General features: G+C 36.0%; 1 protein-coding gene across 2 annotated transcripts; it reads left to right on the top strand.

Annotated features, from left to right (window-relative positions):
• The first annotated feature begins 25,396 nt into the window (after positions 1–25,396).
• LOC131077072 (ADP-ribosylation factor GTPase-activating protein AGD3) lies at positions 25,397–88,233 on the top strand. 2 transcript variants are annotated; one of them, XM_058014484.2, is made up of 19 exons: positions 25,397–26,044; positions 35,664–35,740; positions 40,594–40,694; positions 48,426–48,496; positions 48,702–48,764; positions 51,810–51,854; positions 52,571–52,636; positions 55,832–55,879; positions 56,041–56,136; positions 56,280–56,321; positions 56,917–57,132; positions 57,368–57,502; positions 57,654–57,884; positions 58,003–58,089; positions 58,247–58,588; positions 78,687–78,832; positions 78,983–79,079; positions 86,966–87,468; positions 87,592–88,233. In XM_058014484.2, the coding sequence occupies exons 1-19, from the start codon at positions 26,000–26,002 to the stop codon at positions 87,716–87,718; spliced, it is 2,538 nt and encodes an 845-aa protein (XP_057870467.2). In that variant the 5' UTR covers positions 25,397–25,999; the 3' UTR covers positions 87,719–88,233. The 2 variants fall into 2 exon arrangements, with proteins under 2 accessions (XP_057870467.2, XP_057870468.2); XM_058014485.2 differs by lacking the exon at positions 35,664–35,740.
• Positions 88,234–144,179: the final 55,946 nt, after the last annotated feature.

Genomic DNA, 144,179 nt, shown 5'->3' with positions numbered 1-144,179 from the left:
ATAGTTTTTTTTGGAAAATAACCCATATAAAAAGTGTTTTGTATATCCATTGGAATTAGAAACATACTTTTTAGCACGTATGAAATCTTCATCTCAAATTCTAAGTGATCTTTTTGCATAGAAAACACTCCTCCTGTCAGAGGAATTTATGCTTGTCATTTTGATGAAGAGTTGCATGGCTATGGATGTTAGCTTGTTATTGAAGAAAATATTGAATTGGTGGTTAAATGATTATAGCAGATTGATGAGTTTTGATCCTTTCATTAGGTAGCGTGAAGAGTTGCATGCCAACATGAAGAGTTTTGATTCGTTGGAAAGGCGAAAAGGAATATTTAGAACTTCTAAATTTAGTGCTTCGAGGTTTTTCATAAATCAGTAGCAGTTGAGTTGATCAAGGAGCATTATAAATATTTCCCTTTGCACTTGTTCAAGAACAATATCAGAAATGGAATACCCATATGTAGATCTTTCTTGTGTGTTCATAAGATATAGTTTTAATGACACTGGGTGGAGAATATTTCAGGAAGGCTATGTTTATAGCAACACAGCATATTGCTTTGTAGCTAAAGGGACTTTCCAATCGAAGGAGGTAGCTAAAGGGATTTTCAAAGGCCATCTACAGCTACAAATGGCCTTTCCCTAGCTGCCTACATTTGGCCCCTCATCTCTTGAAGCCTAAGAGCGAGAGGGAGAGGGGAGGAGAACAATAAGGACAGGGAAGAGTCAGCTCTAGCAAAGAGCCTGTTTAGTTAAAATTGATAACTAAAGTCGGACCCCTGTTCAGATTACAATACCCATCTTTGGAGCTCATCCACTAGTTTTTGTGGAGCTCATCCACTAGGTTTAATATCTAGAATCTTGGATTCGTAAAACTCCTCCTCTAGTTTTTATAGTTAGAATCTTACATCCAATAAAGTTATCAACAATGCGATGGTGGCACGACTCAAGCTATTGAATTTCAATAGTATTTTATTCTTCACTACGGTCCATGATAGTTTCATGATAGTTTCATGATAGTTTTAGTCATATGGTTTGATAAGTTATCCTGTTCTATTTTAGGTTTCATATTGGGAATATATCATTTCCATGCGTATAAAACAAACACGTGTCAAATGAGAACATGGTAGTTATATGTACAACCTGAAGCTTATTGCATTCCTTACTCTTATAAAAGGAATTCCAAGGCTGTAATTAAGAGAGTTTTTTGGAGGGAATCTTGGTGTCTTTGGAAAAGGGTATGGTAGTAGTGTTTAAGTTAGAATGTGGAGTCTTCCATAGTGAAGAATGTATATACTCCTTCAACATTATTAATTAGTTTATGATCCGTCATGACAATTACTACAAATATAGTCTCTAGAATGCACTTCTTGATCTCACATGAATAATAATATCAATGGTTTTGTTATTTGTCTTTGCAAATCTCTTGTGAAAGTGAAATTTTGTTTGTGGGTTTATGTACTTGTATAAAAAATTAAAAAGATAAAAAAAGATTATATATATACTATTAATATATATCACGCAAGGCAACTTATGGTAAGTGTGCATTTAATGAGACGTTTATGTTGAAGTTGATCGAATGCATTTAAATTGGGCATTGGGGTATTACTGTATTTTCACATTACATGTTCGAGTTGGAAACATTGAGGTGAGAGTGATGGACATGCCAATTATGCTCAGGGCAATGAAACCACTGGCGACGTTTGTAGGTGAAGTCGCAGATACATGGTTAGGGGGGTTCTTGGTGAATGACCACCCGTACATAATGCATGCGGTCAAGACAGTGCTAGGGTTGGAGTTTTTGATGACGTATCACATGCATAGGGTTAGTTCGGACATTCTGACCTTTTTTCTTGCCATGTCGTTATATGTCAGGGTTTCCAAGGAGTGGACGAAAAAACTCACCTAGATGGTGTTCGAGCATGCATCTTTGCACGACATTGATGTGGTCATCGACAATATGGATGAGAACCTCCTCATTCCCCTCCCACAAAACTATTACATTGGAAGGGTTTTTAAATTTCTCATTGTGCAAACACAAGATGCGCAGTTGTTGCAGACACAAAGGAGTGATATACTATGCAATATCAATTTCCTCGTGTATGTAGCCAAAATCAAAGAACCCGAGGAGGACGATTGGAATTGGGACTACCTAACCGTTGAAGGGTTGGTAGATGAAGATGAAATTGATGAGGAGGATGCAATTGAGATTGTAGGGGCGTTGGAGCCGGGGAGTGGAGAGGAATGGATTAAGGATGACATATGCGGTGTGGAGGAAATTGTAGCAGGCGAAGCTCATGCTAACTGCGAACAAGATTGCCTACTCATCTTACAAGACAAGAAAGTCAAGGAGGAATGTGAAGCTACGGAGGTGGCAAGGCAGACTGGGAATGTCTCCTAGCCCTGAAGTATGGTGCAGATGCTTCGTTCTCTTTTGATGCTTGAATTTTGTATTGTGGGTTATGGGTTGTTATGGGTGATAATTGGAAATGCTACCGGGAATGTATTTTTGTCTACAAGCCAAATACTATTGTATCTTTTTTTAATCTTAATATAATGGGTGTTGGCCCTACCTAGCTATTCACTTATCAAAAAAAATTATTCAAATGATTTATTTTGGCGAATCTTTCATTATTTTGGGGGAATATATTATAATGGGTGTTGGCCTTGTGCAACTATTTATTGTTAGGGTTTATCAGATTGTCACTTTCTTGACCTACCAATAGGTAATATGATATTTTGATTTAAAGCTTCACAAAAGATTACAAAAAGATTGGAGTCATCAAATAACCTCCATCCAATCCATCTATCTATACCCGCCACCACCATAGCCAACTCTGAAACAAACCCTAACACCCCCCGACTGCATCACTTCCAAAATATAATTACGACAGAGCAGTATTAAAACATATTATAGTTTAAAAGTTTAACAAAATGCATTATATCAAAATATGCATTCGCTTTCCATAGCCTATTACAAGAACATACTAAGAAAAAAGACTGAACATTTAGCTATTGTATTCTGGATCATCCTTGAACTCTACCCGCTTTCTTGATTGCCTCCTCTGTGCGTGCCCTCGGCCTCAGGTCTTGACCAACCTGCACCCTTGCCACTTCATGTGTCACTTGGAGGACATCATCTATCCACATTATTTCTGCAAAAGTTTTGAACGCCTCCCATCCCTTTCTTGCAAGCTCTTTGCATCTCGCCTTTGTAACAGTCAAAACGGTCTCGATGCAGAGACCATAAATCTTAACTCCACCATTGGATTGCTCTCAATTTTGGATATGGTTTTATAAACCTAGTTTTCTACAGCCTCACCGAAGTGATATGTAAAATATTGTCGGGTTTTAAAGTTATTAATAACAAAGTAGGGGTCTATCAGACTGTCATTAACTTGGACATCATAATGCATTGTTTGGGTCTTGAATAATATTTAAAGGGTTATAAATGATATGAAAGATTTGATAATAGATTGGTTGGTTGATAGTAATCTTGTTAGATGTCTCAAACATATCAAGGTTACATATTGATGATTATTTTAGGTCATTGAGCACCCTAGGATTGGGACTTCATGGTTGATTTGAGGTTCTTGGTTTGTTTTTCATGATGCTCTGCATCAAATTGGTATCAGAGCCCAGTAAAAGATCTGGGCTAGGAAAGTTGTTTATGTTGTGTTTGGTTGCAGGTGTTAGATCAACCTAACTGCAGAGGAACAGGTTGAGGAGAGAACCTAGTTGTGGTTGCCAAGAGAATAGGGAGAGAGGAGAAAGAGACTCCTAGGTGATGCAAAGGAAGTGTGAGTTTGTGTGTGTGTGCAGTAGGAGAGGTGGATGCCTAAGGAACACCTTGAGTTGTAGCCATTGGATACTCCATGGATGTGAGTAGTTGAGAGGATGATTACCTTTTTGAAGTTGGTAGCATTAGCATGAGGATAATGAGAGAATGATGAAAGGAAGAGAAAGAGATAAAGATGAAGACAAAGACAAAGTTTCAGTCCAAGACACAAAATTTTCTTGCAGGTTGTTTCCAAGAGACTTGGAAAGATTTTAAGGTCGGTAGTATGGTGCAGGAGCACCTTGTCACCAGTTATGTCATGATTAATTTCATAAGGTTTTGAGTCCATTATTGTCTTTAAGGTCATTTGGATGTAACTCAAGGCATGATGAGTCATTTTGTAAGGCAATGTCACTCATTTGTAACAAATTGCTCAAGTTGAGTATTTGGGTCCTAATATGGTCAAGGAGGTCAATCTTGTGTAAAAGAGCCATGAAAGGGTAACAATTATGTAAAAGGTTGTTTTGAGTCCATTATAAGGTGTTCAAAGTGTCTAAGTGAAGTTTAGAGGTCATTTTTTCTAAAATGTGAAAGTTGTCAATGATGTAAAGTGTTGTCAAGCAACAAACCATGCTCTAAAAGTTGCAAACCAAGGATGTAATTGGTCTTGGGAAGTTTTAACTAACATATGGATGTTTGGAGGTTATAAAATCCATCATTTGGTCAAATCTAATGGGGGTGTGTATGATTGGAGGAAGGAAATGAATAGCATTTGAAGTTTTTACACTCTCCACTCCACATTGTTTTATGTGTATTGCAGTCTGATCATTCACATTTTTCTTTATGAAAAATTATTTGTCTCCATTAGAAATTTATTGGATATGATAATGGCATGAGTTAAATTTGTTTTCCTTTTGGTTTCATTTAATTTCAATCACTTTGAAGCAAGTTATGCAAGTTTTGGTGAAAACTGTCAAAAAACCCTCCAAATTGGGGTTTGTGGAGAGTTTCACTAAAATATTTTGATTGCACCATTAGAAATTATCGTAACTTTGGTTTTTGCTATAGGTTTTAATTATCTTTCAAATGAATTCAGTTTCAATGTGATTGGTTAATTATTTTATGAGATATTTGATACCCTATGCGGACTGGGAATACAGATTTCTTGTTATTTTTTGTAACAGTCAAAACAGTCTCGGTGCAAAGACAATAAATCTTAACTCCACCATTGGATTTCTCTCAATTTTGGATATACTTTTACAAACCTAGTTTTATACAGTCTCATTGAATTGATCTGAAAAATATTGTCGGGTTTTAAAGTTATTAATAATAGAGTACGGGTCTATCAGACTGTCATTAACTGGGACAACATAATGCATTGTTTGGGTCTTGAATAATGTTTAAAGGGTTATAAATGATATGAAAGATTTGATATTGGATTGTTTGGTTGATAGTAATCTTTTAGATGCCTCAAACATATCAAGGTTGTAGATTGATGATTATTTTGGGTCATTGAGCACCCTAGGATTGGAACTCCATGGTTGATTTGGGGTTCTTGGTTGTTTTTCATGATGCTCTGCATCAGTGGGTCTGTAGGCTCCACCAACCCTTTAGAAATGATGAAAACCACTCTCAAAACAACCCACTCCCAAATTGAATCCATCACTCCCAGGTATTTTGACGCAATTAAATTTTCCAAGGCCCTCTTCACCTTGTCCGCATCCTCTTCAAATTCTAATCCCCATACAACAATAAGGGAATATATTTCCATATTAGTCATGTATTTGTGACTAATATAGACAATCACCTCTCCCAACAAGAGCTTCACCGCATCCACAAGCCTTTCATCCTTGAACAAGAATAGGTCCTTCAATCTTTTATCTGACACTTTGCCTATGAAGGGCACCAATTTCTTTTCCATTTTGAATGTGAAACTGGCTTCCATGTTCCCTCTACAACAGTGTCAACGCCCCTTCAATTCAATATTAGCTCCTACTATCTGCAACACATTCTCTCAAATAAATCTTAAACATGTTTAATAAAAATGGCCACTAGAAATGAATAAATAATCAATACTCCTCACATCCTACTACGTCGTCGAGAGCCAAGCTCATCAATGCTTTGCCATCAATGTGTTGTCTAAGCTTTGTTCTACAATCAATCCGCACAATTTGGCATTAATTCCACCTCTATAAGTGTGAATGAGGCACTTTTTTATTTTAAATTTATTCATTACTTGGATTTAAATACTAGAATAATTTATTCGTGCTTGTAATATTAAACTACATTAAATTTTATCTTTAATTTTCTTTCACCTATCCATATAATGAGCTGCAAGTGCTAGTTAAATATAAGTCTATAATTAATTAATTAATTAATTCAACTTAATGACCATTGGATGATCACAGATCAATGACATAAGCTCTATTTCGGCCCAAAGTTCTGAAGGACAAAGGTTTCTTCAAAAATTCATCGGAATAGAGATAGGTCTAAGCATTGTCTAATTAACCATTATAAATTGTATACTTAATTAATGAGGAGGATAGATAGGGAAAACCTTTTTTGGCGTGTCCTTTGACCTCCAACATGCATAATCTTATTGGTCCACTTAAGAAGAGCCTGACGTCAGCAGGGCCCATGTGCCATGTGTGTGGCAGGGTTGCAGAGCTAAGGTGAACGAGCATCTTGATCTTGAACATTAAGAAGATTAACAATAAGCATATCCCTACGAGTGGAATGTCTTTTGGGTGGCACAAAACATGGCCCCACTACCCCTTGCGGTTTAGTTAAGCATTCAAATATTCTCGCGGGGCAGAGGGTGATGATACTCGAAATGAAACAAGCCTATCCCTCCCTCTCGAGGCATCATTTCTATCATTGGAATAACCATGCGGGGGTGTGGGTAAGCATACAAGATAGAACCACAAATATTTTCCCTCTTCCCTGCAACATATTTTGCTTCTTATGAAAGGCCTTGCGAGGTAGAGGGAAGGCCATCACTTAAGTGAAATAATTTAGCATGTGGTCGCATAAACTTAAGGTTCGAGGGGTCATAGGAACTTTGAGCGCTAGGATAATTTAGACCTTAGATAAAACAATAAGCGACTCATGAACAAAATTTAATCGGTAAAGAAATTTATTTCTTACTACGAGGCACCAGTAAACACATGGTTTTAAACCCTTAAAGTCATAACTAAGGACACTGTTAACTGCCTCAATCAGTCAACATCAAAATAGAAAGGAGGAAGGTGATCGCTTAGGGAAAATTTAAACAACTTAGGACTTAGGAAAATTTTCAAAACCCTAACCCTACAGGGGAAAAAAGGAGCAAAATGGCAACAAAATTTTATCAAAGGAAGTGCACGATGAGGTAAAATATGAAAGTCATTAATTTTAATTTTTATCATATTTTATTGTTTATAAATTTATTCATTACTTAGATTTAAATATTAGATTAATCAATCAACTTAATGACCGTTGGATGATCACAGATCAACGACATAAGCTCTATTTCGGCTTGAAGTTCTGAAGGACAAAGGTTTCTTCAAAAAGTCGTCAGAATAGAGACAGGTCTAAGAATTGTCTAATAATTAATTAACTATTATAAATTGTATACTTAATTAACTCTAAGTGCATACTTAATTAATTTTAATCGACGACATAAGCTCTATTCCAGGCCGAAGTTATGAAGGACACAAGTTTCTTCAAAACGTCCTCGGAATAGACTTGGAGACATGTGTGAGCATTGTCAAGAATGAAAGGTTTTAATAAATGAATGTTTTTAATAAAAGAAAGAAACAAAAAGAAATGAATTTTAACCACGGTTTTTCCCTTTGAGGAAGCTATTGAAATTAAGGGAGATTGGACTTTGGAGTAACCAGTTAACCAGGGAGATTCAAAAATTAGAATCTAGATTCGGGGGTGCAAGAAAGTCATTTCAAATTCAAAATTTTGGGTAAGTTCCTGAGAGAAATACATAATGAACTCAATAGTGCAAATAGATAGAGATGAATTCAGAATAATATTATAATACTTCAAAAATATGATCACTTACCTTTAGGTCACTAGCAATCAACAACACTGGTTATTCTTGGTCTGAAACTTCACCAGTGATCTGAATTGAGAGCTTAGAATTGACCAAATTGTGTAGAGATAAATATGATCTTTGACTGCATTTATACCAATCCTTATTTGATGATTTCGGTGGGAATTTTATATGGTATACAAATATTTGGTGAATCACGCTTAACTATAACACGTCTTATGTAATTTTCGAGGCAATTATGGGCCATCCAATTAATTGGCAAATATAATAGAGTTGGAGAAAACTGGGGTGAATGGAGACACACGTCCGCAAAATGCCAAGCGAATTGGGTCATCTTGGCAAATAAATCTTTATATGGCTATTGGCGAACTATGGTTGTCTATTAAGGCAACCTCAAAGAGTATAGGCAAAAAAATTGAATTCATTGTGTGGAAAACGTGGATTTTATTAGTGAAATCTTCACATAGATACGATTAATTGCATAAAACAATGGGCAATTGGGTCGTACATTTGACAAATATTTATAAATTCTTGGCGACATGGCCACCCCCGATCGATACAATATATTCGCCAATTTCTAGGTCGCCGACGTGAAATATTCCCCATTGGCAAATATTCGCTACTAAAGTAAATCCTCTCCACCACCTTCACCTTTTTAGATTCCAGATTAGCCTAAGTAAGCCCATTAATAGGCCAATTTTTTAATCATTTTAATATATAAAAAATAATTTAATAACTTTTAATTATAAATTTAAATATTTTTCATTAAGTCATTCCAAAAATGTCTATTTTCACTTTTATAATTATTAGCAATTATTTTATTAAGACCAATTATAATTAATATTGCATAAATATAATTAAAATAATATAATATTATATTACAAACTAATAATTAAATTTTATATTAGTTTTATTATTATGATTATACTTATATAGATTTTTTAAATTAAATTAGGATTATGCTTTTAAGAAAAATATTTTTTTTCACTATAAAATTTGTATTATATTATTTTATTAAAGTAAGAGTTATAGTTAATATTACATAAATATACTTATATTAATATAATCATAAAATAACAATGATTCAAAGTTATAAAAAAAAAAAAAAAAAAAAAAAAAATTATTACAATACTATGACGGGCACTTGTTATTACGTACAATGACAACTTATCCATGTAAGAAAAACAAATGACTTTTTTGAAGATTTGAAAGTGTTTAAGTGAAAAAAAACATTGTTTTTAAAAATGGTTAATTTTTTATTTTTATTTTGATAGTTTGGAAGGTAGATTTATTATTTGATTTTTATCGATGTCATGTGCACGTGATTTTTTATTTTATTTTTATCCATTTCAAGTGCACATGATTTTTTAATTTTATTTTTATTTTTTAGCAAAAAGAGCAAATGCTACGCTATATAAATATTACTTTCTAGATTTTTAAAAATACAAGTACGCTAGTTAAGATATAATCCCTCTAAAATTTAAATTTGATCATCAATCCACCGTCCATATTGTTGAAGTGTCTAAAGTCGCATCGCTGCAAACTCCATCTGGCCAATGCATAATAGAATGTACTCGCTGAGTATCCTATCCTCTCTTGAGATAAGGAAATCCCTAATGCTGTTTTTTTGTGTTTGATCAAAGGGGATGACCTCAAGGTTTTGATTATCGGGTCTTGATTGCAGGATTGCTTAGTGGTTTGATGTGTTTTGCTGGAAACACAAAGGCGACTTACGTTGACATGGGCAATTGTTGGATGAGATCCCTAAAATTCTAACAGTCTTGTTATCGGTTGATTTCAGTTGGATCAATACTACTTCAGCTGGACTGTGGGGTTTCTTGGTAAAAATAAGGAAAAAGGAGGGGTAGGGGAAGAGATGTAGAAAATCTAACTATTTAACTAAGATAGCATGCTTAAGAAAAATAGACAGACACCTCCAAATAACCAGATTAAACACTATAACCTATTTAAGCACAATGTTTGTAAGAATCTAGTGCGATCTTCAAGGAAAATTAGGTTTTCATGCTATTAAACATCTTCATAACTTTAACATTCATTCACTAAGTGTTCAATAACCGAACTAAGCATATGAGAAGGTTCAGATTAACCATGCAAAGGGAATGACAATCAGTCAATCCCTAATGGTATGAACAGCGAGGATTCTATCAGATGTTTATTTAGAAAATGCTATTGAAAAATGAAAGATATAACAAAATAATTTAAATGGTGAAGAAGGAGACCATGCACTCACAATGAAATAGAAACAACCTTAACTTTTCATTAATCCTGTGTAAATTTCGCCAGAGCTTCAACAACAATCCATGAACTTCTTATAAAATAAGGGAAAACCAGTCCCTTTAAATAAGTTTCCAAAAATAGATGAATGGCCAAGATCTAAACTAAACAAGTGGCCCAGATTCATCTCTACAAAAGGTACCCATACCCATAAATGGAGGGTAAATATCAGCAACCACCCAAAAGGGAGCAATAACTACCTAAAAGGGTAATTAAATAAAAATTATCCATAGTAATTCAGAAAGTGCACATGCACAAAAGTTTTAAAACTTTAAAGTTTACAGCTGACTTGGCAGTCAAATGTGAACTTTTCCCAAAAAGTGCTTTTTCAAATTTAAAAGAAAATGCATTTTAAGAAAGCACTTTTTCCTTTCCAGCTATAGATTCCTTTGTGATGAATTCAACCTTGTCGTGCAGGTACTCTCCCCAGATATCCCGATCGACTGCACGCTCTACCCGAACGTAGTCCTGAAATCTCAGACATAACTCGAATAGTTCGGTCGTCAGCGACATAGGAGGATTAAACATTTTGTAATGAATACCCTGTAGGAGGCTATCTAAATTCTCCAGCTCTTCCCTCTAGTATGACTTATGATTTGCAAAACATGATATGTCTGCTTGCAGCCCAACAACAAAATCCAGATCCTCCATGGAGTAAATGGCCCTAGGATTAAGTCGGTCCTCCCACTGTGGTTGTACCTCACTATCTTCCATACTATTTTTCCAACCGGGTGTTAGGGTTTCAAGCAGATCTGAAGCAAATATGAACTAACAATTATATGCAGAATTAAATACAAAAGATAAAGAAATAAAACATGACACAAATAACACAGAGATTTAATGTGGTTCACCCATAATGGGTTACGTCCACCATACACAGTCATCCAATCTTTCTTATTATCCAGGAAAAATAGTACATCAACCTTACAATGCCTTAAGCATCCCAGCCGCTTGTAACATGCATTTTTAGGGCAACAAACAAAGTCGGCCTTTTTAGGGTTTTATTACAATGTCAATTTTCATCAACTCGGCAAGGATACGTGCTGAGTGTACAGTACTTTGCTGATCAGTCACCACATTTCAACAATCTCCCACTTGGAGACTAATCAGGCTCCACACCGAACAATCTCCCACTTGGAGACTGATACTACACGACACCACTGTACATGCAACATCCGCTGGATAAAACACTAGGACTCGACTGGTATAAATTCCATAATTATCAATCAAGAAGACCAACAGAAACTGATGAAGAAATCAGCTTCTCCTGTGGAATTGCCTTCGTGAACATATCGACACGATTTTCACTTGTGTGAATCTTCTCAAGCCGTAACTAACCCTCCTCCAAAACAGTCCGGATGAAGTGGTACCTGAGCTGAATGTGCTTTGTCCTTGAATGAAAAGCAGAGTTCTTCGCAAGATGAATGACACTCTGGCTATCAGTATACAATGGGCGATCCTCTTGTGTCTGACCCAATTCCTCCAAAAAACATTGTAACCAAATCATCTCCTTGCTGGCTTCTGTAGCAGCAACATACTCAGCTTCAGTGGTTGAAAGTGCAACAACCTTTTGCAGCCTAGAAATCCAACTGATTGTAGTTCCCCCTATAGTAAAAACATACCCTGTAGTACTCCTTCGTGAATCAATATCGCTTGCCAGATCAGAGTCAACAAATCCGCTCAGAGCAACATTAGATCCTTTGAAACATAATGCCTTCGTAGTAGTTCCTTTCAAATACCAAAAAATCCATTTCACAACATTCCAATGTTTCATACCCGGATTACTCATAAACCTGCTCACAACTCCCACTGCATGTGCAATATCTGGCCTTGTGCATACCATTGCATACATCAGACTGCCAACAGCTGATGAATACAGGATGTTAGACATTTTCTTTACCTCTTCCTATGCCTTTGGGCACATCTCCTTAGTCAATTTGAAATGACTAGCCAAATGTATACTAACTGCTTTTGCATCCTGCATGTTAAATCTTTTTAACACCTTCTTTATATACTCACTTTGGGACAAATTCAAGGTTCTATTTTTCCTATTCCATGTAATTCTCATACCCAGAATTTGCTTAGCTGCACCCAAATCCTTCATAGCAAATGACCTAGCTAATTTCTGTTTAAGATCATTTATGTGTTGCATGTTAGACCCAGCAACAAGCATGTCATCAACATAGAGCAATAGGATAATATAACTACCATTATCCAATCTCTTAAAATATACACAATGATCATAATGACATCTATGATAACCGTGTTCAGCCATGAAACTATCAAATTTTAAATACCATTGTCAAGGTGCTTGCTTTAGGCCATACAAAATTTTCTTCAACCTGCACACCAAGTTCTCCTTACCTTTGACCTCATATCCCTGTGGTTGCAACATGTAAATTTCCTCCTCCAAATCTCCATGGAGAAAAGTTGTTTTGACATCTAATTGTTCGAGATGTAAATCATCTGCAACCACAAAATTAAGTACAGTTCTAATTGAAGTCATTTTTACAGCTAGAGAAAATATTTCATCATAATCTATACCCTTTTTCTGTGCAAAACCTTTTACCACAAGTCTAGCCTTATATCTTTTCTGACCTCCTTCCTCCTCCTTTAGCCTATAAACCCATTTGTTAGGCAAAGCTATTTTTTCTGCAGGTGAAGGGACTAAGTCCCAAGTCTTATTTTTCATCAAGGAGTCCATCTCCTCTTTCATGCCTAGCTCCCACTGTTCCACTTGCATTGCTTCTTCATATTCTTCGGGTTCACCAAAATCAGTTAATAAAATAGAATACAAAGAAGGAGAAAATCTTTCAGGGGGTCTACTTGACCTTGTAGAACGTCTAACACTTGCAAGAGTTTGTGGGATAATTTGTTGTTGCTGAGCATCAGGTACCTGTGGCATTTCATTTTCAGGAATCTCATCCAACACCACAAATTCTTGTTTGTCCTGTTCATGCTTCTTTTCCTGCATCTATTCTTTATACATAGCCTTCTCATCGAATATAACATCTCTCCTTCTAATTATTTTCTTATTTTCAAAATCCCATAACCGATAGCCATATTCATCTATCCAATATCCAATGAAGGTACATTTTTGAGATTTAGCATCAAGCTTGGTTCTGTTTTCTTTATCAACATGGATAAAAGCTTCACAACCAAAGGTTTTCAAAAAAGAATAATTTACCTTTTTACCAGTCCATGCCTTCTCTGGAATACCACCATCCAAAGGGGTTGAAGGTCCTCTATTTATCAAATAGACAACAGTATGTACAACATCTGCCAAAAAATGTAAGGGCAATCCAACATGCAATCTCATGCTCCTCGCACGTTCCATGATAGTCCTATTCATTATCTCTGACACACCATTTTCCTGTGGAGTTCCTGGAACTGTCTTCTGCTTTTGAATCCCATTTAAGGAGCAATAATCTTCAAATGCTTTGCTACAATACTCGCCTCCATTATCCGATTTGAGACACTTCAACTTTTTTCTTGTCTCATTCTCAACCAAAGCTTTCCATTTCTTAAAAGTTTCAAAAACATCTGATTTTTGTTTTAGGAAATATACCCATGTTTTTCTGGTTGAGTCATCAATAAAAATAACATAATAACAAGAGCCACCAAGAGATGATACCTAAGCCGGTCCCCATACATCTGAATGTACAAGCTCTAACTTCTCACTCTTCTTCTCTTTCCCAACCTTGAGAAATTTGACTCTTTTTTGTTTGCCATAAACACAGTTTTCACATAACTCTAAATCAATCTTCTTTAGTCTTGGCAATAGATTTTTGGAGTGAAGGATTTTCATCCCTTTCTCACTCATGTTTCCAAGCCTATGGTGCCACATTATCGAGTCTATTCTTGCAGCATTTATTGTTGTTGTCCCTGCAGTAACTTTATCTGTAGCAGCTAAGGTAGAGTAAGTGTTACCAGTACATAGATATAATATGCCTACCTTCGCACCTTTAGCTACTACTAATGATCCTTTAGTGACCTTCCAAATACTATTTGAGAAGGTAACTATGCAACCTTCACTACCTAGTTGCCTTGCAGAAATTAAATTTCTTCTTAAATTAGGAACATGTCTTACCTCCTGCAGAAACCAGTCATTTCCATTTTGCAACTTGATCTTTATCTTTCCTTTTCCAACAATTTGACAGGGCTCATCATCACCCAAATATACCTATCCAAAATCACCTCGAACATAATCTAGAAAACATTTTCTATGGGGTGTCGCATGAAATGAAGCTCCAAAATCTACTACCTAGGAATCATTAACATTATCCAAACATAAGATTAAAGCATCTTGTAAAGTATTACTTGCAATATTAGCTTCCTTACTGTCATTTTTATTTTTGTCTCCTTAATTTTTTCGAGACCAACAGTCTTTCTTTAGATGAACAGGGTTTCCGCAGTACCAACAATCTTTCTTTCCTCTAGATTGAGAGCGTCCTTTCTTTGACTTCCCTCGTGATTTCTCATTTCAAGGGTCTTTTCCTCTTTCCTTTGATCTTCCTTTGTTCTCCATATTCAAAACACTACTTGATGATGTTGAAGTCTCCCCTGTGCTTTTCCTTCGCATTTCCTCGCTTAGGATAACACCAACAATACCATCAAATACCAAAGTATTTTTACTAGAGACAGAGTTACTTACAGCCATAACCAAGCTATTCTAGCTTTCTAGCAAAGAACATAAAACCAAGAGAGCCCTAACCTCTTCTACAAAAGTAATTTTTATCGAAGACAATTGACTGGTAATTGTATTAAATTCATTTAAGTGCTCCGCTACAGATCCTCCCTCACTCATTTTCAAATTAAACAAACGCTTCATAAGAAATACCTTATTCGAAGTCGAGGGTTTCTCATACAATTTAGCCAATGTCGCCATCAAATCTACAATCGTTTTTGCTTCTGTTATATTGAATGCTACAGATAGTGCAAGGCACAATCGAATGGATCCCAGTGCCTTTCTATCTAGAATGTCCCACTCTTCATCTGACATTATGGTCACTTTTTTTGCCTTTCCTTCCAACGGCCGCCACAAATCCTTTTGATACAGGTAATCCTCCATCTGCATTTTCCATAACTGATAATTCTGGCCGTTAAACTTTTCGACCTTGAATTTGGAATCCTCCATTTGCTCCAACTCAAATCTGAAAGTCCTGCCAATTTACAGAAAACCTCACTCTGATACCAATTGTTAGGGTTTCAAGCAAATCCGAAGCAAATATGAACTAACAATTATATGCAGATTTAAATACAAAAGATAAAGAAATAAAATAGGACATAGATAACACAAAGATTTAACGTGGTTCACCCAGAATGGGTTATGTCCACCATACACAGCCGTCCAATCTTTCGTATTATCCAACAAAAATAGTACATCAACTTTACAATGCCTTAAGCATCCCAGCCGCTTATAACATGCGTTTTTAGGGCAACAAACAAAGTCGGCCTTTTTAGGGTTTTATTACAATGTCGGTTTTCATCAACAAAAAAATGGCAAAAAAAAATTTCTTGGGGGCTCCCGCCCCCAAACTCTCGCTTTCCTCGGGGGCTGCCGCCCTCGAACCCCTGTCCGGGGATCGACCCGGCCCCGGACCCTGGCAAGGATACGTGCTGAGTGTACAGTACTCTGCTGATCAGTCGCCACATTTCAACACCGAGAACCATGGATTTAAGGATCCTTTCACCAAGATCCTTCACATTTGATAAAATGTCATCACACTTATTATGCATTTTATTGATATTATCCTTCATGTCGTCCTTCATGCTGAGGGTCCAATACCATTCTTTGAAGGTATTAACATTATAAGGATCTAGGATACTATCAATAGTGGGGATTTGAGAGCAGGTCCAAAATAAAGCCCTAATGAGGGGCAATGCCTTGGCAATCGCTTCATGAGTGTTATAGCATTCCTTCCTTAGCTTACACATTTTAATAATAGTGGATTCCCTATGGAGGGCTATTTCGTGCAGATCCTTGAAGATTTGCTCTCCTCTTTCTTTAATGCTTTAAATCCATTCTCTGACGGCCTTAATGGTATCCCACACTCCTTCAAATTTTGTAGTGGTCCTTTGCGCCAATGTTGTAGGAGAAATATGGGATTTAGGGGCATTATGCAATGGTCTCAGAAGGCGATCAATGTACCCCTCGGCCTGCTCAACACAAACCCGATACATGTCCTTTTTAGCTGTTATCTCTTCGAGTTGTCTGAGCATGTTTTGTATTGAATCCTTGAATTCCTCCCTTTCCTGTTCCTTGGTGACTCGTTTGATGGGGACGGTTGTGATGCTCTAATCAGCCAGTGTAATTTGATCTACTGGCTTATTGACAGACAGGGTGGCGATATGAAGGGTATGGTTCCTTTGCTCATCTTTGGTTATCTGGCAATATGCCTTAGGCTTTTTTTCCCCTTTGACTTGGCTTTGCCTATGCACGAGAAGATTTCTTCCAAGTCGATGGGTGACTTGGTGGCTACCTTATGCTGAGCTTGAGCAATTAACCAATCTTGAGGTATAGTCTAGGTTGATGTTGTGGTTAAATTTGCACTCTGTTCTTTAATGTTTTCAGCTGGCTCATTGCATATTTGCAGCTGCTCCGCGATGGGAGGAGTGGAGGAAGTGTCAAGTCCTTTGCTCACAGCTAAATTCTTGCCTACTTCACTGAACAACTATCTGGTATCTTCATGTGATGTTTGTTCTTCAATCTTTTCAGGCTCGTGAGTCTCATCTATCCTTTGCTCTCCTTCAACTGTGGAGTCATCCTTGGCAGTACTATGCAGTTGCAATTCATGGCAGCTACCCTGAGTGGGTTCATGCACCTCAAGCCCTTGAATGGATGGAATCTCTCCTTCCTCCACTTGATTATCAGGTTCGACAAATTCAATGGCTCCTACCTCTGTATCAAGCCTGTCTTATTTAGGAGGATCATCAGCTTTGAATGCCTCAATATCGCTCTGAGAAGGTGGAGCATGTATACAATCTAGTTCAACTACATCATCAGATGAACTAGGGTCTTTTGATGATGAAGTGACCTCCGGTCTTCTAATAGGGATCTTCTCCCTTCTTGTTCTCTTAGATGTCTGAGTTCCTCTGCTGGCTTTAGCCTTCTTCCTTTTCTCAGGCTTTTCAACCTCTTCCTTAGGTGCACTGGAGGTTCCCTCATCATCAGAGGACTGAGAATCAAGGCTACCCATCATGTGGTAGGTGAATTGGACTCCCTCATGAATCAGTTGCTCAATAGGCTCGTGCAACCACTGGTCAGTGTATCTTCCTGGGGCTGCCATAACCGCCTCAAAATCAGTGATTGGGTCTTATGACCAATCGATGCCTGGCAAAAGATGTCGTACTACCTCAAATTCCCAGACTTGTAGGCGATTTCCAGAATCTATTAATTGATCTGGGACCCGACGGTATTCATAGAGTCGCATTTGTTGCACACTTAGCCTTGAATATTCGCATCGTTAGACTTCATAGTCATCAAAGCAGTTCTTCCAATAATCTTCAACTGACTCCTTTGCTCTATATCGCCTGTCATAGGTTCTCTTTGCCAGATTGTCATGATCAAAGCATTTCCTTGAGAAATGTTCTTGTAGGTCGTAGGAGGCTAGTTCTGCAAGGGATTCCTCGGCATGAGCTGGGTTCTTCAGATGGACATCGAGGTTACCTATAATCATGGGGAAGGCGATTCCAGATTGCTTCTTGTCTTTGAGTAAACTGTTCACCGGACGTGACTGCCTTGCGACTTCCAGAAGAACTATTTTATCGGTCGGGTATTGTGGAAGTCGGAAAGGAGCGCCTTCAAAGCCAGCTATTCAGATGTAGGAGAATCTTGGGAACTGGATGAACCGGGCGCCATACCTCTATACTAGAATAGTAGCTTTCTCTAAAAGCCTTATGTGTAGTCCTCCTTGTATCAGCCTGACCAGACACATTGTGAAAACATCATTGACTCGCTCATACTGACCAACTACATAGGCAGGGCTATTATTTCCCTTTGAGCTATGTCCTGATAGTGTAGCTGTGGATAACAATCATATACCTTCACCTGATTGGGCCCGTTTCCAATTTCACCCTTCATGATTAACCCTGGCAGTGGCTGGTTTCCGACGAACATGTAGACTAGATAGGATGTCATAGTAAAGTCTTTTTTGCCTCCAGTTCGATCAACTGGGTATGGATGTTGTCACTTATGATCTGAGCCCAGTCGAACTTGGATTTCCCAGCGAAGACCTATTCTGTAAAGTAGAACATCCACTCTTCAAAGTAGTTGGATTGGGGGAGTCCCATAACCCTGCTGAGTAATGTGACCATGTCTCCATGCTCATTGTGAAAGTCGCTCTTGGGGGTCTTTTTCCCAATCCTGATACTTGGAGTCCTTATCTCCTTGTACCACTCCTCATTTATCAGTGTTCTGCATTTGGCGGGGTTCATATCATACGCCACCTGCACTTCATCTATAGTTGTTGCTATGGGGTTGTTCGGGAAGGGGATGTCAAAGGCATCGCCAATGGCTTCAGGAGTGAAGTCAACAAGGACTATATTCTTGAGGAGCACCAATCTGGTGTTTGGTTGGTAATGTCAGGCAACCTCTACTACCAGTTCATAGTTTTGCATTGACGGGGGAAATCCTACTACCTGAGCGATGCCACTTTCCATCATCCGCGTAGGCCTGCCATAGGCATTAGGGGAGAATACTCGATCTCTAAAATCTTGAATATCAATGTGGCCCAGGTCAGTATCACCTATATTTTCCCACACACTTTGAACTTTTGATTCCCTCAGTCCTCCTCTCTAATACTAATATTTCATCTTTTCGACTCTGCGAGGGATATCTGACTTAGATGCTCATGACGTTTTGGCCACACTAGGTGTCTTTGACAATTCTACCGCCGATTTAGGTATTTATCTTGCATAGCCAAATGTAGATTACGAGACGATATAAAGGAAATGAAGCGGGTTAGATAAAAGGGATACGTTAGCACACAAGGATCAATTTGAAAACCGAATTTAAAGAAAAAGAATAATACTTTAGCTAAAAAGCTTGATTGATTTAGACATGAATATTTATGAATCTTTTTTATTACAAATTTATTTATTCGACTGCGGCTCAAGGACTTAGGCGATTTCAACTGTTGAATTTACACTTAGGCATTTTAGGATTGATTTTAAAAAACGGACGAAGTTTAAGATTTTTCGTAAGTCTGAAAATGCATTTCATGGCTGACTCCTAGGAACGGACTCTAACTCAATTGCTTTACCTGACGCCTTATAAACGGGAAAAGATGCGGTTTTAAAGATTTAATTGCTTGATCAATTTTTTATTACACAAACACATCTATCCCATTTTGCATATATTTTAAATGATTTTAAGAGAGACAAAACAAACTTACCTGGCAAAATGAATGGTTTCAATCCGCACAATCTGGCTTGCACGAATGATTTCCCTTGGATTTGAAAAATGTCTCCTATTGCCCTATGCTTTGTAAGGGCAAACTCACAATTTGCAAATTTGGGAATGAGAGAGTTCCGCAATTTCAAACTTTAACGGTTAACTCCCTATTCCCAATTTCGCACCTAAGTTTGGAGAGAGAAATGCAACAATTTAAAAACTTAGATTTAGCAATTTTTACCTTGGTGATTTGGCGATTTACTTCATGCGTGATTTTTTTCAACAAATTATTTAACCTTCCACACTTCCGTGATTTTACCTTGGGCAATTTTTGCCTTAGGCGTGATTTAGGTTAAAAGCGATTTTTACCTTGGTGAATTTCGGAGAATGGAGGGTTTATGGTGCTGCAAGGATTACAAAAAAATTGTGGCACAACTTTACCCTTGGAATATGATTTCAAACCTCACGCGAACTTTGACAGATCTATGTCTTTTGTGAACCATGAAAAACTCACGACTTCGCCCAGCTTGCTAATTTCGGGGATTCCACGTCTTTTGCGAACTATGAGAAACTCATGACTTCACCCTAGTTGCCGAACTTCGGCATTTCTGGAGGTTTTGAAAACTTTTAAAACTTTCAACTCTTAGCAACAATTGCGATTTTTGGCAATAGGAGAAATTTTGAAAACGTTAACTTTCGCACTTATCCCTTGTCATGCGAATTTCGAGCTTTTGAGCTGCTTTTCAAACTTTTAACCTTTTCACTTGTTCCTTGGATCATGATTTTCGAGATTTTGGTTGATTTCACAAGTTAATGAAAATCGTGATTTTCCCTTGGATGGTGAATTTCAGCTATTTGATTGCTTTTGAAAATTTACTTTTCAAACTTCTTACTTTTCGTATTTACCCCTTATAGTGCGAATTTCGGTGATTGGGAGGAGTTTGGAATCTTTTTTTTTTTGCACTTTTACCTTATAACACAATTTTCAGGGTTTTGGGAGTCTTTGGAAAGTTTCAACTTTTTGCACTATTCCCTTATAATGCGAATTTCGGGTTTTTGAGGGGGTTTGCAAACTTTAAACTTTTTCGCACTTTTACCTCATAGTGCGATTTCGACATTTTGTGGTACTTTGCAAACTTTCTTAATTTTAACATTCCTCCCTTATAGTGCGAATTTCAAGGTTTTATATGCTTTTAAAAACTTTTACTTCTATCACTTATCCCTTGGATCGCGATTTTCGGTGAATGGGAGGAGTTTGTAAAGTTTCATTTCTTGCATTTTGTCCAATACTAGCGAATTTCGGGGATTTCACCCATTTTGTCAATTTTTAGAAACTCATGTAATTTCCCCCCTTAGTGCGAATTTCAAGATTTGAAGGAGTTTTGTCAGTTTTTTGACACTTTGCATTCTTTATCTCCTTTGTATCCCTTGGAAAAAATTGACACTTTGGGTCCTTATGCGACCTTCAAATGCTTTACTTTTACTTGGGGAATTTTGCCAGTTTCTATCATTCCAAGCCTATCTCAGGCGATTTTTTACAAGTTTACATGATCTCTTGGAATTTTAATGCCCGAAGGTTCAACTCACCTTGCAAACTCACAAGCTTTTGCTCATGACATCAGTATCTCATGGATTGATTACGGGCACGCTCAAAAGGATGCGAGACAGCCTACGCAAAACTCAACGGGGCGAAGGCGAAAAGACCAAAAAAGAGGAAAGGGGACCCTATCAACGACAAGGAGCGTGTGCAACGCAAAACACATACCAAATAATTTTCTTGACAATTATTCATTCAAAATATAAAATAAATTTACATACAAATTAAATTTATAAGCACACTATTTAAACATGATAAATCTGTAAAGTTATAATCCCTTCCAAATTTAAATTTGATGGTTGATCCACCCTACATACTAAACAGTTTTTTGTAAAAATCATTCATTCAAAATATAAAATAAATTTGTATACAAATTAAATATAAGTTTTGGGGTTCACCCCGCAGTGCAGTGGTAAAGCTGCAAGCCGTGTTGATACAACGTCTTTGGTTTGAATCTCACGCAGGTGACTTTGGTGAAGGTTGTTCGGTGAGCTGTTTATGGTGCATGCCCCCCCCCCCACATGCCACGATGATTACTTGGACTCGTTGACTGCCTCTGTTGTGGTTTACGCTGCATAGACTTTAGTGCTACATTAGATGTGTTGATCGATGAGGAGTATCGAATGGAGGACGTGGTACATGGCCCGCAGATCGAGTATATTGACGTTGTTAGGTGTTAATGCCCATAATACTGTGGACACAAGGTGTGATGTGCGTGGAGTGATAAGGAGAAAATGGAGAGATAAGGTGAGGTTGGAGTGATAAGGAGAGGAAAAATTGGAGAGATAAGGAGAGCTAGTAGAGTGATAAGGTGTGTAGAGATAAGGTGTGCTTTTAGAGATAAGTAAAAGATGATAGGACTAATGCTTAGAGATGTTCATACCTCATATATGTATTCGGGGATGAGGCCCTCTGGTTTGTGGCCTCACCTGGCGATTGGACCAGGCTAAAAATCCATGTCACCGATCAAAAAAAAAAAAAACGTTAAATTTTTTTTATATAATTTTTACGTCCAATGCATAGTATACTCACATATGGTTAATGAAAACTATAACCATTCAATTTGATATTTTTGTGACATTTAAATGCATGAAAACTAAAAATAAATAAATTATTATTATTATTTAATTTTACATTATTTTTAATTTTTTAATGCCATGAGTGATGTAAGAAGTATGCAATCATCGTAAAGACCATCTGTAGGATAACCACCATAGATAAGTAATCCATAAAAGTAGAAATCACTATCAAATGAACGAAGGAGTAAATCATATACATTATCAAACAAAGTCTACGTAGAAAATATGTACCCATGTACATGAAAAAAAAATATATGAATATGAAGGATGGAAGGGCTAGATGTTAAAAAATAAAAATGTCTAAATTTGTAATACATATAGAGATTGAACCAATGGACCATGAGCTTCAATGATGTAAGATCTATGAAAGAAGAACAAACCAAGGGGGTGAAGTAAAAGAGAGGATAAATAATACAAGCCCAAACCTAACAAATATTAGTTAACAATAAAGATATATCTAGGAAGTATAAGTAAAAAGATGATCTATACCTTAATGAGATCTAAAACTATGATAGCATCATAAAAATTTTGATCTAAAAATTGTAATAAAAGAAGGAAAAACCTTAGGGGGCTTTTAGTCACTCGAGTTCACATAAATATAAGGGTTTAAGCGCACCCTTATCTAAATATACATGCCAATTAAGTAAATACAATCAATTATCATGCAAGTAATCTAGGTAATAGAGTTGATATCAATAATTGAACTAAAATGAATATAATAATTAAGGATGATAGATTCACATGTAGTTCTATAATCAAGGTGATGGATAAATGATGTTGATACTATTCTAGAAGGATTCACCATTAACATGAAATTATTTACCTTGGTCTAGTGAATAAATCAAAGTTTGAATTGATATGCAAGCCTTCATAGATCAATATTAACCCACACATGGTTAATTTTAATAGTTGTAAGCTTGATATGATTTACACAACTTATCTAATAAAAATATTGGTTGAGAATTCATACACCTTTGCTTGTTTAATTTCTAAGAAGTCAAGTTGGTGTCTATAGACATCATCGAGGATCTTATTGACTCATTTGGTGAACACATTCTCCTAGGTCGAACCCTTGAGTAGATTGAATTAGTAATGATGAAAAAGGTCAAAGACAACATTCACAAGCATACACATGGCTTATGTGATGATACCAATTTGATTCCTTTATTATCGTTTAAAATTAAAGTGTGCTTTGGTAATCCACCTTAGAAAATCAAGTGCATGATAAATGTATTTAAAAAGTTTGATACAATAACATGTGGCATGAAATGTGTGCTAAGTTCAATCAAAATGGCTAATGAAAGGGAGTGAAAAAGTTGCATTTTGAAATTGATGTCTTGAATTTTGGAGGCCATTTTCCACATTCTTTGTCATTCCTATGTCCCACACAAATGATTTGAAGGAATAAAGTGTTGATTTTGAGGTAGGGAACAAATACCTCAAAATTGGTGTGAATTGAGATGGAATAGAGACGAATAGGTGTGAGACTGTGAGCCTAGTCTAGCATATGAGAATGATACTTATTGATAAGACATTCTCATCAAGGTGAGCATAAGATTAAATGTCAAATAACATGGTATGCTAATTTCCCATTACGCTCTTATATTATCACATGAATGCAATATGTAAATATAAAAACTAAAAACATAGCCTAGAGGTTGTATTTCATGGTCAACAAGTACAAATATTTAGAGTTCAATTAGACAACCACTACACATGGATCTTTTTTTGGTAGCACCATTTTGTGTAGTACTTCTAATTGACATACCTATAAATATTTGTACATATCAACCATTGAATAAACAAAACTTAATTTACAAACTCTTTATTTTTGTAAACTGCCCTTCTAACTTGTCAATTCATAGACTAATAGTAAGAGAAACATGACCCCACTCAACCCTTATATCTATAGGGAAGCATTTTTATAAGTCCACATAATTTTTTTTATTTTAGGAGCAACCCTTTCATGGTCTTCTAAGTAAATTAAGATTTTCTTCATCAAATTAAAGAGTAAAAGATCCATAATATGAAAAGCTATGATGTCTATATCAATTGTTCTAAAATTCTCTTTAGTCTCATGAAAGTCAAAACTTCTATATTCTATTTCACACCCAACTATAAACACAATATTTTAATTGGACAGACTTGTAAATCCATGATCCTTTAAGTACACCAAGATTTTTCACATCAAAACAAAGAGTAAAAAATCAATAATACAAAAACAGTAAATTAAGATTCTCCACACCAAAATAAACAATAAAAGGTCAATAATACAAAAAGCTAAAATATGAAGTTCAAATTATTCTTTGGGATATATTTAGTTTCATAAATCTTAAAATCTTCTATTCCAATCCTTATCTAAGTATAAGCACAATATTTCAATAAGACAAACTTGGTGTACCCTTCTAAGATCTGAATTTGGTGGTCAATACACCCTACACACCAAACAATTTCTTCTGACAATTTGAATTATTCACTCAAAATATAAAATAAATATACATACAAATTAAATATATATGTTATAATTTTTTTATATAATTTTTGAGAGTATTTCCAAAAACTTATCCTTCATGTGATAACTACCTAACTATATATTTTAAGATAACTACCTAACTACAACTATCCAACCATTAAATCTAAGGCCCAAAGCTAATTTGCTGCTTTGAGCTTTCCCAACATTAAAATATCAATACTTTATCACACGCGAATAATAAAAAGTAATTAAAAAGACGCAACAGAGATACTTAAAACTATTAAATAAATTAAGGCGTTGAGAAAAGTCGAAGACTCAGTCTACTAGATTTGGAAAATCGCTATCATTAAACCTCTGCCATATTTCCTTACGGGAGTTACAGGTGTTGAAGGCGATGGCGACGATTCAGTAGAGACTTGCACGTTATTTAAGCGGCATAGCCTATGGCCCACCACACCTCCCACAGAAAACCAAAATAAAAAACAAAATAATGCGTTGAAAAAGTAAAATGACGGGGCCCTGTCCAGTACTGTGATTCGAACGTACAACACGCTTCTGTATTTTAAAGCATGCCACGTAGATCGATTTGTCCGACGTGGCATTGCCAAGCTGGAAGAATGTACACGTGGCACTTCAGCAGTGGGAGGACCCTGTGGAAGTGAGTAAAGATTCGTGCTGTCATGCAGTCAGGACCCAGCTTTATGCCCTTTCCAAATGCATGAATAGAAAGAGCTAAAACAAAGCTGTAAGTTTTTGCAAAATGTTCATCAATTCTATTTTGACAGCTTTAAAATGACGTTTGTGCAGGAAAACGTGGTTTGCAACCTTTCCTAGGTTTTTGTAGCCCGGAAGAAGCGCATAGATTGCTTGTTTTTGACGTTTCTGAAGCAGAAGCCAGCTTAGATGTGTCATCCATTGCGATAAGATTAAATCTGAAGCTTTTGGCATTGTTGGATGTTCGAACCCTTGCCGGTTGTAATCTTTTTTAGCTTGCTTTCGAACTTGAAACCCTAGTGCCTTGCGTGCATTTGCTGTAAGGTGCTAAATATCCGGTCTTGATGTCCGCGGGGTTTCTGTCGTTGCTTTCGGGACTGCTAAATTTAGGTGTCGGGATGATTATCTCTATGCTATAAGGCTCTGTTAATTTGGCGATATTAGTGAGGACGAGGCCTTGTTTTGTGTTGCCTTGTGCGAGCTTGAGACAGGATAAGGGGGTTAGATCTTGTTTGAAGATCTAGTGTTATGGACTTGCATTGCAGTTTTTGAAGGTGGAGATATATTTTATTTCCGTGTCTGTATATTGATGAAGATTGGAAGTAATAGAGTGCAGAGACGTTAAAGATGTTGTTCGGGAAGCTGGACGATTCGCCCATGTTCCGTAGTCAGGTAAGCTTAGATTGCATTGCCTGAAACTTTAATTATTGTACATTTAGCTGTGAGTGCATGGTATTGTGCAAATTGCCTATCGGTAAGCTGTAAAATTATATTTGATCTTAGAACGAGTGTCTGAATGCATTGCATTCATTATGGTCTATCATTAGGTTTTAGAAGTAGACTTGATCTTAGAGCTAGTGTAGATGGAATAGTTTGTGGATAGTGAAAGGATGTAAATACCATGTCACACTTGAGAACATGAATTTCAGTTGAATTTATGTTGATAATTATAATGTGAAAATGCCATTTTTGCCTTTGATGCATGTTGCTCTTTATAGATAAGTGGTAGAAGCAAATTTGATCCAAGAATGAATGCAGATTGGAATTTTTTGCTGAAAATGGAAGGATGGAAGCAAGTTAACAATAGCTAAAATGTCTTGTGTCAGAATGTGATTTTTTCTTGACTGAATAATTATCATTGAAGGGCTTCTGGATTGTGAAAACTTTATGTTTTTTGTGAATAATTTTTATTTTAGCGTTGAAACAGTTGGCTGTCTCTTGGTACCTTCTCCTGACAAATACATTCATCTTTCTTTAAGTTTTGTTTTACTGAAAATTAATGCAATGACCATAAGTAGTGACCGAGCTTTAGAAACTTTTATTATATATGATCATGTAGCTGATCTAGAAAACTTGCATTCATCCATAGATGTGACATGGAAATCTCTAATCTTTAATTGTTAACTCAATCTAGGGTTTTAATGGAGTGAAAAATGCTGTAGGTTTTAAATGTCTGTAATTTAGTAAGTTCCAGGCTCTGTGAAAATTTGAGCCAAATGCCAATGCTGTTGGCCAAACTCCCTTGCTAGAGACACAGAAGTAAGACTGTTTGCTAGGATTGAGTGAGTTGATTTGTGCTTACGTAGGGTAACTGGAATCACCTGGCCTCTGGAAAACCAGTGCTTATCCTCCGCACATAGTTTCTCTGTAGCCAAGTTCTTATCTCAGCCATACTGATACACATGGGTTAGCATTGAAGCTGCGAGCCTTGCCATTCCATGGTGTGATAGCTCATGTAGTGTGAGTTTGAGGAGCTTTAGCTTTTCTTAGGCATTGTATTGAACTGTGGATATTGATGAAGTTATAGATATGGAAAATTTAATTGGCATATCTTGGCCCTTTTTTTGAGAGTGATAAAAAGATTTGCATTTTTTCACTACATAAGATCATCAAAGATGAATGCTTTCTTGCATGAAACATGTCTTGTTAAGATTGGAGGTTCTAAGGTTGGATATGATTGTGCTTGTATTAGCCATGTACGAAATGAGAAAATCAGACTGAAAAAATAGCAAGCAGAAAAAATGAGTAAAATTGAAGAAAAACATATAGCTTTCTTATCATCAGAGGGACATCACAGTGGAAAGGAGGATACTAAATTGAGGAAATCCATCAGATATATTGTTACATATATGAACTGTTTTCAGGGTTTTCAGTCCCAGTAGAGATAAAATAGACTTGGACCCTTAAAGAGGTTTTACCTTTGAGGAACATTGTTCTTTCCATGGACTTTTTAGTTGTGCTGCATTTCTGTATTGTGATATGATTTTACCCCAGAAGTTTGAGTTGATGGGTTCATACTAACAGGCAGACTGGATGTTGCCCAAGCCACATTATGTTCTGCAGAGTATTTATGTTGACAGGGTGTGGTTCAGTGCTTCAAGAGCTACTTATATAGATGTTGTTTAGTGGAATAATTATGGATTATACGATCCAATATATCTTTGGCTATATTGACAATGATGGTTGTCAACAATGATTATGAAAATGACATTTTTTAATTAGCAAAGAAGTATAAAACAAGCTGAGATAAAAATGGCACTAATATTTTTAAATCAAATAACTGTTGGGGCCCAGTATTTCCATTTGAATATAGATGCTTATTTATCCTTTGATCCAGCCTTTTGTCATTTTCATGTTTGCAAAGCTCTCTTTCAATTCTTCATGTTGAGACCTGGAAGTATAATGGTCACATAAGTTGAAAGGCTGGAGCACAACAGAACTTGAGCTGACCATAGCCATGTTACATGTAGTATGGTTGAGCATAGCAAATATGATACACCTCTCTACTATTCTTCTATTATGTTTTTGAAGGATGAATAAGAAATGAAACTATACTGTAACATGTTCTCCAAATTGCTACAAGATTGCTCTTGATCCATCCCATTAATGCTCTAATTGTCATTTTCTACATCAACAATAACCCATAGTTAAAAAACTTTTTGAATTACTCGCCAACTTGCAAGGGAAAATTGGCTGTTGAGTCACTTGCTGGTAATTTGCAGGTTAATTTTGGCAATCAACTTGCTACAAAACATTTGAGTTTCAGTGAGTTTCTACAGAAAAATTGCCTGCTGGTGGAAAAAAAGGCAGCAGGCAGAAAACACACCAAAAATCTTTTTTTGTTTTTTGTTTTTCATTTTCTCATTTATGCAATGGTGCCTTTGACAACATTTCTTGATATTTTATTGTGCGACTCCTATAGGATTGAGTATTCTACTAAGGCTATCTTATGGAAAGTATATTACATGAATAGGAAAGATTCAATCACCACAAAAGCATTTAAATAACATATGACATGGTGCATGGAGCTCCGAGAATAAATTTTAGACAATCTGGAGAAAATTAGGGAATGTGAGCATTAGCTTTGCTATGGCTGCATGTTGATATTTATAGCCCTTTATTTTATAAATGTCTTGCTTGGGAGAGAAGGGAAAATATTGTGGGAGCAGAGGTTTTAGGATGGCATACAAGGTATCCATGCGCTAGGGATTTGGGGAGAACAAATGCAAACAATGGCCTTAACAATAAACCACATTTCAACTAGGAGCGTAGAGTTATATAAGGAAGATTTGTTTACAATATGTTGTGACTACATTTATGCTCATCCCTTTGAGGTAGGCAAGCAAAAAATTAAAAAACCCTATCCCTCAATGAAGGTATCAGATGGAGTGGATGGGGCTTGTGGCTGCTATAAGGACATACCCACTAAATCTGAATGCTCCAAAGCTCCTACATGTTATTGTGCCATCTTGATCATGCCAGTCGAAGAAGTTATTGAGGATGAGATATACACAAATAAGAAGTATTGAAGGTAGGACATATGACTAGGTTACTGGGTATGCCTGGAACCAGTCCTGTACTCGTAATGGGTGTGGATTCGCTCAGGGGTACAGCTAGGTATGCCCAGGGTGCGCCCTGGATGCCTTGGGCACACCCTGGGCATACCTGAGTGTACCCATGGGTAGCTAAAGGCGCTCAGGGACAAAAAGTGACAAAATAATTTTTTAAAACATTTTTTTGCATGCAAAAACCCTAAAATGATTCAAAAAGCATCAATTGGTATTTAATATATCAATCTTGCATCACTCAATTTTTTTTTTATGTTGCTTTTCTTTGTGATTTTCAGCTGCAGATAATTTTCGGGTGCCCTATAAGCATAAGAAAACTTGTTTGTTCTTTTGGTTGAGTAATTTATGGTATTAATAGCATCCTAAGTTGAAAAATGGGGTTAAATTAACGTAACTGATATTTTATTTAATGGCCCAAACTTTGCATTTTGGTGATTTGAAAAATTCAGTTTTTAATGTGCACTAAAAAGGCCAAAACGTAAATAAATTGAAACTGAAGCCAAAAGTAAATGTTGGAATGATATTTATTTGTTTGGGAGAGTGTTCCCACGTTCCACCCAGGTTGGGAGTTGAGTTGGACACCAGAGGTGTTACAAAATTACAAAATTGAATACAATCAGGGAGTTACATTTCCAGATTTGACTCTTTGCAGGAAGTGAAGGATTCATACACCTAGTTTGGGTCTGTTTGATATTTTGATTTGCAGTCAAGAACAGCAAAATTTGGCTGTTTGATATTTTAATTTGCAGTCAAGAACAGCAAAATTTAATGCCCAAGTGCTGAGAAAAAGAAAATCAGAAGAAGGGTTTCAGCAGTGAGGTTGCAGGGAGAGACTGCAGAGGAAGATCTCAATTCCAAAACTGAGGGTTGCAAATGATTTAAAGGTGCATTTTCCGATGTCTGTAGCTGGTTTGGAGTACTTTGGTCGTATTTGTAGGGAGGAATAATGATTGATAAGTTTGCTTAGTTTTGGAGATGGCTTGTAAATGCCTCCTGCAGCTTCTTCTGATTGTATCTATTTTGTGATCAAATTTTAATGCAAGTAATTCCAGCAAGTGTGTTTTCAGATTTAAAAGTTTGAAGAGTTTGATTTTTCTTTGCTTTAACAATTGACAATTCTTTCTGGATTTTCAATTGTTGATCTGCACCATTACTATTTTGGCATTTGGCATTGATCAATGATGAAGTATCACACTGGCATACCCATATCCTGTATCCCATACTGGTATCAGCAACTTAGGCATATGATGATCAATTGCTACCAATGGTTGATATGAGTGACACTCCTACCTGGGGCAAACAAATGACCACTAATGACAATCAGATAAGCTGCAAGCTACAATTTTAGGGATGACTGCTCCAAATGTCACCACTACACAATTTGAAATTAGAGAATTTAGAACCAAAAGGACCCTTAGTACTGAGGAAATATAGGAGAAGGGTAGACTGCTATACTTCATAACAAAGAGGAAGAAGAGTCACGGGGGAGAAGGTGCATCTAAGATTTCAAGGAAGTTATCCACACAAGAGAGATCTGCGGCATCCACCATTCCTCCGTGGAGGTTGCTAGGGATGTGTAGATAACATGTCACTTTGTTGAATACAGTGGCAGTTTCATCACTAGGCTGTTATACCAAACATTAGTTCAGTATTATTCTTGTTATGAAGGTATTCCATGAAGTAGTACTGAACTGGGTAGACTGCTATACCTCATAGCAAAGAGGAAGAGTCACGGGGGAGAAGGTCCATCTAAGATTTCAAGGAAGTTATCCACACGAGAGATCTGCGGCATCCACCATTCCTCCGTGGAGGTTACTAGGGAAGTGTAGATAACATGTCACTTTGTTGAATACAGTGGCAGTTTCATTGCTAGGCTGTTATACCAAACATTAGTTCAGTATTATTCTTGTTATGAAGGTATTCCATGAAGAGAGTAGTACTGAACTGTCGTTTGCTTTCTTGTGATTTCCTTTGATAGAAGACCCTATAGATCCCTGGCAACGTAGTCTTGTGAAACCTAACTGCTTAGCAGTTCTGCCATCTGCAGCTATTTCTTATATTCTCAATCTGATGAAGGATTATGGCAATTGATGTTGATTCTGATTAATGTGTTTGTGGCATAGCCTTACCTGCACATATGTAGATAAGGATGGGTGTATTATGGATCTATGTGTTTTGAATGAACATGGAAACAAGAATTAAATACTTGTGGATTGCTGAGGCCTTGCTTTATTATAGTGTTGCACAGATCCTTGAGATGGGGGGCTAAGTTTTGGGGATGGAATTTTTTTCTAAAATTTGGGGACATATTTTTTTGGATAGTGGTGAAGGTTCCATTAGGGTCCCTTGCCCAGGAGAGAATAACACAAAATGCTTATATCAATTTAGTAATTGTGATTGAATACCAAAATCAGAGCTGAACCTTTAAGGGGATGAATATTAAAATAATATATAAAAAAATAATATTTGAAAAATTAAACAAAAAAAGAGTAAAATAAAGTTGCAAGTTATCATTTATGTAAACAATGAGCAAAAGAAGCTGAAGTTTATACAAAGTTAACTGAGGTGCACATTTTACATCAGTGACAATGAATCTTAATATGTATTAAATTGTACCATCGACCAAGACTCCACTGTTAGACTTTGTAGGATCATCTTTTCTATCGTCTGATGTCTTAATGTCAGCCATACTGTAAACAATTTGATCAAGTCCTGGCACTGTTTCTGTAGTTTTTGTTTTCAAATATGATAAAACCTGTTGCCATTTATTATCTGAAAAGAGAGTACCAAACTCCAACATATTTCAGCAAATGAATAAAAGTAGGGCATTTTCCCAAACATCAATGCCAGCCGAAATTTTGAGCAGGTTCTTTTATAATAGCATTGACGAGTTTCAGCATTTTCCCAAGTAGGGCATTGAGTAGAGAATAAAAATTTACAGAGAGGTCTGCAACAAGTTTCAATGTTAATATACATATTTGAAATGCAAGCATCTTCACTAAGATGATTATTATTTTTACCTTGTAAATTGCTTGACTATAACCATAGTAGTATTACTTGGAGTTGAGATTGACTCAACAAACCAAAAGTATAAATGGAATTCAAGTACTTGGGATTTAATCTGGCGCAGCCCCAAACGATATTTATTATTCTCTTCTTTTTAAAATAAGAGCAGGGACTTGGGGGCTATAGTACATAGTAAGGCTGAAGTATATAGCCCCTCGTAGTGTCTGGGGGCAACACCCTTCATTGGGTTTAGGACAGGGCCATAGGTGTATTAATTGTTATGAAATAGGGTGAGGTTGAGCAGATGATTCCTCATCACCAAGCTGAAATTAAGACCACACAAAGCTTCATGGCATATGCATTCACCTTTTTTTGCGTTTTTAAATTTTTTTATGTTAAATATTAAATAACTATTTTTAATAGTTTGCAAGGGACTAACTCTTCTTCTTTCCTTTTTTTGTGAATGTAATATAGCTTCGAATAGTGTATTCATTAGTTTTTTATGATGGGGGCATCACTTTTAGGTTTAGGATTAGGGTTTTGCTCTTATTTTTTTCTAATTTTTTAATGATAGAGACATGTTTCAAGATGTGGGGACATCTATCATCCCTAGGATGGTTGAAGTACATCTAGACATATTCTTGCAGCCTTGGTGATAATAAGGGAAGCTTCTAACGCTCCTCATCCCTAGGAGGGTCAAGGGACTTCTACATGTTCTCCATCCACTCTGTGATAGTAGGCTGCCCCTTGACACTCCTAGAGGGAATGTCCCCTATTGTGTAGGGTCATTTTGGTGATGGTGGGGGGATGTTTTGCCCTCCTCAATGCCACTAGTTCGAGGACTGCTCCACTCAAAGAAAAGTGATATTTTTCCTACAAGCGCATCCTTGGAAAACATTGCTTCATAATAATTGACTTTAATATGTGTTTTTGGCGTTGTCCTAAGAGGTGCTTCAATTCTTGTTAGGTGAGGAAAAATGCAATTGTGAATGTGATTCTTGAAGTTTTTATTTTCAAGATGTAGTCTAATGCAATGTGGAGAGGAATCATTTTGGCCAATATCTAAGGGAAGCTCATCAATTTGTAGTGCTATCTTAGGTTATAGCTGCTATGAAGTATGCTGATGATACGTAGTTTTGTTTCTATTGAACAGATCGGAATACTGAGAGTTGGGGGGGGGGGTGAATCAGTATTCCTAAAATAAAACACACTGATAATTTGAAACTCAATATGATCTTAGATGTCCTTAGCATGAAATGAAATATGCAATAGAAGTGAAATGCACAACATTCACAACCATAAGAGAGACTAGATTTCTATATGTGGAAAATCCAAATGGGAAAAACCACAGAGAGGGTTAACTTTCAAGATAATATAACTAGTTATATGGGATTACAAAAGAGGCTCATTGTTGGAGGGTTCACTGCCTAGATTACAACGACTCATTGCCGGAAAGGCTCACTGCCAGAAAATAAATAATTGAACTGAGAAAAATTGCATCTACATATACATGGGATCAGTTCCTATTAAGCTCAGACAACACACCAATTGCTTGCAGTAGATTCGGTTAAGAAACTTTGCAAATCACTTTGCTATCTGCCTGCTCCAAAATACTGTTGCATTAGATCTGTCCTTTTCCTTTACTTATTCAGCATCAACTTCATTGCTTTATCGCTTACCGCCTTGCTCTTCACTTCATCACAAAATCATCCATCTCTTACTTCAAGCATAATGTGATCTTATATATATATATATATATATATATATATACATATGTCAATAGGAATATACATCAAGTCGGCCTCAATAACATTTTCCCAAATGATATTTCGACAGTCAAATTACATGCTACAATCACCGGAGCAAAACAACAACATAATCTTTCAAGGTTGGCCTGACACAGATTGAGCATATCCTCGAATAACACGATAACACGCTACTGGAGCACAAAGAACATGATCCAACTCAACATTATGAGGTTAAAGACATGAACAACGAATCATCAAAGAGTTATCATCAGAAATCAAGAAACTGGAGGAAACAAGAGCACATAGAGCTGCTCAACACTGCATAACCAAATACATTCTTGGAGCACAACATCCGGATCACAACTTCCAGAGCACCAAAACCACGAATACAACAATCTCAAATGATGACAATAAGCATATAAAAATTGTACAACTATATCTGCATCAAGACACAAATGTAGAGGACTGCAAGTCTGAAATAAGCTAACTGAATATTGTTAGACTCCATGAACGACTGGAGCACGAAACCAATTGCCACAACCAACACCAAATCTCTCATATCAAGATAAACATATCTTCATACTGACAATACATATTTCAGGAGCAATAAACATGTCTGTAATACATCAGCAACAACTAGGATCTGTAATTTGTATCATACATACCTAACTTCCACTGTTCTGCATCATATCCAGACCAATCCGGATCACCAAGCTTGACATCAGTGACAACTAAGACACATATTTCTAATAGCTTCCATCTTGTGAAACAGCAGTTGTTTGCATTAGTTGGTCCACAGTTCATGGTTAATATTACTACTAGGTTTTCTCCATGAATCATTTCTTGCGATGACATTTTTTTATTTGTGGTGGTTATAATTGTAAAATACTTTTATAATGAGTTTTGAAAGTAAAATGCTGCATGCATAGTTCTTTTTTGAACTTTTGGATGATCCAAGTATGAGTTCGGTCATTCTTTGTTTGTTTTTATTGAAGTGATGAATAATATTGAAAGTATGACTAAAATTTGCTAGTGCTCTTGCTATCTTAAAAATGGCGACTTTGGCTATTGTGAGATTGATTGTTCCCCTTTCCTCTCTTTTGCTAGGTTGTTAATATCAAAGCATGAATTACATTCTCTGCACCTAAACCTTTAGTAGAAGAGACAAATATTTATAGAGTAAGCATTCATGTTTGTGGTTTTTCCTACTCATCATTTTTTTGAACTTTTGAACCAGCCATATCTAGAATTTCCCTCTCACAGATTTTTCGTTTTCAGTTTACTTAAAAGTTTATATAATTTTCATGTACTTCAAGATTTTAATTATTGATTAGAAGCTATACGGATCTGTGCATGTCAGAATCTTCATTGCTTTGGATTCTCTCTATATTTCTTTTTTGAGTAGGGATTGGATTTCGAGTGTATGGGTTTAACGGGCATCTTATAATAACACATCATAGATAACTGGTCACACTATCATAGTCATTTAGATGGATTTACTTTGCACTTTTTAATAAATTAATAGGAATATTTTGGGTTGAAATTATAATTGTAGTGATCCTTGAATAGATTTGTTTATATAAAATCAAATTGCTGTTTTCTTTAAATAAAATCAGATTGTTTTTTTGTTACAATTTTGAAATATATATTTATCTTCGTGATGAATTGATGGCTTTTGTTGGACTGCAGCTACAAACATTAGAAGAAAGTGCAGAGGCACTTAGAGAGCGGAGTCAAAAATTTTACAAAGGATGTCGAAAATATACGTATGTTCAAGACTCGAGTTGTCTCCCCATTCTTCTATCTAAGGCACCGTTTATTGATTAGCTTGTGTGACTAACTATGTTGTTGATGTGTGGATCTGTAGCATGAGAAAGAAAGTTGTAAACATCATCATTGGAGCTTTTGAAGGGCGGGTTAATACGCATTTATCTAAATTTCTAAATGTATTCAGATATTGAGAATGAAGCTTGAATTTTTATGTGCATTAACATTTATGCATTTTGTTCAGTGGGTAAATCATTGTCAGTGTGCTTTTGCAATGAAACATAAGTTCTTTCCAAGAGTAGAGCAAATTGCACAGCCTTAAAATTAGCATCATACTTGAGACTCATGGGACAGGCACTAAAGGGCTAGAGCCTTTTGGCATGCGGATGATATGTTAATTACTGCGTTCCATGAGGACGTGTCTCTAGCCATCAAATCCCTGTCCCCATCCTCAATGGCATTTTGGGTACGATGGGAGTTCAGGGGGCATCCCCTGAGCTCCCAGATATCAGAAAATAGACTTGATGCTAGAGCAAATGAAATGTAGGATTGCATAATGTCAACATCTTGCAAGTTGCATAGGACCTATAAAACTACTCAAAACTTATGTTACACTTCTGGTAGTTGTTTATAATGCAACCATCTGTTACATTGCTCATCTGTCCACCTGCCAAAGACCATGGTGTATTTATACTTATCCCATATAGCAAGTCATATATGTCACCCTCCTAATATGACAGTGGCATGCAGTTTTCACAGCTATATACCATTGCTGAACAATATTGCATTAACAATTAATAGGTACTGAACAGCTTCATCCCCAAATGTTTCAATATGCAAATGTGCATCTTCTTTTGCTACAGAGTTTCATAACTCTCCAGCAGCAACAAATACAGGTTCAATGAATCAGCTGCCAAAAAATAGTGTCGACTGGAACTGATTAAAACAATGATTTTGTCTATATCTCAATAAATAATGAGTTTCAAATGATATTTTCTATAATTAACTTATTAAGCATGGAGGCTGGTAAACCCTATTGGGACATACTTCAGATCCATGGTACCTTTCATTGAAAGATAATAATGTACCCAAGTGAACTGTATTAAATATGGCAAAAGAATCCAAAGCAAAGTCCCTATTGTTTCAAGTAGGCTGGTTTGGGTGTTAAGGAGCCGCTAAGAACCCCGATCAAGTTCGCAACCACCAGGACACTAAACTTTGGAGGTGAATTTAGCACTACCTTGTTAATTTTGTGTTCATGTTTTTAATATTTATTGCTTTTATACTACTGTTACTGCTGTTGCTGCTGTTGCTTGTGTCATGATTAATTTTATTGCTGTTACACTGGTGTTACACTGCTGGCACAATATATTTATTGTTGTTATACTGCTGTCACTGTTTTAATTTTGTTTTTATGTTACTCAATATTAGTTAAACTTCTAGAGATTTGACTCTCTCTCTCTCTCTCTCTCTCTCTCTCTCTCTCTCTCTGTATATACTGTTGTTCCCCCAAAATGGCCTGTGGACTGTCGTCCCTGAAATACATCTCCTACTGTCCTGGTGTCCCTATCTCCTAAATGCCATGAAACACAGGTCAATTGTAATTAATGATAGCTTCCAAATTTTGGGAGATGATTTTATATTTTTTTTGTGAGACTTGTTTACAAATCTGTGTTGATCTATGTTACCTAGGGACGCGTCCCCGGGCTAAAATCCCACGTCCCTGTACCGGGGACGTTTCGGAGATGGCTAGGGGATGTCTCCCCACCATCCCCAAAATTGCAAAATTTGTGGGAAACGTCCTGGAAACTTGGGGACAGCAGTGATTCTCAAAGGGGACGTCCCCTCATCCCAAATATGGTTGGGGATGTCTGGGGTGTCCCCTACCTGTCCTGGGGATGGCCAGCCGACCCCTTTTCCCAGCACATTTAAAAAAATAAAAAAGACTCAAATGCTCAAAAAATACTTTTTTAAATTTATTATAGGTTTCTAAAACTGAATTTTCACTCATATGATGGGTAAAGATGTCTGAATCACTTCCAAAAGCACTTAGAAATAATGAACAACAGCCTGGTAATAAATTTCACAAACACTTAGAACTTGGTAGTGCCTAAAAACATGGTTGCAGGTGTGCAATACTGGACTTTTCATTGATATGAAAGGTAAACAGGTTTGAATCATAGCCAAAAGCACTCAGAAATATGAATAACAGCTTAGTAATGAATTTCAAAAACATCCAAAACATTATAGTGCATAAAGAAGCAGTTGTAGGTCATAATAGTAATGGAAGACTATCAAAATATCCTCCAACCAGAAAGAAACAATGAACTACATGCAAACAAGTGCTGGCATATTGACAATGAATTTTCAATTATGAATGCATCTTGAGTATTGACAATGAATTCTGAATTATGAATGCATATCGAGTATTGACAATGAATTCTGAACACAAATGTGGCATGTTAAGGTTCTATAATGTACATATACATGCTTTATCCATGTTTTATATACAGCGATTTTCATGGATGAGGTTCAAATTTAATCGAATTTCAAACTTCTATAAAAAAAATCAAATTTAATCGAATTTCCTCTATAAAGCACTGCTATACGCCTCTAAACACAACTCAGCTGGTCGTGGGTATTCTTTGTATATGCTTTGTATCTATTGGGTCATGGGTGTCTCCAACTGCTGGGTCGCCCTCGGATTTTCTCCAACAAGGGCCGCTATTCTGATAATTTATTAGAGGTATACATATATTTAAAAATAAACAAAATTATAGAAGGCGAATTTATCCGAATTTTTTTTCGAATTTTTCCCTTGTCGAATTTCATCTGAATTTCATGGCTGTCGAATTCGAACCTTGTGACTTAGATATAATGTATATATACATGCTTTATCTATTTTTCATATGAACATTTAAAATTTCCCTATATATTTAAAATTTTTCCTATATTTTATATAGCCATCCCCTTTGCCGTCCCCCTGCCATCCCCAAAATTGGCAAAATTTTTTGCCGTCCTGGAAACTTGTCCTGCCGTTCCCTGCCGTCCCTGTCCTGGAAACTCATGGTAACATAGGTGTTGATAGTCAAACTAGTCAGTAGCATGGTGGGGGGGCTTGGAGAGATTAATGAAATGAATATGCTAATATGGGTACTTGACAATGAGAAAGATATCTAGGTGTGATTGATATTAGTTGGCTCGATGTCACAAATCTTTAGGATCAGAGATTATTTTCTTCTTAATAGTGACATAATCAATGCCATTGAGCTCAAGGGAAATGAGGGTGTTTTGTCAAATTTGGGAATACATAGAAGCTTATTAGGAATAAAGGAACCCTCTAAGCAACAATTGGTGGAATTCTGTATTTTAAGCTCCTATTCATTTTGTGAGACAGTGTAGAATCTAAGAATAATGAATCCTAGCAACAGTGTTAAATGATGTGAACAACGGCCACATATGAAGAAGCCAATTATATCCAAAAGGTACATGGAAAGCACATCCTAGATGCAGAATGTTTTGGCTGTGCAGTCAGAGATGTAAATCTCACTTCTGATAATTTTTCATTGTTTCACAAGGATGTGTCCTTGCCGGTGGTTTCCCTATCCTCAGCTCTTGTTGTCTTCTCTTGTCCACCTCCCTATTCTGCATTGCAATCCAATTTAAATAATACAATCTGGAGGTACTTGTAGTTCTAGGTGTCCGATTTTTATATTCCTGCGTTCTCTCTCCTCTCAAAAAGGAAGCTTGATGTTGCGAATCAAATAAGTCTATGTGATTGGTTTACAGTACATTAAGATGGAATTGCTGAATAGTATTCTAAATTGCTAAATTATGTTGCCAAGTCATTTGAATGTTGGCATATGTTGAAAATGACCTTTTTGGATGTAGCTCTTTATAGTTATTTCGGTGATATTATTTATGATGTTCATTTTATATTTGTAAAGCAATGTTTTACTAGTGTTTGTTTGTTGTCAGGTTGTTGATTATATTTGATAGTTATATAAAATAAAAAATAACTTACTCTCTGGGTGGAAAGCAATGTGCATATTTCTTACAGATAATAAGTCTATGTGATTGGTTTACAGTACATTAAGATGGAATTGCTGAATAGTATTCGCTAAATTATGTTGCCAAGTCATTTGAATGTTGGCATATGTTGAAAAAGACCTTTTTGGATGTAGCTCTTTATAGTTATTTCGGTGATATTATTTATGATGTTCATTTTATATTTGTAAAGCAATGTTTTACTAGTGTTTGTTTGTTGTCAGATTGTTCATTATATTTGATAGTTATATAAAATAAAAAATAACTTACTCTCTGGGTGGAAAGCAATGTGCATATTTCTTACAGATAAGTCTATGTGATTGGTTTACAGTACATTAAGATGGGATTGCTGAATAGTATTCTAATAAATTATGTTGCCAAGTAATTTGAATGTTGGCATATGTTGAAAAAGACCTTTTTGGATGTAGCTCTTTATAGTTATTTCGGTGATATTATTTATGATGTTCATTTTATATTTGTAAAGCAATGTTTCACTAGTGTTTGTTTGTTGTTAGATTGTTCATTATATTTGATAGTTATATAAAATAAAAAATAACTTACTCCCTGGGTGGAAAGCAATGTGCATATTTCTTACAGAATTTTTCGAAATTTAATTTGCCATAAGCAATTACAAAACTTAACACCAAAACTGTAAACATCTTTTGTGGTCAAGAAGCAGAAGGAAAGACACAATGATATATGCAGATGTTTTTTTATTGGTACACATCTAAATAATATTTCATGTTTTTTTTGAAATTTTATATTGTAGTTAAGAGATGTTGAATGTTGCTATTTTTGCATACAGGGAAGGATTGGGAGAAGCATATGATGAAGATATTGCATTTGCAAGTGCTCTTGAAATGTTTGGAGGAGGACATAATGATCCGATTGGTATAGCTTTTGGAGGTTGTGCATCTATACTGTGATTTTTTTATCAAACTATTTATCCATTTATAAACCTCTTATCCTGCAATATGTAATCTATAACCATTCTCATATCCATTGTTAGATTTTTTTTTCCTTTGTTTCCATAATTTAAAATTTCTGTAACTAATAGATTATCAAGTAACGACTTGTTTGACTTGATGATTCAGATTTTTCTTAGCTGAGGAACATATTAACAAGAATATAGATTAATAAACTATTAGCAATTTAGCATGAATGCTTTTCTCGTATACTAGTTATCATTCTCTTTGTTCAACCTGCATCTATAGGGAAAGTGATGTGGTCACTCCAGCCCTCTGTTGGAGATCCTCATCCATATATTAGCATCATTCACCCTTTGTTCTAACCCATTCTTGTTTGGGAAGTATTTGTCAAATGATCTAGACTTTCTAGTGTTGCAGAAGCACTGATATGAGTTCAAGTAAAGAAGTTTTTCCTTTGATGGCATAGATTCTTATCACTTGTGTCTAGTGGACGAGAAAGTACATTAGGCAACCCAAACATCGTTGGACTTTCCATAGCAGCTGAAAATCAATATCTACAGTGCAAACATGACCACATCTTATATTATGTTTCTTTCCCTTGTGCCAGTCATTCTTTTGATTTTGGACAATGAAATTTTCCATCGTAATCGCTTAAGTAGATACCTCTATGCCAAGGATATTTACATTTAGAGCTTTGTGCCAGGGTAATTATCACTGTCCTTTTCAACATGCTGCCGCTCACACAGGATGATCAGTTGATACATGTGTTGGTCAATATTCTTGTTGTCACCAACAATGCTTTATTGGGTCTAGCATCAACGTTGGCAAGGATTTCAAAAGTTACTAGTCATAGCTAGCTCTGGGTTGTCAACTCTTGCTGCTTTTTTATTTACTTGTATGGTTCCTAGAGATGTGATGGTTGGCATTCAAAGTTTTTGCTAGCTGTTTACCCAAGAATGATGACTTTTGTGTTTGTTCTTTGCCTTTAGCATGAACATGTCATGTTAGTTTCTATCCGTGTAAATTATATATGTAAATGGTTATATGTTTTTTGTTTGAATTGAATATTGATTACAAATATCTTGGTCATATGAGTATCAACATTAGACCAATACAAGCTCCTTTTGAGAAAACATATTAGAAATCATTTATGGAAGACCAAGAGTCACTACTTAGAAATCCACTTTTATTTAGAAACCACCTATGGCAGACCAAGAGTCACAACTTAGAATTCCACTTTAGAGGTCCCTATGGGGAATTGTGTAATTTTATACCCTAGGTTTGTTAATCAGATTTATATCCTTTGATTATGCCCTAGATTGTAATAAGATTTGTAGCATTTTAATAAGTTAACATTCAGTAAAATCAAAAATGAAGTAAGTAAACAGGAGACAAACACACATACCCTAGGAAAACCTCCAAGGAGGAAAAACCCAGCATTAAAGACCCACAGGTTAGATTATATATTCTCCTCTAAAATCACAAGTACAATACCTAGCTTCTTTGTCAGATCTGATCCTTTTGTATGGCAGATCTGCACTTCTAAGTTCTCCAAGTCTGTACCAAAACAGCCTATGTCCTCTTGGACAATTTCGCACAAGTCTGAATAATTTCACAACACTCCTTGTGAATTCGCACCTTATTAGGCAGAGCTAATTCACTTTACTTGCAATTGAATGAGTGTGTTTGACTTGCAAAGTGTCTTTCATTTATATGCACCTTTAACTCTTATTTGCAAGTCGGCCTCCTTTAAATTTTGGCGCCAATATATATTATTGTGGCGTGTGTATTTAGGTTAGCGTGAAGAATAGGGCTGGGCATAGACTTGGGGTCACGTTACCCTTTAGGATAGGGCCCAGACCTAAAAGGGTTTGGATGTTGCCTTAAGGCAATCCGAACCCATATATAGCCCTAGTTACAAACAACATTCCCTCTTAACTAGGGAAGAGGAGAATACATAATTTGAACCTTTAGAGTTCCATCTAGCACACAAACATAGAATGGGTCTAGCACACAAGCATATAATTACATCTTCCACCTAGCACACAAGCATAGGATGGTTCTAGCACACAAGCATAGAAAGTGTAATACACCAGTGGGTCTTTACATAATTACAATTATCCATCCAGCACACAAGCATAGATTGGATATAATTCATTCTTGCACACAAGCAAAGAATGATTCAAAGTGCTGCAGATAGAGTCACTGAGATTGAAGCTCCCTCTCAATCAGGGTTCCATTTTCCACAACACCGAGTCTGTCTCTGAAGTATTCGAACTTCACTCTGGGTAAAGGTTTGGTAAGGATGTCCGCAATCTGTTCATCTGTGCTAATGTACTTTAGATGAATGGCGCTGTTTGCACCATGTCCCAAATGAAATGATAGTGTGTTTCCACATGTTTGGACCGATCATGGAATACAGGATTTACTGACATCTTTATACAACTTTGATTATCACAATGAATGGTGGTAGGACCACTAGCTTGACCAAATAATCCAACAAGGAGCTTACGAAGCGACATTGCTTCTCTGGATGCAACAGATGTGGCAATGTACTCAGCTTCTGCAGTGCTTAATGCTACCGAAGATTACTTTCTACATGCCCAAGAGATCACTGCAGAGCCCAAGTTGAAGTAGATACCTGAAGTACTTTTCCTATCCTTGACAATTCCTGCCCAATCTGAATCTGAGTAGCCTTCCAAGAGGATTGAGGTATTAAGTGAATACTTCAGCCCATAACCAATCGTGCCACGTAGGTATCTTAGAATGTGCTTGGCAGCAACTAGGTGAACAAGTTTAGGTAAGCTCATGAATTGACTGAGAGCATTCACAGCATAACAGATATCTGGCCTAGTATTGACTAGGTACATCGGGGAGCCAATCAACTGCCTGTACTCAGATGGATCTGCAAAACCAGAGTTAGCTGCAGAAACACTTAACTTCTTTAAGTTATATTCCATAGGAGTATGCATAGGTTTACAATTTATCATCCTAAATCTTTTCAAAATATCAATAGTATATTTTCCTTGACTTAGAAAAATTTCATTGGATCTTTGCCATACTTCTAACCCTAGGAAGTAATGCATTAAACCTAAGTCCTTCATTTCAAATTCTGAGGCTAATTCCTTCTTATATCTTATGATTAATTTACTTTCACCAGTGAGAAATAAATCATCCACATACAAAACTAAAATAAGCATCTCATCATTATAAACTTTCAAGTAAATGTTAGCATCAACATCATTCTTGCAAAATCCTAAGCTTAGTAAGTACTTATCAATTCTTTCATTCCAAGTGCGAGGAGCCTGTTTGAGCCCATATAAGGCTTTCTTCAACCTGGAAACATGAAAATCTCTTTTATGGATTACATAACCTTTTGGTTGCTCAATATAGACTTCCTCCTCAATGACACCATTGAGAAAGGCTGTCTTAACGTCCATTTGATGCAGCTCCCAACCTTTGGCTGCAGCAATAGCTATTATAGATCTAATAGAAGTATATCTAGCAACAGGGGCAAAGGTTTCTTCATAATCTATTCCTTCTTTTTGAGAAAAACCACGAGCTACAAACCTAGCTTTATATTTTTCAATACTACCATCACCATTATGTTTAATTTTAAACAACCATTTAGAGGAAACAACAGACTTACCTTTGGGTTTGGGTACAATGTCCCAGACATCATTCTTGATGATAGACCCATACTCTTCATCCATGGCTAATTTCCAAGCATGATGGGACATAGCTTCTTCGACATTGTGAGGTTCAGACTCAATGATATTGCACATCACAGAAATGTAGTTGGCGTGATTTTGGAATCTCTTGCTATCTCTAAAGGTTCCTCTGGGAGCAGCAAATCCTTCAGCATCTTGAATCGTGTTTCTAACCCAAAGTGGTCTCTTCTTGTAGACCACAATATCCTGAGGTATATCGGTAGAGTGCATAGGTTCTGATGGGTCATTTTGGAACTTCCTGATCTGGAAGGTCAGTAGACTCCTCCTGTATCTCAGGGTTAGCATCAACTATTGAATCTTGATTTTCAATCACCATATCATTATTGTTGGTTAATGAACCTTTAGATCTTTTGAAAGCAATATCTTCTTCAAAAGTTACATCTCTACTTACCTCAACATACCTTTGACCTGTAATGTAGATCTTGAAGGCTTTGGAAGATTCGCTGTATCCCACTAAGATGCCTTTCTTTCCAGATGGATCCAACTTGGTTCGTTTTTCTTTAGGCACATGAACATACACAGGGCTCCCGAGTATCCTTAGGTGATTGATGTCAAGTTTGATACCTGTAAAGGCTTCTTCAGGAGTCACATCCTTTAGGGCGCGATGAGGACATCTATTCTGAATGTAAACTGCTGTTTTGGATGCTTCCGCCCATAGAAAAGGTTGCAGGTCTTGATCATGGATCATGGCTCTTGCAGCTTCAACAATGGTCTTGTTCTTTCTTTCAGCAACTCCATTTTGTTGAGGATTGTAGGGAACGCAAAACTCCCTCTTAATTCCTGCTTTAACACAAAAGTCATAGAAACTACCTGAGGTGTATTCACTTCCATTGTTAGACCTCAAACATTTAGTTCGATTTCCTGTAGTATTTTCAACTAAGGCTTTGAATTCTTTAAATTTGTTTAGGACTTCTTCATACTCTTTAGATTTAAGAAAATAGATCCATGTTTTCCTAGAGAAATCATCTATGAAGATAACATAATATAGGAAACCGCTAGGAGATTCTACAAACATAGGACCACATAAATCTGAATGAATAAGTTCTAACCTTTCTTTAGCCCTACTATCGCTTTTATGAAAAGGATTCTTTACATTCTTACCCATTGCACAACCTTTACAAGCATCATCATGAGATAAACTGAGTTTAGGCATACCTTTAACCATTTTACCGAGAGTGGGAAGAGCTTGGAAGTGTAGGTGACCCAATCTTCTATGCCATAGCTCGCATGATTCAGGGGTCTCATGAATGAGAGCTTGAATTGGATTAGCTGCAAGCTTATATAAACTATCACTTCTATTTCCAATAATACGAGCAGATTTGAAATTAGATTTCTTAGGCCAAGCGAGTACCTTCCCTTCAGAAAATGCTATTTGCAAACCCTTATCGTCTAAGGCAGAAATGGAAATAAGATTTCTTTTAATACCAAGTACAAAGAGAATATCACAGAGTTGTAAGGAAATACCAGAATCTAGTTTTAAAGAGGTAGTGCTAGAACCTTTTACCGAGTATCAAGCTTCATCACCGATTACTACATGAAGGTTGGTGTCTTTTTCAATCAGATCTGAGAGATGCTCACGAAATCTTGAGATGTGTCTGGAGGCACCACTGTCAAGTATCCACATATTGCTGTCCGTAGGAACATTGCTGGATAGAGCAAAGATAAGAAGGTAATTTTCACTTTGTTTGGCAACTTCATTTAAGTTGGCTTCCCTTGCCTTTGGGTCATTCTGACAATCTTTGGCATAGTGACCATACTTATCACATCTGAAGCAACGAATGTGAGAGGAATCTCTTGACTTTTTCCTTGGATCATAGGAGGAGGATCTAAAATCTTTGCTTCTCTTTTTTTTCTTCCAATGTCCACCTTTCCTAGATTTAGCTAAGAAAACATGATTATCTTTGTGAGAGTTCTTGAGTTTTCCTCTTACCTCAATTTGAGATTCCTCTTCGATGCAATCAGATTGAAGACGCTCAAAGTTGGGACGATCGGCTCTTCCACCAATGCTACGAATGAATGGTTCCCATTCATCAGGTAGACCATTTAATGCAATCATAACAAGATCTTTATCCGAGATTTGGCAATCAATATTGCTTAGCTTGTCCTTTAGTTCATTGATCTTCATGAAGTAGGCTATGATTGAGTCTTCTTCTTTCATTTTCATGCGAAGAAACTGCTGTCTTAGAGCAAGGGCCCTGCTGAGGTTGTTGACTTCATACATCCCTTCCAAGTGTTTGATCATTTCCTTGGCAGACACAAACTTTGATATGACAGTGACAAGATGATTCTTGACGGACTCAATTATGATCCTTCTAGCCTTGAGGGAATCTTTCTTGAACTATTTCAGCTCTTCAACATCTTCTGGAGGAGACAGTCTTTCTTCTTCTACAAATTTCAGCAGATCATTCTTTTCAAGGATCAATAGAATAAGGACTTTCCAAGCAGCAAAATCATTGGCTCCCTCAAGTCTATCTTCAGCCTTCAAACCTGACATTTTAATCTGAAAACAAACAACAGCTATATGCAACAATTGATTTGCTAAAATCAGAAGTTAGTGACACCTTGGCTTTGATACCATGTAATTTTATACCCTAGGTTTGTTAATCAGATTTATATCCTTTGATTATGCCCTAGATTGTAATCAGATTTGTAGCATTTTAATAAGTTAACATTCAGTAAAATCAGAAATGAAGTAAGTAAACAGGAGACAAACACACATACCCTGGGAAAACCTCCAAGGAGGAAAAACCCAACATTAAAGACCCATAGGTCAGATTATATATTCTCCTCTAAAATCACAAGTACAATACTTAGCTTCTTTGTCAGATCTTATCCTTTTGTATGGCAGATCTGCACTTCTAAGTTCTCCAAGTCTGTACCAAAACAGCCTATGTCCTCTTGGACAATTTCGCACAAGTCTGAATAATTTCGCACTCCTCCTTGTGAATTCACACCTTATCAGGCAGAGCTAATTCGCTTTATTGCAATTGAATGAGTGTGTTTGACTTGCAAAGTGTCTTTCATTTATATGCACCTTTAACTCTTATTTGCAAGTAGGCCTCCTTTAAATTTTGGCGCCAATATATATTATTGTGGCGTGTGTATTTAGGGTAGCGTGAAGAATAGGGCTGGGCATAGACTTGGGGTCACATTACCCTTTAGGATAGGGCCCAGACCTAAAAGGGTTCGGATGTTGCCTTAAGGCAATCCAAACCCATATATAGCCCTAGTTACAAACAACAAATTGAACTTGGGTCCCACAATGAGAATCCAATGTTTTATCCAACTAAGCTCAACCCCTTGGACTAAATGGTTATATGTTTTCTAAAACTCCCCACTCATTGAATGCTAACACAGAATGGTAATTTAGCTGTGTATGTCAATCAATATTCTTGTTGCAACCACCACCAATCTACCTCGGTAAGGATTTCAAATGTTACTAGTTATGGCTTCCTTTGAGCTATCAACACTCACTGCTTTTTATCTAATTGTGCAATTGGCAGATGTGTAATGATTGACATTCTAAGCTTTTGTTAGCTTTTCCTCAGAGACTAACAGTTTCCACACAATTAAATTTTAAATGTTAATTTCATTTGTAAGACGATGGTTTGCAATTGCAATATGTATATCACACTTAGACTTGGGGCAGTTGTGGCGTGCATGTTAATGTTTTCATACTCAGAATTGTATTAGAAATAGAATAGTATTTCTTTGTCATGTAATTCATGCGCTTAGTCTATTGGCAATTGTGTGTGGGTAGATGTTTTTTGATTCTTACAATTGTTTTAGATTCTGCCATTGATGTGCATATGATTGAGGAGAAAATCTACCAACATTTATCTTAATAAAAAGCTCAACCATAATGTATTAATTTGTTCTCAAAATGTGAAAAGAACTGAAATTAGATGCTTTTTTAGCGTACATCTTGACATTCAAAAGTATCGTTCTTCATGGTTTCTCAATTCTATGTACCACAGGGCCTGTGATGACTAAATATACCATTGCTTTGCGAGAAATTGGGACATATAAAGAACAACTTCGCTCCCAGGTACTTAATGCTAGGTTTTACTGTACAAGAATTAGTACTAGTGTACTTATATTGGACATGTGGAAATAAGGAGAAAGGCTGAAATCTTTTTATTTTTACTTGGACAAATAATATTCTTCCTGTTGTAAACATTTTGTTTACTTTTAACAGAATCACTCAACATATTTTCTAGATGTAGGACTGAATTATATGTGTTTTTTTTCAGGTAGAACAAATCTTGAATGAACGGCTGATACACTTTGTGAATATTGATTTACATGATGTGAAGGTACTATTGATTTAACTGAATAATTTCTATATAGATCAGTGTCCATTGTGACTTAACATATGGCTTGGGAATTTTATTTAAAGCTTTTTCCAATTTATATAATAAATATATTCGTGGACAGGATCCTTGATATGTTCTATAGTGCTTTAGAACTGATACATAGTGATAGTGAACATATGATGTGGTTGAACAATTATGTGAACCTAGAAATTAGTTAATAGAAGACCTGAATTCAGTGAACCGAAAGTTTTGTAGCTTGTGTAAAAAACTTTAAAGATTGCAAGGAAGAGTACAGAAAACCAATCACATGAAAATAAATTGACATAAAACAGCATTGCTTAACCAAGAAATTTTGCTTTCACAGTCATATTCTAATTTGGGTTATGTACATATCAGTTACTATTCCCCGAGCTTCAGCTATGAACAATCTGTTTTTGCATGGTTACTAGTTACCTTCTAAATGCAGAAACAGACAGCAAATTAAATCTTTCACTTGTCTTTTTGTACTCCCTCATTCCCATGTACACTGAAATAAAAATCATTATATTAATATATACACCATTCCAGCTCAAATACAGCATTGATGATATTTAATATTACCTTAAATTTGAGATAATTTTTTAAATCAATATAAAATATTCAGGCACTTCCCCTTGATCATTTTCCTCTTCATCATACGCGGTAGGCCTCTAAACCTCTGAATCTTATTTTTGTTCAAGGCACTGACGGAAACATCTGTAATCTGGGCTTTGATCTGTAACAAAGGAATTATAAACTATAATATTAATAAGCTTTCTATTGTTGTGAAAATGCGATTTATTGTTTTCCCTACTTGTATGAAATATTGGATATTTATTAACATGAATTGTGCTTTGATTTTCACAATACAATATCGTTTTCTAAATCCTAATTCTTAAGCTCTTCTATTTCAGCTTTAATCCTAATTTTTCAGGCTCTTCTCTCAGAGTCTCAATCATATTGCTTAAACATGCTGCTCCAACTGCCACTTATTGAATACTTCTTTAGTCAATGACAACTACATTGCTGATTTCTTTATATGTTCTAGAGAAATAGTTGCTGATCCCAATTTGAAAGTATATCCTGCTGTTCATGTGTATCCTGCTATTCTTTTTGGTGTTAATCGATGTGTTACTGTTGCTTCCCAAGCCCAAACACCCAATTGATATCTGTTCTTGTGGTGTTGACAATTTTGCTCCAAATTAAAGTGATGTCAATATAATTTTTCTTCTTGAATTTTCTGAAATTATATTTTGTGTCTGGTTTTACTTTGTTATAAAAACTTTCCTTCTTCCAACCTTCAATCTTGTAGAAATAATCGAATAGTCTTAATTACAAATAACTATGCAAACCTTCTTTGCAAATATGCAATCCAACATTGTTACCCCACAATAGTTGTATATCAGACTATCAGTACAATGTTTGGCTGGTCTTGACGGTTTGACATAATATTGGAGCTGAGTTACTTTTCTTGAATGCATTTTTTATTGAAATGGATATCAATGTTATCAAGCTCAAGGCACATATTTCAATATGCATGGGCCTTTCTTGAGTTTGCAAATTTGATGTTCTTTTCTTGGCTGCTCCAAAGTCCAAACTCTTGGCTACACTTTTGGCATCTATTTGATGCGTTTCCCATCCAAATTGGGCTGCCATTGTCATCTAATGTGGCTCTATCTACCTTAGCAACTGGTCAAAAGTATTGCTGTTCTGAATTTTTTATGTGCATTTCCTTTGGAAAACTAGTCTTGCTTTACACTTTTATACTGAACTATGCACGTTGTACTTGCTCTTGTTGGTCTATCTGCATTTAATCATTTGCTTTCTTGTGACTTCCATGTCAGATCCCGTGGTTGACATTCATCTTCGAATGTCACTGGATCACTCTGCATATATACCATATGTTATTTTAGCATAGTTTACTTTAAGTTGTATTTTGAATTGTGATGGGGTTGCCCACAAATATTATGTTTAACTCTTGATTTTTCATCTTCATCTTTATCTTTACCTTTATTATTTAGCAAAGGAAAGTTTGATAAAAGAAATCAAAATAGTAAAATACATCTCACCTTGTATATTGTATGTTGCAGAAGATTTTTGTTTTTTATCGATGACACCTTTCATAATGGGACACACTCAATGGGAGGGAGTAATGGCAAAACTAAATTCTTTTATGAGACTTGATTCTAAGCAACTCAATTGAAAGTGAAACTAACTGACAGATAATATTTGTTTGTAACTTTAATCACTGTAACTTCTATTAGTCAAATCATAGAACACTCTTAATTTGCATTATGAGAACCCATTTAGCTAACATTACCTGTTTTGGTTCAACCAACATTACCATTGCATAGAGCTAGATTATAGACAAACTTTGTCGATTGTTGTAGTTGTTTATGTCAAATATAAAAAACACATTTATCCTTTGATAGGGAATGGTTTTGTGAAATGCTGTTTACCAGTAGATAAGGGATGGTTTTGTGAAATGCTGTTTACCAGTAGATAAGGAATGAGATCATTACTAGCTGTCACTCTGATTTTAGTGTTGTGCAAATTCTTGTCTTCTTGAAACAGTCCTAATTGTGCTACTCATTTTTAAGTGGGAATTTTAAATCAAATTTCAAGCTAAGACACCAAAAAATAGGGAATGGGATCCTTATTAGTCCTCACCCTGACTTTTAGTGTTCTCCAAATTCTGGTCTTCTTGAAATAACTCACATAGCTCAAGTCATTTTTAAATTGGGGTTTTAATTTTTAAATCAAAAGTCCAAGCTAATGTACATAGAAGACACCAAGGGATCCAAATTTTATCAAGAGGTGGCAGGATATAAGTGTCAATTTTCTAACATTGAAATCTTTATAAAATCAACTATTCTTATCCTCTTTCATTCAAGATGCAACTATTTTGACTTTATTTTTAATATCATCTTTGTTTATATTTTTTATAGTTTTATTTTGATTATTCTAATTTGTAAAAGAAGAATGAATGGAGAAGTTCTTCACAAAGCCAGGATAATTGCAATGCAGGAGATTCGGAAGCGCTTTGACAAAGCTAGTCTTCATTATGATCAGGTACCTTATATTATTGTTTTTCTTGGTTCTTATCTGCAGTAGATGGATCTTCAGGTTTAGCTTTTATAAGATAGCAGAAAAGGGAGTAAGAAAGGTTTCTAGGTTATAGCCTGGTGCTCTATTTTGAATCTCTATTCAGCATCAAATTAGAAATGAAATATAGTAATCTAATTTTGCTTTTATATTATAAGATTATTGTACTAATATTTGAATAAGAGAATATATTCTGTTACACAGAATGGCTTCAATTATTTTGTTTATTAAACATATTCATGTTAGGCCACAAGCAGTTCGCTGGTATTTCTGATGTTTAATAATGTTCCAATGGGTCTTGATGACATTGATTGAAATGTACGCTAGTTTAAAAGTCAAAATCTAAGTTAATCCTCTGGAGAGGCATATGAATTTTGGAAAGGTATTTTGGAACATGCACGATAGAACCATTATAATTTACTTAAGAGTTTGTGTTTTGGAGAGGCATATGAATTTCTGAAAGGTGTATAAGTTAATCATATGGAGAGGCATATGAATTTCTGAAAGGTATTTTGGAACATGCATGATAGAACCATTATAATGTACTTAAGAGCTTGTGTTTGATAGTGATTTAAATATTAATAATTTAAATAGTAGTTTAAATGCTATTTCAGCTCAGTAATGTTATTTCTACTTTACAAGCTATTTTTGTGTCAAAATATTAAGGGTATTTTTTTGTTCAGGCTCGTGAGAAGTACCTTTCCTTGAGCAAAAGTACAAAAATGGATATTGTTGCAGAATCTGAAGAGGTAAATAATCACCACTGCGCTTAAGCAGTCAGCTACGCGATATTGCAGGTTTATACAAGTTAAATTAATACAGGCAAGAATAAATCATACAGAACAAATGATAGAAAAATGTATTAATTAGAATGAGATGGCTCCATTAGCATACAAGCATAATTAATGAACAGTCAAAATTTTTATTTGGAAAAATGTCTTTTAACTTCGTAATTATATCTATTTGATGTATTGGTGTGTGCCAATATAATTTCCCAAACACACAAAAGCATATGCCATGTTAAATGCATATGTTGTTCTGTTAAATCCATGCATAATATATACACATATATGATATAGTAGTCTAATGATTCTATTCATGTTATACACACATGCATTGTGTGTGTGTGTGCCCGCGGAATGTTTCCTACTGTGGGCTCTTTTCTGATATGGTGCAAAATAAAAGACTCCAGTTCTTTAGCCAAAGGCGAAGAATTTTAAATCCCAAAATTTGATACAATTTGAGTTTAGATTTACGGAGGGGGGGAAACAGTCTTCTTTGGCGATCTTGAAACACTAACTCTTATAATAATTGTTGTAATCTCTAAGCATAGAAAGCTTTTAAAAACAAGAGCAGCATAACCTTTTATTGTGCCAATTACTTTTGGTTTTCTGTTCCATTACTATTTTTAGATTTTTGTCATCAGTAGCGGTGAACTATTTTATTTTTACTCACCATTTTTTTGTAAAGTATATTACTTCTTGCTCTAATGTTGATCTGGAATTTTCTTTGAAGTTTATCTCACATGGAGACAGTGGACGTGATACTCTATAAATAACTATAATTGCAGCCTTTGAATCTGATTGCTACTTGTGGTGGAAAGAAATGTAATCCTATTCCCTCTACAAGACATTGTCTTGCTGGACTATTGTAGTTTTGGGGGCTATGGGTTCCTAGCTTCAAAATGTGTATTGTTAATCACAATGGCTTCTAATCAATTGGTTCCATAGGCATCCTTCTAACAATTGACTCTATATGCATCAATAATGTCTACTACACTACTGGAGCCATAAGCTTAGTGAATCAGGTTGTCAATTTGTATCACATTTGTGCAAAGTCAAATGGAATTTTCTGAAGAAAAGGGATGCACTAGGTTATGGAAGGCATGGAAACACTTGCCTGAGTTTGTTAGCACATTTGCCCGAAGAGTATCTTCACTTTCACTATTCAAAGACTCAAATACTTGGGTGATTGATTTTTAAGCTGTAAGAGGTATACATATTTGCCTCCCTTTCACTCCAAAGAGGTTTTGCCTCTTTGAGTACCAATTCTCATCAAATTTGTTATTATTTCAAGATCAATTCACTCCTTTAATCTATTCGCATCCTTATTCAGCTCCTGTACTACTGGAAAGAAATACTAGGCATTAGGCTTCAGAAGTGACATTGGCCCTAAGCAAGGTTGCTGGCTCACTCCCATTTTGTTTTGGTATTACATTGATAAACTGGAAGAGTAGTTTAAAAAAGCTGATGGAGAGGGGGGAGGAGGTTTTAGCTTGCTGGATATGTAGGAAAGCTACTCTATATGTAGATGATCTCATCCTAGTTGCAAAAACAGCTCATAGTTTGAGAGAAACATTTATGGGCATTAGGAACTTGTTTGTGAGGATGTTGGGATGCAAGTGAACACCAACAAAACCAAAGTCGTGATCTTTTCATTAAGAAGAAAAAATAAACAAGTTAGCCTCCTTTTCAAAGGTCATTCATTGGAAATAGTGGAAGAATTCAAGTATCTTGGACTCTATTTCCTCAATGGGCTCAGTTGGGAGACATGGAGGACATAAAGAATACAGGGAGTGTGAAGCTTTATAGTGTCTACAAAATATATGCAAGAGCACTGACTTATGTGACTAGAACACCAAGAAATTCCTTTTTGGCTTGCTCTTTTCAACCATAGTCCTTTACAGATGTGAAGTTTGGGGCAGCAGTATATCAGTTAACCAATGGAAGTAGATAGAAAGAATCCAAAAGCATTTTATCACAAGCATCCTCAAAATCAATAATTCAAATTGTATGAGATGTTTTTGGCTAAAAGATGTCTGTTCCCATCAGGAGATTTGGTGATGGCATGGATGTTAAGTTATCCAAAAGAGAACATGTTGATGAAAACGAACAATAAATGGATGGGTAAATTGGACATTAACTTAGAAGAGTGCCCAAACAGTAAGGAGTAAATAAGAAAGTATGTAAGTGAAAGATTTAGAACCATTGTGTGGACAAAGCAAATGGGTTAGAAGAAAGCATACCATGTTAGAGAGGGAATCTGATAAAAAAGCATGCATAGGGGCTAAAATTTAAGTGGAAGTGAAGATATTAATTGCCTAGTTGAGGACTGGATTGCATCATCTCTTCTGTGAGATTGTTAGATGGACAATATCTAAGGAAGAGTGGGAAATGAGGACATGCTTATTTAGCAACTGGTGGGTGGTGGGGATAGAATGACACTACATGGAGTGCACAACTTACAATTACATCTAGATCAATTACGAAGACAACCTGTATGTGGGCAACCTAACTGCTTTATTTAAGGAGAGGAGGCTAGGAAAAACAGTAAACATTTTGATCCAGATCCACAGTAGAAGATTTGATATTAAGAAGGGTTTGAAAATTTCATTGTGCTTTTATGGCAGCCCTTTGTCTTGTGGTTGTTTTGGCACAGTGCTCGTTTGCTGCTGCTCTTGGTCCCACAAATTACATGTTCTCATGGATGTTATTAAATTCTTTCATTTTATTTCCTTGAAACTCACCATTGTTTTTGTCACTAATGAAGATCAGATTTTGTGCTTTGAACTTTGAAACCAACAATGATGCTAAGTGTTAGACAAGTGTTATAGAATAAATGCTGAGCTTAGAATGTAGACTAAAATGGAGAGAAATGAATACAAGCACACAGACAGACAAACACAGACAAACACACACATTCACTCACACACACATATGCACACAGACACAGACACAGATACAATTGAAACTGGAATCTAGATCATTCTACTCCAGACTCATAGATTATGAGCTCTCTATGACATGCACGTGTCTATTATTGATAATTGGCAACAACTGTATGCAATTCTCACATTCTTTATAGCTATGATTAATCAAGCAACTTATTATGATCAGTAGTTTTCCGCATGCATAAGAGCTGAAATTTTGTAACGCTCACTGCAGGAACTACGCCATGCAAGGTCAGCATTTGAGCAAGCTCGCTTCAACCTAGTATGTATGAATATATTCACTTATCTTGTAATTTTCCAAAACGGGCAACAATCTGTTATTTTTTCACATAGGATTATTCATGTGATTATGTCTATTCTTGCTGTGGAGTGAAATGTTTTATTAGCATCTACAAAATATTGATTGTATCTTATGTGATTCAGGTGAGCACTCTTTCAAATATTGAGGCCAAGAAAAAGTTTGAATTCTTGGAGGCAGTTAGTGGAACAATGGATGCTCATCTGCGTTATTTTAAGCAGGTATATGCTTCCTCTGAAAACTGAGAGATTTACTTGTATAAAGTTCTGCACAAGTGAGGTTTGCAGCAGGAGAATATTGTTTCCTGTATATGGTTTGTTCTTTTAAGTTGATGCTGTGTGTTTTGATCCTGGCACATTATCAGGGTTATGAGTTGCTGCACCAGATGGAGCCATATATTCACCAGGTTGCCCTTCCATTACTTGTTCTCTGAAATCTAATCTAACATTCTATTCTGACTAGGAGTTTTTGTTTCTTCAAGTATTATTTCAAGAGAAATATGAACGTTTATGAATTTATTTTGAACAAATGGAGTAGCAGATTGTAAACATCTATCTTTTCAACCTTGGTGTATTAGAAATATAAGTTTCCTTTCTTGGAATGCTTCTTTGATGTTTCCCAAGGAACTCATATTACAAACATAATAATTTGAAGTGCCTGATGGACATCTTTGTAATTGGTATCAACTGGACTGATGCTTACAGAGTGTATATTTAGCCTCCTTCCTTTTTCGACCCTTTTGTTGTATTACACAAGCATTTGCACTCCTATTCTTTTATATAGCATCTAAACTTTTTACTATATGTCTCTTCAACTGCTGCTTGCATAAGCCTGTAATTATATCTCTGCTCATTTTTTTTGTTGTTTGCTTACCTTTTTTTGATCTTGCTGCTCACCTCTTGCCGCTTTTATTTAACTTTTATTATATGTGATGTCTAGCATCTGACTTTTTGATAATACCATTAGAAATTTTGAAAATTCTACTTGATTATTTTTATCAGGTATTGGCATATGCACAACAATCAAGAGACAGGACAAATTATGAGCAAGCAGCTCTTGCAGAGCGAATGCAGGAATTTAAGAGGCAAATAGATCGTGAAAGTCGATGTTCTTTCAGTGACACAGATAATTCTCCAACAGGGGATGGTATACAGGCTGTTGGAAGAAGCTCACACAAGATGATTGAAGCTGCAATGCAATCAACTGCAAAGGGAAAGGTAACTTATTATCATGTTTTTACTTTAATCTTAACTCTTGCCTTCCATTTGATTTAATTTTTTTCAGGAGCTTCTGGCATTTTATATTGTAGGTTACGATAACATAAGAATATTTGATTTTGTGACTTAGAATAGACTAAGAGCACTATTACAACATAACTGAGTGTTGTCAGATAGGATATTTTTGAAATGCATTTTGAAACTGATGATTACTAGTCTTTGCCATGTATTTCAGGTCCAAACAATTAGGCAAGGTTACCTTTCCAAGCGTTCTTCAAATTTAAGGGGTGACTGGAAGAGAAGATTCTTTGTTCTCGATAGCCGTGGAATGTTGTACTATTACCGCAAACAACACTGGAGCAAGCAAACGGTAAGACAATTAAGGCCACTGCATTTTTGGTATTTGATTCATACATTTTGGGTTGAGGACATTTATATGTTTATCATTCCCCAAATTTTGAGGTAAGGAAATTTATATGTTTTTCATTTTTCAAATTTTGGTTAATGGATCTGTTTTGCAGGGTAATGCCTGCCAGCATTCTCTTAAGAAAGGTCATCATGCAACTGATCACGTATCTGGTTTATTCGGTCGGTTGCTTTACTCTCATCACCATGGACCATCACAAGATGAGAGGTCTGTTGCACACCATACTGTTAATCTACTTACTTCAACTATTAAGGTGGATGCAGAACAAACTGATCTGCGGTTTTGTTTCACGATAGTTTCTCCGAGAAAGAAATACACTCTCCAGGTGTGTTGTTTGATATATGCTGTTAAAACTATCTTTGAATTGAAACCCCACAAACAACAGTTAGATACATTTTTCATGTCTCTCATTGTGAGTTTGGATTGTGTTTTGCCAAATGCAGGCAGAGAATACAATGGATCGTATGGACTGGATTGAAAAAATAACAGGAGTAATTGCTTCACTTTTGAGTTCTCAGTTACCAGATCAGGTTAGGACTATTTGTTCTATGCAACAGATGCAGTACATTCTTGAACAATTACATGTTAAGTTTCACAATTATATTCTTCGTTTAATGCCTTGAATTTAAAATTAGGGAATTTAAATTTTTTTTTTTTTCTAACATATTAGTTTCTATTGGATCTCAGAGGCTTCACTTTAGTCCAATGAGCAGTGGGCATCATCGCACTGCAAGCGAGAGTAGCTCCTTGTGCAGCTCTTCTGATTTTGACCATACCATACCTGATGAAAATGGATTGCAAAGGTGTTCTGCTGCAGGTTTTTGTGATCATTCTGGTAGAGGTTTGCATGGGTGCAGGACACATGGAAAGCAGGAAAGTCCTCTTGAATTGTTAAGGAAAGTTCCTGGAAATGATGTATGTGCAGATTGTGGTTCTTCTGAACCAGATTGGGCCTCGCTGAATCTGGGTATTTTGCTCTGCATCGAATGCTCTGGGGTTCACCGCAACCTTGGTGTACACATCTCCAAGGTTAAATTCAACTCGTACTTGGTAAAAAGTTTAGTAGGCAATTTTTTTCAAACGATGAGTATTTGTCTATTTAGCATTGACATTCATATAAATAGCTTGGATGAGTGTGAGATTTCAATCATGTTTGCACAAGTAGTGATGCTTAGATACTAAGTCACAAGGTTCGAGTTTGAGTTCGAGTTCGGCAGCTATGGAGTTCGGATGAAGTTCGGCAAGGGCAAAAAGTTCGAAAAAAAAATTCGGCATCAAATTCGCCTTATATAATTTTTTAAAAAAAAATTAGTAATATATCCAACAAATTATCAATATACTTAAGATTGCAGAATAGATTCAAAATCATTATAGAAAGATGCAACATTCTTAATATAAACCATAGGAAACATGTGATATCATGATTGTCAAGTTTTTTTTAATCAAAAAGATACAATCAAATGTCGAGACTTTAGAACTTCAAAAAAGCTACAAGTCATCAAGACTGCGAAGATGTTTTTAGTCAAAAAGGTATAATCAAAATTCAAGACTATAGAGCTTCAAAAAAGCTCTAGGTCATCAAGAGCACATGGCTGAGTTGCTGCTGTAGCATCATCATCATCATCAGTATGACTGTCCAATTCATCATCCACAAAGTCATCCTCAGGCTCATCTACAACTCCAGTTACCATGTCTTCCGAAATTCGTTGTTGTGAAGAAGATGTGGAGTCATTTGCTGATCTATTCATGAACAATTTTCAATTGCTCCGAATGTAGACAAGATCTCCCAACTTTCTGGACAGCAACTTGTTCCTCTTTTTGGAATGGATGTGGTCAAAGCAACTCCAGTTCCTCTCACAAGCGGATGAGCTCGCTCCCTGACTCAATATTCGAATGGCAAAGTGTTGTAGTTTAGGATTTTGTGCTCCATAGCTCATCCACCATCTATAGCCAGGTACCTCATCTCGTGTCATATCATCTCGGGCTGCTTCTACTCCAAACAACCCTTCTGCTCTCTTGTATTTCCAACTTTGGTCTCTAATTAGACCTGCAATTGTTCCATCTTGTTCAAACCTGCTAATGGCTTCATAAAACCCTGACATGATTTCAGGATTAGCTTGTCTATCAATATGAAATAACTTAGGCTCCAAATAGCATGCTGCTGCATGCAAAGGTGTGTGCATCATCTTCCATTTGGAATCAACTATCTCCCAAATCTCCATGTACTCTGCTTCTACATTATTTAGTTCTCGCTGAATAGATTCCTTACAACGGTCCATGCTTTCATAAAGCATGCCAAGGCAAGGAGTGTCACCATCCACCATACGAAGAACATCAACAATTGGTCCACATATATTCAAAACTTTTGCTCCACTTTTCCAAAAGTTGCTGCTCAAAATGATTTGCTCTATGTTCTTCCCCTTAGCACTTTTAGAAAGTGCTGAACTTTCCCACTCATTGGAACAAACAACCAATCTCAAAGCTGCTTTCTCTTCAATCACTCTTTTCAAAGTGATATAAAATGAAGCAAACCTTGTCTCACAAGGCCTCAACAACTCCCTAGATGCATGTTGCCTGTATAGACTCAATGTGAGACGGTGATTTCTAATGAAATTTGCCACTGCTCTCTCTCTATGGATTGCTTCATGTATCCATGGGAATTTTGCCAAGTCATGAAGCAACAAATCTAGACAATGGGCTACACATGGGCTCCAATATATCTGTGGGTACTTCTCTACAATCAGCTTCCCAGCACCCACACAATTCGCTGTAACCACTTGAACCCCATTTTCCACCCCTACTTCAAGAATGGCTTCATCTAGTATCTGAAAAATATATTCTGAAGTTTTCTTCTGGTTCATGGTGTCAATCACTTTCAAGAAGACAACACCTTTAGGGCAAGCTACTAAAACATTAATCAATGGCCTTTGACATATATCTGACCACCCATCACTCAATATGGTGCAACCTGTTACTTTCCAAGAAGCTTTGACCTCAGCTAATTTTTCTGTCACTCTATCTTTTGACCTCTCTAAAAGAGTTGTTCTGAAAGCCTTTGAAGTTGGAGGTGTGTACTCTTTTGCCAAACTCTGCAACTTTCTGAATTGCGTTACGGAAATGAGGATTTCTTGCCACATTGAATGGAATAGCACTTGTATAAAACAAATCAGTCAATGCATCATCCACTTGTTGTTTCTCTACCGGTTTCCAAAAGCTTTTTAGTGTTCCACTTCCTTTTGATGCACCTGTGGCCTTGGGTAAACTGGAAGAGGAAGAGATAGATGTGAACCTGGACACATCCTCTTGAATTCTTTGTTTTTTTTGTGTATTCTTGATCATTCCTGCAATCGAAGAGGATTGTTCTCTTTCTAAAGCAGCTGTCATTTCTGCAGTCACTTTTGGACTTGCAGTAACACCTCCTCCTGCACCCCCATTGATTCCAAGTAAGTGGTCTCTTGCCCTTGTTAAACTTCCTTTGAAAGGTTTCTTACATTCCTTACAAAAGAGTTCATTACCATCATGTGTCACATATTTCCATACTATAGAATCTGATTTTGTAGGAGGCATTTTGGTACAATCTGGATATTTCAAAAAAACAAAACAATATTTAGTATTGAAATTGTTAACTACATTCTATTTAAAAAACAACAAAACAAAATATATGATTTTTTTACTTTTGACTCTTAAAAAGAAAATGAATATTCTTTCAATAAACATAAACATAACACTAAATATATATATATCTTGTAAAACATAGAACGAAATTATATTATTATTTACAAAACACAATTTAAAAAAGTAAAAATAAAAAACTTTAGTTTACTTTATTTGACAGATAAAAAAGTTGAATGTATACATAAATAAAAATTAATATATTTATGTTTTATGTTTTAAAAGATATGTTATAATAATATATCTTTTAAAACATAAAACAAAAATATATTAATTTTTATTTTTATTTTACAAAATAAGAAAACAGTAAAGTATTTGACAATTAAAAAGATATTTAAAAAAAAAATATAATATAAAAATAAAACACTATTTTATTTGACAGATAAAAAAACTGAATATATAAAATAAATATATTTCAAAATTCAAATCATATTAATTTTTATTTTTATTTTACAAAACGAAATAAAAAATAGTAAAAATGAAAAACATCCACATTTAAAAACGATATTAAAATAAATTTGAAAAAAGAAATCATAAAATAGAAAAACAAATAAAAAATACATAAGCAAATTAAAAAAAAAGGGTTTCACGGCCTACCTGTGAGCTTCAATGGCGGCAGAAGAGTCCAATGGCGGCACTGCGAGCACATTTTGTCATGCGAATTAGTGGCGAACTTTGACGAATTTAATACCGTTTTAATGAGTTCGCCGAATTTCGAACCTCAAACAAAAAAATCGGCGAACCCTGTGACTTAGCTTAGATATATTTGAAGTAAAATGCTCCATTTTATTTTTACTGTCTTTAGAGTTGCATTATTCTGTATGAAGTTCTATTCTTGATGAGAATATTTATTGACTATTATTATATCCCTAACCACTAAATTTTAAGTTTTTCATCAAGAAAAACTTAAGTGGTAATTTGAATTATCACATAGATATTACAATTTTCAATAAGAAAAAACTTAGCGTATGGTTGAAGAGCGTAACACAAACAATTTTCCTATGTTCAGCATTAATGATTATATACAGAAGCTTAGCAAAGCTATATTTTTTTGAAAAGCTTACCTTTGTGACTGTTGTTACATATTAAAAGAAGAAAGTTATCCCAACAGATAAAAGTTTATTACCAATTGAAAGTTATGCCTTTTATTCTCTTTAATATTCCTGCAATGTATCAAACCTTGACAAATAGTCTTTGTAAGTCTTGATGAATAAGGTCTTTGGTAAGAACCCTTATATCTGCCTACTACTTGTTTTTGATGGTATTCCTATTTCTACCAAGACTTATCAAAGCATTTGGTCCATTTGTAGAGCATTTTCCCCACACATAAGGAACATATGTTTTTCACCAAGCAGGGCATATGTGAATTTGAAGAAAGCTTCCAACATGTCTTTGTCATGTTTTCTCTTTTTATTATTATCGAGATGTATTCTATCAGTCAAATAAGCATTTACTATATGTGAATTAATACTTGTATTGGACATGTGGAAATAAGGTTTAGGCTGAAATTTTTTATTTTTACTTGGAACAAATAATACTATCCTGAGGTAAATATTTTGTTTACTATTTAAGTTTTTAACAGAATGACTTAACATATTTTCTAGATATACCTTATGGTTTCAAAGTGATGCATGAAGATGCTGTCTTTGTGACCCTAAAAATACACATGATTTCTGGGTTTGGTAGGTTTCTATCTCAGATTTATATGTAACTTCTTTTCTGTTGCCCTTTCATTCATTGTTGTATGTTGACTCTGACTGCCCCCAAGAAGCCTTTGAATGCTTAAAAGCTTCCCTTCTTTCTGCTTGTGTATTGGGTACTCCAAATCTTTGAAACCTTCATTGTTGGGAATGATGCTTTCAGGATTGAATTAGTTGTAGTTCTTGTTCATGAAAAATGTACAATCTCATTTGAGAACAAGTTGTTGAAACTTGAATGCCTGATAAACATACGTTCATTTCTAAGAAGAAGATGCTGGTTATCATGCAGGGAGTTACTCAGTGGTGACAGGTTCTGTTAGCCACTAAATTTGTTAATGTGTTTGTACACATTCAGAAAATGGATTTAAAACAGTCGGGATGTATCATTATATCCAGTTTTTTGACTGGCTTATGCCTTGTATTTGGATAGATTGGTTCTATCAACTTATTATAATATTTATCTCAATGAAAGCTTTAGAGAGTATTATAAGCAATATATGTTGGTATTTTGGTATGGTTTTGTCATTGATGTCAACACCTACTAAAACACTAGCACTTTGGAGATCCAACAACATTCACCAGCAAGCAAGTAACTATTGCACAGTTCTGATATATGGTACACCGGCAAGATATAATGATCACCAACACTTGGAATGGCATGGAAAACACTTTGTAATGTCGAAGACATCGTCTGGACATCTTGTCCTGGAGTTTTGTTCATTGGTATATTCATAATTGCATATTTGCTGTTACCGGCAAATAGGTCTAGGGTTACATCGACAGGTTTATCTTTTCCAGATCAACATGGCACGCTATAGAGATGATTAATTATTGTTGTAAATGCATTAAGCTGACATGTTCAATCGGTTATTGCATCGGATATTATATTGTTTGTAAAATGTTTTTATTGTAATATCTTGTAGAGCTGACCTACTAAAATTGGTCTTAGGTTATGGTATAAATGTAAGATCTTATTTGTAAGATCAAGTGTGGAATGCAAAAAAGGATTGTGTGAAGGTATATGCGAGATTAAGCAGAGCTATACACGCAAACATCATTTGAAGATTGAAGGAGGGTTTTTGTGGAAGCATATCATCATTACACCGATACTGAATCCAGCATATGGAGATGCTATTTTATGCAGTACATTCTTATTGGATTTAACCATCCAACTGTAGTCAGTGTGACTCCCATTTTGTGATTGAGCAGTGAGCTCTAGGCTGTTGGCCTTTCTGCATGTGCAGACCCCATTTATGTACACTTACTATCTGCAGTAGTATCATCTGATTGTGGGTAAGGTTTCCCACCGTGGTTTTTCCCCTTACAGGGTAAGGTTTCCCACCGTGGATGACTTTGTGTTTATGTTTCATGCACTAATCCTTACCGGTATAGCAATTAACTGTTATAACTATCTACCGACATACTTAACTGGTTTACCGGTATTAAGCATTAAGTTGGTTAAATTGTTTTTGGTGTAAATTTATTAGACAATTGATTCACCGCCCCCCCCCTCTCTCAGTTGTCTCTGGGACCTAACAATATATTGACATCAGACATCTCCCAATCCAGAGGTTCTAACATTCTTTTAAGAGAGTTAACTTCAATAATTTTTTGGTACTTTCTTTTGTATGCTCTCTGAATTTTTTGAGTGGGTGCATGCTTTATCAGTTTCTCTGCTTACCTCTGTAACCTGTAATTCTTAATTGGAGAATGCATTCTCATAACAATGAGCCTCCTTGGTATATACTTGTTCCTCAGATTGCCATGGAATCTTGATCAATTTGGCACTAGAGCCTTTGAATTGTTAAATACGCGTAATAGCTTATGACCATCTAGATGAGCTTTGCATCCAGGGCTTAGTACTCATTAGCTGCCAATATTGAGTGACCAGGCCATTCACAAGTGTTCAACAACCTCTATTTGTGGGGAGTGGAAGGATTTGAATCGATTTGTTAATTTTTTTCACTTTATAAAGGTCTGCAATAGCAAATGGCTAGCAATGTATGACTATTTTAACCAATAGTGCATCAATGAATTTTTCCTATTCTCTTAATTAGTTCTTCATAGGCATAAACATAGGCAGCTTTAAGGATGGAAAGTGTTAATTTTGTGGATCAGAATTAAAATTTATCTTCTTCTATGTATTATCTATCACTGAATTGTTGTATAAATCTGATTGTCTTCTTTGATGTTGCAGGAGAGGAGGAACATTTTTATTTCAATGTCCATTCTCACACATTTCATTTGGTATATGTAGTGGGTTGGGTACGGTCAAGCGATGCCTTGACCGGCCATGTCTTTTGGACATGGCCGATCAAGACATCACTTGATCGTGCCCCCTCACGATAATAAATGTTTGAATGAGAGACTTCATTTATCTCTCATTCAATCATTTATCTTACCGAGGCTATCATGCATTAACACTCCCTCTTAGCTAGGTAAGATAAATGTAAAAGTTATTGGAAGCAATATTCATAAATCGTATGATGCTTATCTTGGGACCATAGTTTCAAGATGTGAATTGCCTCTGTCGGCGATTCTATTCACAAACTCTTTTGTGGATTGCCTCTGTCGGCGATTCTATCCGTAAGCACTTGTGTGAATTGCCTTAGTCGGCGATTCTATCCACAAGCTCTTGTGTGGGTTGCCTCAGTCGGTGATTCTATCCATGAGCTCTCACGTGGATTGCCTCAGTCGGCGATTCTATCCATGAGCTCTTACGTGGATTGCCTCAGTCAGCGATTCTATCCACGAGCTCTTACGTGGATTGTCTCAGTCGGCGATTCTATCCACAAGCTCTTGTGTGGATTGCCTTTGTCAGCGATTCTATCCACAAGCTTTTACATGGATTTCCTCAGTCGGTGATTCTATCCACAATCTTGAGTTATTGTAAGATCGTCACCTTCCAATAACCTCAAAAATACAAGTGGAAATCATTTGGAAGTCGTCACTTCCTTATGATTTACACAGGGCCCATAAAATAATTATTAGTATTAATAATAATAATCAATATTTACAATTTTTACCTCAGAAGTGCTCAATCTTGATTAGTAAGCTCCCTCTCAATCACAAGGTATCTTGAGTTTCTTCTAGAGAACATATTTTTCTGAACATACGTCTGAATTTCTGACTTCAGCAAGGGACGCTTGTAGTTTAAGTTTGAGAGGACAAGTTCTTGCAATGTGGCCATATTCGAGACTTTCAAGGAGATATCAATTTGATCTTAATTGGATCTTCCTTCAGGCGGTTAGGCTTTATAGAAGGAAACCTGGCTCTGATACCATGTTAATTTTGTGGATCAGAATTAAAATTTATCTTCTTCTATGTATTATCTATCACTGAATTGTTGTATAAATCTGATTGTCTTCTTTTATGTTGCAGGAGAGGAGGAGCATTTTTATTTCAATGTCCATTCTCACACATTTCATTTGGTATATGTAGTGGGTTGGGTACGGTCAAGCGATGCCTTGACCGGCCATGTCTTTTGGACATGGCCGATCAAGACATCACTTGATCGTGCCCCCTCACAATAATAAATGTTTGAATGAGAGACTTCATTTATCTCTCATTCAATCATTTATCTTACCGAGGCTATCATGCATTAACAGAAAGGAGTGCTCAATGCCAGTCATTCTAAAGGGCCATTTAGCTTGTGTGTTCTTTATGTCTGTTGATAGTATAATGACAGCAAATCAATAATAAGTGCTTGTTGCAAATCCTCTAGTACTTGTCGGATTGCTCACAACATTGTGTTCTCTATCCACAGGTGGGTTACCTATCATATCAGACTCCTATTTTATTGGATTATTCTTCATCTGTTGTTTGTTGAGGAGTCTTTGGAATTGCTTTTTAAATTGTTTCCTTTTTATGAGATGTTAGTAGTTTTTCTCTTATTTTCCGGGATGGGGGACTTCAGAGAATTGGGTTTTAGGGACAGCATTTTTTGTCCAAGACTTTTGGAAGTGCGGGGACAGCTAAAAATTAAAAAGAAGCAAGTGAAAAGGGATCTAATAATCCATTTGATAATCCTTATAACATAAATGATAATATGATTTTGATTTTTCAATTTTATTTTTAATTTATATTAATGAAAGTCACTTTGAAAGTAAAAATGAGCTGAGAATCACAAGTATAGTCAACTGCTGGACTGAACTCTATCCTACACTGTGAACTCAACCAATCTTGACTGCACATCTTGCTCTTCATTAACCTGTTGCAGCTTGTCAGACTCTACATCCCACTGTGTTGTTGAGATTTGCTGGTACTTGGGTGTCTTGTGATCAATGAGACACAAGAAATTGTGTATAGCAACAAACTTAGTAGATGTGTGTATAGGTGGACTGAACTAATTTGCTTGCTGCCTTGCACACGGGCATATGCTCCATTTGTAAGGTACATGCTTTGAGGAACGACCTCATCAATGACATCTTTTAGGATATGAAACATAAACTTAATGTTCTTACATTTTTCAGAGTAATCAATCACCCTGTGAAAGATGTTTTCTTCTTTACATGTACTTATATGTTTATAAGTGGGCATTGTCTAATGTCCATCTACTCATCCAGATTATGTTGTAGCGATGTGGTATCCATGCAGCTTTCATTTTATTCGTCAATAGATTAATGTAATGTCCCCTTTTTGTAAATGCCCTAGTTTTTGCCCTTATATCAGATCTGCTCTTATTCGATGCTTCTGTTTTTGGGATGGACTGGTGTATCTTACTGTGTGACAAACTCAGTCTATTCTGCTCCTTTTATCAAATCAGATTTTCCAATTGATTGTTCTCAAATCTGAAAGACATCTTCACAAAATTCTGCCACAGGACTGCTCCAAATATGTATCTGATTTCTGCTTATAAAGTCGTCACATATCCTCCTAAAATTTGCTCTTAATCTCTGCTCTAATCTGCCTTAAAAATCAGAATGATATTCCCTTGAAATGATGATGAAATGATCCTTGTTAATCTTCTCCTTATGCACCTCCAATAGGTCTCTTCATCCAATGGTCATCTCTCTTTGATTAGGTTGGCCAGCATTAATATAATAATAATTATTTATTTGTTTTGATACCATCACAAAGGGTGCGCTGCTTTGTAATATGCTCTGGGTTGGCCCTAACTTCCCTTTGCCTTAGTCGCCTTCCTCATCCTATCGCAAATATTAAATGCAAATAGTTCTAGGTCGGCCCCTAATTTGGGTCAGCCATTGTTAGGAAAATATTAATATTATTTTTGTCCTTTTTTCTTTGAACGCCTAGGGTTTAGACTTATTGGATGTTAGGTTTGATACCATAGCAGGGACATGACAATTAACACCATATTTGTCTACCTTCTTCATAATCTCTCGACAATAACTATATAGAAAAGTATACCATCGGCAAAAATACTAAAATAGTCTTTCTGATGGCTTCTTTTGCCTAATCTTTAGCCTACACATTGAACAAATCTTTATAGGTTTTGTTGGCGTTGAATGTATGGCTCTTTGTTTCCTCCTCGATTTCACTTTACTCACCTAATATAGTGGAAGTATAGGTGATCTAGATCCTTATGTAGAAACCTGTAATGTCCCTACACTTTAGAGATCATTATCCTGCAAAACAGATTGTAAGAACATAACATATATATATATATATATATATATATATATATAAGGAATCTAAATTGCAATTATAATTTTAATGCTTAATTAACATAATCATAATTTTTATCTAATAAAAAGGATATGAATACCATACAAGGTATGTCCTTAGGCGGTCGTGAAGCTCGCCTTCTTGGAACCCCTTGGTTCCAAGATGTCCTTAGGCGGCCGTGAAGCTCGCCCTCTTGGAACCCGAAGCCCTCCAGGAAATCGAAGATGAGTTCGAATCCTGTCTTGGGTGTAACCTCTTATACCCAAGCCCTCCAAGGAAGACCCTTGTCAATTCCTTGCCTTGGGTGATGCCTTCATCACCCAAGTCCTCAGAGGGGATCGGCCTGACCTTTGAGTCCTGTCTTGGGTATAAACTCTTACACCCAAGCCAGCCAAGGAAGACCCTTGCCTTTCCTTGTCTCGAATGATGCCTCCATCATCCAAGTCCTCAAGGGAATTGACCAGATCCTTCTCTTCTTGGTTGAGTTTTAGTCAACCAAGCCATACATTTGCATAATATTTTCAGTTTATAAACTATCCCTCGTGTTAACATGAATTCTCAATGTATTCTTTAATTAACATATATATCAATATGATTTTCCATCTTTTACATATGCATTACATTTCTTAAGATACCTTGTATTGAGTTTTAGTCAACCAAGCCATACATTTGCATAATATTTTCAGTTTATAAACTATCCCTCGTGTTAACATGAATTTTCAATGTATTATTTAATTAACATATATATCAATATGATTTTCCATCTTTTACATATGCATTACATTTCTTAAGATACCTTGTATTCATAATCCTTCTTAATATGCAAACTTATGTATACAACATTTAACAAGATTATATCTTTTCCTATTTTTAACGACTAGTGAATATTATACATTAAGATGTGTATAAATATTCACTAGACTACCATTAATATCACCTATCAATGAACCTTACCCTTTACCCATTACCCATTATTAACTAATATTAATTAATATTAATGAACTTTTATTAATAACACCACCTATTAATATTAATAATAATGATCTTCCATATACTATACCTATTATTTAATATAGGGAGGAATTCTCTTCCTTACCTCGCAGTCTGCTCACCTTTACCCTCTCCCTGCAGTCCGCTCCTCTTCCCTTTCCTCCGCAGTCTGCAGGGAGAGGGTAAAGGTGAGCAAACTGTGAGGTAAGGAACATAATTCCTCCTTATATTAAATAATAGGTATAGTATATGGAAGATCATTATTATTAATATTAATAGGTGGTGTTAATAATAAAAGTTCATTAATATTAATTAATATTAGTTAATAATGGGTAATGGGTAAAGGGTAAGGTTCATTGATAGGTGATATTAATGGTAGTCTAGTGAATATTTATACACATCTTAATGTATAATATTCACTAGTCGTTAAAAATAGGAAAAGATATAATCTTGTTAAATGTTGTATACATAAGTTTGCATATTAAGAAGGATTATGAATACAAGGTATCTTAAGAAATGTAATGCATATGTAAAAGATGGAAAATCATATTGATATATATGTTAATTAAAGAATACATTGAGAATTCATGTTAACACGAGGGATAGTTTATAAACTGAAAATATTATGCAAATGTATGGCTTGGTTGACTAAAACTCAACCAAGAAGAGAAGGATCTAGTCAATTCCCTCGAGGACTTGGATGATGGAGGCATCATTCGAGACAAGGAAAGGCAAGGGTCTTCCTTGGCTGGCTTGGGTGTAAGAGTTTATACCCAAGACAGGACTCAAAGGTCGGGCCGATCCCCTTTGAGGACTTGGGTGATGAAGGCATCACCCAAGGCAAGGAATTGACAAGGGTCTTCCTTGGAGGGCTTGGGTGTAAGAGGTTACACCCAAGACAGGATTCAAACTCATCTTCGATTTCTTGGAGGGCTTGGTTCCAAGCGGGCGAGCTTCACGGCCGCCTAAGGACATCTTGGAACGAAGGGGCTCCAAGAAGGCGAGCTTCACGGCCGCCTAAGGACATACCTTGTATGGTATTCGTATCCTTTTTATTAGATAAAAATTATGATTATGTTAATTAATCATTAAAGTTAGAATTGCAATTTAGATTCCTTATATATATATATGTTTGTTATGTTCTTACAATCTGTTTTGCAGGATAATGATCTCTAAATAGTAGGGACATTACAAAACCTTAGTAGAAGTTGTGGATGGTACAATGATAGCCGCTTGGTATAATCTGACCATCCTAGTGCTCTCCTCAAATGAGAGTTTACTACAAGGGCCAACCTCTTTACTGGGATAAGTAAGAAGTGTACATGAACCCTTGTAATGCTGTCTTTTTCAATTTTTTGGGCAAATGTTGTATTTCCAATGTCAACTCCCACTTGAATTAGCCACCTTGTTAGTGTCAAACAACACCACAAATTGGTGCAAAGAGGTTTTTTTTTATTAATGGGCTCCGTGTTATGTGGTGCTAACATTTTGGAAGGACACTTAGTGTAATGCCCCGCCAGGAAACCCCGAAGGGATAAGCTAAAATAACAAGAATAGAGTGCAAAATTTTTTTTTATTTTTTTTTAAAGTTACAACACATAAGATGCAACAAGATAACAAGGATTCAGACTACATAGCGGAAGACTTCAACTAACACCTAAAGAGTTTCCCAACGAGATTACTTAAATTTCACAATTCATTTAACTCATACAATCTTTTCATTTAGAATTACAACCCAAACATCTAACATCTAACATTCTAATACACTAGGATTTCATCATAACATAAGAGATCTTTCCAAGCATATTTAAATTCCTTAACAACAACTGAGTATAATTCATTACTCTAAGATGCATTATTCCATATTCCAACTTATTGCATTTAAAGGACGATTACACACATGCATTAGCGACAAATCGCATCTCAACCAATTATGCATTCGATCAACATGGCATTCAAGATAGAACTGAATATAAGCATTTAAAGTTAATTTCAAATATCCACTTAACCATTCAACATAAGATAATCATACATGATAAGCTGAATAAAGGAAACATGAGAGAATACACCACATAACACCATAATGATCTCGGAGTTCACCCCTAAAGGGCTACATCTCCGGGTCTGCTCAACTGCAAGACCCCCTCTGATAAATAATAAGGTTAAGAGTACAAGAGGTTACACCATACAATCCAGCCATCAAGGCAAAATATAACAATATACAAACGACCACATCGGTCCATTAATACATAAACGATCCTTACAAAGAACAGGATCCAGCTGAACATAAAAAAAAGCTAATACAAGGTCCAAGAGAGCATCCATAAAACTGAGCCATCACCACCCAAGGTCTAACATGAAACCGACACTCACAAGGCAGAGACAAAGGACGACTCACAAGGGTACTCCTAACAGGACAAACAACAACACACTAGCGAACGTAGGGACAAGTGTCATCACACAACCTGGTATGGATACCATGGCAAGTCTTCATAGGTCCCGGCCCATACGCTGGTAACCCTGGCAACCTAATCCGAACTTCCGGCCCATCCAAGCCTCGTGTGGACCCACACATCCTCTCGTGAAGACAAGGAAGATGGTTTGCCATTTCAGGCCTTCTCACAGCATGTCGAGTCTATGATAGCACTCGTCCCATGTGTGAGGCACAATTATCTTACTTATAAATTACATTCTAATCTACTTAGGTTATCACTTATTAGACTCACTTTCGACGGGTTATCCAGCAGCCACTTTGGGGCGCGGCCCCCAATCGAAAGCCACTTTCCCATACGACACTAGACTATACTCAAACGAACTCAAAACCAAGGAATACACATGGTTAGACGAACGGAGTTCAAGAAGAGAAACAATCATCTAGTCAAACACGACTCAAGGGTAATCACTTGCTGACGGTACTCTAACTAGAGACCTGACAACTAAGGTTAACCATGAATCATTATTCGACTCACTCAAGGAATACAACCAACTATGACAACATCACAATACAATCGTCAACTCGGAATCGAGGACTGACACAGGAACACCAAATCATCCATATGACAGGGTCCTTTTAAACAAAGCAAAACATGCCATTTCATAATTAAAGCGAATACTGTAATTAAACTCGCAAGACAATAAACAGAAAAGACAGTATTTCCTCAAAATGATTTAAACATTAAAATCGATCAAGTTTTCTACATGATCTAAAACAGATTATAGTTATCTACCTCATCAAGGGATAAGTGGTTCTTGGTTTTCTAACTCCTAAGGTTCAAAGCATCGAACAGGCAAATTAAGCCATAATGAGTTTTTAACCAATCCATATTAATAAAATTCAAACAACCATTAATCAATTAAACAAGGTATTTAATCTCCAATAGAACATCATTAACATACTGGGCTAAAACCAACCTCTACAGTTTCGTATTATTTCTCAAGCCCAGATGTATTTTACGGATTACGGAAATATATAAATGCAGAAAGAGAATCTAAATGGAGATAATCATTTCCAAAATCCAAATCTTAATTCCCTACGCACGTATAGCAGAATCCAAAATGAACTGTTAATTAAAGAGTATATTTATTATTCCACGATAAATAAAATATACACAATTAACGACTAATAGTGCACAATAACCCAGTTAATTATTAGTTAATATATAATTATTAATCTCTATCAATAAAATATATCTCACTAATGATTAGTGTATTTGCACAAATTTCGAATTAATATCGATGAGTATAAATACACAACTTAATTTCCATTAATCTTATATATAATAATCATTAATCAAAGATTGGAAACCTAATCATTAAACTAATATTCATTAACATGATATTAAGCCATATGCTTTTTTTTTGAATACCAACAAAATACATTAATAAAAACACGATTTAATAATCTACGTTATACAAAACGCATTTAACAAAACTATGTTCTTTGTTTTTAAAGAAAACGCGTTCAACACAGTGAAAACGCGGCGGCCGTGCCCTAACCCTAGCCGAGGGAGAGGGCGGCGGCGCTCGCGGCGGTGCCACTCAACACGGCCAGGCGGCGGCGGCGCCCTGCGGTGCCCGCAGGTCCGCGGCGCCCTGCGGCCACCGTGGCCCTGCGGCCACCGCAGTGTGCCGCGGCCCGGGACTAAAGCACCAGCGAGGGTTTAAAGAAAACCAGGAGGGGTACGAGCGGGGGAAAGGGGGGAGGAGCGGGTGGAGCTCCGCTCCCCGCCTTCCGACCCCAATCCAACGGTTTAAACAATAAAAAACAATGATACGCCCAGTTGGAGTTAAATCGATAGGAACCCCAAAACCCAGTTTAAAACAACTTGCTCGGCTCGGGTTTTTGATAATAGATTTGAAATATAAAATGCACAGCTCGATATCAATAAACACAAACGCCCAACACAAAGATTCATACTGAAATTTTGATTTACTATACATCCGGTTTAAACATATTGAGATTGTTATCACGTTTTCATGCTGGGTTTTCTCATTCTTTTCAAACGTCCAAGGGTTTCAAACACCCAAAAACAAAGAGGATTTAACCAACATCTCAAAACCAAAATCTCAAAACCAAAATTTCCAGCCAATTTAAAATGGACAATCACATTGATTTTCAATAACAAGTTCAGAATCCTACCTTAAAACGCAATCCTGGAATGGCTGAAGGAGAGCCCCAATCTCCAGCTCCCAAATCCTCCAATTTTCATTCCCAACCAAAATCTTCTCCAAATTTGTCTCTCCTTCCATTTTTCCCCAAATTTGGGTTATATGGAAGAGTTGACCCCAAAAATTCCATTTTTGGAATAAAAACTTTTATTTAAAAAAATAATACTCAAAAATTAATTCTTTTCAACAATATCAACAATATAACTTGCTTTTTCAATTAAAAATCGATTTCCTCATTTAAACAAATTTAATCTTTCAAATTATAAACGCCAACAGAATGCAATTAACTTTATGGCGATAAAATCTAAAACTTTCTTTTCCACAGCATATATAAATGCATTAATATTCAAAATCAGTCATTTAAATCGAACTCACTCCCAATTTAAAACAGGCAATTCATTAACAACGAAAATCGCATAACGAATACCCGATTAATTTAATCCATTAATCTTCACTGCACAACGCATAAATACTCAACATAATCACTAAGGACTAATTAATCAATTTAACCAGGCACACCAAGCACGCAAATCGAGAAAGTCAACCAAACAGACGACTCGCAAACCCAAACAAACAGGGATTACCGACGACGACTGGCGATGCTCACTAGAGCACGACTAAGGTCAACTAGGGTCTTACGACCACCTAATCCGACTCTAAGGATTAAAAAGGGTACACTCAAACCTGCACATCCAGGTGAAGACGCACCTCGCACTCATGCGGCATTGTACCTGAAAAATCCTGCAACCAAGAGTCATACATGCATACATATATAAAATTTACTGAAAGCGTTAGCCCGATGTTAATACCACGAAATAGGTACACTAACAACTTGCATACAACTAGTGAGAAACCACATCAATAGCTATGCGTTAATTCAAACATCTGACTATAACATAATATTACGATAAACTAATCAAGATTAAACCAAGGTTAGAGATCGATTACGGTAGGGGTACTACACTTAGACTGCAGTACACTCCTAAATGATCTGCCTTTTTGGCCAGTCTCATGTAATTCCTGTACATCTTCCCCAATTTCATCATCCATTTTAAAGTCCTTCGTTGTCACTCAAATAACTTATTTAAATTAACAATAAAAATAACAAAATGAATCAGAAATTTAAAATTAAAACACAACAAATTTATTTTACACATAACAGCATATTTCAAGTGTAAAAAACAGCAGAGTTTTATAAACTGTTTAGGGTATTAGAAGTGCAAACTTTGTGTGCATTGTAAGTGCCATTAAACATCAGAGTTTTTGATTTTGAAGCACAAACACCAAAAAAAGAAATTTAAAAAATAGAAGCATATATAAGTTTAAAAATCAATGTTTGAAATGTGTCATGTAGTACAAAAAACAATAGCAACTTATTCAGTGTTCAGCCAGAAAGAAAAAAAAAACAAATAATTAAACTGTGTTCAATCACAGTGTGTTATTAGAAGTATTTGTACAATGTAAGGCTCCCACAGTCTAGATCTGTCAAAGGTCCAGCTCCAACCTTGACCCAACCTTGACCATTCAGCCTGGCTGTGTCTTAGACACACCTAGAGTGCACTTTGGGAGAACCCAGGGCAGATAGGGGTGAAAAATGGATTAAATAAAACTTGTATAAAAAATGCAAAAGTATATATAAAAAAGAGCAAACCAACCTGCCCTAAACACACTAAAATGTTACTAACAAGGTGACAACAGATAAGATACAAACATAAACACATTACTACCTCTCATTCCTTTCTCACGTAAAAGTCAGTTTCTACTCATTACTTAGGGCTGATAGTTTTCTTTGTGTTCAAGCACACTGAGGATGTTATTCTTATACGCCTCAAGGCCTCTTAGGTAGGTGCTATGAAGAAGAATTGTCATTTGACGTAAGTTTTGAAAGTTTTTTGTAAGTTTTTAAAAATCTCTTTCAAAGTTCCACTTTTTCCTTGTTTATTGTTGTTTATTATCATTGCTGCAGTCTTTGGGTTTATTTTTTTTTTTCAGTGTTTTGGGTTTATTTAAAGACATAATTGTTTATTAATTTCTTGTTTATATCTTTTTTTACAAGTAATGGTAGTCAAGGGTTACATATATATTTATTTTTAAAAAATAGTAACCTAGGTGTTAAAATTGTGACCTAGTTCAGTAATCAACTTTGTAGCATTTAATTATTTGCTAACATTAAGTAAACCAATCAAGTAAATGCAAGAATGAAAACAAGAGAGCAAGAGACAACACAAATACCCTGGGAAAACCTCCAAGGAGGAAAAACCCAGCACTAAAGACCCACAGGTCAGATTATGTATTTAATCTTAATTGCATCAATACAATACTTAGCTTGACTCTTCAGATCTGCTCCCTTTTAACATATCAGATCTGCCCCTTCTAATTACACCAAGTCTGCATCAAGGAATACCAAATGCCTTATATCTTCTTGAACTAATTCGCACAGTCCTCTTCTATATTTCGCACAGTCCTCTTCTATATTTCACACCTTTAGTTGCATAGCTATTTCGCTGATTGCATGAGGAATTGAATTTATTGATTTGAGTTTGCATTTGATCTTTATTTATATGAGCTCTTAACCCATATAACTCCAAGTCGGCCTTAATGCATTTTGGTGCCAATTTGATTTATTGTGGTGTGGTACATATTTAGTGTGGCGTGGAGATATGGGGCTGGTCCTGTCTTGGGGGCACGTTACCCTTTTAGGATAGGACCCAGTCCTATATGGGTTCGGATGTTGCCTTAAGGCAATCTGAACCCTCTTACCTAGTTATAAACAACACTAGGGATGTATTATTTTATCTTTTTTACTTTTACATTCGACAATGGCTAGTAGTTCTAGCTTGGTGGGTTAAGGGTTGATTAGGGCTTTCAAATTTGATACATTTCATTGCTTTGCAACACGTGATTGTGGCTAAGTTGCTTTCTAAAGTCAAGGTTTATGTTGGGTGATGTCATAAGTGCCAAAATGAGTATGGGAGCTCTTGTAGACGAGTGAAATCCCTCTTGTGCAATTGCTGGCCAATGAATCAATGTTTGTGGTGTGTTGACAAAAAATGGGATTACCTAATGGGTCAATTTTTTCTTACATCAAAGTGCAAGAGAATGCAGAGAGTGCAATTGATAAAGCTAGATCAAGATCTCATTCTTTGGCCAAGAAAGAATCATGCAAACTGCCTACAAGTCCATCTTCCACTACTTTGATAGTGGCTGCTACACATCTATTTTATAGCTTCAACTGATCCTAGCCCTAGTGCTCTTCGACTGAAGTATATTAAGGACAATCATATATGATGGCATCTCCATGGTCAAGCATATGTCTACTTGTACCTAGTTGCCATCAAAATTCTATCAGTGGTATGCATTTTACTTTTTCATAACTTTGTTACTTTGGTTTTGGCAACTCTAATTTTAAATATTTTATTAATTGTCTTGAATCTCAATAAGTTGCAAGTTTCTATTCAGTTAAGCAGCACTGGCGTATACACTCCTTTATTCACTCAGCTAAGTGTAACCAGTTGGCTCTGAAAAAAGTAGTGGAGTTGGTATAAGTGATTCCAATCTGTGTCTCCTCACACAAGCAACTTGAGTATAAGGAGGGGGCAATGAGGCATTGTGATATAGCACTCGAGTATCCCAACTTTGATGATTTTGTTGCATGGCTTTTCTTAGTAGCGATTGGGGATGAGGGTCAGAAGGCTGCTACATAGGATTTCATTAATGGAGCTGGTGGGAGTGGCATTGGGGCTGCTTGTGGTTCAAACAAACCAACAAATGATATTGATTGATCTCACTGAATATCAATATGATGATTACTGTTTTGCACTGATTTCCCATGTGCAGTTGCATTAAAATAAACTGTTTGGGTTTCTGTTTATCATTTAAGATTTTTTAATTGACATTATGGTCAGCTATCAGTTATGTTTTCAATTTGTATTTAATGTTGAATATTTTGTACAAATTGTGGTTATAAATTTATTGTGCAAATGGACCAAGCTGTAAATATGGGGAAAAACAAAAACAGCAAACCACCAAAACCAAATCCTGAACTTGAAACAGCAATATATCATATAAACACACCCTGATATTTGGGACTACAAATTCCGATTTTAATTTGTAAATTTGCACTAAAATTGACAGACATAACTTGGTGCTAGACTTTTGTGCATCATTGACCATGAAGATCAGCGTGTCTTGTGTTGAATAAAACTAGTTTTCAATGTACATTGTGATTCTAAATCGGGTATCAAGTGTAATAGCAAGTTTTCTCTTTCTACCATGTAGAGGTAGTTTAGTGTTTGTGACGTCAGTTTCAATTTTATTTTATCAATTAGCAACATATATGTTTGACTGTTTTAGTGTTGGACTAAAATTTGAATAGAATAAACTTTTTTTCTGTCAATTTGAGAAATGAAGAATAATATTGAAATGCACATTTATGTATATCATCTAATGCAATGTTTTGTCTTATGCAGGTTAGATCTCTAACTCTTGATGTAAAAGTTTGGGAGCCTTCTGTTCTCAATTTGTTCCAATCTCTTGGTAACACATATGCTAACTCATTGTGGGAGGAGCTTCTAGAATCTGGAAAACATGCAAGAGGTGATGGCATCTGCGGCAGGTAGTTAAACTTCTGAAGTCAGGTTTCATAGATAGCATAGACGTGTATGCATTTGGTCTGAATTAGGGTGGGCTCCAATATGGCTTTGTATATAAATTAGATGGTATGAAGATATAGCATACATATTTGATATCTTATTCTCTGTTGTAGACAAGGTGATTTCGAGGAAGAAACACATTGCATGCCCTTCAGGAAGCCTAATTACAGAGATACACTTCCCACAAAGGAGAAGTTTATCCAGGCAAAGGTAGTGAAGAAATTCCAATTCCCTTATTATATTATTTTACACTTTTTCTATATGTTTTATGTTGACCAATAAATGCATTGTGGGGAGAAGACAAGAAAGAAATCATGTTAGTCTCTATAAATGATTAAATGTGTTTAGTGGGACTGTTATCCCATGTTTGTCAATAGGAAATAACACAGCTAAACACACCCTCCCAGAGGAAATGGAGCCAGTGTTTGGAGTTGCATTATAAACAAAGAAACCACTCTTTTGAGGGATGATCAATACAAATTCTCAAAGGTTAATCCGTGATTGAGATTCAATTCCAATCATCATACAATTACATTGTCGTATGGACACTTGGTGCTGTGATGTACATGATGAGGTCAAATGCTTTGTGATGTTGTGTTCAATTTCAAAGGTTTAAAGGGGATGTGTCTTTGTTGATAAAGTGGGTTAGTACTCAAGATATGGTAATATTAGGAGCCATTTAATTATTTTAAAATGTGTGAATGTTATTCAAGTGTTAAAAGAAAAAGAGGCAGTTACAACTCTTATTGAATGAATTATTAAAATAATTGTGAATGTTACCTGAGTTAAAAGAAAAGAGGGGGCAGTTACAATTCTACCATGGCATCTGAATTGTACAAAAGACAAAATTAAAGAAGAAAGGGTGTTTCTCCTTTTCCAGGCTTGTTTTTTCCCTTTCAAAATCTGTTTTCTTTGTAACCACAGTCTACATTTCATTTACACTAGATTAGTTATGTGATTTTAATGCATTTGTCGGATTTTTCAATCATTGAACAGTATGTGTATAAATTGTGTAAAATAATTAATATCAGATTTTATAACTGTGATGATGAACACTTCTCGATTTAAATCTGCATTGCCTTTATCCAGTATACAGAACATTTTCACAAGTTTGCTTTTAGTTTTAGCTGCACAAACAAACCATTTCCTGGTTTTATATTGGAGGAATATGTAGATGTTTGGGAATTTACAGGACTGTTTGTCAGAGTAGCTAGAAGGAGGTGAGCTTTGAGCCATGCTGCAGCAATTGTCATTGATTAAGGAAGTTTGGGTTCTGAGAGTTCATGACAAGTTTCTCCATGCAATAATCTTTAAAATAATCATTTATCAGTATTTTCACAGGGAGGAAAAGCACTTCTTGGTTTCATTACTTCACAGGTTTCCTGAAGCTGTTCTCTGTATTGGTTTTGCACGAGGGTCACCTATTCACTATTTCTAGTCATTTCCACAATATTATTTATACTTACTTTCAGGTAAGAGTGTGCCACAATATTGTTTATACTTACTTTCAGGTAAGAGGGTCACAATATTGTTTATACCTACTTTCAGGTAAGAGTGTGCCAAATTTATCAAAAAATAATATCAGATGAGGGGAGTTGCCCCTCTCAAAAGCAGATGGAAATATCTTGTTCTACATGATTTCCTACATTTGTTACATATCTTTGTCACTGTCTATTAGAGTCAGAAAATCAACAAAGGTTGCAGCAACGAATTTTAATCCTAATAGTTTTTGGCAACACTGTTTGGAAATGGTTTCTTGAACATTCACTCGCCAATATTTAACGATGGAATGAAGTAAATTCCTAGACACTTTCTGAAGCATTTATGGAACTATAGAATCTGTTAAGGGTCTAATGGAAGACCATGTACAGCTGAAAGAAGAAAATGAACAGCTACCAGTCAACTGTTGGGAAGAAGAAGAAGAAGAAATTAAGAATTTATCTATGAATCTTGCAAATTGGGAGGGAAGGTTTTCAATTTATAACAAGTGAAAAATGAAGGGGTTTACATGTTGGAAAGCAGAATCCTCAAATAAGAAGAATTTTCTGCACAAGACAAATTTCAAAACATGTAGATAGAATGTTCATGTTTCAATATAATTTCACTTTTACTATTTTTGGTGATGAACCCATGCCTGAAACATCATTGGAAGGACAAAAATCTGGGCCAAAAGCAGAGGCCCCTGAGGAGGCATATGGTCATGTTTATATTCCATGTTAGTTTCTTAATGAATTCCTCTCAGATAATAAAGAAGATGCAATACACGGTCCAACATGAATCAATATGATAATCCCTGTTTCGATCATGAGAATGTGGTCTCTATTGGACCTCCAATTCGATAATTATTGAATATATCTCTGGAGATCGCACGAAAAGGTGATGAATAAGAATGTCTTGAAGATCATTTTCTCCTAAAAACTGAGCTCTTTCTCACAATAACTGAGTGCTTTTTTACTACGAAACCTTGGGACGCGTCCCCAGCCTGAAAACCCCCATCCCAGTCTCGGGGACTTGGGGACGGCCAGGGGACGTTTCCCCCCCATCCCCAAATTGTTGGAATTTGCAGGGGACATTTCCCCCCCATCCCCAAATTGTTGGAATTTGCAGGGGACATTTCCCCCCCATCCCCAACAACGGGGGGACGTTTGCCCCAGCTGTGGGGGACGTCCGTATGTCCCGGGGACGGCTGGACATCCCCCACAGCTGGGGCTAGTAAAAAATATTAAAAAATAAAAAATTCATATTTTCAATTTTTATTTTGAATTTCCTAACGTGGGCCCCCTAAATCGTTCCAATTATAAAAAATTTAAAAGGCAACGATTTTAAATTAATAAATTATTAATATAAGTTAATGTTAATATAATAATATCAAATTATTAATATAAGATAATGTTAAATTATTAATTCAAATTGTTATTATAATATTATTAAATATTAAAAATTAAATGTTAATATTTTTTATATGTAAGTTAATGTTAATATCAAATTATTAATATAAATATATAAGCTAACGTTAAATTATTAATTCAAATTGTTATTATTAAATATTAAATGTTAACGTTTTAAAATTTTAATATGAATGTTTTCATATGGGGCAAACATATAAAATCTCAGTTACCGGTTCTTGCCAAAAAAGGCTGGGTCCTGGTCTTGGTCCGTGCCCGGTCTTGGTCCGTGCCCGGTCTTGGTCCGAGCCTGGTTCGACCTGGGTCCCACCCGGGTTCTGCCCAGGCCGCTGGGTTCCCTGTGGGTCCTGGGAACCCAACCACCTGGGTAGGACCCGGGTGGGACCCAGGTTGAACCAGGAGGACCCGGGTGAACCCAAGCTCGTGGGTTCCCAAAAATGGGGCCCATGGGTTAGAAAACAAATAAAAACAATTAAAAAACAAATTTTTTAATCTTAATATTTGTATGTTTGAACTGTGAACATATATAATTTTGATGTTTGAAGTTTGAACATATATATATAAAATTAAAAAAAATATATATATATATATATGTATGGACGAACCCATCCAATTTTTTTTTTTTTTGCCGAATCCGCAAATCCGTACCTGAATCCGAACCGGAACCAGTAACTTAGTATAAAATTAATAAATTATAAATAGAAAATATTTTAATATAATAATATTTCATCTCTTAACTTTTAACTTACTCTTACCATACAATATATGATTATATCATATATTTTCTGTATTTACTTAGTACTATTTTGATTTTCATATCGTAATTGACAATGAAACTATATGACAGCAGTGTAGCCTTTGGGCATTTTGTATGTTATTTAACTTATTTCTTCAATATCTATTATGATATGCATATTGACAATGTGAATGAATTGAAATTCTGAATTATGAATGCATATTGACTATTGACCATTGAGTCATTGACAATGTTGTATGTTCAAAGTTTACATTCTAAAATGTTTTACTTTTCATAATATCATACACATGCTATATCCATGTTTTCACATGAATATAATGTATATATGCATTCTTTATCCTTGTTTTCATATGAACATTTAGAATTTTCCTATATTTTATATAGCTATCCCCTTTGCCGTCCCCCCCCGGTCCCCAAATTTGGCAAAATTTTTTTTCCGTCCTAGGAACTTGTCCCACTGCCCCTATCGGCCACATCCCGAAAACTCGGGGTAACATAGCTTTTTTAGAATAGTTGATACGGGAATAGAGAAGAAATATGACTTATGATAGACTGATGTAGTGAAGTTGATCTTGAGGAAGATTAGGTTATAAATAAGTATCGTCTTTATAGATGTCTCCTGATGTAGAAGAATTCAAATGTAAAGATGCTTCTTCCCAAAGAATACATTAAGCAATCCTTTGAAGTCGTGAACCCTTTTTCATATTTGAAATGAAATCAAATGGAGAATAGAGAGTTGAAGAGGCAGTTCTTCCAGTCAAAGAAATAGAGTGACTTGGTGATAACAAAGAATTCTATGACCATTCTGGTTTTGAAAGGAGTCTTGCTGTTGGCATCAATAAAGATAATGGATTGAACTCAAAGCCAATGCAAAACATAGAGGAGGTGACCTTTCCATAGGATATTCATCTCAATGTACTAGTGGAGTGTGAGGCTACAGTGATTAATGGAGAAAGTCTCCTATTTCAACATGATTGATGTAATGCCACTTTTCCCCTAGAGTTAATTATTTGTAGTGGAATTAATATAATGGTTAATAGTAGAGTTAACATAATTTGCAATATATATAATGTTAACAAAATAGGTATAAATAGCAATGCATACTATAGATGTGATAATTTATAACAATTCTAAAGGAAATATTCAACATAACTCAATCATATAACTCAATCATTACTCAATCATATTATCACCAAATTCATATATTACATTCTCAATATCTTCTATCATCAAGGATTTCTAATACTTATTTGAATCTTGAGTACTTGGAATGGTCATTCTCATTCTAAGAAGATTTTAATGGTCTTGGCCCTCATAGCTATGGCACATCTAGGAGGAGCTAGCACATATGCTTCCAAGCATCAACATAGCATGCTCCACAGTAATAACTCAACATGCATACAACATGCTCTAGGGTAATTACTCAATGTGCATAATAGCTCTGGCTAGGACAATTCTGAGTGTACACTATACCCCGAGTTCGACACTCTCTGTGTGCCCCCTTCTGCAAGCTCATATCCCACAAAACCACCTTTTTCTTCCTTAGTGATCTCCATACTTCCTTCTCAAGTCTCACATGAATGCTTTATATAATATTTTAAGGGGTGGAATCCAAACCATCACACCTTTCACAAGAGTTTCCTTTTAATAAATAATTATTCCTCTCCCTTTTAAAATGGTTTTATAACTATTCTTTATTAACCTTCTTTTAATCAAAGGTCATAATATCCTTTTATTTTTATCTCCTTTTTAATTCTAATTCATAATTTTATCTTCTCTTGGGGAAAAATGTCAAATAATAGTAAAATTTTTAATAGTTGTCTTTAAATGGGTAATGGAGTTTTAGATTTAGTGTTTCTTCTTCAAAACAGTTTCTTGTGATTTGCCAAGTCTTTACACCCTCTTGCCTTATTGGTCACTGCTCATTAGTCCATGGGATCCTTAATTAATAACCTATGTTCCATGACGTTTTGGGATGGGAACTACAGGACAACATGGGATGTGCTTTGGGGATGATAGTTTGAGGGCTATTTTTAAGGGACCCATATAGATGCCTACAAGCATAGGATTTAAGGAATAGGCATGACAATGAAGGGGTGTGTCAAGTTTCTTCCATCTTTCATGTAACTTTTCTTCTTTCAAAGGATATAGAGAAAAATATTTAACATCCGTTATTTTCTTATTTATAAATACGCAAAATCCATTCTTCGTAAACTTCTCTCAAACATGGCTTGCCCGGATTCCTAAATTGGATCACCTTACATATGATCTAAATAAAGTCAACGACAATTTTAACATCAGCCTAAAAACAATCATCAAGGACCATACCTATTACCTCAACTGCATTATTTGATGTAGATTGGCTCTATGCTGCCCATGTATCATTGACTCCTATGCAATACAAAGCTCCTTTGATTACGTAAAGATGGTCAAGCAACATAAATAAGAAGCAAATTGCTTTGGAGATATTATTCAATAAATGCAAACATGACGTGCAAAATATATTCTTGAACCTTTTTTGTACCAAAATTCTCATTTCTTTACAAATAGGAGCAACATTTCTAATCATTTGGACTATATGCTTTGCTCTCCTCTGTGGTGTCACACAGCTCGTTTTGAAGAAATATTGCATTGGTTTCTTGCTTGAATAATTTATTGCCTTCAAAAATTAGCCTTACTCATTTTGTGCTGCCTTACTCTTGTGGTCTATGTTGTGCCTTTGCTTGCCCATTATTGACAACTGATTTGAGAAATCTTAGGTGGGCAGTTTTAGGTAATCTTGTACCTTAGGCTTTTTTACTTGACCCCTATGTCATTGCCCTAGAGAACCAAAAAATGACTTAGTATGACGTGCTTTGGTCATCGGTCTTTCAATTTTATTCCTAACTGCGTGCTTTCTTTATCGGCCTTGGTTCCATGCCCATGCCCTTCAAAAAATTAGTTAAGTCCTAATGCTGTCAGACTTTCAGGTTATCGCAATCTCCTTTACCCCCTTGCCAGTTGAGTTCTCTTTCCCCTTGTCTCCCATGTTGCTTGAAGTCTTTTCATCAAAATGCTAAGTCTTTTGATGTTTCGGGCCTTCGGCATTTCCTCTCCCACTTTCATTCATTCCCTCCCTTCACCCTTGGCCTCCTTGACCCTTGAAGTCTGAGGAGCAAGACTAATCCTAAAAGAAGACGAAGTGATCTATAGGTGGAGAAAGTAGTGCAACCAACCAAGTTTGTCATGTTAAATATATTATGCAAAGTGGATTCGACTTTGCCACTGATGGATGATGAATCCCTCGTAATGATCAAGTCATGACATAGAGAACTAGAAACAAGTGATTGTCATCTTGTCTCGAGTTATAGACATTCAGATTTGAGTAGCATCCTGAGAATCTTTCTGAGAGGAGTCCATCATGGCATACCGAGCCAGAGGGATGTTTGAGGCCAAAGATAGACTTCCTCAATATCAAATCAATGAAAAATATCATATCAACCCTTGTGGTATTGTTGATAAGTTAGAAGCTTCACTTGTGGCCAAAGTGGTTCTTGCAGATTCCTGGTATTGATTATGCTAAGACCTTTGCCCTCATTGTGAAAATGAAATCCATTTGCTTGACTCTTGCTATAATTGTAAGCTGTAACCCATGAATGCATTATGTATTAGATGGATGTGAAGAGTGCGTTTCTTCATGGAGATCTTTAGGAGGATATTTACAAATGATTCTTCATTGGTTTGCAAATTGAGGAAGTCTATCTATGGTCTCAAAATTTCAAATAGGTCCCTTAGGCTTTGTATGTTGATGGAGGCCTTTCTTCTATAAGTTATATAACATACATAATAATAGATACAGATGTGTACAGAAACACACACACAAATATGCAAACAGATACATGTACGGCATGCATGATGTGCAGATGTGAACACCAGCATGTGTATGGACACTGGAACACATATACAAATTATGGAACAACATATATTTGATAACCGGTGGTTTTCATGGTTGTGACAGTGAGCTGGCATCACTGAACTTTGAGAAGATCCATTTTATTGATGCCAATATAGCTTTGGGTGTGATTTGCTAGAAGCTGAATCAGATAATCATTTGGCACTTTGTGGGATATGTGTGCTAGAATTGCCTTCAACATTTGAAATGTTTTATATTACTATCTAGTTTTTTCACTTCTATGTATTTACATGGTATGCATGATGCCCTAGTTAGATATAAAATCTATGGTTTTACTAATCATGTGATAAATTTTTTTTTTACGAAAATTCAATATATTTTGTATTTTGTCCAAGGAATATCTGATTTTTATGATTAGTAAAAGATGTTTATTATCAAATCTCACTTTTTCCGAGTAGAGACTCAGATGGTTCTTTTATTATCACTTCCATCTTTTTCGGAGTAGAGACTGAGATGGTTCTTTCTTTCATTTTCTTTTCAGTATTCTGCGAAAAGATTTATATTCAAGCCAAAGCAGGACTGTCAGGCACCATCGGTTGCTAGTCAAATATGGGATGCTGTCCGAGCTAATGACAAGAAGATGGCATATCGTCTTATTTTGAATTCCAATGCTGATGTTAATACAACATATGAGCAGGCTAGGGCAAATGATCCCTCAAGTATGTCAAAAGCTACAATAATGAGAAGGGAATTCACCACTCCGCAAAACAATTCTGCTGCTGGTAGTGGGCACATACAACTTTTGGATTCACCAACAACTAGCACAAGTTCAATAACTGACAGTGATGATTTAAGTGAAGCAGATGAGGGTCTACAACAGTGCTCCTTGTTACATCTAGCATGCTACTTTGGTGACTTAGGCATGCTAGAGCTTCTTTTGCAGTATGGTGCCAATGCAAATGTTCCTGACCATTGTGGAAGAACACCTCTTCATCTTTGTATCTCTGGCAGGAAGCACTTATTTTCAAAGTTGCTGATTACTAGGTGCCTATATGCTTTGTTAGATTTTATATGTGTTGCCATTAAATTCAGAATATTTTTGGTTGCATGAGTTGATTAAATTAGATTTTAAATTGGACTCTTCTGTTTTATATTTTTAATATACAGGGGTGCCAATACAAGAGCTTTGGATGGAGATGGTAAAACCCCATTACAAAGAGCAATGGAAATGGGTATGTCTATGGATGACGAACTTATTGCTTTCTTGTCTGAAAATAACAGACAGTCTCTTTGATGGGTCGATTAGTTTATTTCAAAGAGCTATGTCTGCCCAGTCCTTTGCTGGCAAGATGCAAACTTTATTTATTATGGTGCGTTTTTTGCACTGCCATTTTGGTTGTTGAGTTCTGTCAAGGATGCCCATTGGCTTTGGATATCGACAAGGTTTTTGTGAAAGGTGCCTTGATCTTCATATGGCTATACAGAACAGCAGTCCCAGCGCTGAAAAGCGTGCTTCCCAGCATGTACAGTGTGCATTCCCTTCGCAGTCCTCATTCATTCGATTTTCTAGTTATATTCAACATCCCTTATATGAGTATGTTCAGTATTTCGGTCATTTTCTCCATACGAGTTTTTGTATAATTTGGTTCGCTAGATATTTTCTTTTGTATATATAGCTGTGTGCTATGCTTATGGTTGCCCTTTGTATGTATAATCTACTGGTAAGGATCTATTGTGCTAAGCACCTATCCTGGCTTTCTTTCATAAAATATTTCAATGATTAGTATATATCAGATCAATGTTCCATAATTTTCAGTTGTGCCTATATTTGTGAAGCACGTTGATAAGAGTGTTTAGAGGGATGATGAATACAACTAGTCTTCTTGAAGGTTCGGATATAGGTCCTATTACAAGCAAATTTGATCAAGATGCTTTTTTTTTGTGTTGCCTACATAAGTTAGGCTTTGCTTGTTTCTTGAAGTAATTTTAATGGAAAGGTGGCTGTAATATTATGTATAAAGCTTTGCAAAGCACTGCAGAAGTAGATATAAATCTGCCTTCGTTCCTAATTCATTTATATGGATAAGATAGAAACATTCTTTTTGCTACCAAAGTTCAAATATTTCTTACATCAAACATGTTCCTTCCATTTGCTAACCATTTTTTGCTATATAATTAATACAGAAGTTTTAGATCTTTAGATTGTCTGGTCTCAGTTGCTTTGGAATGACTTGCAATGATAATACATTTAGAGAGTTACGCACATATGCCTGAAAGGATAAATACTTCAGGTGAATGGAATTTTTAGTGGCGTTTCTCCTGAGTGATCAGAGCTGTTTCAAATAAGATATGATTTTTTCATCATCTGTGGTTTTCTGAGCTGTTTGGTACCAGTCATCTGCAACTACTCCAATGTTAAGACTTACTATTTTTCAGGGAACTCAGATTGATGCTAGATAATTTCAATAATAATCATCACTCAGACACGATCTTTCCACAGTTCATTAAAGTTAAATGAAGACCTTCATGCAGAAAGCTGTGTTTGAGCTTTTTAATTAACATTTCAGGTCACTCTGTGATCTATCATCAGGATGAGGGAAGAGAGAAATGAGTTGTGTAGAAATCACCAAATATGTCTTCGAGAGTTTTCACTTCACAGATTTGAATGTTTTTGTTCTAACAGTGAATTTTGTTTCACAAGCCTCAAATTTGATATATAATCAAAATGTTTCTTTGAGGTCTAGTGAGGAAACTGTCAGCCTCTTGTTAGAGTAGTATACTTGGTTGACCATTCTTTGATTTTTGGATAAGTCTTTCGCTTTGAGTGAATGAAAGTGATTGCTTTATTACTTTTTCAAGTTTCTTTATCGATAAACCATTGAGATGGAATCATTCTGTTTGATCAATCATTCTTGATTGATCATGAGTCTTTGCAATAAATATTGTCATCAGAGTAACTTTGGTTGGAAGGATGTTATACCTATGTTATTGGGTTTTGTAGGAAACCTGGTCAAATCCAAGCTGGCCAGTTTGATCTTGGTCTAGATATGGCCCACGTTTTCAGTTTTTGTCAAGTAGGGTTCTATACAAACCTAGGGAAAATTTGCTTGGGGCTTGATTTAAAAAAATAAAAATAAAAATAAAAATAAAAATTGAAAAAAACTGTAGCCTTAATCTAACAATTTAGTCTTAATAAAGGGCGATAGGTACAAGGTTTACCACAATGTCATTTGCGTGGTTCAGCTAGTGGCTTTAACACAAAAAAATGTTCTTCCTTCCAACAAACTAGCTGACATTGATGTTCTCGATGAAGAGCCAAATGTAGCCTCACTGAACTAGAGGCCTTGGGCAAGATCCTGCATGAGCTTGGGGCTAATCCAAGGATAATTTGCCTAGGACTCAACCAAAACCAAAAATCCCAAAACTTACCTAATAACTTAGTCTCAAATAATGACGAGTGGCATGAGGTTCCTACATGATGTCTTTTTCATGGTGCAACTAGTTTGAGTGGCCCAAAATTGTGGACACAAAACAATTGATGACATCAATGCACTCAATGAAGAGCAATATGACAATTTTGATTGGTTTCATGTAGATGCATTATATAACCCAACAAACCAAAAGAAAAAGATTTTCATTTAATTAAAAAAATGCTACATATATTAAAGGAAAAAAAAACTAATAATAAATTTTATAGTGATTAAATCATAATGTGTGTCAAAAAGTAGGCTAATTGCTTGCAAAAAATTATGACTTTCCTAATGCCAAGATGCTCTTCAAGGCTACATGATAAAAAAATAAAAAGCATTTTAACAAAAGATTTGCAACTATGATATAAGCCATTTTGACTTCGGTATTTAATTTATATACGAGATGCACAATTTCCAATGAATGTGCTATTTTACACAGTAATTTTTGATGTTTATTTTACCTAAGTAAGCCCCACATTGAGCAGTAATCACAATCCTTGTTTATCTTTGAAGGATATTTTTGGTTTAGCAATAAGCTTTTTTGTATAACAATGGAGGAATATTTCATCCATTGGGATCTTTGAATCAAATGTGTAATGCCTGCCAAAATACCCTAGAGAAATTAACCAACTAATAGAGAAATTAACCAACTGATAGAGAAATTAACCAACTGATAAATAGAGATAATTTTTGTTTAAAAAACCAATATACCAATGCAACACATAAAACTCAACAATCATCTACATCTACTTAAACATCCTCTAACCGTGCATATAATCTACATGAAGCATGATCATAAGAATGTAATACCCAAGCGAAAATAAATAACATCTTATCATCTAACATTCCCTATGGTATCTCAACGCAATTACTTAATATAACTCTAAGCACATGAACATCGCTAACATCATAGAATACCATTACATTTCAATGTTTTCATTAACTCTAACATTCATTCCTAACATTTATTCCTTCCTACAACATAAGGAATTATCCATTTAATTAAGCTGTTTTGAACACATCTCATAATAATCCAACTACCATTTATTACCCTCAGATTCATTTTAAGACACCACTTTCCAAATATTCCTAATCTTGTAAAACTACATCATTAATTCATTACTAATTTCACTTCCAACATATTTAGTGCATTTCCTTCAATACAAATAACCATACATCCAACATAGTGCAATTGCATAAACCATAACTAAAAGATACGAACATTAAGAGAATGCCTTCCTATATGAAACAAAATCCATAATCTTTATCATTAAAGGTAATCATTTCATTACATGACATATTCTACAAGAGTATCCAATCATCTTATTAAAAGGTTACAATGTTATCTACATCAAGATACATAGTGTCCAAACTACAAATACATCTATCTCATAATACATGATACAATAATAATGTCATCATTCTATGAAGTACATAATGAATTACTTCAAGAATCCAATCATGAATTGAAGAGATAGAGAATCCACATCCATGCATACAAACATCTGACGAAGAGAACATCCCAATGGAAGAAGACATCAAACCTCTTGACTATGTGGAACCAACAAGGAACCACCCCCCATGCTTCGGAGAATGATGCAAGGTCCCACACACACTCTAGACCTAGGCTAACACTTAACAACCAAAGGACCTCAACAATACAACCACCACAATTGAAAAACAACTGAAGGAACAATAATCTAAATCACATCATGAGGCTAAATTGAAAGCATAAAACTTCCAGAGGCTAACCAACAACCATGGCATAAGGAACAAGGACACATGTAGGGAAGAGTGTCATCGCACACTACCCTCACAAAGAAGGGAGATCCACACCCCTAATAGATATACAAAACCGTCTCCACCTATCTGAGAATCGATGGAGTTCGGTTTTCCATCTCTATGGCCTTCCCAAGCCCATCTCAAGTCATCCCTTAAGGGCTATGAGATGGGGCACAAAATAACCAATTAATTATCTTGATTAGATGAGTCCTATTAACCCAACCCATCTAGTTAATTATTAAAGTTATCACTTGATTATCAAGAAAACTTTCAATGAGATCCTGGAAGTCTAGACCCACAAGCATCCTTACAAGGAACCTCTTGGTGGTCTATTCTCACGTGACCCTGACCAACTCATGAAAGCCACTCCCCCTAACCATGTTTTAAGACCTTACGATAAATAACAATACACCAACTAGGAGGCTCATCAAATATTCCACATATAACATATTCAAATCTGAAAAAATAGCCAACATGCCATAAGGCCAAATCATATAATGGAACCAAGAGCCTCAAAAAGATAATCAATAATCAGGAGCAAGGCATAATCCCTCTTGCTCAGCCATAATCAACACAATCCTCTACAACAAGGCAAATCCATCTTGCTAGAGCCATAAAAATACACAAATGATTCCACTTTGATCACAAATACAAATTTGGAACAACATTAAAATCTCGAAAACAACCTCTGGAGTAAAACACAGATTCAAAAAATTGACTCGAAATGAGAAAAAACACCAAAAACCAGAAAGCAGGGCAAAACGACGCATGTACGAAATTAATCAATGCATATGCAGATTAAACCAACGCTTCGGTTAACCAGTACAATGCTTTTGCTCAATAGTCCAATGCATATGAAGAGTTCTACAATGCACATAACCAATAATTTAGCACATTACCGGACAAGATAGTGCATATACATGGAGAAACAACACATTCACTAAAAACATTAGCACATACAACTGATTCGACAATACATGCAAGGCATAGGGTAGTGCATTCATCAAATCTGACAATGCATATATAGTATACTCTAGTGCATATGTTCAAACTATAGCACATTTAAAACATAGACAAATAGACTCAGAAACAGAAATTATATTTATGATAATACCCAAAAATATATGAAGTATACAAAATGATGTGAGTAACTAGCCAAGATTGGGCACAATATGAAACCAAATCCAAGAAATACACAACTTAAGGAATAATCAAAGACAAAGCACAACATAAACCTCCAGACGTCTACATGGACATCCCACAACAAGCAAATGAAGCAACTCTTCACACCTCTAGCAAAATATGCATAAACAACAAGGCTTCTCATCCATAAATAAATTGGTAAACGATAAATCCAAATTACTTAGAACAATAGCAAGCTAGAAAGACTCCAAACGTCCCAAGGCATATATCATACAATGAACAAGAAACTCACGACAATCATAGAAAATAAAGACAAAAGCCATTTACGACAATACGCCAAGGAAGATAGCCATTGAACACAATAGTCCCAATATAATATTTATGAAACTATATAATTAATCTTACAACACCCCAAATTTTTCCCACAAACAATCTTTTCAAATGAAAATGCAGAGAAGGTAGGAGTTCTCCAACTTGGTAATAGAAGAAAATGGTCAATGAAATTTGATGAAGCACAATCCAAATCCAAGCCCCAATTCCAAATCTAAATGCAAAACAAGCTCCAAATCGAAAATCCAAATTGCTTAGACAATGAAAATATTTTTAGCAAGCCAACTTTCGAATATGCTTAGAAAACCCAATTTATAAAAAATAATCCAAAAGCTATAGCTCAAATCGAGCCAATAAAAATTAATCACAAATATAATATTTCCTACCAACCATACCCAAATTCGAGGTAAGATAATATAAACTAATATAATTTAAATCTCCCAAATCTCACATCCAATCATAAAATAGGGTAATAGAGCAAATAGTAAATAAATAAGCAAAAAGAGGGTAAAAGAGATTAAATAATAAGAATTGCCCAATAATAAAATAAACCACGAGCATAGAAATATAAACACTCAATTAAATATAAAGCCACAAAACCAATAATATAAAATCAACAATAATCAAACAATAAATAAATAAATAATAAATCCAATAAATCAAAAGTCCAATAGGTATTAATCAAAATAACATTAATAAATATTAATTCTCAACAATTAAACACACAATAATAATTAAATATCAAAACCATATATTAAATTAATTGTAATATTAATAAACTATATGGATCAATTATTAATAAATTAATAAATAATCACATGTCACAAGGCAACTCGACATAGGGTTGAACAACACACCAAATGACACTAACATGATGTCACACACCAAGACACTAACTGACAAGGGTATCAACTTAAGCCTAGAGTGTGTAGAAGGAATTTATGTCACCTCTGATCAACTTGCCATTGGGATAAAGACATGTTTAGACCCGTGAGACCATGTGGAACCGATGTTTAGTACCTGCAATCCTGCAACCACCAATAACCACAAGACAACATATACAATATCATATATAATAAATAATCAAAGAAGGGAAAGAGAATCACAACTTTATATCATGTTCACGACGAGTGGTATGACATTGTCTCTATCACAAATACAGTAGTAAGGCAATCACAACAATCATAACATCAATTCATCCAATATAATCATGAAATGGGGTTAGCACTAACAAGATGCCATCATATTCTCATAAGCAATATAATCCATACATGAATAACGAGTGCATGTAGATCTCCAAATGTAAATCCATCCATCATAATAATCCAAGATATATCATCATCCACATAAATCGTAATGTATCATATGTCAAAATAAAATGTCCAACATCATCTATAAGTATCTAGAATATAAATCAATCCATGAGTATCAATCAAACATCACAAAAGAGTCTAAGTAAGTCTATCGGTGCACAAAGGAAAGATGAGTCAGGGAAGGACACTACAAAATGTATGTTAAGAAAATATCAAGAACTTTGTGAGCTACAATGTTAAAAAAAAGGCACGGTTGACAAATTTTTGTCAAGGAAATCTTCACAAATTTCACAATGTTCCAAGTTTGTAAGTAAACCTCTTACGACTTTTGATGTTAGCGGGCAAACAACTATGTTGATCATGTTTGTTCTAGAGTTGTAGATTCCTGAATCCTTAAACCAAGCTTAGCAGAGCTAGGGGTTTCAAACCGAGGACAAACAAGTTATAACTAGGGTTGAAAAACAATGGACTTGTTACAAGGATGGGTGGTTCCCTAATTTGCTTCAGGTTTTGCTAGTCCTGAGAATTGTTTTTTGAGACATTTTCATAAGAGGATTATAGACAAATGATGATAGAATGAACTTTGAGACAAACTATATTCAATGCAAATGAAACTACTATTTGATCATTAGTAAATGCCTATATGTTGGTTTATCTTCAGATAGAAATTTACTTTAATAAGTTGATACACACACCGTGTAGAGATTGATGGTGCTTTCCTTTCAACCCCTTAAGTTTTTTAATGCAACATCTCGCTTCATACATGGATGCTCTAGTGACAACGATGCATCTCTCATTGTGGAGGATATATGTGAATTACACAAGCATTTTGTAGCATGAAGGCACTGACATTATACAATGCGGAGGATGAACTACTTCTTAAACTTAGTGTTTTATTTTTTTATCAATGTGGTGGAGTGATGGTAAGTTGACCAAAATGTAGAGGGACACCTTAATCTCGTATGGACAATAGAGTTTGATTTTTATGACCAAGGAACATTGCAAGATCAAATCATGAGATGATACCTTAAAACAACAACAAGAACTATACTTGACAATCCTACACATAACTTAGACCGTGTCTACACAAATTGTAAGTAGATGACATTGCAGAATAACTAGATGGATATCTCTTACTAATCCATTAAAAAATGTATATACATCCAAACAACTTTGATAGGATGTTGTACAAAAATGTTTGTGAGGAGTTCTACAATGTTTTATTTGGAAAACTAGTCAAAGACAACATTCAAATTAGCAAAAGGTAAAGCGCTCTTGGAATCTACAAGTCTTGAATTAGGGAGATGGCTTCTTAATTATGGAGCCTCTCATCATAAGACATCATACATGGGTGTGTTCTATTCTTTTGAGCCTTATAATTCACTAAACAGGTTATGTGCAATTTTTTTGAAAAGGCAACTCCCGCCCATCGTAGAAACTCTTCTGCACATCCCAACGAATCCTCTCCCTCGACCCCCGCAGGTGATGGGTCTGTCAATGCTGCCATGGGTGATGGGTCTGTCACTGTCGTGGTGAGTGGTATGGCTGCGAGGGAGGCACATGCGAAGCCTCTGGGTTCTGCGTCTGCGGGGAAAGGAAGGGTTCTGCTCGCCCCTCCTTTTCCTCAATGGCGGCTAGGGTTTTTGGCCCTAGATCTGCTGTGACAACTTTTGGTGTTCTGCTTGGTTCTTCAAGTGGAGGTGGTGACAAAGGGTTTATCCTTGTCTCTTGTGCCATCTTTGTGAATCTGAGCAAGGAGACAAAGTTGGATATTGAGCATAATGAGAAGGTTTTTGCTGCACATAACGTTATTTGTTGATTTAGGGGTGTCTGGCCTAGTCTTCCCGAGCTGCATGGATGGATCTCCTAGCATTGGGAACCTCTTATTTTTGGTATTGTTCATATCTATCCTATGGCTAGAGGATTTTTTGTTACAAAATTAGAGAATGCTAAGGACAAAAAGAAAATTTTGTGCGAGAATTTTTTCTGGAAGGATAACTTACCTTTAATGATTAAACCCTGGCACTCTGATTTCAACCCTTTTTTTGAAACATTTAATAAGATTCCAGTGTGGGTTCGGCTTCCTTATCCTCCTCTTCATTTATGGACTGATTCTCTTTTTGCGGAAATCGATGATGCTCTTGGTGAGTTTCTACTTATGGATGACGATTCTTATGATCTTCTTCACTCTACCTTTGCTCGTATTTTAGTAGAGCTTAATATTTCAAAGTGGCTGCTAGCTAAGATAGTTATAACCTCTTCTAAGGGCAGTTGGGTTCAAACTTTGGATTATGAAGGGATCCCCTTTAGGTGCAGAAGATGCTTTAAAACGGGGTATGTGGCTGAGTATTATGGGCTTGCGAAAAAGAATATGTTGGCCTCATGGTGGAAGGGGGCTTCTAATTTGCATACACTATTGAGAAGAAATATGAAATGGAATCTTTAAAGGCAATGAAGGGTACTATGGTTACTACTATGACTGTTTCGGCTTCGGATGAAAGGGTTGCTGAGATGCAGGGTACTGTGGTTTCTAGTGTTGGGGCTGCTAAGACTAGTTTTCTATCTCTTGCCCCTCAAGGTAACCTGTCTGGTACTAGTGCTGAGACTGCTATTTTAGGATGTGCTAAGAATGATGCTTTTCTTGTTGGGAATATTCGTGCTTCTGAGAAGACGGTGGTGTCCTTTGTTGGTGCTTTCTCTCCGACTCTGGATGGGCCAACATTGGGCTCTTCGGATTGGTTTGACACGACAACTAAGGTGGAAGAAGGATGGATTACTATTAAGGGAAATAAATCTAAGACATTTGGGCCTTCTTTTGATATGACTCTCCAGTCCCACAAGGTCAGTTCTAGACATAAATCTTGAGGTTCCTTGTTTGTGGATGATTGAGATGGATTTTTCTTTGGCCCTTTCTCTGGTTTTAGGCTGCCTGCTGGCTTTTGTGCAAATTTTATTTTTGGTAGTGGCTCTTTCTAGTTTTGGTGGGCTTTCAAGATCTATCTTTCGTTTGCATTGTAAAGGGTTTTGGGTCCCTTCAAAACCTATTTTTACCTTAATAAAAAACATTCAAATTAGCAAGTGCAATCGAGAAGATCAATAAGACAGTCAAAAGCATATTAAAATGTACAAAAAGACATTCAAATGGTTACAAACCATACATTTCATTCATTCCTTAATGGGTTACCTCAACAATGAAAACTTAGGTTATAGAAACCATACATATTCATATAGTATCAATCTCTCAACCCACTACATGTTAGATTCTACAAGAAGCGAGAACCGAGTCAATATTTGATGTCGCCCATAGATCACATGCAACTCCAAGCAAAAAATGATCGAAGATCAAAATAGTTGAATGGAGAGAAATCTAAAATGCGAGAAAATAGAGAGAAAGAAGAGAATTTTGAGAAGACTCTCACCGAGCTAATGAAGGTGAGAGTATAGTGCTTATTATATAGAAAAATAATAGCATATACATTCAAGAGGTGCATTAAATCCCACTCCCCATTAAAAGTGGAAGGTTTTACCTACTTGTTAGATGCCAAAATATATGACATAACCTCCTTACATGAAAACAAAAGGAGTTATAAAGGTGGCATATAAAGCCAAAAGAGGTTGAGAAACCCAACTACCCCACAACCCACTTAGTAAATGACAAAATAATGGTTATGTGAGGAGACACAACAAAGCCAAAAGAGGGTGTGTTACTTAACTACCCATGAGTAGGTGGGAGTTACACATGTAGCTGAAGTATTTCGCCACGTGTCCTCATATTAACCACTCTTAATAACCTAAAAAAACTTAAATAATATGTGTAAGAAGGTAAATACCCATTAACATAAAGAAAAATAAAAAACCTACACTAACATCCCTCCTTAAGCATAGCGTAGGTGGGTAAAAAGATGGGTCTCGACAAATGAGGCCATGTTAGGTACCCATACACATAGAGTTTTCCCCCAAAATAAGAAGCCCCCCATATGAGGAATAGCCCCTCCAAATAGAGAGAAATGACCCCCTCCCAAAGTACAGAGAGAAAATGAAGGACTAAGAAGTCCCTCCTCAAGTAGATGCTTGTTGTATCCCAAGCAAAGCTTGCAAATGAAGGAACTTGCTTTCGATGGAGGGTTTGGTGAAGATGTTTGCAGTCTGCTCCAATGTAGAACAATACTTAAGTTGAATGATGCCTTCCTGAATTAGCTTCCGAATTTAGTGCATATATATCTGTTGGCATTATGTGAACCGGCATGAGCCTTATGTAAACTGGCATGAATACATAATGATATTGTATGTTGTCATTGATGTCAATATGAGACATGGTAAGAACCGGCACATGTGATAGGTGAAGAGAGAGGAACTGACATATGTATGAACCAGTTTATATGCCAAGTGAAGCGGCACATTTGTTCAAGGTGAACCGACATGTAGCTATGTGAACTGGCACATGGAAGCATTGTATGGTTACCGAGTTGTAGGTAGCTTCCACTTCAGGGTTTCCGGTTGGAGCAACTCAAGTGACTCAATCAGTAATCTTTGTGTAATGAGTTAGCAGTATGATGGAGGACAGATCGTGTTGCCACGTAAGCTCTATGCGCGTGAAGGATCTTGCATGAAGAAGACTATTCCTATCCATGTCGGGAAAGTGCGAAGTTTGTCAAGCGGTGATAATGCATGATGGGTTATCAGCCGCCATGAAAATGGTGGATAATGGACGATGGAGAATGTCTTGAGATCGATTCAAGATTGTTGCATTTAATGCAGTATGATTCAACAGTTAGGATCGAACCGTTTAAATTGCTTAACCTAACAAGTTTAGGGTTTAGGGTTTTTGCTACCAACCTGTATGTTTCCTATAAGGTCGATGTTGGGTTTCTATCTGAGGTTGTTGGCAAAAAGTTGTGAGTGTGTATCCAAGAAAAGTGATACGAGATTCTTGCCAGACCATAGGAGAGAAGAGATACCTACAAAGTGAATGTGCAGAAGGAAAAGAGGAACCTAAACGGATCTGCATTAGCATTAAGTGCTGTTAACAGATCATTGTAATACCTGTTGATTTATAACCACTTCAACAGTTGTAAAATCCCCTAACAGGGTAGCCTTAACTGGCTTGATTCAAAATCCCTTAAATCGGGTGGTCTTAACCGGCTTGTTTCAAATCCCTTAACCGGGTAACTCGAGGCTAATGAGTTCTGAGAAGCTTGAGAAGCTTAGGAGATCCTTTCAGCTATTGAGTTCTTGAAATCCTCTAACAAGGTGACCCTACCGGGTTTAACCCTTAACCGGGTATCCCTTAACCGGGTGGTCCCTAACAGGATCGGTTCCTACCATAACCTATTGTAATGTCCTTAACCGGACAAGGCTCCTAATAGAGTGGACTTCTAAAGAGTTCAAAAAGCAACTTGTGGGTATTCATCCCCACCATGGTTTTTCCTAGTTGGGTTTCCACGTGAAAAATATGCGTGTCATGTGAAATGCCTTTGTCTTGTGATGCTTTGTCTTACCTGTTAAGCATATGAAGGTTCTATGTTTTATGCTTGTCTATAAAACACATTAAACTCACAGTTGTGAAGATCTGATGGTTAAGTTTACTTATTTATGCATGAGAATATAATGATACTGTGGTATTGAGCCAAGAGGAAAGCTTATTGAGTGACCGGTTCATGACTGGTTGAGGTATACTGGATGTTGCCGGTTGCACTCTGTTTTACTGGTATCCCTGTTTGTTAGTCTTTTGGAGAATTTGCTATCAAACCGATTTTGGATGCTATTGGTGTTTGTACTGATTCACCCCCCCCTCTCAGTACCGGTTTGGTACTAGTGGTTCATCATTAAGTTATCAATATCTCAATGTGTTTCATCCTTTGGTGACGAACTAGATTTCTTGAGATCTGTATAGCACTCTGATTATCACAAAAGATGATGGTAGGCTTTCTGATTGGAATACCAAACTCAGTGAGAATATTCTAAAGCCAAATAGCCTTAGAGGTGGCATCAATTTCCCCTCACTACTCGACCTTTGTGGATGAAAGAGCAATTGCAGACTACTTGCTTGACTAATAAATTGGAATGAAACCAGGTGAGAAGCAATATCCTAAAGTAGACTTGTGATCCTTAGAATCACTTGCCCAATCTAAATTTATATATCCCACCAAGTCAATATCCACGCTTGCTACATACTGAAGTCCATAATTATGAGTACCTTGAATGTAGTGTAGGATCCACTTAGCTACTTTCCAATGCAACTTATGTGGCTCCTGCATGAATCTAGAGACCATGCTCACAACATATGAAATGTAAGGTCTCGTATGAGTCAAGTAAATGAGACTCCCAACAGGTTGTTGGAATAAAGTTCCATCAACCAAGGGTGAAAATCACTTAGCCTCAAGTTTGACCCCCAACAAAAATGGAGTCAGTGCAAACTTGTAGTCAACCATGCAAAATTTTGAGAGCATATCAAGTGCATACTTTGGTTGTCCAAGGAAGATACCTGAAGATGACCGAGTGATCTCAATCCCAAATAAGTAATGTAAAAGACCCATGTTTGACATAAAAAATCTATCATGTAGAGCAATTATCACTACCTTGATGGTGGATGAGTGACTCCCTATGATCAATGAGTCATCAACATAGAGAACCATAAATGTGAGAGTTTTATCCTGCTACAGAATCTATACATTTGGATTAGAATGGCATCGAGTGAAACCAATAGTGAGAAGGAATGAGTCCATCTTGGCATACCAAGCTTGAGGAGATTATTTGATACCATCGATAAACTTTCAAAGTTGACACACAAGTGAGGGATATTGAATAAACCCCTATGGATGCTCCATGCAGATTTCCTCCTGAAGGTCATCATGAAGAAGGACACTCTTCACATCCATCTAATGAACTTCCCAATGATGGGTTGCAACTATAGCAAAGACAAGTCAAATGACATTCATCTTAGTAACTGGTGAAAAAGTCTCAGAGTACTAAATTCTGAGAACTTGGGAGAATCCTTTTACTACCAAGCAAGCCTTATACTTATCAATCGACCCATTTGTTGCAAATTTTGTTTGATAGATCCACTTGCATCGAACACGTTTCCTTCCCCCAGGAAGAGGGAATAAATCCCACGTGTGATTTGTTTCTAAAGAATTAAACTCTTCTTGCATTGCAACATCCCACTCGAGAATATTTGAAGCTTCTAGAAAAGACTATTTATTAGGAGCTAAAGCAATGAAGAGATGTGGAGCTTGTTGAAATTGTGACCTTGTTCTTGTATCTATTGGATCACCTAGCCAATTACCTTCTGACTCAAATGTTTGTGAGTCCAAAGAGGTACTGAGGCTAGAAAGTCCGGGGGAGAATCATCACCCTTTTAATGATGTCTGTGAGAGGAATGTGAATTGTCATCATCACTGTCGCCATCTGAAGTGGAGAAAGAAGACTCATAAGGATTAGGAAGATTAATATCCTCTAAATAAATATCATCAAGATGAAATGTATCCAATGTTATGGTGGATGGAGAAGTGGTATGAGAACAATTGGAAGAACTCTCTTCCAAATGAACACTCCTCTCAATGAACAACTCATGAGTGGTTGGATGGAGAAGTATATACCCTTTGACATGATCTGTATACCCAACAAATAATCAAGGCTTTCTCTATAGATTCATATCTTTACATGTCTCTATTAGAATGTGGGTCCATGTAAGAGAACCAAACACCCTAAAGCGCTTAATTGTGGGTTTCCGACCAGTCCAAGCTTGAAAAGGAGCTACCCCCTTCACAAATTTACGAGGAACTTGGTTTTGGATATAATACGTACAGTTGATGACTTATGACCAATATTGAGGTGCCAAAGACTTGGAGTGAATCATACAATTGGTCATCTCCTTCAAGGACCTTTTCTTACATTCCACAACACCATTCTATTGAGGATTGTATGGAACTATGTGTTGCATGTTGATACCTTCTAAAGCACAAAACTATTCAAACTAATTGTTAACATATTCACCCCCATTATTTGTATGTAGAATCTTGATGAACTTCCTAGATTGTTTCTCTATAAAAGATTTAAAATCTAGAAAATTCTCAAAGACCTAAAACTTTTGTTTGAGAAAGTAAACCCATGTATATCTAGAAAAGTTTTCAATAAATGTCAAGAGATATCTAGCCCTGCTGAAAGATGGTTGTGGTAATGATCCTACCAAGTCACTATGTACCAACTCCAATAGTTGTGTATCTCTCCATGCTTTGCCTTTATCATACTTCTCCTTGGTATTCTTACCAATAATGTATCCTCAACAAACTCCATCAGAAAATTGAATAGAAGGCAACCTTGAAACCATGTCTTGTTGACTAAGCTGTTGTAAGTAACAGTTGTTCAAGTGGCCAAACTGTTGATGTCACAAACAACTCACCTCATCTGCATGAGTGAAGTAAGACTGTCGAAGGAGAGTCACGAACAAAATGAGAAAACTGATATAATTTGGATTCGCTTTTCCCATTGCAACAACAGATCCATTATGCATTTCACTAATTATCACTATTCCTGGTGTCAGTTGAACTCGCTTGCCAGAACTAGTCCGAGGGATTCGATAAACTGATAGGAGATTACTTGATAAAGATGGAATAGAAAGGACATCCTCAAATTTTTCTTTGCCCACATCAACAAATCCTCTCACATGCACTTCAACATGAGTGTCATCACCCATTAGTATGTTAGGCATAAAACATGATTCTAAAGAGGTAAAATCATCTTTTGAAGAAGCCATGTGGTGTGAAGCACCCAAGTCAATGATCCAAGAATTTGGCTGTGAAACAACAATAACTGGGGCCTTACCCTTTCCTTTCCCCTTACTCTTATCCGTGTCCTTAGAAGATCATTTTGATGAACTTTGTTTGATTGACTTAGAGACCTTGATATTATTATTTTCTAGAAGATGTGAAAGGTGATCAAATTGTTTCTTTAAAACACTCATGTTCATCATTTCCAATCCTCTTAGAGTAAGAACACTTTACCTTCTCCTTCAAGTAGGTTGTTCACCTTTTGATGAAGAGGTTTGTTTATCTGTTTTTGAAGTAGCCGATTTTTGATCTTTTTTCTTCTCCTTGGTAATTTTGTTTCTTATCTTGCTTACTAGACGCTTTCTATTCTTTTGTGCCTTCATTTACAGCTAAGGCATGTGACTTTGAGGGTTTTATTGTACCCATTTGAACCAATTTGTCCTGCTCCCCAGTGACTTCAATTGCAAATTTATCTAGAGAAGGAATTTTAAATGTGGTACCTAGGGCAAATTTTTTAGCATAAAATATTTAACAAACACTGAATAGTGAGGACCAAGCTTAGAAAGAATACTCAAGATCAAGTTCTTATCATATTTCTTGAGTCCACACTGTTCCAACTGCAATCTGACAAATTTGAGCTTTGTGAAAAAATCTTCTGTAGTATCAAAATTGGTTGGACTTGACCCTATGAGTTCATTCTCCAATTGATGTCCTCTTAACTCATCCTGCTTACCAAAGATATTTTCCAAAGTGGTCCACACTACATTTGGTGTAGTGGTAAATTCAATGTGGAAAAGAAGGTCAGGGGAGAGTGACATGCATAGAGTACCAAAGGTTTCATCACATTTGTTAAACCATTTTATCTTTTCTGCAACATCTCGAGGTCCCATTTCATGTCTCATTGTAACATAGTGATATCCATGTCTTTTCAAATATATTATCATCTTAGATTTCCATTCAAAAATAATTATATGATGTTAAAGGAAGAAATGTAGATGCATCCATGATAGCATAAAATAAAATTGCAAATAATCAAGAAGAGTGCAAGAAAGAAGACACTCAAGACTTCCCTCCCCTTTCCACTAGTCTCAAAAATCACCCCCTCAAATATTACAAGGTTGGCACTTTATAATTACTGCATTTATAAGGCCTTTTATTAAATTACAATGCTTTTTAGGGCTCCAATGACCAAAAATAGAAAGTTTTGATATAAATAACTACTCGAAATTGCACCTTGATGTGCAATGGGTATGCCAAAGAGGTGTGGGAGGTTAATTAGGAAAATTGTTTGTCTATTACTTGCAAACATTTGTGTAGTACATGAGGTCAAGTGTTAGGCTATTTAGCAAATAATGCTACTTGTGAAAGAAAGTTCTCAATGGAGAAGTGAGAGGTTCATCAATTGTTCATCCTTCCAAACATGATAAAAAAATATCTGAATCATGAAGATAAATCCATGTATTACATTATCAAAGTCTTTGTAATGACCAATGACATTATCACTTAATGAATAAATTTTGTGCTACTAGTCTTCATTGATAGTTTGCTACCTAACAATTTTCTATTTTTTCTCTCCATCATAACAAATAATCTCTCTCTTGAATGATCTTTGTCAGGATGGTCCAAATGATTGTATCGCCTGGACAGTGGTTCATTGCAGGCGGAGGGGAAAGTTCTGCCCCCTCGCTCAAACCCTTCCCAGTCAAGGCTGAGGTGTTTCTTCCCTCCCTTGATTTGGGTTCTGGTTTGTTTTTTGGTTCCAAGGGCTCCCTTGTTTGCTTGGCTGTCTTTCTTGGTTGGGGACTTGTTCCCTTGGTTTTTTCTCATTGCCTGTGGGTTGTTGTATTAAGGGACAACACCCTTATTTTGCTACTTTAATTATCAAAAACAAATAATCTCTCTTGATAAGTTGCTAATATCATTCTAAATATACATGTTTTTGTAAGTAATTATTTTTTGTTACTTTTAGGAATGAATTATATTGTGGATTAAAAACATGAAATTTTCACTATGCATAATATCAACTCGGAAAGATTTCTAGATTTGACTATGTAAAAAAATTATCAATATTTTGGATCATACTCCATGATCCAATAGAATAGTGAGATAACCAGAGAAGAGTAATAAAGGATGGTATGGGGAAGGTCGCAAAAAACTAAAGAACTATTATATTAGTCTCTACCATTCTTTCAATTCTCTTTTCTAACTATATGTATGAGGGAAAATGTGCGTGTTAATCTAAAGGGTAGAAAGATAAACTAATTAACCAAAATAAGCCATTAAAATCAACACTTCAAGATTGAAATGATAAATCCAAAGCAAAAACACAAATGACAAGCAATGCAAACCAATATCCTTGCTTCGATTTGATTATTTCGCGATTGGATTTGTGCTCATGACGTCAACAGATGTTCGATTCGTGCTGCATGATTGTAGATGCAAGTGATAATGAGAGATGAAAAATGGATGTGTGAGTATAAGTGATTATTTCAACAGAGTAACGATGCATTGAGTGAAAAGTGGATCCGAGAGGATTTGGTCTAAAAAATGGAGGGATTAAATAGGAGAGATGAGGAAGGGAAGGGGAGGTGAAGAGGAGACACTTGTCCTCCAAAAAGGGACAAGTGTCTCAACTAGGAGAGAGAGGGATGACATGTGTCCAAGAGGACACATGTACATTTTGGGCAAAGCCACCCAAAAATGGAGGGAGAGACATGTGTCCCAAAGGACACATGTCTATTTGGGCAAGGCCACCCAAAATAGGATATTTTCCTCAAAATGGGAAAATTGGTTAGAATGTGCACACATGTGTGGGAGGTTAGAAGGGATAGGATAAGGTTGGTTGGAGGGCTGACTAGGCTAGGGAAGTGGGTTGGAAGGATAGGATTGGCTAGGATAGGATTGGAAGGAGGTTAGGGAGAAAAGTTGGGAGCCATGTGCTCAAATGGGATTTGAACCAAATTAATTAATCCATGGGGGTTTTGGGAAAAGGGATATTTAATTAATTAAAGGTAATTAATCAAATGGGATGAAAGAACAAGGATAATTAATTAATTAGGATGATGGGATAATCAATTAATTAGATTAATTGATTAGGAGGATAGGATTTAAATTTGATTATAAATTAGATTAGAATAATTAATTGGAAGAATAAGATTTAAATTTGATTAAATTAATTAGCCAAATTTAGGTGTCTACATTTTGCCCCTCTTCGCAGTGGCGCTAAAATAGCGTTGGTGCGAAGAAAAATAAAACACTTGAGAGTGAGGAAGCGAAAAATGCCCCAGGACCGACGAAGAAATGGGTAGGGATGGCCCCTCGAGAGGGTGCACGGGGAAAAAGGAACCGGGCGGCGTCTCAGGCGACATCTCGAAAGAAACATTGCCCCAGCGAACAGGATAGAAGGAAAGAAGCAGAACAAGAAGGGGAGAAAAATGCAAATGCACTGGATGACATGGATGAAATGATCATGGATCTCGAGCACCCGTGAAAAAGGATGGCATGTAGAGCACTTATTTCGATTTAGCATTTTTTGTGAGTCACCAAGGTATAAGGAACCAAGGTGGAATTTCACAGCCAATGTATGGACTGACGCATATAAATAGACACACAAGCTAATCTAGCACCACACAGGGTTACAGAGACCCTGCAAGCAATAGTGCTAGAAAAACACCAAGCAAAAGATGTGCCCCAATGTAACATGAGATGATAGAGACCTCAAGAGGGTACAACAAGAGACACATCCAAAAGACAAGCCAAGCAAGACCAAAAGCAACAAGATCACATCCCGAGCCTTGTTATTTCTAGTGCACCATGATATAAAATATCATGGAGACCAAGAGGAAACAAAGCCCTCAAGAGCTTAAAAAGATAAACAAAGAGAAAAAAGAATCAAAGCCAACACGAGTGTCTTAGATGTCTTTTGTCAAAAGGATAACAAATTTGATTTCCTTGGGAAGGATACATGCCAAAGATGTCTGACTTGAGGAAGGATACATACTGCACAGACTAATGATGGGTGTTGGTGAGAAGGATACATCTCGGAACAACACCAGGATAAGAGATTAATGATGGGACAATAAAAGGTACCTGATAGGATCATGATGACAAGACGCTCTAGGATTATTGTTAAAGAACCAACTGATAGGATATAATCCCGAAGGACAAGACCGATAGACACCTATGTACAACGACACCTATATACAAGATGAACTAAGAGAATATAGATGAAAGAAGAAAACCCAAGGACATGCATGATGTTGCCCCAGTCAAGACAAAAACCATGATAAATTGATGATCGACTGGATTGATTGAAGAGAGATGAGTGATTGGAAGAAACCTGATGATGATGATGCTTGGAGGATTTGATTAGAAAGGAGTGGTTGGAAGAAACCTGATGATTTAATGATTGGATGATTTAATTAGATAGGAGTGATTGTATAATTTGGAAGAATGGATAAGATTGGAATGCATAGGAGAATTGAGAGGAAGATGAATCGATTTAAAGGATGAGCGAAGGAGGTGTTGTTATGTGGAGCCTAAAAAGACTTGGAGGTTAAATTTTCCCTACTTCTATCAGTGCAGTTTCTGCCCATATTTTTGGATGGGGGTTTGGGGGCAGCGCTCCTTGCGCACTCCTTGTCGCGATACAAGGTGAGGTCGAGGGGCAATGCCCCACGAGGCCAAAAAAGATTCATCATTTTAAAAGGGCGTCAGGTGTTATTTTTTCTATTGGCTGACATGTTGGGTGAGATCCAAAATTGACCGAACGAGTTCCATGACCGGACGAAGAAAAATACACATTGTGGTACGAAAAAGGACGGAAGATGAGACAAAGAATAGGAGGCGATAGGTTCGCTATCCCACTGGAACAAAAGGTGGCGAGAATGCATTCCCGCCATGGTGGGACCACGCTCCCGTCAAAAAGGAGGTGACAGGAATGTGTTTCTGCCATGGCGGGATTGCGTTTTTGCCACCGAAAGGGCGGCAGGATAGCATTCCCATTGGGCAGGAATGTGTTCCCGCCACGAGAAGGGCGACGAGAGTGATCCTGCCCCCAAAAGGGGATGCAGCATGAGCGATCTCACTGGGGTGGGAACACTTTCCCGTCCAGAAGAGGGACATGGGAGAGCATTCCCGCCGTGGCGGGATTGCACTCTTGCCACCCAAAGGAAGGGGGATGAAGGACACCAAACCATGCAAGGGGGAACCTAGGGCGAGATGTCAAGGAGAAGATGAAAGAGGCAATGGAAAGATAGGATGGGAGGAACAAAAAGATGGAGGCTAGGATGAAAATGATTGGAGACAGAAGCATTGGGGATTCGACCAAGAGATGAAAGGATGAAGGAGGCATGGACAAAGGTAGATGAGGATAAAAGAGGATTGGAAGAGGAACTAGTTATGGATGAAGGGATGGAGGAACTGGGAGATAAGGATTGGTGGATGAATGGATATGATAAGGGATGGAGGAATTGCGAGATAAGGATAGGTTGGATAGATGGAGATGGAAGAACTGAGAGATAAGGAAATTTGGATGAACGAAGATGGAGGAATTGGGAGATAAGGAGTGGTGTATGAAAGGATATGGGGAACTGGGAGATAAGGAAAGCTGGATGAATGGAGATGGAGGAATTGGGAGATAAGGAGTGGTGGATGAAAGGATATGGGTGAAATGGTTGACAGGAGGATAGGAAGTTGAGGAATGTGGATGGAAGATATGGTGATAAATGGATAAGGAACATGAAGGTATGAGGAAGGATGATACAGTCAACAAGAAGGATGAGTTAATAGGAAGGATGAATGAATGCCCGACCTGATAGGGACATGGAGGTGAAGAGGTGTCCAAAGCATGTATGTACGAGGGCCTTTTCTTTTTATCAAGATCTAAGGGAGGATGGAGGAAGCAAACTGGATAAGATATGATGGATATGGTAGGTAGATGGAAACAAAGGGTGAAATGACTACATGGGCAGAAGAGCTTGCCCCCAAGCATGGATAGAAAAAGGATGAAGGGAATTATGCATGACGCTTGTTTACCAGATTTTCATCATGGTACTTTTCCAAAGCACCGTTTGCCAATTTTTCACCAGTGGACGAATTTGTATCTCTTTTTTTTTGTATTTTTCAATTTTTTGGAATTTTATGATTTTTGGGAGGAAATTCATGGATGGAGATGGATGGGGATAAATGGATTTGGAAGATAGGTAATAAGGGAGATGGATGGAGGACTCAAGCATCGAGTTTCATATCAAGGTATTAGGAGCCCATTTGGAGTGATCACTGGGTGTTGGTACACCTTTATTAGGAAGGAGTGGAATTATGCAAAGGCTTGGGTTAGATGGTTTTGATGGGGAATGTAAGGTATGTGGTAGTGACAAGTGTTTGGATGGAATGAGGGAAAGTGAGCATGATGGGGGGATGTTGTCAAGACCAACATTGGCACATGTTGTGGAGGATGTGAGATAAGTGGAGGGGAGATGGATGTAGCATGTGGATATGATGGAGGCATTATGATAGGTAGCTTTGGGACATAGGGACCCAAAATAGATTTAGGAGATGAAGGGGGATAATTTTTAGCTGGTGGAATAGCAATTTTGGATTCCATTGGAGATTCTTCTTTTGGATGCATTGCTTCTTTTTTCTTTGGGATCCACATTGTTTTTGCTTTTGCTTTGGTGGGCCTTTGTGGCCTGCGGGATTCATTGTATTTTTGTATCAACTTTTGCACTGTTGGAACACGTCTTTTTGAGTGGACATGGTCATCTTTATATTGTTGTGGATGTTTAGATCTATGCATTTTTGATTTGGCATCCAAATTTGTGCTAGTAGCCTTGAAAGGAGTGTGTAGAGGTGTAGGAGATGGAGGAAATATGGGTGAAGTGATGGAGGTAGGATGTTGGATGGAATGTGAGGACATGTGCCTTTGTTGATCCTACCTAGGAATGAAAGGAATAGGATGTATATGATGGATGATGGAGATAGTGGATTTGTGTATGGAGGGATGAGTAGGAAAATATGGAGGATGGGATTTCGGGATATAATGGCCCAAAATGGATTTTGCATGTGGGGGATATATGAAGGTGGATTTTGGGATATAGGGACCCAAAATAGATTTAGTGGATGACGGAGGGAGATGGATGGTTATTTTAGCTTTATATGATGTAGGAGGGGGGATAGTGATAAATAATTTGGTAGAATGATAAGGAGATGCAATGGTGTGTTTGGAAGTATACTTGGATTTTGAATTAGTTTTACGAACATTTTTATTTGAAGTGCCTTGGGATATGTAAACAAGACCATGAGATCCTGGATGTGCCTTGACATGGATGGGCTCCAAAATACCTTGCTCATGTATGCCTAAGCCTTTTACTTGATAGTTCATTTTCTTGAGCATTTTATTTAAATTAGGATACTTGGTTTGTGGGTAACAAGATGTGAGTCCTTTTTCAGATGGAGGAGAATGGGTGGTGTATATGAGATGTTGTTCTACTGCGAGGGAATTGCCATGGATGAATGTAAGAGAACCAAGGGGATAAAGTGATGGTAGTGGGATGGTTTGGATAGGAGGTAAAGGAGGATAAAGAGGTGGAGTAGATGGGATGAGAGGATCTTTACTTGGAATAGGGGATGGTAGGGGATCTTGAGATGAAGGGGATGTAATGGTAGGATCTTGATTTTGATGGAGCGATGATAAGGGATCTTGAGATGGATCAATAATTCTTTCAACATGCTCTGGAACAAGATCTTGGAATGATGGGATTAGTGTGGATGGTGTGACGAGGGGTGAGTGAGTAGGCTCTTCAGAGGGAATGGATGGAACAATGGAAGATTCAATGACTTGGGTGGATGGATTGGATGGAAGGATGATAGATTCTTCAATTGGGATAGATGGAGTAGATGGAAGGACGAGGGATTCTTCAACTAGGATAGATGGAGTGGATGGAAGGATGGGGAGTTCCTCAATTAGGAGAGATGGAGCGGATGGAAGGATTGGGGATTCTTCAGCTAGGATAGTTGGTGTGGATAAAAGGATGGGAGATTCTTCGACTGGGGGAGATGGAGTAGATGGAAGGATGGAGGGTTCTTCAACTGGGAGAGATGGAGTCGATGAAAGGATGGGAGATTCTTTGACTAGGAGAGATGGAGTGGATGGAAGGATGGCAGATTCATCAACTGGGAGAGATGGAGTGGATGGAAAGGATGAGATATTCTTCGACTTGGAGAGATGGAGTGGATGGAAGGATGGGAGATTCTTCGATTGGGAGAAATGAAGTGGTTGGAAGGATGGGAGATTCATCAACTAAGAGAGATGGAGTGGATGGAAAGATGGGAGATTCATCAACTGGGAGAGATGGAGTGGATAGAAGGACGAGAGGTTCTTCAAATGGGAGAGATGGAGTGGACAAAGGATGGGAGGTTCTTTAGCTATGGTAGATTGCTTGGATGGATGGACACGAGGTTCCTTGGATTGATTTTGAATGATTGTAGGAGTAGGTGATTGGGATTTTGGTGTGGGAGGTGGAAGGGAAGTTGCTGAAATGGAAGAGGGAATGGATGGTGGAGGATTGCGGTAGGATAAAGTGGATGGTGGAAGATTGAGGTAAGAAGAAGGATTGTGACTAGTTCCACATGCTTGTTCATGAATGTTTATCAATACAATTTTTGAAGGTGGTGCCTGTACATAACTGAATTGTGGTTTTAAAACAACAGGCTGCAATGTTACTTGAGGTTGATGCTGTGGAGCACTAACAAGTTATGGTATTGATTGGATGGGCGGGAGCATAGATGATAATGACATTGTGTAATTCATGCCCCCAATCATAGCTTGTATGACAAATGATGGCGAATTAGGATTAGATGAAGGACTAAGATAGGATGGAAGATTAGAATTGGATGGAGAATTTAGCTAAGATGGAAGATTAGAACTAGATGGAGACATGAGATAAGATGGAAGATTAGAATTGGATGGAGAATTTAGATAAGATGGAAGATTAGAACCAGATGGAGAATTAAGATAGGATGGAAGATTATAACTGGATGGAGAATTTAGATAAGATGGAAGATTAGAAATGGATGGAGAATTGAGATAGGATGGAAGATTAGAAATGGATGGAGAATTGAGATAGGATGGAATATTAGAAATGGATGGAGAAGTGAGATAAGATGGGAGATTAGAATTGGATGGAGAATTTAGATAATATTGCGACGTGATTTGGTGATCTATCTCATCGGGTTGATCAACCATACCCTCGTCATCATCGACATAGGGTGAAGTGGAAGAAAATGAGGGATGAACACACTCATCATAGTAGGATTGAGACATGACTTGGACATCTGTGCCATCAGGTTTATCAACCATACCCTTCTCATCATCGACATAGGGTGAAATAGAAGAAAATAAGGAATGACCATATTAATCATAATAGGATTGAGAGATGACTTGGATATATGTGTCATCAGGTTGATCAACCATACCCTCGTCATCATCAACATAGGGTGAAGTGGAAGAAGATGAAGGACAACCAGACTCATCATAATAGAATTACGAAATAATGATTAGTTGACGAGATGGAGAGATGAAAGATGGGAATGGATGATAGACCAAAGACCAAGATGAGATGGGGATTGAATTTGAAGAAGTTGGAAAGAGGATGAAGTTTGATGTTCAATTTTGGATATTTGATGTTCAACCTTTGACTTAAGAAGAAGGAAATGATGATGCGAATTGGGAGACAAGATAAGGTGATGGACGATAATCCTAATGCTAGGGGATATGAGACATAAAGTGATCTAACCGAAAATTGACAGCATATGGATGCAAAAGGGACACGATGATTGAACAACACATGAAGAAAAGAACCAAAGGATACTAATCGAACAAGGATCTAGAGACTCGTAGACAACATAACACCGAGACCAAGGACATCTAGGACCAGAGAAACACATGGATAAAGATATCAACAGCTAATAATCCAAAGATTTCTACCACAATGCGGACAACATAACAGTGTAACAATGTCTAAGACCAAGACCATGAAAGATGGATGCAAACTCTGAAGATATCATGAAGTGTATAAAGCAATGCGAACAACATAATGACAACACAATGACGTCTAAGACTCAGTTAACCAAAGGTAGACTCTAACTGCTGGGGAACGTAAGATTCCAAATCAACGAAGCGAAAATCCGATAGCGTACTGAGACCGAACTAACCAAAGAGGACAAGATGAAAACTCACTAGGACAAGGGTGTAAACCCACTAGAACAAGATATGCAAGCATAACGACACCAAAAATGCAAACCGCGGTTTTAGGGTGCAAACCCGCTGGAACAGAGTGACAAACACTATAAAGAGAGAACTCGCTAGTTCAGGGTGCAAACCCACTGCTTTAGGGAGTGAACCTGCAGGTTTAAAATGTAAACCTGCTGGTTGATAGAGTGACAGTGACTGCGCTAAGTGTATCACTTCTAGCTCAAAGTTGATAGAATTCTCGCTAGAATATGACTGCAAACTTGCTATCCTAGATCATGAACTTGGTAGAACTGACTTCAAACCCGCTAGACTGATATTTAGATAAAAGAATTGACACCAAACACAACAAGCATAAATATATGACCATAAAACAAATAAAATTAGTTAAGTACAACCTTATGGATAGTCAAATGACAGTATGTGTTAAATCTCCTAACCATAAAATACCACATCCAACCGGATAGATAGAAGCTTGACAACACTGACTCCACCCTTGACACACACTTCTTAGACATGCCAAGCTTCAAATTCCTGGGTAATCACTTCCCAATGAATTTTCTATCTTGAATTGGGGGGTACATGAGGAGTTTCTTCGATATGCGCATATCACAACACCCGAGTTAACACATAGAAGGATTTTTGGATACTAAAGAACAATTGGCTTGTAGTAACTTTCCAATGGGTCCAGTCCAACAATGGATTCTTGAAGCAAGTCACTTAAGAATTTAATTGAGCTTATCGGTGTAAAGAAGGCCTCCATATACGACGAATTCACTCAACATTTCAGCCGTTTGACTAGGTATTTGTATAGCGGCTCAAAAAACACCACTCGAGGTCGCACTGGGAGAGATGATATCCCCAACGTGCCCCTATTTTGAAACACTCCCTTGAGGTGATGAGACCCCTAAGAGGTGATTCACTACTAAAAGGAAAAATGAGTGTTGCTAACACTTTTCTCTTGCACCTACGACCACGAGAGCCAGAGGGAGAGGATAGTGTGTGTTAGTAGTAGGACCACTCTACATGCGCACAAGCATGCCAATCATGAAATACATGGGGTTCATTCCTTTACTTGAATTGAAGTGTGCCTAGATTAAGCCAAAAGACACAAATGCAAAATGAAAGCAATAAAGGAAATAATGTTTTCATGAAACCCCTCTTTAGCGGTTCTGCAACCAATTGTTAATGTTTTCAAAGCATGGGGTCTTCTTATCAATTGATTTGCTGCATAAACATTAGCAAAATCTCATCCAAAAACACACAGGTTAGCATATTAGTCCAAAAAGAGCATTCTGGAAAATTATGTAAATGATAATGGGCAAACCCGAAGTTTCATAGTGCAAACCCGCTGTTTCAAGTTGCGTTCCCTCTAGTTCAAGCGTTCCTATTGCTTCATGTTCCCACTGTTTCATAGTGCGAGCTTGCAAAAAATTAAGCCGTCCAACATAAAAGTTAGCAGATTAGTACTAAAAACAACATTATGGAAAAATATGTAAATGATAATGCAAACCCACGGTTTCACAGTGCAAACCCGCTATTTCAAACTAAAAGTTAATTTGAAGATTTTGGTTAAACATAACTATAAATTTTATGAAAATAGCTAAAACGCGAACCCGTTGGTTTATGTTGTGTTCTCGCGGTTTTAGGGCGCGTTCCTGCTACTATGCAAAAAATGCCAAAATCATTTACAAAAATCTCGAAACTTAAAATGGAGATTTATACCTTCCGCTCGACTGCAGGAATGCGAACCTACTGTTTTAGGTAGCATTCCCATGGTTTTAGCTTGCATTCCCGCTGGTTCGCGAAATCCCAAGATTGAGAAAATAGACTTTCATTGTGGTGGAAATCTAAGTGTAATTTCACTTTATTGCCTACAAGTGCTCAAAATCTGTCAAAAACACACAAACAACAAAAAACGTTAAAATGACCCATGAAGTGGGTCCCACCGAGCGTGCCAGAAAATGTATGAGGGACAATGTGCGTGTTAACCTAAAGGATAAAAAGATAAACTAATTAACCAAAACAAGCCATTAAAGTCAACACTTCAAGATCGAAATGATAAAACCAAAGAAAAAACACAAATGACAAGCAATGCAAACCAATATCCTTGCTTCAATTTGATTATTTCACAATTGGATGTGTGCTCATGACATCAACATATGTCCGATTTGTGCTCCATGATTGTAGATGCAAGTGATAATGAGAGATGAAAAATGGATTTTAGTATGAGAGATTATTTCGGTAGAGTAACAATGCATTGAATGGAAAGTGGATCCAAGAGGATTTGGTTTAAAAAATGGAGGGATTAAATAGGAGAGATGAGGAAGGGAAGGGGAGGTGAAGAGGAGACACTTGTCCTCCAAAAAGGGACAAGTGTCTCAACTAGGAGAGAGAGGGATGACATGTGTCCAAGAGGACACATGTCCATTTTGGGCAAAGCCACCCAAAAATGGAGGGAGATACATGTGTCCTTTGGGACAAAAGGACACATGTCTATTTTGGGCAAGGCCACCCAAAATAGGATATTTTCCTCAAAATGGGGAAAATTGGTTAAAATGTGCACACATGTGTGGGAGGTTAAAAGGGATAGGATAAGGTAGGTTGGAGGGTTGATTAGGCTAGGGAAGTGGGTTGGAAAGATAGGGTTGGCTAGGATAGGATTGGAAGGAGGTTAGGGAGAAAAGTTGGGAGCCATGTGCTCAAATGGGATTTGAACCAAATTAATTAATCCAGGGGGTTTTGGGAAAAGATATATTTAATTAGTTAAAGGTAATTAATAAAATGAGATGGAAGAACAAGGGTAATTAATTAATTAGGAGGATGGGATAATCAATTAATTAGATTAATTAATTAGGAGGATAGGATAATTAATTAATTACTTGGAAGAAAGGGAGAGAAAATTAATTAATTAGATTAATTAATTGGAAGAATATGATTTAAATTTGATTAAATTAATTAGCCAAATTTAGGTGTCTACACTATATTATCCCAATGATGGATTACATAGGATAATTTAAAACTTTGATTTTAAAAAAAAACTTTGTTAATTTATCTTCCCTAGCTATCTAATCCCGATGATGGACCATGGAGTAAGGTCTTAAACATTGATAGTAGATATAAAAAGAACTACATAGTCAAATCCAAAAATCTTGACAAGCTAAATTTTGACTGTCAATTGAATTGTCATAAGTTATCTTGGTTTGCAATCATCCTTTCATTTATCTCCATATCTCATTTTGATGATGGATGATGGAGTATGATTCAGAACACTGATGATAAAAAAATACTTAATCAAATGCAAAATATTACCAAACTAACTTTTTGAATTCCTACTCAATTATGTTATAAATACATTTAATCTTTCTTACTTTTATTAGATTTTTTGTAAACATTATATTCACTCGTGTCTACAAATTTTATTTAAAATTACTTTTCTCAAATTATTTTTTCTTATAACTTGTCTATTAACATAACTATTGCACTTACATATGATACAAATATATTATATTATATACTTACACACTTATTTTACAACTTAATCTATTTCAATAACTAGTTAAAAATAATAAATTGAAAGTAAATCAAATTACCTAACTTATTTTGGATGTGCATTTAAATGAGGGTTTTGGGGGGAGTTTGCAGAAATGAACTCGTGGGACAAAATAGGCCTCACCATTGGATCTAGGTTGGCCGAGAAATTTTTTTTTATATAAAATAAGCCCTAGTTTGGTCATAGTTGAAAATATTGCAAAATATTTTATAATGGCCTGACGACTGCAAAGTACCTTTGCGGTTAGTACCACTGTTGGTATTGGCATTGCTAGCACCGCAGTGGCTGGCCCCGCTGGTGGTATCGGCATGGTTAGGCGTCGATGGTGGTCCCCATCACCAGTGGCCCCACCGCCACCTTTGCCCATCGCACAAGGCTTAAAAATTTAAGCCATTTTTATTAAATAGAATTTGTCATGATGTTATTTTTGGGCTTGGTTATTATATTGATTTTTATTTGCCCAATGTAAATAAATTTTAAAATTGCCACCAAAATTTGGTTCTGAAAATTTTAAACCAAAATGGATAAGATTTTGGGCTTGAGTATTGGAAATAGGCTGATTTTATTCAACTGGGCAATTTTCACAAATTATTTCCATAAAAGGAAATGGGGCGATTTTATTTAACTGAGCATAACTTTCACCCAGGATGTCGGATTTTGGACTTCTTATACTCATTGGAAAGATGATTCCAAGAAATAAAATTTGCTACTAGTTTGATTCCCTATTTTTTTCCATTTTGACATGTTTTCAGAGCCTAGAAGCCATATGTTCTCCTTTACACAATTTTGATCATAACTTTTGCATACGAAATCGGTTTTTTGATTTTTTATAGGCGTTGGAGAGCATGTCCATTTGACTACAATGTGGTGTTATTATTCTATCATTTTAATGAGTATGGATAGGTATGTACTTGTTTGATCACTTGTAGGCTCTTCAGATTCAGGGTGTAAGTGTGAGTGCATCCAGATGAGCCATGAGGAAAAACCTTGAGGGAGTACATGTTTTTGTGAGATATTTGTGATGCTATAGCTTATTATCAGATTTGGTGCTCCTTGGTATAGGTTTACAAGTGTTTTTCAGAGTTGGACTTTGATGGTGACGGGTACACAGGTTGTTCTTGGTTTGAGGACATGGTTTGGACATGATTTGAGACTTGGAGTTTCATGTGGGTGATAGTTGAGTGCAGGTGAAATGATGGTTATGATTATGGTGTCATGGGTATGCAAGTACATGTTATGCAATGACATGACGTAGCCATGTTTGTGGTGATTTGGTTTGATGTTAGGAGGTTGATGATTATCTCCTTGATGCTTATTTGGTTCATTTACTATGGTACTTGGATTTGGACATGTTTGCCAAATCAGATCGGATGTTGATTTGGTGTTTAAGTCATGTGGTCTACAAGATTATTCTCTTTGATATCTCAATTTGTAGTTTACTAATGTGATAATGGGTTTGCATGTTCAGTGATTAGATCTACGAGTTATGTGATCTATAGGATACACGACCTATTGATTGCAGTGTGATGACTTGGTTGTGGACTGTCTATATCCACGAGGTTTGGTTCATTGTGGTGCGTACTTGTAGTTAGCCTTGTTTGTGGTCATTTGTGCATTTCTATGTTTGTTTTGAGATGAGAGGATGGATGATGTTTTTGGTACCTGGATAGTTGATGTTGGGACTTGTAGCATGTGGTTTATCATGATGTCATGATAGCTTGGTTATTCATTGGTTACACTTTTAGCGGAAGCTTTTGACAGTGATGTATTGGTGGTGTGGGATTGATTCCTGATTGGTGGTTTTATTGGTGGTTGTATGTATCTGTTGGCATTATAACAGACAAAGGGAGATTGTTGGCATTTCAATAAGGATATTGAGAAGGTTGTTGATGATTATGGATATAACTGATCAAGGATGTTTACTGTCTTAATATTATTATTTTGTCATTGATGTCAAGAAATTGATTTTCTAATTCAGTATGATGTTGCCATATCTTAAGAAGTGTGATTTGATGAGTATAAAGATTTCGGTAAAAGACACAGAAAGAATGTGATGAATAAGGGGAGGAATAAGTTATTCAATGGGCAACTATTACCGAGTTAGACAATGATGAGATCATGATGTTTAGATTGTTTTGATATCCTACATATGTTGATTGATTGTAAGGTTAATACTATACTATGTTACCGAGCAAAGAACCTAGTCGGTAAACCCTAAGGTTATCGCTATCGGTTGATGAAGGCAGAATGTCTACCGAGTAAAGTTTAGTATTTACCGAGTAGTAATAGAATGCATTGAATGAATAAAAGCATTATTTAATGAAGGAAGCTGATGAGCTAGAATTGATTAAATGATTGGTATGCCATGCATGAAGTTTGTTAAAGAATCCATGGTAAAGGAAAATCGACAAGAATATCTACAGCTCAGATTGGACCGCAATACCCTAGCACAAGTTCCAAGAAATGTATGCAAGTTCCAAGGCGGGGTAAAACATTTTCAGATCGAAGGATACATTGAACCTAGTCAAGTTTGAAGATTTGATGGCTATGATTGATCATGGGAAATGTGATCAAGGAAATTAAGCGGTTGGCAAATTGTTTATAAATAAGGAACTGTTGATAAACAATGTATGCAGGCAAGTGTATGCGCATGGATGCTACATAGTGATTACCGAGCACAAAAGCTTGAAGACCTGTTTGAATAACAGAGTATAGAGCCCAACAGATGGACAAGATAAGTCCTAGATTGCATTGAGAAAATAAGAATCTGCTTTAGCATTTTTTGATGTGAAGTTGCAGATAGATTTTTATTACTGTTATTTTGTGAAGTGACAGAAAATCTCTTAACCGGGTGGACTTAACAGTCTTATTTTTAAAACCCTCTAGCAAGGTGACATTCTGATTGAGTGTTTGAAATCCTTTAACAAGGTCACTTCTAACAAGGTGAAGATCCTAACAAATCTGAGGGAAATCCCTTAACCGGGTCACATCTAGCAATGTGTTTGTAATCTTTAACAGGATTTGCTTTTAACCGAGCATACTCTAGAAGAGTATATTTCTTAGTGGGTCCGAAATCCCACAGTGGTTTTTCCCTATTTGGGTTTCCACGTTAAATCTGGTGTTATGAGTGTTATGATGTTTATATGCTTTTGAGTTTGCATGTTTAGCAGTTTTGGTTATATTACTGAAGTATATGTTACCAAGGTTGAATCTGTTGTTTTTATGGAAGATTAAGGTTGTATGATTCACCCCCCCCTCTCATCTTATTAGCTTGGCATCTGTACTTAACATTAAGTATCAGAACTATCAGTATCTTCTTGGATTGGAGTTCATGGTTACACTTGATGTTATTGACTTTTCAATTGTATGTGTGTAGACTTGGATGTTCTTCATGTAGGAGATGCTTATCATGATGCCATATGTGACTCGGTATCACAGTTTAGTGGGAGTTGTTGGCAACAATGTGTATTCACCATTGGATGGTGGATGATCTTCTTAGTGTGCAGATGTTTGGAGGATGCCTTAGATCCCATTGTTGTTGAAGGGTCTTTCACATTTGCGGGTACACTATTAGGAGATGGTTATCTTCATGTTGATTGGATATGGTTACAGATGATATTTGGTTTATAGTATGTTTGTTATTATGTCATGGTTTACTCTTGATTCTAGATTATAGGTTTGACATGATACATTTCTCTTGAGACCATGTTATGTTCACTTGGATTATGTGATCTTCATGATATTTGAGGATGTTGACATCTTGAGGGCTCATGGAGTCCTTGGTTGAGGTGTGATTTTATGCTTGCATTTGACATGTTATCATGGTTTGCTATTATGTCATGGTTTAATATTGATATGCATTTAGAGTTTTGACATGTTATGGTTATTTCATATGTTCATATGGAGCATGCTATCTCCTTGGAGGGGATGGTTAGATCATGATGTCATGTTTCTGTTTATGATTCCATGGTTGAAGCTTTGACATTGATCTTGGTTGGTTCTCTTTGTATTGAGTGTATGATCATTTGCTTGATACTTCATGATAGTGCTATGTTGCATTTGGAGTTGGCATGGATTGATTGGTTACAAGTGCTCATGGATACATGGAGATGTATGTGATTCTAGTATTCTCATGTGATTAGAGATATGTGTTGGGAGGATTGGTTGTTTAAGTAGGAAGACCGAGGAGCATTTACCTGGTATGGACTTGAGAGGAGATTGTTCTTAGTTTGAGTCATGATGACTTGGATAGTTTGATGAGCATTCTCATTCCCCACTCTTGGTCTACTCAATAGTTTACTACTTGAGAGGTATTTCTCATTGTTTCCTTTTAGGTGCATTATGTTTATGCTTATCTTTCATAGATATGGATCTTGAGCTATGGAGATGTTTAGTTCTGGAAGGTTCATTTGAGAGATGTATGGCATTGGTTATCTCCTTGTGCATATGGTTTGATATTATGATATCATTTTAAGGATGTTAGGAGATGGTTCAGTAGGTTGATTTCCTTCATTGGAAATGGTTATTATGAGTTTGATCTTCTTGGTTATGAGAGGCTTACATCCATGTTAGCATTACATGATACTTATGTTGGTTTGATCTAAGAGATTGAATGAGGGTTTGGGTGTTGCTTTGGCTTCTCTTTTGGGGTGTTTTGAAGAGGATCATACTTGACACAATGTTGCTTATTTGAGGTGTTGGTAGATAGATAGGTTATGATTTACAGGTTCTCTCTCTTCATTCTACATTTTGTCTCATGTTTTGGGAGGATGGTGACATATTGTGGGAGAGTATGCAACAGTTGGATTCCATGTGTGGATCATTGTTATTGTTCATGGTACTACATGTTTGATTCACTTATCACACCTTGATATGAGCAGTTATTGGTAGACTTGATATGATTTGATCTTCATTTCAGATTTCGTATTACCCATGCACTGGGAGTTCCTGGATATGTATGTACTTCATTGACATGTTTTGATACATGGAGATTGATTGCGGTTTATGGGTTGATATGATATTGGCATGAGTTTACTAATGTTGGTTATACGTAGGAGGTATGGATAATTGGATGTATTGGCATGTATTGTGGATGTCATTTTCGATCATGTGGGTTTTTAATTTATGATAACAACTTGGAGCCTTTGTTATCACATTGGATTTTATGCTTGTGTTCATGGATTGGTGCATCTTCACCTTGGCTTGTTCCTTTTCTTCCATATGTGGCATGTTGGAAGATGAGAGGAGTTCTTGCTTGAGATGGTGGTCACTTGGTTTTATTGCAGGTATCGTGTTGGAGCACAAAAGCATGTTGGAGATTCATGTGGTTACATGTATGGCTATGATGATGTATTTCCTTGATTGACCCTTATGCCATGTATACAACAAGTGGGAGAATGTTGGGAAAATAGGTGTTGTACACCTTGCATAATAATGTTGTAATTGTAATATTATTTATTATGTGGTTTCCCATGAACATGTAATTGTAATATTTATTTATTTGATGTTGCACATGGATGTGTAACATGTAGAGATTCCTTGAGAATATTCTCGGAGTCACTTGATGAGTTGTTTTGTAACATTAGGATTATTATATTGTAATTATTTAATATTGGGGAAAATATTTAAAAGGAGAAAACTTAGTAGCCAATTTTAAATATGGGGTCAAGGGGGTAGGTAAGCATATGGTTTTGTGGCACATGGTTTTAACTTACCACTAGTTGTTTTTGTGTGAGCTCAGGTCTATAAAAGAAAGCACATGTTTAGTGGTTCAGGTTGGTTGGTGGTTTTGGGTTGTCATTGTATTGAGTCTTTTGGAGGATTGAATTTGTGAAGCATGGCATGCGATGTGTGGATTCATGCTTGGACACATGGGAATGCATTGGAGGGCTTGATGATTCAGAGGTATTCATTGTAACTCTTGTTGCTTTATGTTTGATTAATACAATTGAGTAAGGATGCTTTTGGAGGCTGGGTTTTTCCCTCATGAGGGTTTTCCTAGAATATATCTTGTGCTATCTTGTGACTTGTCTATTTTGATCTTTGCATTATGGTGATTCTGTAAGCTTGTATACATGCTTTTATCTCATGGGTTATGTAGGAAATAAATTATTTGAATGTGGGTTTAAAGAATTATTTCCTAACACTAAAACCCAAGCTAAAATATCTACACAAGAAGTCGGTAGTTTAAATTCCATATCAACCCATTCAATGAGCCAAATTTATCATTCGTGGAGATCAATGTATGATCAAAAACAAAGTTTTCTATTTTGATTTTAGAAATAATAATTTGAAAAATAATAGTAATTTATTTGGATTCATTAGATAGTCAAGCATTATTACCTTTTACACGAGTTTCTTTTAGAAATATACTAATGCAAAATAAAGTAAAATATTCTTTTCCAAGCTTACTAATTGAGGAAGATAGAATGCACAAAAGAGTACAATGAATTTTTAAAAGTGAATGGTCACTTCATAAACAAACCTAAAAGATTGTGAAAAGGATCTAAACCATCATCACAAATTGTTTTACATCCTAGTCTTATTTGGTTATGACTATGACAATAATGACCATAATTGTATCTTGGTGTCCTTACACAATAGGCACCACAAGAAGGACATCTATAGGCATATTTTATATATATATATTATTGAATATATATGTTAGTTGTCTATTTTCAATTAATAATTTTTTCATTTCCACTTCATAAGTAACACTATTTGCAAATTAGAATCTTCTTCCTTCATTGGTTAACTTCATATTTGAATAAAAAATTCCTTTTTCACTCATCACATAATTTTGTCTTCAAATAAAAACTTCAAACTTTCATTTAACTTTTTATTAAATTATTAATTCCATAGTACTCCAATTAACTTAGGTCTTCATTCATATTCTCATGATTGTCCATTTGATTTTTGTCAAATAAATATATGAGCACCCTCATTCTGTCAATCATTTTCAACATTTAAGTATTTATTGTTGTAACATCCTAAAATTGCACCCCTTGCAATTTTCAACCGCATTTGGGTCTTCGCCTTAGTATTTGTGCCCCTTGGCCTGATCAGAGACCTGAATATGCTCATGCACATCAAAAACACCTTGCAATTCAACAAAGCACTCAGGGGCCACCTTGATCCTGCCCCAAAATAGGGTAGGACCTGGGCATGGCGCCCTGAGACCCCTTAATTGGGGCCTATCTTGATCCCCTCCCTTGGACCTAACTCAAATTTGATGTGAGAAAACCCCCCTTATGTTGGCTCAAGTTGGAAAACTAGTCAATTAATCCTATTGGCAAGTTTATAAGAGGGATTTCCCCTCTCATTTGAAATAACATGAAATCCAATCCATCTATCAAGCATTCAAGAGATCAAGCATTCAAGCATTCAAGAGAAATTGAGCATTTCAAGTCTTCCTTCAAGATTTGGAGCAACAATAGAGTCAAGATTTCAAGCATTGAAGAGGAGATCATCATTCTACTTCATGAAATCATAATTCCATGTGGAGGCAAGCAAAAATTCACAAGGAGGTATAAGAATTTCATTTCCAAGCAATTCAACATCCCCTCAAAGAGGAGGATTTCTACTTTAAGTCATTTCATTTACATTATTTCAACCACGTGGTTAATTCCAAAACCAGGGTTTGACTTGGAGGAAAACCCCTATTCCCAACACATTTCCCTTTCTTTCTGTGTGCAGGAAACATATGCGCAACTATACTTCTAGAATGAGGCTTTATTCACAGAGGTGAAAAAACCCTTTTCGACGGACAAAAAGTTCAGAGGACCGATTGGAGGGCACCCTTGTCCGGACACACGGTCCTTACAACTTTTGCCGGATTTTGCATAGCAGCTCTGAATCATCTCAAACTTTCGAGACCCAGGTGCATGACTGAATCCCGAATCTATGTTTTCACATACTTTATCTTCATTTCCAACATTTTGCCTTAATTCAATTAATCAAGTTACAAAAGAGGGTCAATTGTATTCCAATCTCAATCAATCTACTTAGTATTCAGTGCATGTATCGTTTGGGATTGGATCTAGTAGATTCATTCCCCTCTTTTGAATGTAAAGTTTCCTCAAGTGAAAATTGAGCTTGGTAAATTCCCCATTTCCAAGTGGAGAGTTGGCCAAGCCCCCAATTTTCCTCTTTACATTTTGGTGAATCCGACTCCTTAATTATGATTTTTGTTTTCAGATTTGAGTGTATGCAATATAAAATTCAAATTTTCATTTACAAGTTTAAATTTTAAAAAATTTAGAGGTTGAATTCACAAAAACCCTAATTTTTAGATTCAAAATTGAGCTTGTCATTTGTCTAAATTAGATTTATTCTTTTAGATATGAGAACTCTTCAATCTTGCAATTCAAAGCTTTCATTTACACTTTCAATTTTCAATTTTTAAAAAATTAAGTGGTTAAATTAAACTAATAACGCGGTGAACCTTGTAGATCAACAAGAACCTCCTCAGGATTTGTGCATAACATTTGATCCTAGTGAGATCATTAAGGCACTCGATGGCCCATTATACATAAGTACGAAAATGAAAGGTATACTCGCTAGAGGAGTGCTTATTGATCTTGCTTACATGGTTAATGTGATAACTGAAGAATTTATTTATACTTTGTAATTGCATCAAGTGATATATGATGATATTGATGTGATAGTTAATTTTTTTGATGGCTTCTCTTGTCTTTCTATTGGTTCTATAACACTTCCTATTGATGTTGGCGCTAAATGCTTAAATGTTCAATTTGCTATCATTCCTACATCTGATCAATTTCGTGTGAAGTTGGGACATCCTTGGCTCTCTTCCATGAAAGCGATTGCTTCTACTATCCACAAGTGTTTGAAATCTCCTCATAATGGTGAAATCAAAACTGTTAATCAAAGCATATTTCAATCTACACTAAGGTGTGGAGATGTTTGTCTTGATTATTTTTGGTCCGAACAATTGATGCCTCTTCAACCTAGAAGTGATGCTCTCTTTAGATCATATCAAAACTAGAAAAATGAAATGATTTTGTCATTGAGTAAACCTATAAATCCAACACTTAGCATTCCTCTTGATGATCATATACCCCTTCTCAAGGATAAGATTATTCTTCCTCCTAAAGAGGCACCTATTCCTTCTCCTAAAGAGAAGAGTATCCTTTCTCCTAAGAAAAGAGATATTCTTCTTCCTAAAGAAGAATCTATTCCTTCTCCCATGGATGAGTCCACTCTTCCTTCCAAAGGTAGAAAAAATCTTCCTCCTAAACATCAATCTATTCCTCCTAAGGCTAGACCTATCCCTCCTCCTCCTCCTCATGATGGACCCAGTCTCCTTCCTACACCTCCCATTCCTCCTTTATATGGTAGGGTTCCTCCTCCTTCATCTTATAGAGAGAAGCAACCGACCTCTCCTATTGTCCAACCTAAAAGACCTCAACCCATTCATCCTTCCCTAAAAGAAGACATGAAACCTATATCCGATGAACCTAAACCTTCTCAACCTTTAGCCAAAACTAGACGAAACCGTTGTACGAGAGAACACCAACATAGAAGTCATGCTAGAGCTCGTGAAGTTGTTTCCCAAACCATTTCTTCTCCTAAAACACCAATAGTTGAAATGATTCCATTCTCTCGTAAACAAGATGTTCAACCTAATTCTCCAAGACACAAAATGATTAAGATAAATGATGGTTCAAGTTTAATTCCTATTAGAGGTCCTATTCTTATTAATATTGATGAAGAAATAGGTGAGAATGTTTTTAATGATAAAAACGTAGATCCTAATATTTTTTATGATGAATATGAATATGTTGATGTTGAGAATGACTTATCTGCACAATTTTCAAAAGCATTAATCCTATCTCCTAGTAACGAACAAAGTGACTCATCATTAGAGCACGGTCCTTGTTTGGAACTTGTGATATCTCCATCTACTTTTCTTGATGTGGCTCCTCTTGCATGTTTTCCATCTTCCCAAAATAATGTCCAACAAGATCAGGGGGAGGACGACGTGCTTGATTAGCTTCAGTAGCACCGTAGATTCTCTTTCTCTCTCTTCTATTGCTTATTTGTGATATTCTTCTATTTTTTCTCCTTATTCTTCTATTTGTTGTCCCTAGTGTTGTCTACTTGAGGACGATGCAAAGCATTGAGATCTATTTTTGGTCTCTCCCATGTTGACTCAAAAGACACATGTGTTCCCTTCTTCCATGGTGGTTTCCTCTCTTTGGGGGATGAGGATGATTATATGCACATATATATACATGATATACTCGTGTTATCATAAAAAGCACACTGACTCCAAAGTTAGGTAAAACCACCTCGTCTTTTGTGCTTGGTGTTCATTATCCTTTGATTTGTCCTCTCTTGGGGGCTAAATTATTTCCATAACATGCTTATCTTCTTTGGGTGTATCCTACCTTAAAGCAATTGCTCCTGATAAGGCATACACAATCGCTTTAACGTGGGGGCATACACTCTACACATGATTCTTTCTCTTGATACTTTAAGTTACTTAGCGAACTTTGTCTTTGCTTTGTAATTTATAGTATTCTTTTCATGACTCATAGCAAGAGAACCTTACTAGTTGTAGTTATGGTTCTCTTTCTCTCTCACAATCTTCCCTTTTACCTTGTCATAAGATCCTAAAGTCCACTGGAGGCTTGGTGAATCTTGCCTCCTTGATGTGGTGAAAGTCTTTCAATTTGAATTCCTTGTACTTTACCAACAGTATTTGCACAAGCTCATACTCTCGCTAAAGTGGGGGCTAAATGTAACATCCTAAAATTGCACCCCTCATAATTTTCGACTGCATTTGGGTCTTCGCCTTAGTGTTTGCACCCCTTGGCCTGATCGAAGACCTGAATGTGCTCATGCACATAAAAAATACCTTTTAATTAAACAATGAACTCAGGGGCCACCTTGATCCTGCCCCAAAATAGGGCAGGACCCAGGCACCATGCCTTGGTCCTCACTAGGGCCAGGGCATGGTGCCCTGAGACCCCTTAATTGGGGCCTATTTTTATCCCCTCCCTTGGACCTAACTGAAATTTGAAGCAAGAAAATCCCCCTATGTCGGCTCAAGTCAGAAAATCAATCAATTAATCCTACTAGAAAGTATATAAGAGGGATTTCCCCTCTCATTTCACAGAACATGAAATTCAATCCATCTATCAAGCATTCAAGAGATCAAGAATTCAAGCATTTAAGAGCAATTGAGCATTTTTAGTCTTCCTTCAAGCTTTGGAGCAGCATTAGAGTCAATATTTCAAGCATTGAAGAGGAGATCATCATTCTACTTCATGAAATCATAATTCCATGTGGAGGCAAGCAAAACTTCAGAAGGAGGTATAAGCATTTAATTTCCAAGCAATTCAACATCCCCTCAAAGAGGAGGATTTCTATTTTCAGTCCTTTGCTTTACATTATTTCAACCGCTTGGTTAATTCCAAACCTGGGGTTTGACCTGAAGAAAAATCCCTATTCCCAACACATTTACCTTTCTTTCTGTGTGCAGGAAATAGGTGTGCAACTGTACTTTTGGAATTAGGCTTTATTGAGAAAGATGGAAAAATCCTTTTCGATGCATGGAAAGTTCGGAGGACCGATTGGAGGGCGCCCTTGTCCGGACACATGGTCCTTGCAACTTTTGCCCGATTTTGCAGAGCGTCTCCGAATCATCTCAAACTTCTCAGATCTAGGTGCATGACTGAATGCCAAAGCTATAGCTCACCGTTTTCGCATACTTTGTCTTCATTTCCAACACTTTCCTTTAATCAATTAATCAACTTACAAAAGAGGGTCAATTGCATTCCAATCTCCATCAATCTACTTAGTATTTAATCCTTGTATCCTTTGGGATTGGATCTAGTAGATTCATCCCCCTCTTTTGAGTGTAAAGTTTCCTCAAGTGAAAATTGAGCTTGGTAAATTCCCCACTTCCAAGTGGAGAGTTGGCCAAGCCCCCAATTTTCTACTTTAGGATTTTATCAAAATCAATTATCAATTAGATACAATAGTATGTTATTGGATTATTTTTACACTCCAAACAGACAAATTAATATAACAAACTTATTTTTAAGCATTTAATTGATCTAATTAAATCTAAAGCATTTTTTTCCCTTATAAACATCATAAAGTCGGCCCTTAAGTGTGCCCTATTTGTTGTTTTCTTCAATTAATCATATTATCAAACATCCTAAGTGTGCCCTATTTTGACCTTCAAGGCTTATTTTCACATATCTGGACATCTCCAATTCCCATATCCTTCAGGAATTCACATTAATATCCCAATATCTTGCTTCCCCAAAAATTTGGTAAAAAGTTGGTCGGACTATGTGTTCGTACCGTACTGCTAGCACCTTGGTCCCAAATTTTTTTGCTCAAATTTTGGGAGCTTGTTTTGATTGTGTTTTACTGCACAATTCCATAGATTTGTGAAATTTTATTGATTTTAGGTCACCCTAAGGTCTAGAACAAATATGAATTTCAACATTTCTATTTTCAATTTATTTTTTAAAATTAAATTGATTTCTTCAATATTTCAACATTTCAAAATCTCAAAATTTTAAGAGGTTAGATTTGGGCAACCCTAATTTTAATTTGATTTTCCCTCCTTTCAAACTTTTAAAATTAAGAGTTCATTTTCAACCCTAGTTTTAATTTCAAATTTCTATCTTCTAGAGGATAATTTTAAATATTCTAAATTTCAAATTCCTAGGAGATTGCATTATTCTTTCCAATTTGTTTTCCCTAGTGCATGAGTTTTACTACTATTAGTCCTACCTATAGTATCCCCGTTAGAAGAAGTTGTAGAATTAAGGCTGCCCAAGGTTTAATTACTGAGGAAATGGAGCCTAATTTGGCTAGCTTTTTCAATGAGGATATTGGTCCTTCTTCCCATCCTACAAATATTCCCGTTTATCCTCTTGATAATTCTCATAATGAGGAGGAATCACTAACTAGGGCATCTGTTGATCAATTGGTGAACATGGACAATCAATTTCACAATCTTTAACAATGGATGAGTCAATAATACCCAAAAAGTGAAGCTCTCCCTTTGATTGAAGGATTAAAAAGAATGATTCAAAGTGATAAACATGGTGTTGGTATTTTGCGTGATAAATGCTCATATTGTAGATTCTAATATTATGCCTATGAAGAGTTGTGCTGAAAACTTAGGTTATACACAATCTCCTAGTCAAATTAATCATTCCATTCCTTTGACAATTTCTATGACTAGTGTTTCTACTTTCACATCAAACATCATGGCTACCTCTACACAAAATGTTATACCTATAAATGTTAGTCATGGGGGAAATAACTCTTCTTTCATCTCTCCTACCACGAGTGCTCTCCTTGTTACCCAATCACATTCACTACCTATACAAAATAGTCAAGGGGGCAACTCCTTCAATCACAATTCATTTATTCCGCCTATGAGTCTTCCATGTGTAACCCAATCTTCTCCATTACCTGCTTATCATAGTGTCCCAACTCTTTATTCTCAATCTCTTCCTTCATTCAATAATATTACTCCACCCTTTCAATCCAACATGTCTAATTTCAATCCTTCTACCGAAGCTACAATCAATAGTATAGCACAAACAATGTCTTCCTTACAACAACAAATAGCTTCTATGAATCAATCCAAGTATAATGTGCCCACATTTGATGTAGTGAGCCCATTATCCAATGACATTGTTAGAGCCGTCCCTCCTAAACATGTAGGGACATCAATTGGAACTTTATAATAGAAAATGTGATCCCTTAACTCATGTTAAAACATTCCAAACTTTGTGTAGTGACTTTTCTCATGATCAAAGGTTGTTAGCAAATTTGTTTACTAGAACATTAAGGGATAGGGGTTTACAATGGTATTGTTTTTTGCCTCCTTATTCTATTACTTCTTTTCAACAATTGGCTAATGCTTTTATTCAACAATTTCACAATAACATTGGTCCTAAAGTTACTTTAAATGATTTGATACATTGTAAACAAGGAGTTAAAGAAAAAATGATTGATTTTATTGGTAGATATAAGCATTTGTATTCTCAAATTTCTTTTCCTATGTTTGATCAAGATATTCAAAAGATTTTCATTGTTAATTTACAAAAAGATATTAGGGATAAACTTCTCTTAACTGAGTTTACTTCCTTTCCACAGTTGTGCACAATACTTCACAATTATCAACTAACTGTGAGTCAATTGGAACAATCATCTCCTTCCATGGATCCACGGGATAAGGGTGATAGTTCTCAACAATCTCTTGCAAAGTTCAGACCGAACAAAGGATTCATCAAATTCAATGACAACATCAACAATAACACTCAAGTAGCAACCACTACATGTGTGCCCCCTTTGTCTAAATTCTTTAAAAGAGAAAAATAGTTTACTCCTTTGAATGAATCTTTGCATAGCATTATGTCTCAATTATTACAAAGGAATGTGTTAAAACTTCCCCAAATCAAACTAATCGATCCATCTAAAACAACTTCACCTTACTTTGATAATAAATCTTTTTGTCAATATCGTCGTCAGCTCGATCATGATACTGAAAATTGTTTTTCATTGAGAAGAAGATTCAAGAATTGATTGATAACAATACCATATCCATGGTAGGTGTGAATGATAAAGGAAACAAATCCGTAGCTCCTCCTTATCAGAACCTTCAAATTTTCATTGATCCTTTACCATCCCATTCCACTAACGTGATTAAGACTGATCATATTGCTTTCTCTCCCAATGATGTGACCCATCAAACTAATAACGTGGTGAACCTTGTAGATCAACAAGAACTCGTCGGGATTTATGCATAACATTTGATCCTAGTGAGACCATTAAGGCACTCGATGGCCCATTATACATAAGTGTGAAAATTAAAGGTATACCCGCTAGATGAGTGCTTATTGATCTTGCTTACATGGTTAATGTGATAATTGAAGAATTTATTTATACTTTGCAATTGCATCAAGTGATATATGATGATATTGATGTGATAGTTCATTTTTTTGATGGCTTCTCTTGTCTTGCTATTGGTTCTATAACACTTCCTATTGATGTTGGCGCTAAATGCTTAAATGTTCAATTTGCTATCATTCCTACATCTGATCAATTTCGTGTGAAGTTGGGACATCCTTGGCTCTCTTCCATGAAAGCGATTTCTTCTACTATCCACAAGTGTTTGAAATTTCCTCATAATGGTGAAATCAAAACTGTTAATCATAGCATATTTCAATCTACACTAAGGTGTGGAGATGTTTGTCTTGATTATTTTTGGTTGGAACAATTCAAGCCTCTTCAACCTAGAAGTGATGCTCTCTTTAGATCATATCAAAACTGGAAAAATGAAATGATTTTGTTATTGAGTAAACCTATAAATCCAACACTTAGCATTCCTCTTGATGATCATATACCCCTTCTCAAGGATAAGATTATTCTTCCTCCTAAGGAAAGAAATAATATTCTTCCTAAAGAGGCACCTTTTCCTTCTCCTAAAGAGAAGAGTATCCTTTCTCCTAAGAAAAGAGATATTCTTCTTCCTAAAGAAGAATCTATTCCTTCTCCCATGGATGAGTCCACTCTTCCTTCCAAAGGTAGAAAAAATCTTCCTCCTAAACATCAATCTATTCCTCCTAAGGCTCGACCTATCCCTCCTCCTCCTCATGATGGACCCAGTCTCCTTCCTACACCTCCCATTCCTCCTTTATATGGTAGGGTTCCTCCTCCTTCATCTTATAGAGAGAAGCAACCGACCTCTCCTATTGTCCAACCTAAAAGACCTCAACCCATTCATCCTTCCCTAAAAGAAGACATGAAGCCTATATCCGATGAACCTAAACCTTCTCAACCTTTAGCCAAAATGAGACGAAACCGTTGTACGAGAGAACACTGACATAGACGTCGTGCTAGAGCTCGTGAAGTTGCTTCCCAAACCATTTCTTCTCCTAAAACACCAACAGTTGAAATGATTCCATTATCTCCTAAACAAGATGTTCAACCTAATTCTCCAAGACACAAAATGATTAAGATAAATGATGGTTCAAAGTAAATTCCTATTAGAGCTCCTATTCTTATTAATATTGATGAAGAAATAGGTGAGATTTTTTTTAATGATAAAAAAGAAGATCCTAATATTTTTTATGATGAATATGAATATGTTGATGTTGAGAATGACTTATCTGCAGAATTTTCAAAAGCATTAATCCTATCTCCTAGTAACGAACAAAGTGACTCATCATTAGAGCACGGTCCTTATTTGGAACTTGTGATATCTCCATCTAGTTTTCTTGATGCAGCTCCTCTTGCATGTTTTCCACCTTCCCGAAATAATGACCAACAAGATTAGGGGGAGGACGACGTGCTTGATTAGCTTCATTAGCACTGTAGATTCTCTTTCTCTCTTTTTTGTTGCTTATTTGTGATATTTTTCTACTTGTTCTCCTTATTCTTCTATTTGTTGTCCCTAGTGTTGTCTACTTGAGGACGATACAAAGCATTGAGACCTGTTTTTGGTCTCTCCCATGTTGACTCAAAAGACATGCGTTCCCTTCTTCCATGGTGGTTTCCTCTCTTTGGGGGATGAGGACGATTATATGCAAATATATATACATGATATTGACGAGTTATCATAAAAAGCACACTGACTCCAAAGTTAGGTGAAACCACCTCATCTTTTGTGGTTTGTGTTCATTATCCTTTGATTTGTCCTCTTTTGGGGCCTAAATTATTTCCATAACGTGCTTATCTTCTTTGGGTGTATCCTACCTTAAAGCAATTGCTCCCGATTAGGCATACACAATCGCTTTAACGTGGGGGCATACACTCATGATTCTTTCTCTTGATACTTTAAGTTACTTAGCGAACTTTGTCTTTGCTTTGTAATTTCTAGTATTCTTTTCACGACTCATAGCAAGAGAGCCTTACTAGTTGTAGTTATGGTTCTCTTTCTCTCTCACAATCTTCCCTTTTACCTTGTCATAAGATCCTAAAGTCCACTGGAGGCTTGGTGAATCTTGCCTCCTTGATGTGGTGAAAGTCTTTCAATTTGAATTCCTTGTACTTTACCAACAGTATTTGCATAAGCTCATAGTCCCGCTAAAGTAGGGGCTAAATGTAACATCCTAAAATTGCACCCCTCATAATTTTTGACTGCATTTGGGTCTTCGTCGTAGTGTTTGGGCCCCTTGGCCTGATCAAAGACCTGAATGTGCTTATGCACATAAAAAATACCTTTCAATTAAACAATGAACTCAGGGACCACCTTGATCCTGCCCCAAAATAGGGTAGGACCCAGGCACCATGCCTTGGTCCTCACTAGGGCCAAGGCATGGCGCCCTGAGACCCCTTAATTGGGGCCTATCTTGATCCCCTCCCTTGGACCTAACTCAAATTTGAAGCGAGAAAATCCCCCCTATGTCGGCTCAAGTCAGAAATTGAATCAATTAATCCTACTAGAAAGTATATAAGAGGGATTTCCCCTCTTATTTCACAGAACATAAAATTTAATCCATCTATCAAGCATTCAAGAGATCAAGCATTCAAGCATTCAAGAGCAATTGAGCATTTTCAATCTTCCTTCAAGCTTTGGAGCAGCATTAGAGTCAATATTTCAAGCATTGAAGAGGAGATCATCATTCTACTTCATGAAATCATAATTCCATGTGGAGGCAAGAAAAACTTCAGAAGGAGGTATAAGCATTTAATTTCCAAGCAATTCAACATCCCCTCTAAGAGGAGGATTTCTATTTTCAGTCCTTTGCTTTACATTATTTCAACCACTTGGTTAATTCCAAAACTGGGGTTTGACCTGAGGGAAAATCCATATTCCCAACACATTTCCCTTTCTTTCTGTGTGCATTAAATAGATGTGCAACTGTACTTTTGGAATTAGGCTTTATTCACAAAGACGGAAAAACCCTTTTTGATGCACGGAAAGTTCAGAGGACCAATTGGAGGGCGCCCTTGTCCGGACCCATGGTCCCTGTAACTTTTGCCCGATTTTGCAGAGCGTCTCCGAATCATCTCAAACTTCTCAGATCCAGGTGCATGACTTAATCCCAAATCTATAGCTCACCGTTTTCGCACACTTTGTCTTCATTTCCAACACTTTCCCTTAATTCAATTAATCAACTTACAAAAGAGGGTCAATTGCATTCCAATCTCCATCAATCTACTTAGTATTTAATCCTTGTATCCTTTGGGATTGGATCTAGTAGATTCATCCCCCTCTTTTGAGTGTAAAGTTTCCTCAAGTGAAAATTGAGCTTGGTAAATTCCCCACTTCCAAGTGGAGAGTTGGCCAAGCCCGCAATTTTCCACTTTATGATTGTATCAAAATCAATTATCAATTAGATACAATAGTATGTTATTGGATTATTTTTACACTCCAAACAGACAAATTAATATAACAAACTTATTTTGAAATTTGCATTTTAATTAATATATTTAATTTTTGAATTCTTTTTATATTGTCAAATTTCTTTATTTCTTATTTTTCAATTTTATTCCTTATAAATCCAACATATCAATTACATATTTTCTGATAATATATTAAACTTAATTAAAGATACTTGATTTTGTAATTATCTCAATTATGACAAATGTTTAAGGATAGTTATTTCCTTCTCTTCACATTTGATCACATTTAATACCATAGTTCTGTACAAACCGTGTGTTTATTACTTTCAAAACCTTAAAGATCCTTTCTTGCTAACCCAAAAGCAAAAATCTCTTTCGACACTAAATACTTTAATGAAAGATATAATGACTGCTATTTTCTATTAACATCCTATGTAGTTGTAATTCACATCATGAAAGTAGATTATCTCATTTTTTTCACGTTTTTCCGAAAAGCCACTTTACAATGTGAAAGGAAAAATTGTTGCAAAAAACTGATGGATCATATGCCTAATAGAGGCTAGAAATGAATATATAACGGAGGACATAGTATGTGTGAAATCTATGCAATCTTTCACCAATCAATACAAAATTTGATAGATAACTTATTTTCGATATAAAATAAAATAAAAAATATGTTTTTAAAAATATTATGCCATTCTTCTTGAAGTTCTTCACACTTTGCAAGTACAACCAATGAGGAGGAGAACAGATCAACAAACCAAACAATTATAATTGTGTTGCTTCAGGTTTGTGAACTTTGAACCATTGATCTAAAACAATAACTCATGCTTCTCAAATAATAAACACCTTCAACATAATTAATTTATAGAGGATAAAGTATACACAAACTATATCACTCGAATAAATAGGATTTCATAACTCAATAAACTATCAAACCACCACAATTAGCTACAACGATAATTAATTTAAACAAAGATACAGTTTGTTGGCCATTTGATGAATGTGGTTTGATTTGGTGGTAATGATGTAATTAGGGTATAAGAATTAGGTGATTGATAGTAATGTATTTAATAAGTTCTATTAGATTTAATTAGTAATTCAGTAGTTAAATATAACAAAAAAATTAGTGAATAAGATATAACTATTTTGTTAAAATACAATTGAATTGAATTGTGAGTCTTTGTCACTATCAATTGTAAAATGTAATTATCTAATCATAAATTATAGCATTTTTTCTTTTTGTTTATTAATGTTTTTTCCTTAAAAAATGAATGAATAGTATGGGTGGTGGATATAGATAATTTCAATTAAGATATATAGTTAAGATGAATATAGATTTTAAGATATGAAGTCAAGATGAACATAGGTAAGTAATCATAAGTTCTATATAAATTTCATTTCTCAAGAATGGGAAAATCACAATTAACTAAAGTATTTTAGTAGTCTATATGAAATATAATATTATGGGTATTGCAAATTTAGTGAATTCTTTGATGTTGTTTTGACTATTTTAAATTTATACTTGTTAGGCCAAATGAACATACCATTGAATTAATTGTTGCAATTTTCTAGAACACAAAATATATTATAGGCGTATTAGAAAATGTTCTACTAGATGTAATTTAGATTGAATTCATTTTGATTGGGAGTTTAAGTTAACATCTATCTTTTGATAACATAACATTACTTGTGTCTAAATATGTACGTTTATTGAATGCAAGGTTGATTATAATATATTAGTGTTTACATGCATAGCAACATTCGCATTGTTAAGAATTGTAGTAGGTTTGTCAATTAAAAATATTTATGCGGACAAATTGATTTTTTTAGGGGTGTTACATGTTAATTGTTATGAAGAGATAGGGTCAAGTTGTAAAATGTGATAAATTTATGAGGTAGTATATGAATCAAATAGATAGGTTATCTTAAGATAACTTAAAATAATTTGACACTTACAATATGGATTCATAAACAAACTTATTAATGTGTAGATATACTTTAAAAAAAATTCAAAAATATAAAATTATTTGAAGCAATAGACCTCAAATATGCTTCCACTTTTAAAAGAGACAAAAATGTGTCAAGTTAAATTTTGCAACACCCAATATGACATTGCATCATTATTGACAATGTGGTTAGGTCCTAGAAAGCTACTATCTCAATCAAAAAGTATACATTAAACCCCCTTTGTGTATTTGTGAATTCATCAAACACTTTACTAAGAATATTCATGAGTTTAAATAATTTATTAAAACATTTATATTTTTTCCTATTATGTCTCTTTGATTTAAAAAGTGAATACTGAAAGCCAAAAAAAAAATTCCTTGAATTTTAAAAATTGTCAAGAAAAAAGAAAAAAGAAAATCCTTTTGCCCACTCCCATTCCTAATATTCTTAAAGCCCCCTAGAGTTCTGAAATGTCCCCAAGGCTCCATAGTTCCTAATCACTCATTTATCCCCGACAATTTTGATAAATGTCTAATCCCCAATGGTTGATAAGGACACTGAAAGTCCTGAGACAAATTTATGCACTCACATTTTGGTTAGTTGATCAGTGCTTTAATGGGTATTAGGGACATTTAGGAATCCTCGTTTGAAATAATTGAAACTGAGTATGGGCATCCGTTCAAATATATTTGTAAATGTTGAATTCATTGATAGGCACATCTCCAAAATATGGAGGGCGTAGCTCAATGTAGGAAACTGCTATGGTTGCAAACTATGTACAAAATGGACTTGTTGAAATCTCTGCATTGAATACTTGTTATGTGTGCAATACAACATTCCATACATCATGGACTGGCATCAAAGAATGAATGAAAAGCATAGATACAACTGATGGGATGACAATGATAGAAAGCAATCAAAAGTGATGAACAAATGAAATGTATCCAATTGTCTTGCATGTTTTAAGGAGAGTTTCCAACCGTTGATTTGAATGAAGAGGTCGTCCATTTCAAATAAGAACTTCTTTGGTGAATGATGTAAAATATGGAAAAATAGCCCTATAGCTGTGTAATTCTCTTCAATACCTTTCCAATGCCTATTTGTTTTTGAGAAATGGAGTTTCGAGGTGAAAGATATGACTCGTCGAAGAGAAAAAGAATGCAACGGATTCAACCTGCAACATTTGATGAAAAATAATAGAATTTTTCAATGTAAACCATGTAGATGGAAAGTGCTTGTTTCCAACTCAACATCTAGGCAAAAGTTATGCAATTTTAAAAAAAATTGTTGAATCTACTGGCCAAAACGGCTCATGCCTAATTCGAACCCAAATTCTGCAAAATCAATTGTCTTTATGCAAAAAAAAAGAGATACCCATATGGTTTTTTGATGCTGGAAAGCAAACCTGGAAATCAATTTTCATGCAAAGGAGTAGAAGTTGAAATTCTGAAGCCAAAATGAAAACAACTCTAGTGAAATTTTGAATCACTCTGATTTGTAATAACCCACCATAATTAACTCAATAAAATTGACCATTTTTTTTTTTTTTGCTGTTTAATTTAATCATTATGTTTGATTCAATTGCATACTCTGGGCATCCATCCATTTGGAATTAGGCATTCATCCATCCGGGATGAGCATCTAACCATATGGGTTAGGCATTAGTCCATACAGGACATAAGATTTCATCTATCCAATACGGGATAGGCATCCACGCATACGGGGTAGGCATCTATCCAGTCGATATAGGAGGTGCTCTGACCAGAGTTTTAGACTCATCGGGACCATTCGGGTCCTGAGCCACTCACTAAGTACTACACCCTTCTAACAGAAGTGCATCGAGGTCGCCATCCTTAGGAGTAATTAAATAACATAATACAAGCTTGAATTCCGCTTCGGAATTTGGCTTAAAGCCTCGGGAAGTTAAGCGAATCCATATGGGATTCCTTCCGAGTATGCATTGAATTACTTTTTCCAAATTAATTATTTTTATCTTTCAAAATAGGATTCTTACTCAATCATTCCTTTACCAAGCCTAGACCCCACCCACGAATGCCTGAGTACGAGGGACAACTCTGTCCCAAGACTGCCTACATACCCGCTTCGGCATGGGATCAAGGCGTAAAGTATGTAGTTATATTTTCTACTCTATGGTTTGATGCAACTGATTAGTGGGTACACAACCCTTTCTAGGGTCAATGTCCCAGACAGTTTCTCTGCGGTTGCTACCCACGATGGTAGCACTTAAACAAAGGCTCAAGATGGCCTATTGTTTGTGGCCTAATAACTACATCCTAACACCTATCATGAGCGTCACCCTTGACCAGATTGTCAATCACCAATTTCTCTTCAAGGTAGAAATCATTTTCATAAAAGCATTTTACTTAACCAACCCTAAAGGGGTTTTACTATGGTTTATCTCAACGGATGTAAAATCATTTAAAACTTATCTTATTAGATTATCGATCCAAGAGAGATTACCCGCCCCTTGGATTTTAACTTCCAAGTGTCCCTTATTACTCCTCGACGATTTATAGGGACGATGCCACATACATTGTTGATGTAACTTTATTAGGCGTTAAGTGCAGTAGTTCAACACGATGACATTACGTGTAAGCGTGACCCAGAGGCACCGTATATACCGAACGCTACTAGGTTTTGGTTTCCATCTTCCTTTATTTAGTTTTCTAACTAAGAGCTATGAAAACATCATGCTTGAAAATAATCACGAAATGAAAGCGTAAAATTTAATAAATTGAAATAACTACTTGGAATATAACTTGCATAATAATGACCATCATGAAACTTGCATAATAGTAATTACATGTGTACTTGCATGAAAACGTCATTAAATGTAATTAATCCATAAGTAATTGGCATGCTATTAAACATCAATAAATGTAATTAATCTATAAGTAATTTGCATGCTATAAGAATAGTGCAACTTGCATGATTTAGCAAATCCAAAAATAGCGATTAAATTTAGGCATTTGATTCAAATCATATTAATGTAAATTATTTGCTTAATGCCAACTAAGTGCCGAATGGATCTTACATGGAATGAATGATTCTAATTAAAAGAATTGATCAAATATAATTTACGAATATAAAATTTATCAAGGATACTTTAATCATGAATTCACTGCACCATAATCCCAATATTTATAAACTTTTCTAAGTTAAATTCAACAACTTAAAATTTATACTAAAGAAAGAATTTAATATTTCCTGAATTGTAATTATTAACAATTAAAATTAAAATTTAAGGAATTAACTTTAATCCCAAAGTAATTACTAAAAAAAATTTCTAATTTACAAATTAAAAAGATTATATAAAAAAAAACTATTTACAAAAATAAAAAAAGCGAATTCCCTTTTTGTTTTATTGTTTTATTTGCAAATGGGGGAGTGGGGACCACGGGTCCCATCACCCCCCTGCGGTCCTGCATGTGCAAGCCCACAGGGTTGAGGGGGCCTCGTGGTCCCCTCCACTCCCTTGTGGCCATTGACAGTGATCGCAGGGTAGTGGGGGGTACTGCTACCCCCGGCGGTTTCAATACCCACCGCCCCTGCACGCTGCCATCATGCCTTCGAATATTTTCGAAGACCGTGCCGTAATCATTAATATATTTTGACATTTGAATGCAGTTTAATATAATTAAAATGTGGCATTAATATATATTAACATTTGCAATAAAATATATATATATATATATATATATATAGAGAGAGAGAGAGAGAGAGAGAGAGAGAGAGAGAGAGAGAGAGAGAGAGAGAGAGAGAGAGAGAGAGAGAGAGAGAGAGAGAGAGAGAGAGAGAGAGAGAGAGAGAGAGAGAGAGAGAGTTTATTTAGGAATTAAGAACATGGATAAAATAGATGAACAAATAATTGTTTTAAATTGATTTTCACAGTAACAGGAGGTTAACATTTTCCAGTATTCACAGGAGAATAGAGAGTTTATTTCCAGTATGCACAGGGAGATAGTTTATTTCCAATATTCACAGGTTGATTGTTAAATCAACTAATATTTGCAGGGAGATCTTTATTCAACTCACAGGGAGGTTTATTTATCTAATAATCACACACAGAGAGAGAAAAATAATCACAGAGAGATTTAAAATAATCACAGAGAGAGATTTAAAATAATCACAAAGAAATTTTAAAATAATCACATAGATTTATTTCTTCACACAAAGAGATTTATTCACAGAGAAAGATTTATTTATTCAGAGAGAGAGAGAGAGAGAGAGAGAGAGAGAGAGAGAGAGAGAGAGAGAGAGAGAGAGTTTTTTTAGTTTTTTTTTATTCAATATCATCTCTAGTTTTCAAGAGAAATCAGAAAAGCAAAAAAGAAAATCTGATTTTCTACCTTCTAAATAGATTAAATAAAATCTACATATGTATTTTAAAGAGGAATAAATTATATCATTGTATTTTAAGGAAAAACAAAATAGATTTTCTTCCTATCTAGCAAATAAAATAAAAAAAAGATTTCTTTCAGAACTATATTCAACTAAGGAGTCTAGAAGCTATATATATATATATATTTTGATAAATACAAATTCCTTATATGACAAAAGGAGAGAACCTGGTTTACTGAAGCTTGATGTTGAATCCTCTAGGTATCCTTTGATCCTTCTTTGCAACTAGAGAGAGATCCTTCAAACAACAACTTAAAAATCTTGCAACAAAAATGAGACTACCAAAAGAAAAACTTGGAAAATTTCCTTCAAACATAATCAACTCCCTTCTTTGAAACTTGCATATAATTTTATAAGAAAATTCCCTCCTCTCCACTGTCTAGATAATTTAATTAAAAAGGAGATTCTTTCCCAATTTTGGACTTCATGCAAATTGATTAGACTTAGTGGAGGAATTACATGCAAGGTGGTGGAGAATCCTCTAGAAGCTTCTTATTATTCCTAAAACACGTGCCATAATTGGAAGTGGAAATTAGATAAATAAAAATAATGAATATTTTCCATGTGCCATGATTTGTATTGTGTCCTTGAAACTTAGATTTTGGTGAAATAAAAGTCAATTTTGACTTTCTCAAGCTTTCTGGACACTCTAGAAATGCTAAAATAGCCTCCAATGTTACGAAAAAAGATACAATCATCTAGATCTCATAGGAACATATGTATATATAAACTGGATTAACTAGAAGCTTATTTTTCTTTAAATTGTTCTAATTCTCCAGGTCACATGAGAATGCAGGAGAAGATCATACTTTGTTTTTACGACAAATATTAGTTATCTAATAGTCTTAAATCTCTCTAAAAATTAAAAAAAATAATGGGCTATATCGGACAACATGACTCTAATACCATGTTAGATTCTGTGAGAAGCGAGAAGTGAGAAACGAGCCAAAATCTAATGTTGGTTGTAGATCACATGCAACTCCAAGCAATAGATGATCAAAGATCAAAGATCAAAATTGCTAAATCAAGAGAAATCTAAAATGAGAGAAAATAGAGACAAAGAAGAGAATTTTGAGAAGACTCTCACCAAGCTATCATTGAATAAGTGAAGGTGAGAGTATAGTGGTTATTATATAGAAAAATAATAGTATATACATCCAAGAGGTGCATTTACTCCCACTCCCCATAAAAAGTGGTAGGCTTAACCTGCTTGGTAGATGCCAAAACACGTGGCATAACCTCCTTACATGAAAACAAAATGGGAGTTATAAAGGTGGCACATAAAGCCAAAATAGGGTGAGAAAACCAACTACCCTATTACCCACTTAGAAAATAACAAAATAGTGGCTATGTTAGTTGGCACAACAAGACAAAAATAAATACCCCTAACATAAGAAAAAATAAAAAACCTACACTAACACTACAAGACCATAAAATAAGCATTTCTAACTTTCTTTTCTTTTGTTATGCAAGAAGCTAACAACCAACCGTTTTTCATCTCCAAGCAACAAATATATAACATCTTCCTATCATAAAATTTAGAGGGAAACTGAAATTTGTGATATATTCAAGTCAATCACGAGGTCCACCCTATCAGAAGATTAATGCCTTGGAGAGGAGGAATCTGCTTGGGATCAGGCAAGATTTGCATCGTGAGGATATATAGACTACATCCTCATAACTTTGAATGTCCAAGTACATCAGTCGATGTGTGAAAACTATTAAGTTGCTCTTGTGTGAAAACCACACAAGAGCACAACCAACTATCAGATCCAGCCTTTAATGTACAACTTGGTTGAGGGAGAATAAAATGAATAAAGAAAGTCTGCTATGATCACACATAGGACTCAAAACAAACAATTTGGATCCTTCTCGACATCCTTAAGGAGCAATCCCAATACCGTCTATCATATACCTCTAAGGCCACCACAATGCCACCACTTTAAAATGTGACTCGAGAACTAAGAAGTAAAGTTAGGGAGGTGAGATGAATAGTGTTTGGTAGTCAAGTTAGGTATTTAAATTTGTTTGAATAGATGCGACCCATGTGGAGGCAAGATAGATTGGACAACAAAAAAATAAGTTGGAAATTGTGTGCATGCATAAGGATCAGACAATACAATGGATGTAGGCAAATACAAATCTAAAGCATTACAAGAGCTACGAGTAACATTCCACCAACAAGAACATGCCATAAAAACACATGTGCTAAGTGCAACACTTGTGAAAATAGAAGAGAACAAGTATCACTCTAACTAGAATACATTCACAAAAAACACTTGCAACCGAGAAGTGACCATCATGGGTAAAGAACACACCACAAAGGTACCTCCACCGTAAGAAGAACCAACATAAAAATGAGGAAGAGAGATTGCTGCAACCACAAAAGGGGACAACTACTAAGTGCCACATAAACATATTGCA

Source organism: Cryptomeria japonica, chromosome 9, assembly GCF_030272615.1.
Source record: "Cryptomeria japonica chromosome 9, Sugi_1.0, whole genome shotgun sequence".
NCBI lineage: Eukaryota > Viridiplantae > Streptophyta > Pinopsida > Cupressales > Cupressaceae > Cryptomeria > Cryptomeria japonica.
Note: the sequence above shows the minus strand (reverse complement) of the source record. Positions and strands in the feature narration are given on the sequence as shown.

Coding starts and splice junctions, on each gene's coding strand:
- LOC131077072 (XM_058014484.2), top strand. CDS start 26,000: ATGTTGTTCGGGAAGCTGGACGATTCGCCCATGTTCCGTAGTCAG. Junction 26,045..35,663: donor CGCCCATGTTCCGTAGTCAG/GTAAGCTTAGAT, acceptor GTTGGACTGCAG/CTACAAACATTAGAAGAAAG. Junction 58,589..78,686: donor TTGGTGTACACATCTCCAAG/GTTAAATTCAAC, acceptor TGTCTTATGCAG/GTTAGATCTCTAACTCTTGA.